The 120,124-nt window shown below is 30.6% G+C and overlaps 11 protein-coding genes and 1 long non-coding RNA gene across 26 annotated transcripts; 4 read left to right on the top strand and 8 right to left on the bottom strand.

The window, feature by feature from the left end:
• Positions 1–8,035: 8,035 nt before the first annotated feature.
• On the top strand, positions 8,036–10,142 carry LOC124934091 (probable arabinosyltransferase ARAD1). Its single transcript, XM_047474563.1, has 4 exons — positions 8,036–8,784; positions 8,926–9,222; positions 9,305–9,400; positions 9,472–10,142. The coding sequence occupies exons 1-4, from the start codon at positions 8,290–8,292 to the stop codon at positions 9,892–9,894; spliced, it is 1,311 nt and encodes a 436-aa protein (XP_047330519.1). The 5' UTR covers positions 8,036–8,289; the 3' UTR covers positions 9,895–10,142.
• Positions 10,143–10,184: 42 nt separating this feature from the next.
• On the bottom strand, positions 10,185–12,224 carry LOC124936375 (alpha-ketoglutarate-dependent dioxygenase alkB). The gene is made up of 7 exons (XM_047476870.1): positions 12,068–12,224; positions 11,822–11,973; positions 11,443–11,750; positions 11,228–11,366; positions 11,096–11,162; positions 10,736–10,857; positions 10,185–10,502 (listed from the first exon to the last, which is right to left on the bottom strand). The coding sequence occupies exons 1-7, from the start codon at positions 12,172–12,174 to the stop codon at positions 10,363–10,365; spliced, it is 1,035 nt and encodes a 344-aa protein (XP_047332826.1). The 5' UTR covers positions 12,175–12,224; the 3' UTR covers positions 10,185–10,362.
• Positions 12,225–12,311: 87 nt separating this feature from the next.
• On the top strand, positions 12,312–15,715 carry LOC124936376 (ranBP2-type zinc finger protein At1g67325-like). Its single transcript, XM_047476871.1, has 10 exons — positions 12,312–12,413; positions 12,652–12,697; positions 12,809–12,924; positions 12,996–13,260; positions 13,833–13,906; positions 14,474–14,519; positions 14,599–14,708; positions 14,954–14,978; positions 15,054–15,208; positions 15,422–15,715. The coding sequence occupies exons 1-10, from the start codon at positions 12,405–12,407 to the stop codon at positions 15,422–15,424; spliced, it is 849 nt and encodes a 282-aa protein (XP_047332827.1). The 5' UTR covers positions 12,312–12,404; the 3' UTR covers positions 15,425–15,715.
• Positions 15,716–16,158: 443 nt separating this feature from the next.
• LOC124933504 (squamosa promoter-binding-like protein 12) lies at positions 16,159–19,858 on the bottom strand. The gene is made up of 5 exons (XM_047473918.1): positions 19,705–19,858; positions 17,856–18,508; positions 17,620–17,756; positions 16,716–16,943; positions 16,159–16,647 (listed from the first exon to the last, which is right to left on the bottom strand). The coding sequence occupies exons 2-5, from the start codon at positions 18,443–18,445 to the stop codon at positions 16,346–16,348; spliced, it is 1,257 nt and encodes a 418-aa protein (XP_047329874.1). The 5' UTR covers positions 18,446–18,508; positions 19,705–19,858; the 3' UTR covers positions 16,159–16,345.
• A 7,626-nt stretch (positions 19,859–27,484) lies between these two features.
• On the top strand, positions 27,485–28,173 carry LOC124933671 (nuclear transport factor 2B-like). Its single transcript, XM_047474106.1, has 2 exons — positions 27,485–27,853; positions 27,940–28,173. Exons 1-2 carry the CDS (start codon positions 27,656–27,658, stop codon positions 28,012–28,014), a joined length of 273 nt encoding a protein of 90 aa, XP_047330062.1. The 5' UTR covers positions 27,485–27,655; the 3' UTR covers positions 28,015–28,173.
• An 89-nt stretch (positions 28,174–28,262) lies between these two features.
• On the bottom strand, positions 28,263–37,587 carry LOC124933670 (calmodulin-binding transcription activator 4). 2 transcript variants are annotated; one of them, XM_047474104.1, is made up of 12 exons: positions 37,357–37,587; positions 36,868–36,996; positions 36,640–36,755; positions 34,663–34,751; positions 34,411–34,456; positions 33,087–33,495; positions 32,822–32,973; positions 32,031–32,420; positions 30,740–31,404; positions 29,445–30,015; positions 29,077–29,373; positions 28,263–28,426 (listed from the first exon to the last, which is right to left on the bottom strand). In XM_047474104.1, the coding sequence occupies exons 1-12, from the start codon at positions 37,367–37,369 to the stop codon at positions 28,337–28,339; spliced, it is 2,967 nt and encodes a 988-aa protein (XP_047330060.1). In that variant the 5' UTR covers positions 37,370–37,587; the 3' UTR covers positions 28,263–28,336. The 2 variants fall into 2 exon arrangements, with proteins under 2 accessions (XP_047330060.1, XP_047330061.1); XM_047474105.1 differs by having other exon boundaries at positions 32,031–32,417.
• A 9,412-nt stretch (positions 37,588–46,999) lies between these two features.
• Positions 47,000–48,915, top strand: LOC124934316. Its single transcript, XR_007099062.1, has 2 exons — positions 47,000–48,579; positions 48,682–48,915. It is a non-coding gene; the product is annotated as an uncharacterized LOC124934316 (long non-coding RNA).
• A 3,175-nt stretch (positions 48,916–52,090) lies between these two features.
• Positions 52,091–73,499, bottom strand: LOC124934315 (agamous-like MADS-box protein AGL27). Its single transcript, XM_047474830.1, has 7 exons — positions 72,927–73,499; positions 55,050–55,128; positions 54,548–54,609; positions 54,361–54,460; positions 52,707–52,748; positions 52,566–52,607; positions 52,091–52,502 (listed from the first exon to the last, which is right to left on the bottom strand). Exons 1-7 carry the CDS (start codon positions 73,109–73,111, stop codon positions 52,392–52,394), a joined length of 621 nt encoding a protein of 206 aa, XP_047330786.1. The 5' UTR covers positions 73,112–73,499; the 3' UTR covers positions 52,091–52,391.
• A 12,516-nt stretch (positions 73,500–86,015) lies between these two features.
• On the bottom strand, positions 86,016–89,629 carry LOC124935806 (agamous-like MADS-box protein MADS4). Its single transcript, XM_047476232.1, has 8 exons — positions 89,411–89,629; positions 87,912–87,990; positions 87,733–87,800; positions 87,532–87,631; positions 87,409–87,450; positions 87,275–87,316; positions 87,010–87,140; positions 86,016–86,326 (listed from the first exon to the last, which is right to left on the bottom strand). Exons 1-8 carry the CDS (start codon positions 89,593–89,595, stop codon positions 86,242–86,244), a joined length of 732 nt encoding a protein of 243 aa, XP_047332188.1. The 5' UTR covers positions 89,596–89,629; the 3' UTR covers positions 86,016–86,241.
• A 2,903-nt stretch (positions 89,630–92,532) lies between these two features.
• LOC124933484 lies at positions 92,533–101,980 on the bottom strand. 14 transcript variants are annotated; one of them, XR_007098975.1, is made up of 7 exons: positions 101,912–101,980; positions 101,752–101,833; positions 101,076–101,175; positions 99,716–99,898; positions 98,776–98,853; positions 98,085–98,178; positions 92,533–92,828 (listed from the first exon to the last, which is right to left on the bottom strand). XR_007098975.1 is itself a non-coding variant. In XM_047473893.1 (4 exons), exons 2-4 carry the CDS (start codon positions 99,821–99,823, stop codon positions 92,676–92,678), a joined length of 339 nt encoding a protein of 112 aa, XP_047329849.1. In that variant the 5' UTR covers positions 99,824–99,898; positions 100,062–100,558; the 3' UTR covers positions 92,533–92,675. The 14 variants fall into 14 exon arrangements, 1 of the variants encoding a protein (XP_047329849.1); XR_007098979.1 differs by having other exon boundaries at positions 99,839–99,898; XR_007098983.1 differs by lacking the exon at positions 98,085–98,178 and having other exon boundaries at positions 99,839–99,898; positions 101,076–101,192.
• A 942-nt stretch (positions 101,981–102,922) lies between these two features.
• Positions 102,923–109,028, bottom strand: LOC124937060 (protein ESSENTIAL FOR POTEXVIRUS ACCUMULATION 1-like). Its single transcript, XM_047477570.1, has 8 exons — positions 108,746–109,028; positions 107,922–108,004; positions 106,875–107,729; positions 106,699–106,792; positions 106,437–106,598; positions 105,582–106,355; positions 103,548–105,356; positions 102,923–103,477 (listed from the first exon to the last, which is right to left on the bottom strand). Exons 1-8 carry the CDS (start codon positions 108,816–108,818, stop codon positions 103,110–103,112), a joined length of 4,218 nt encoding a protein of 1,405 aa, XP_047333526.1. The 5' UTR covers positions 108,819–109,028; the 3' UTR covers positions 102,923–103,109.
• A 4,232-nt stretch (positions 109,029–113,260) lies between these two features.
• LOC124936059 (ACT domain-containing protein ACR4-like) lies at positions 113,261–116,635 on the bottom strand. Its single transcript, XM_047476514.1, has 7 exons — positions 116,294–116,635; positions 116,170–116,215; positions 115,931–116,045; positions 115,769–115,836; positions 114,550–115,155; positions 114,354–114,458; positions 113,261–113,777 (listed from the first exon to the last, which is right to left on the bottom strand). The coding sequence occupies exons 1-7, from the start codon at positions 116,365–116,367 to the stop codon at positions 113,427–113,429; spliced, it is 1,365 nt and encodes a 454-aa protein (XP_047332470.1). The 5' UTR covers positions 116,368–116,635; the 3' UTR covers positions 113,261–113,426.
• Between the last annotated feature and the right edge of the window lie 3,489 nt (positions 116,636–120,124).

Genomic DNA, 120,124 nt, shown 5'->3' with positions numbered 1-120,124 from the left:
CAACATTTATATTGTGACTCACACTTTCTCTTTATCCTCTCGACAAACCACATACTTCAACAAATACAACCAATCAATCACACACCTTTTATCTCTCAACAATCCATACTTTTACACTGTGGTCAATCAACATCTCATTTATTATCGGGACTCTTATCCCAACAAATCAACTACAAATCCCACGTATCATAATATTCATTTTTAAATTCGAACTCTGGTATTAATCATGAAATATGAACACTTTAACCGTTAGACTACTTGAAAATTTTAAAATAATTTTATAAATTTGGGTGTCTATATATATTTTTTATTTAATATTTATTACTAATTATTTATCTTTATATTAAAAAACAAATTATTCATACTTATAAAAGAAAATATTATTATTATTATTATATATATATATATAAAAGAAATATATATATATATGATTAGATAAAAAAATGTATGATTAAAATTTAATTATATAAATTTTTTGATGAAATAAAATAATATATATATATATATATATATATATATATATAAATATAAAAGATAACTGTATTTATAAAAACTTTGTTTATATATATTATATAGTGTTATTATTATTATTATATATATATATATAGTTTATTGATTAAAAAATATAAAATTTATATGATTAATGAGAATAAATATATATATGATCGATAAAATAATTACAAAAGAATACATGATGGGGCAGATCGGATGTATCATATAAAAGCATTTTACAAACAGGGAATGAGGGAGGGGATGACATATCACCATTAAAGTCGTCAATTTAGGTTAGGCCTGTTGGGTTGGACCGCCCCGCCAAACAATTTAGATGGATTTGGTTGAAATATTAGCAACCCATTTGAAAGTGGGTATACACGGGCCAGCCCGCTCGGACTGTGGGCCTAGACGGGTCGGGCTTGAGTTGTCCGCGGGTTGGATAAAATCTAATATGATTTCTCGCCTTATAGGCATATGCCGAATAACTATAGTTTTTCTCTCTCTCATAAATAGCACTACAACAGTCAATACTCAATACTTTTTACCTCCGTCGCCAGCTACTTATTTGTTCTGTCTTTCTTCTCTTCGTTCTCACCTCAAGAGTTCGTTGATTCAAACTTGGTTCCAGACTGCAGTAGTCAATACTCAATATTTCGCTCATTGGACGCTGACAAGTTATTAGTTCCACCTTTCTTTTCTTTGTTCTCGTCTTCAAGGGTTCGTGGATTCAAACTTGGTTCCAATTCTAAAATCTTCACACTGAAAGTTTGAAACTTAATATTCAGTTAAATAACAGATTCATTTTTGAAATGGATTCTTCTCAAAATTAAGATATTAATTTAGATGTTGATGAATTTGAAAGTGCTAAGCATGATGAAGGGTTGTCTAAAAAGTCTAAGAAATATTATGATATTTGGATGTATTTTAAAAAAATGAAGGGTATTGATAATATAGAAAAAAGATGAATGTAATGGATGTAAAAAAAACAATATAAATGTGGGGTGAACATTAAAAATAATATAAACTGAAACTTCTATTTTATGAATTTTTTAAATTTGAGTTAATTTGTTGAACTATTTAGTCAATTAATATGTAACCATAGACAAAACTCTTTTTTAGTGTGTATTATGACTATTTGATCATGTTTTTGAACACTTGTTTTTTAGAAATATTAATAATTTTTATTTGTAGTGAGACAATCCGCAGACTGACCCGCCTAACCCGTAACCCACCTTGGGTTGGAGATTTTCAGTCCGCCAAGATGGTGGGTCGGCTCGCAGTCGACCCGTCAAATAATGAGTTTGGGTGCGTAAGCCCTCTCCGCTATGGGTTGGTCGTTTATACCCAATCATATAAACTGTTTTTAAGAAAGGACATACATGGCCTAGCACAACAGATATGCCCAGCTACTTGATATATACATTTATAAGAACTATTTTTTTTTATATGTATATATTAGTGTTATATATTATATATAAATTTATATATATAAATTATTGATAAATCAATATATATTTTATATGATTATTATATATATATAATATAAGATAAAATATAATATAATAAATAAATTAATAATGAAAGAGAATATATATAATATATAGAAATGAGAGAGAAATAAATGAATTAAGAAGTATAAAAAGTTAAATATAATATATATATATATATATATATATATATATATATAATATGAAAGAAAAAATAAAAATAAAATAACTAGAAAAGAGAAATAAATTATTATTAGTCTTATTATATTTATACATAAAAATTAATAAATATGTAATATTATATATATATAAATATAAAAATAAATTAAATGATGATACAATATATTTTATATAATTAGTGAAGAAAAAAATATTAAAAAATATATAAAATTAAAAATATATAAATAATTAATTAGAAAAGATAAAAAATTTAATTATTAATAAATGATAAGAAAGAAAAAAAAAAAAAGAGAGAGAGAAATTAGTTATTTGGAAATAAAAAAGGAGACAACGAACAAACACATTTAACAAAATTTGTCTCTACTTGACTTTATGTGAAAATATCTATCTATTGGTGTCAACTATGCTAAAAGAGCAGATGAGAAATAAGTTATTATTTAATGTATAAGGGTATAAGGTAAATGTATTTATAAGAATTGTTTATATATATATATATATATATATTATAGTGTTATTTATATATATATATAAAAATAAATATGTAATATTATATATATAAATATTATTTATACAAAAATATTTTTTTATATTATTAGTAGAAATATATATATATATATATATTTATATTATAGAGAGAGAAAATTAAAGAGAAAAAATGATGAGAGTGAATTATGGAAACAGAAACTCAAATATATTAAAAATTAATAATGAAATAAAATATATTTATGAGAAATGATTAGGTGAGGGAATGACTTGGATAATCTTATTCGCTAAAAAAAACAAATAATTTCTCTATTTTTTTTTTCCTCCCACTTTTACATTTTTCAACCATATATATATGGTAAAATATAATATATATATATATATATATTATTGTATTTTTAAATATAATTAGAAAAATAAAAATTAGTTATAATTATAATAAGAGAAAATGATGATTTAAAAAAAAATATTTAAGAGAGAAATAAGATGATTATGAAGAACTTGTAGTGTACAACTTTTTTAGATCTGGTTAAGGGGAATGTTTGGGTGCTTACACCTTACATTACTGGTAAAGTAATTGGATTAACATCTAAGATGGTTTCAGTGACACTCCACTTAGAAAAAAAGTAATGAATTTTATAAGTGTTTTAAAAAAAATGAATTTGTCAATTTTTAGGATGTGAAAACACATAATAACTATGAAATGAAAAAAATAATGTAATTCCATTTATTCACCATTGAGATATAGAAAATTAAATATACTATATGATTGAATTTTTAAATATAATTAAGAAAATAGAAATTAGTTATAATTATAGGAAAAAAAATAATAATTTATAAAAGATAAAATATTTGAGAAATATATGATGATTTTGGAGAGCGTATGTGGTAAACCTTTACAATTTTATTTAAGCAATTTTATTTAAGCGTTATTTTTATATAAAATTAATAATTGAAAAGAATATATATATATATATATATATTATATATAATAAGAGATAAATAAATTAATTAGGAGATATAGAAAATTAAATATATATATATATATATATATATATATATATATATATATGGCAGAATATATAATACATATATAGTATTGTATTTTTAAATATAATTAGAAAAATATAAATTATTTATAATTATGGAAGAGAGAAATTGATAATTTAGGAAAATATAAAATATTTAGAATAGAGTGATGATAATTTTGGAAGGAGCATATAGTAAATCTATAAATTTATGATTAATATTTTCTCTAACATTGATTTTTAATTAAATAAACAAATAATCTAATATAAAATTTAGAAAAATAAAAAGAATATTATAGATTATTAAAATATTAAAAGTAAAATCAAAAGAGATTTTTAAAGTTGTACTCTTCAAATATTTATATTAAAGACATCAATAAATAAATAATGTTTAACAAAAATAAATAAAAAAATGTAATTCCTTAATAGCATAATCAAGTTTGTAAAAAAATATTGACCACTCTATCTTTTTTTATAGAATTAATCATCTCTGATCATAATTAAATTTAAATTAATAAATTAGATAATAAAAAAACACACATAAAACTTCTAATTTTATATCTTTTGAGAATTAAAGATTATTATAATATTAAAAGAGTAGTCTTCAAATTATTTTTATTAAAGATTTTAATTAAAAATAAATAATATTTAAGACAAATAAATAAATTATAATTATATTTAAAAATACATAATTTATTAATTAATAAAAATATATTATCATAATCACTCACTGTATCTTTATCTTTCTATATTAATATCCATATTATTCTGCCTCTTCTTGAAGTGCATAAATATAACTCTTTTAAGTTAATAGTTGATACATAAAAAAAAATAAACCCATTAGACATTGGTCAAGTGAAAGCAATAAAATGGGTAAAAGAGAAATGATGTCAATGACTCTAATTGTGTTGGTGGTAGCAACATTATTGTTGATGGTTGAACCAAAATTTAAAGCTACCAATCCTCCAAGAAGGATTAGATGCAATCGCGATGAATGTCACGAGAAATGTGTGAAATAGTTTTATTGGACGGTCATCACCCGATCATATTGCACGTTTGTTGGTGATTGTGTTTGCGAGCATAAATAAGAGGTTGATAATCAAAGTCCGAAATTTATTAGATCTCTACAATATCATTTACATGGTCGTTAATGTCGTTGATTATAATGCTTGAATTCACAACATTTTTCTCTTTCATCTGATTATGTAATAAGAACATCTCGACCTTTATAATAATATAAATATATCTTAAATTTTAATTCATATTTTATTTTCAAGACTTGTTATTAGGGATGATAATTTGAAACAGCCCCGTTAAAACCGAGTCGAACCGAACCGATTGGTATAGTTTTCCCCCCGCTTTGACTGGGGATCGGGGCAGATTAGGAAAAACCCGAAATATGTTGACTGGGGTTCGGGACGGGGATGGTATTTACATGCATTGAACCGATCCCCGAACTGAACCGAACCGAACCGAACCGAACCGAACCGAACCGAACCGAACCGAACCGAACCGAACCGATAAAATATAATGAATTTTTTAATGCAATCATTATTTAATGCAATGATTAATTTTCTCTTTTATTAAAAAACTCTTTATTTTCTTTACCTTCTCACGCAATTTCTAAATTATTTAGTTGACCTTTTTCAAATTTTTTTTTTAATTATCTCTTATTTTTTACTTTTTTTTTTTTATCTTTATCATTACATATTTGACTCTCTAAAATTTATTATAATTTTAGTTACATCTTCTTTTTTCTACATACATAATTCTCTCTTGAGTTTTGAGAATATTTTCAGGTTGAATGTTAATTTAACTTTTTGTTAATATTATTTTGTATATTATTTTACTATTTTCTTATTAATTATTATAAACAATATGTCATTACATCTTTTCTCTTCAGGTAGAGTTTTTTCTATCTTTCATCTTTGTTATATTTTTTTTTACTTCGTATAATAGTAAAATGTTGAAATGATGAAAATTTGAGAAAGAAAGTTAGATTTCTTTATTAAATATGTATAATTAAATATATAATAATACTTCATTTTATTTATTAATATATATTTTTTATTAATACAAATTGTTATCTTAATCATTTTAAGGGTAAGAATTTATTTGAAGATTAAGAATGCAGATATATTCTATTAGATAATAGATATTAGAGTAGGTTATATTTTGAAACATTTTGTAACATTATTATTATTATTTTATTAGAAGTTTATTTGTTTTGGTATTTAATATTTTAAAATTATTATTATTGAATGTTGTTTTGTTTGGTATTTAATATTTTGGTAATTTATAACTTTAAATATATGAATTATTTTATTTTATTATTTATATTTTAAATTTAAAATGTTATTCGGTTTCGGTGCACCACGGGGAAACCACGTCCCCGATTGGGGCAGAGATGGTTTATATTTAAAAACTAAGTCGGGAATTGGGGTATTGTCATTTCTCGAATATTGTTATGAGGTTGTAATTTTGTTTATATTCAGATAAACAAATAAACAACATAGTTAAAAATAATATTCAATATAAATGAAAAAATAAATAAAAATAAGAGAACCTTCTCTCTTAGAGTTGTTTGGGTTGGTTATAGATAGTAAAGAAGCGGGGGGTATCGGCTTTTTTTTTTTTTTTTTTTATTTTATTTACACAAAGTTATTATATTTACTCAAACTTAATGTAGTCTTTATATTATTTTAACTCGGTGTGGACTTTTAACCCGAATTGATTGATTTTATTTTTTAAACATGTATCTCACATCTCTGTCCTGTATTATAACTTAAATATATATATAAATTATAGTTTGTTATAATAAATAAAATATTTATTAGGCTTAAAAATGAGATAATTTATAAAACATTTTAGGTTGGTATTATAATTTTTAATTTAATAGAAATTTTTTGTTTCAATAATTGAATTTTAGAAAACAATGTACCATTTAATTATTAGAAAATTCATAATATTTTTTTTTATTAAATAACAATATATATATATATATATATATATATATATATATATATATATATATATATATATATATATATATATATATATATATATATATATATATATATATATATATATATATCAAATTGATCCCACCAACAGAGTTCACCATGCTATTCCATTAAATGACATGTAGATAATATTTTGTTCATTATAATTAACACACAAATACATCTATATAATTATTAAAAAAAAAATCCTTAACTAAAGTAGTTGATTGTAAAAAATATATAATTAATTAACAAATTAATGTTTTTTGTATTGCATCACTCTCTTTAACAAATGAAGCACGTTACAAGAGCATGTGCATTTTTTTAGGTCATTATATGTATGAAGGTTGTTTTAAGGTTTTTAAATTTACTAAATTAGTAACTTTTATTAATTTTAAGGATCTCTCACTTTAATGCATTAGATAAGGCATTTGGCTAAATTTAAATTTATTATTATATGTTTTTTTTTTCAAACCTCACAATTTGAGAATAAAGTTATAAAAAACAAAGTTTTGTTTAACGATTTCAAACGACGTTAACTGGTTAATTATCTACGTGAAATTATAAATAATAAATAATTTTAACATCAATGTCACTAATTCAATTACCGAATTACATCGAGAATTTTGATCATCGAATTTTAAAGAATAAAAAATAAAACTCTTAATTCACTAAAATGATAGCTAATCAGTGACAATGATCATTTATTTATTTATAAACATCACGTGGATAATAAGTTTAAAACATTTGAAATCGTTAAATAAAACCTCGTTTTGTAAAATTTTAACGATAAAAATCTTTTAATTATAAAATTTAAACATTTCCGAAATCCCAATTATCTCCCCTCTAACCATTTGACTTAATAAATTTATTACCATTTTATTTTCATTTTAATGTCTGTAAAGATTTTGTTTTAAGTTTTTTTTGTGTGAATTTATGGTTTTTTATTGAAGTATATATATATATATATAAATGATATAAATGAAATTAAACGAATTAATGTTATTAACTTTTTAATATATATATAATTAAAAATATATTTCATAACATTATTTTATTTAAATTTATATATCCAACAAAATATTATGAAAAATATAATTTTTAAATAATTTTTAAATAAAAATCATACAAACCCAGGTCCCAGCAAACCAAACAGGGCCAAATAATTTATTTAATAGGTGTCAAATGTCAATATCTTTTAATAATAATAATAATAATAAAAAGTAAAGTAACATTAATAACAAAAACCTATATTTATAATTTCTTTAAGAAACAGATTTAAGAACAATTGTTTTAATAGTTAATACACTGTATAATATAATTTAGTTTGGTTTATTTGAAATTTCATAGCTTGAATAAATAATGGAAATGATATTATAGAAGAAGAAAGATCGAGAAAGAGATTTACAGAGCTTGTAAAGAAGTGACATTTATGGATCTGTAAATGCAATTTCTTCATCTTCAATCTTCATTCTTCATCTTCGATTCGATGTTCATTCCGTTTCTCTAATCACATTCACCTCCATTTCCATGAGCTACAAGCCAGAGAATCAATGGCCTCCACTGTCGTTGTTCCAGTTCATACGTAGGCGATTCCAGTAAAGTCATTTCGCGATGAAAACGATTTGGAAAGGAGCGATTTCGATGCTATTCATCGTTGTACTTCTCATTACCTACACCGCTTTTACAGGAACAGTTGATCCGAGATCCTACTTCTTCCCCCTTTTACAGCAGTCGCAGCAGGTTAACTTCTCATCTGCTCCTTGTTACTCTCAAGTTCCTCTCAAGGTTTACATGTATGAACTCCCTCGGAGATTTCACGTCGGAATGATGAATCGTCGGAGATCTGAAGAAGGAACTGTCAACGCAAGGAATTTACCGCCGTGGCCGAGGAATTCGGGGCTTAAGAAGCAGCATAGTGTTGAGTATTGGATGATGGCGTCGCTACTTTACGAATGGAGTGGAAATGATGAGAATCGGGAGGCGGTTAGGGTTTTGGATCCGGTAATCGCAGATGTTTTCTTCGTTCCTTTCTTCTCTTCATTGAGTTTCAATACTCATGGACATAATATGACGGATCCAGCTACGGAATTTGATCGTCAATTACAGGTAATAACAATTCAATTTCATAGTTCATTGGATTTGGATTAGAATTGATTAGATTCTTCAGTTATGATAGCTTTGTTCATACTAATGAACAATTAACTAGCAATTGTTGTTTGTTTATATGCTAGTTTTATGCGATTTCAGGTTGATGTTATGAAATTTCTAAGGCAATCTAGTTACTGGCAGACTAATCAGGGTCGAGATCATGTAATTCCAATGCATCATCCAAATGCATTTAGATTCCTTAGAGATCAAATCAATTCTTCGATTCTCATAGTAGCTGATTTTGGTCGCTATTCAAGGATCGTGTCCAATTTGACTAAAGATGTAGTGGCACCTTATGTACATGTGGTGGACTCGTTTACAGATGATTTCTCTCCTAATCCTTACGAGACTCGAACTACCCTACTCTTCTTCCGAGGAAGAACAGCGAGGAAAGATGTATGTTTAGAATAGTTTTATGTTTTTTGTTGTATGTTTTCTGTAACATTGTTTATTCTGGGTGATTTGTTTATGTTTGTAGGAAGGGATTGTTCGAGCTAAACTGAAGAAGATATTAGTTGGATATGAAGATGTCCATTACGAAAACAGCTATGCAAACGATGAAAGCATAAAAGTGGTACGATTTCTTTCTCCCTTTTGACAGAAATCATAAAGGTCTATGAATAACTCGTTTTGGTTTGGTTCCAGTCCTCGGAGGGAATGCGATTGTCAAAGTTCTGTTTAACTCCGGCAGGAGACACACCATCTTCCAACCGACTGTTTGATGCTATCGCGAGCCATTGTGTGCCTGTGATAGTGAGCGACCAAATTGAACTCCCGTTTGAGGATGAACTGGACTATACAAAATTTTCAATCTTCTTCTCGGTTAAGGAAGCTTTAATCCCGGGTTATATGGTAAACCAGCTTCGACAATTACCTAAAGAGAAGTGGTTAGAAATGTGGAAGCAGCTCGTGAAAATCTCCCATCACTTTGAATACCAGTATCCTCCTAAAGAAGGAGATGCGGTTAATATGATATGGAGACAGGTCAAACACAAGTTAAATGCGATGAAACTGGCTGTACATAGAAACCGGAGGCTGAAAATCCCAGATTGGTGGGGGAGAAGGTGATATAAACTGTATACATTACATACTAATGCACGAATAATTAACGGGTTGAAACCCTAATCGGAGAAAGTCTTTCATTTGGGAACCGGAGATTTACAGGAACTTCGAAAAGCTAATACCTAGTTAGCACATAGTATATCCACCAGTTTTTTCACTACAAAAATCTGTACATTGATTCATTCTAGTTGATTTTGTAGACATTACTCGTGTTTGTCTCTAATACAATATTTTGATGATTTTATATGTTTTAAGGCGTTTTTAATGAGAATCGAACTTGAATAGACTTCTTAATCGGTGAAAATAAACCTTATAGTTAAAAAATGTAACAAAATACAATACAAATCATAGATATATTTTTCTATTCTTTCCTCACAAAAACCTGTAACTTCACATTCTCTTGTCTAAGCTGCCAAAAGAAACACTCATTGAAAATAAATAAGGGAAAATCACCAAAAAAAACCCTCATTTCCTTTAGAAAACTTGTCTGATGTTGATATTGATCCTCGAAGTTCTTATATATTCCAAGAAGCAGTTATCGTCTTCATGCGAAAACTGCGACTCAAGACAATCTATCTCGGCATTTTCTTCATCCGTGAATATTCTTGGGACACCTGCCCAAGTAAGAAGTAAACAAGCAAAATGAAGTTTACTCAGCTTTATATAATCTCATATCTCATAATCATCATCGGTCCATCCATGGAACTTTGGATTGTATTGGACATTTCTAGGTTGATGATTTTTCTTTGATTTTTATGGAAGATGATAGGATTGTAAGGGTTATATATATACTTTAGCCTTTATGTTATTCAAGACAAATAATTCTCGAAAAAACCCGAAAACTAACCATGGAAACATTCTCTTGCTTCTCCAGCCATTAACATGATATCACCACTTCTCATGAACATTGCCATTGGCTCATCCTCTCTTGACTTTCCACCAAGAAGAAATATGGCTTTGCAGCCCAAGCTTTGTAGAAAACAATTCATTTTGTCAGTTCAATTTAAGTTAACAAAAGACAACTTTAACCCAACAAATCATTACCCCACTTCAATTTAACGTGTTCTTAAAGAGAATCGAATCTAAGACATTTGGGTATCTTAGAAAATACTATTGCCACTTACGGGTTGTTCAAATTTTTAACATTAAAACACTTAATTTCAGGTTTATCAATAACACCCAAGAAAGTTTTCAAATGATTTCATACCTCATGCTAACAATAGGTCTACTCCAGTCTACTTCCATATCATCACGATGCCCACCAAGTGTATCACCTGCAATAAATAAACCATTTTGAAAACCATTCTTCAACAAGGAAAATATAAACGGTATAGTTAACCTGGTCCAAAGTAATTAACAATAGCGGCTTCAGGTTGAAATCCTTCTCCATCAGGCAACGCAACATCAGCCATTCTCTTAGCCACTTGACAAAGTTCATCCGGAATCCTGTTATGTGGTAAAAGCGTATTGTAATTCCTCTACAAAATTGAGATGAAAACAGTCAAAAGTCAATTATGTTTAACTATCAAATAGAAGAATGAAAAGAATCCTAACCCTAGACCAGTCAAATTGCAGACCAAGAGTACTCCATCTTAACTTCCGCAATAAAACAGAAGCAGAGATTGATTTACTTGTATTATCTCCTTGTTCATCCGAAAATATCCATCTAGGAGGATTAGGAGAAGTCGAAGAACAATCAACTAAAACGTTCCCTTTTCGAGCTGCATCGAAGATATTGCTTATAGTTCCGTAAATTGCATTATGGTTAGTTCTATTAGGCGGTTGAGGAAAATTGATCAAACTCTCCTTTATCCAATGAGTTTGCTCATCCACTCCAATTGCCCTAGGTATGAAATAAAACCCTACATAATAATCATATTAATCGCAGATTCATTGCGGTAACTTGAACTTGAACAATTACTGTAATCCTTACCAGGATGATCATCTAAACAGAAAACAGACCGATCAAAATCACATTGAAGAACTGAAACTCCTGAAGGAAGTTCACCATTTGCCTTGTACGAATCCAAAATGGAGTGGAAATCAAGAACATCTGATAAATCAACAGCTTTCGGTTGTTTCTTCCTGTAGAAGAACACAAATGACGTTTGATCATTTGATTACATCAACAAAGCATATACATACCTTAATTCATGAAGTTAAATCGTTCGGTGAGTACTTTTTCGATGATTTTGAACTATTATCGTAATATAACTTGTATTTCTTCTCTGATTTTCTGAAAGCAGTTCGCTCTGAATCGCCGGCGAGATCATCGGCGCCGTACATCTTCGATCGGAGAAAAAATCGGAGAAAACGGAGAAGACGAAGAAAGTTAAACTATGAGTCGCCGAATTAGGGTTCTAGATTTCATTCCAGAATAGGAAATTACAGTTTTACCCCTCCACCGTACGTAAATTATAAAATAAAATAAAATAAATAAAAAACGAAACCCTCATTCCTCTTCTTCATCGGCTGAATTCTTCAATCTCTCTCCAACAAGTATCAGCTGATTTCTCATGTCGAAGGTTAGATAGATCGTCTTCTAGGTTTAATCTTTTGAAATTCCTTCTTTCTGTTCATTTCTGATCAAATTTTCATGGCGTATTTGGTAATGTATAGTGAATTCATGTTTGTCTTCCTTTTCGTACTGTATATAGCTTGATGGATATCATAATAGAAGTGTTATATTGTTCATTGATAGATTGATCTCTAGCTGATTGCATTTTCAGAATGTATATTGATAATAATTTTGATTTGTTTCAGGTCGATTACAGGAATTCTTCTACATCTAAACGAGCTCGTACCGATGGTATGTTACATCTTCTCGTCATAATCGATGATATTATCGATTTTTGTTTGATCTCTAGATCCAAATCAAAGCAGATGATATATCTTGTTTCTCTTTTCTTGATGGTTGTAGGTGGTCGAAGAGAAGATGATTGGACATGTCCTAGCTGTGGAAATGTCAATTTCTCGTTTAGGACAACATGCAATATGCGCAATTGTCATCAGTCTAGACCAGTTGATCACAATTTAGTAAGTTTCCTTTGAATTATAATCTCATGGAACACAGGTGGTTTTAAGCAAAATTTCTTCTTAATTGTCAGAAATTGGTGGGTAATCCTATGCAACATTCCCATTCCCATTCCCATGGTTTCTTGCCTCCAGTTCCTTATGTTGGATCGGGTGGACCATCTTCGATGTATATGGGTCTTCCACCTTATGGGTCTTCGGTTTATAATGGTTCGTCTATGCCTCGTTATGACGTACCTCTTGCTCGGGGTTCACATCTTCCTTACGAATATGGACGCCATATTTCAGGAGGCAGCCCATATAGGTCTCTGCCTCTATCTAGTCCACCACCATATTCTGGTAGGTCCATTAAGACTTGTATTTACTTTTTCTTGCCTCTTTAACTTTCTAAAATTTATCATTATCCCAATTTATAAGATCACTAGGGTCAATTCAATCACTTTTTAACATTACATTACCTAAACTACCCTCATCTAGTTTTTACCCGTCCCAATAAATAAACAAATCTCTTGTTTAAAACGTGTCCCAATAATGTTATATGTTAAAAGAGAGAACTGATGTATTTGCTACTTCTAAGTATAACATAGATTACTGAGAATGGATTATAATTATATTTTGATTAATCATCATAAGATGAGCATTGAACTACTAGAATGAAAATAAGTGTTACTGTAAATAAAACAGGCATGCATAGTGTGATGAACTGCCCTTTTCAAATTTTTCATGAAAATATATCTTTCTAGCTCATAAGTTCAACTACTAAATTTGAAATAATATTCAAGTTCATGTGCAGGATAATTTGTAGTGCAGGTTTAGGTATTAGAGGATATTTTATTTCATACTGCTCTATGTACTTTATGTTCAATGTATTTTCATGGTTATTATGCATCAATGTTCTTAACTTTTTTCAGGTGGAATGTACGGTATGCCACCACCCATGATAGATCGATATGGCCTGATTATGCCTATGGGCCATACTGCCATGGTATGTCAATAGTTTTCCCTATTTGGAAAAACTTTTGTTTTTGGAAATGCTTCCAGATATAGAAACAGAAACAAAAGTGTTTTCAAATGGGGCCACTTGTACAATATTTCTACTTACGCTCCCTTATTCACTTGGCAACACTTCCATATGTTTGTGGGTCGAAAATTATGTATTAGGAAACTATGAAATCTTTTTCGATAATTTGTCTGGAGAAGTCCTGCATTGTCTTTTTAATGGGCCACTTGTGCAATATTTCTACATACGCTCTCTTATTCACATGGCGACACTTCCATATGTTTGTGGGTCGAAAATTATGTATTAGGAAACTATGAAATCTTTTTCGATAATTTGTCTGGAGAAGTCCTGCATTGTCTTTTTAATGGGCCACTTGTGCAATATTTCTACATACGCTCCCTTATTCACATGGCAACACTTCCATATGTTTGTGGGTCGAAAATTATGTATTAGGAAACTATGAAATCTTTTTTGATAATTTGTTTGAAGAAGTCCTGCATTGTCTTTTGAAGATTTTTTTTGTTGCTAAGTTAATGAATGGTCTTTCATCAGGGTCCAAGGATTGAATATTTTTCTGAAGAGAAACCCCATAAGAAAGGTGCTGCTTTTATTCCAAACTAATGACTAGACATTTGCAATTTTTTTATCATAATTATATTGTCCTATTTTCTTTTTAGATGCAACACGCGATAACGACTGGAAATGTCCCAATTGTCGGAATGTTAACTTCTCTTTTAGAACTGTTTGCAATATGAGAAAGTGCAACACTCCAAAGCCTGGACCTCAGGTTTGAATTGCCATTTTATATATGTCTTAGGATATTCTAACAACAAGAGCTTGTTTGATGTGGGTTATATGAGATTAGTTTCAAATAATCCAATTAACAATCTACTCATCAATCATATCATTCATTATATATTTATACCCCTAATGACATTTACACAAATAACATGATTTTCAATACCCAACATCAAACAAGGACTTGGTCTACATTGTGATTCTTGACTGATGAACTAGTTTCATGAAATGCAGGTTGCCAAATCTGATAAGAATCCAAGTAAGTCTTTTACTTTGGTATTTTACTTATTTGATATATTTTACTTACAATAAAGTTTGTAACAATTGTCAACAGAGCAAAGGTTGCCTGAGGGAAGCTGGAAGTGTGAAAATTGCAACAATGTGAATTTTCCGTTTAGGAACAAATGTAACAGACAGAATTGTGGGGCCGAGAAACCATCTGAGGAAGATATAAAGTCCCCTTCAGAAACAACAAATGGAAATGATCAGGTCCGTTTTTGTTGTTGTTGTTCCATGATAAGTTTAGTTTCAGTGGATTTTTCATTTATAAGATTTCAAATGATCATTGTTGTAGTACATAATAAGATAAGTTCAAACAAATTGTTCCGGGTATTAATCAATCGTTTTATTATCATGCATTCATGTTTCAATTTTTCTGGTTATTGATTTTCCATCGTCTGTCTGTCTGTCTACCTGTTCCAGTGAGTACTAGGTATTTTTGTGGGGTTGAGAAGGTTGGTTCAGGGTTGTCGTCAGTCAGTCATGTCAGTCATCCTCGTCTTGCAGCGGTCGGTCAGTCGGTTTACTTTATGGAATCCTTGTTCTGATACATTGTGTCGGCCAATAATAGGTCTCCATACTTTTGTTTTTTAGATTGTTATCGTGAATTGAACTACTATGTTGGTTGCTTGAAAACATGACTATTTTCGGTTTTAGGTCTGTCTGTCTGTTGGAAAAATATTTAATTTGTCTATCTATATATGCATCCTTATAACATGATATATCCTTATAGTTATTTTGCTGGCTTTCTTATTTATGAACAAAGAGTAAAAAGTCCTATCGAAAAGTAGAATAATATTGTAATGTTGCTTCCCCTTCTATGTTTTGAACACTTTTGGCATTCCGTAAGCCTCACTTATGAAGCTCATTGATGTTCATAGGGTTCAAGCCGAAAACAACCGATTATATAGGTTCTTGATAGAGTGTAAACCGATCTATTAGGTTGATTTAGCTATATAATTGAACCAACCTCATAGTTTCAGTTGGCGTTTTTGCAAATATTTCACCTAGTTATTGCGTCTCTTCTCTTTATATACGGTGTCGGTCATAGGAAAGGAAAGGCATTGATTTTTCGATTTGGATTTTCAAAAAAATTGACAAGCCAACCTTAAATGTGACAAATTTGATATGCATGACTATACCCAATATTGAAAAATTTCCTAAAATATGCCGATTGCTCATTAAAAATTGCAAGTTTGATGTTTATCGATACAAAAACCTAAAATCGAATCCAGTACAAATAAAAAATAACAATAGCTAAGACAGAAGAACAGACATGATGATGGTTCATGATTCTCCAAAAACCTAAGCAAAAGTTAAAGAAGAAGCCAAATCGACAAATAACTTTCATTTGTTCAAAATGTTGGAATAGATGTCAGTGTAGTAAGATGGTTGTTGCTTTAGGAGCTGTATTTCTTCAAGAACCGCAGAATCAGGGGCAGTTTGCCAGTACTGAGTAACCGATGAAGCCATTGGAAAAGACGGGGCTGCCCTCGTCATCATCGATGGAAGAGGGCAGTCCAATGGAAACTTTGCTGGCTTAGACGGTTGACAACCGTTATTATTAGTTGACAGAAGAGAGAGAGCACAGTGATTATTATTATTATCCGGAACCAAGTCACAAGAAGATGCTATCGATTTCTTCAAACCTGAATAATTCAAATCATCAATTAAAATACTAAAATACCCTTATTTTATCGAAAATTAAAAGACAAACCTTGGCTCATAATTGAACTGGCGGTGCCCTTGGATTGTAAGTGATCGGAACCTTGCCAAATTGGAGGCTGCGGGGGTTGAAAGCCTTCAGATTTCCATGGGTATTCCTTGGTTAACATAAACTTAGAGGAGCTGCTACTACATGTGCTTTCCCATAAAGGAATTTCATATGATCTTCCTTCAAGAACAGGAGCACTGTTCAATATAAAACTTATTTGATGTCCCCCATCTGCAATTTTTTCACCAGATTTGTTACATATTAACATAGCCACAATTATTATAAAGTTATTTGGAAATAATCTAATTTCATGAAAAACTTGATTAACTTTATAAGACTATTTTGGTTGATGATTTGATCAAATGATTGGACAAAATGACATTTCTCAAAACAATGCCTAAATTTACTTAAAACTATCATTCTGGAAAAGAAAAAATATCAAAAAAAAATTGTGCAATATTGTAATTAATTGAGTAACCATTCCTAAATCTACTTAAAACTACCATTCTGGAAAAGTAAAAAAAAAAGTTAGTATAAAGGTCATATTGTAATTAGTTGAGTAACCATGCCTAAATTTAAAACAAACATTCTGGAAAAGGAAAAATAAATAAAAAATGGTACAAGGGTAATATTGTAATTACTTGAGTAAGACAGTGGGACATGCTAGAATGATTTTTTTCATTGACTTCACTCTCATTTAGATTCTATCCATTGACAATTTAAGAAAATAAAGATATTTTTCTTAGACCAAAGTTTTATTTATGTAGGAGGTTAAATAGGAATTGAAATTGAGACATTGGTCTTTTAATTCAAAACATTTATATGGTGAATCCTATAAGTATGTTCAATTTATTTAGAATCACCTAATATGCAGCCTTAAGAACTTCTTTCGAGTAGTAAATAATACCTAAGAATGGAGCAGATACTCTAGTTGAACTGAACTGGATAGCTTCTTGATGCGGTTTGCGTCGCCTCGCATTATGATCAGAGAGCCTTCTACGGCAGCTTCGTTTCTTTTCATCAAATTCCGACAAGCTATGGAACCTACACACATTGTTAAAAAAAGAAGAAACTATTGTTAAATGTTAAAGTTTTTCTTGCTTAACTTGAAAATTCAATACATAGAAACATAAAAGCTATAACCTGCTGCATTGTTGGCAAAATCTTCTATCTAGGCCACCAACAACCACCTTATGGCACTTTGAATGGGCATCACAAACCCTATGCTTGCGGTGATATTCTTTAGCTGACGAGAGATCGAGATTGCAACCTTCGACTTGACATCGTGGAGAAGGTATTCTTTGACCAGATGATTTGATTTTCTTAGTCGATAACACAGATGAAACAGGATTAGTAGTAGTAGATGTTGAACTATTTTCAAAATATGTACGTTTCCCAAGTTTCAAACCAATCACTGGTTCACTACCATAAGCAATTCTAGGGTTTCCAGATTGCTCAGTTTGTACCAAATGCTTTCGAGGTGGCTGAACTATTGTCTTTGATACGTTGATTGCATTCTTTGATGATGAATCAGTGGAAACTGATATTGAACTTCTTGCTGAAGAACCATGTCCCAATTCTGAGCCTGAACAAACCCCTCCACCAGATATGTGAAATGATGTTGCATTCTCTTCTTCAACTCCCCAGTCTGTCGGATTCTTTCTAGGACAATCAATGGAATTCGGATTAAACATGACCAGGTTTTCCCAGTCCCACTTCCCAATCCAGTCCATATTAAGGCCAGATCTTTTCACATAAGCTGTTTTTCCATAGAATGGAGATTCTCGTAGTTTAATCTGAAAAGCAAAAGATCATTTACAAGAAAATCAGACCAAAATGACTAATGAAAATTGCACAAAAGCTGTTTTTCCATAGAATGCAGATTCTTGTTGTTTAATCTGCAAGCAAAAGATCATTTTACAAAGAAAATAAGACCAAATTGACTAATGGAAATTGCACAAAAGCTGTTTTTTTTCAATAAAATGCAGATTCTTTGTAGTTTAATCTGCAAGCAAAAGATCATTTTACAAAGAAAATCAGGACCAAAATGACTAATAGAAATTGCACAAAAACTGTTTTTCCATAGAAGGCATATTCTTGTAGTTTAATCTTCAAGCAAGAGATCATTTACAAGGAAATCAAACCAAAATGATTAATGGAAATTGCACAAAAGCTGTTTTTCCATAGAATGCAGATTCATGTAGTTTAATCTGCAAGCAAAAGATCATTAACAAGGAAATCAAACCAAAATAACTAACATAAATTGCCTTAATTCCTCCAATTATCAACCATGGACTGAACTCCCTAACTAGATCTCATACAGGCACAACAATATAATGAAAAAATCCAAATCTAATAACACACTACGGCTATGATGATAATGATGATGAAGAAGTTCTACATGCCTGATTAATTGAATCAAGGCATTCCGATATCGTCCGTACAACGAAAGAACGCACTCAAATCATCAAGAACAGAGAAATAAACTAAAAAAATAACCGAACCAAGGATATGAATAACTCGGCAAAAGCATCTTCTACTTTATTCAAACACGAAATTCATTACTATTTTGGAAGTATTAAAGATTTGATGAGTTCATTCAATCAATCCGTCCAGCTAATCTGGTTGTATCACTCAAATCGGAAATATCTATAGAGACACCTGACACCTCCATTAAATGCACTAAAATGATTGATAATAAGCAATAACTTTCACTTTCTAGGGCATATAATGAGCTGTAAGAAGTTAAAACATATGAAAATAAAGCAAACATGAAATTATCATCAATACGAAGTCATATCGATCATTAACTATTATTATTAGCTTTAAATTGTTCCTACATCTCAGGAAAAAGAGAGAATCTCGTGCGATGAACAGTTGAACAGTTGTTGATGAAAAGGAAAACAACAACTAGTATACTATACTACGTACTACTGTAGTGATAGTTTGGAAATTACTAATAGTAGGATAATCGGAATCATGATAAACTTACCGATTTGAACAAGGACTGAGTTCATTCAGATGATGAAGAAGAGATGTGAGAAGATCGGACGGTTGGTCGCCTTGTCAAATCCACTTTCCAGACAGCACGCACTGCAAATATAGAGAGAGAAGAAGAAGAAGAGAGAGAGAGAGAGAGATGGAAGAAGGAGGTGAGGAAATTATGGTAAAAGTGAGAAGCAGAAGTGGGAGCCACCAAAGCTCAGAGGAGTTTGTAATCACATGTGAAGATCCACACCTTTGTTATCAGTGCTCCTCTGCAACTTACTATCATTAATTCAAATATAATATGATTTTTTTTTTTTTATTTTGGTGAAAAAAGAAAAAATACAATAATAAGATTCTAGGTGTTCTATGAATAATCTCATTTTCATTTTTTTTTTGAAATTTTAACTATCTATGCTAGTTATAGTACAATCAAAAGGTATTATGGTCTTTAAAAAAAGTAATAAATAAATGTTGTGTTTTTATTCAACCCAAGATTAAGAGTTGACCTAAATCTGGCTAATTAGTTTTTTTTTAAATATATATTTTACTAAAAGTGAAAAAAAATTATTTAAACACAAAAAAAAAACATTTAATGAAAAGAAAAAACAGTACCAAATAAGTTATCGAGTTTGTAAATTTTTGAGAAAACGATTAACTCACGGATAGATTCTATTAGCTTTTCTGGACGAATCTCAGAAAATGTCATAATTATAGTATATTATAAATGATACGTATCGGCCGACTACATATAATCGTTGATAGTTTGACGATTTCTCTCCAACTAGATAATCCATCAACAAATAATTGAGATTTTAACTCAAATATGTAAGTTTCTCATATATATAAGTTGAATCAATTCAAATTTCTCAACAATTATTTAAAGACTTGAGCATCACCCAATGAATTTAAGTAATATTTCATAAAAGACTTAAAATACTAATCACTAATCGATAATGCAAAAATAAGTGATTAAAGTATTAATTCAACATTTTCGTGACACATATGACAACGACTAGCCATAATACAACATTTTTTATGTACATATCTTCGGTTAGAATTTCACCATTAATAACACTTCATCCAAATAACGAGATCTTGGATAAAAAAAAATTACTCATTAGTCTCCTTTCAAATCGTAAAATCATACAATTTTAACATGAAACAAAATATATATTTATAAAAAAATTGAACGAAGATAGCAAGACATCCCTTCTCAATCTAAAACATTGTTAAATAAGAATAGAAGTATAGAACTTTAAGGATTAATTTAACATCTTAATTAATAAATCATAACCTACATATTATTTACATATATAATATAATATATATGGATGGACAATCTGAGTCCTAAGGTCTGATTCATGTAAGAGAAAAGTGTGTTTGACAGCAATATTTTGTCTATTACTACTGATAAGTGTGTTTAATTAATTAAGATAGATGCATGAATCCACACAATCACATTTCTCAATTTTAATTCAATTAAATTAAATTTAAATTATAGTAATGAACAAATTGGGTAAGTTTCATTTATTCTAAGGATTCCCAAATCAAGCTTTAAAATTATATAAATAAATTAATCATTAAAATATTCAAATGTCAGCAGTTTAAGGTTCTAATTGTTTTTTGTAGCTAACCCTAGTTTTAATATTCTTTCTTTTCTCGCATGCTATGCTTAGCATATTTTAAATTTATAATATATAAATATATATAGTTGAAGAGAGAGAAAGAGAGAAAGAGTACAGATAGATGGACCATGAAACAGTATCATGTTCAATTATTATTTTTAATATATGTTCTTGGGAAAAATCAAAATCATGCATAAAGAGATGAAGATTGCAACTTGCCCCATGTTATTAATATTTATTATGTTCAAAAATTATAATTTAATGGTTTTGACGTGGATTCAGGTTGGCCACATTAATTAATTAATTATGATTTTAATTTTCCTAATAATAATTATTATTAATAAATGAATGGAGAGAGAGAGAGATTTCATGACTCATTTTCAAATCTTGCTTGATCTCTTAATATATAATAATAATTAAGAAGTGGAATCAATTTCCACTCAAAGTTCTTTAGGCATATTCGATCAAAACAATTGTATTTTTTTGTATTTATATTTGTGATTTCTAATTTTATATATATATATATATATATTATGTGTTTATTTATTTAAAAAACATATTATTTGTCATATTTAGAATTTTTTTATCTATATTGTGCTTATTCGGAATTTTAAGACGTTATGATTAGGCAATATATAACATTTTTTAGCAAACAAAAAAATTGTTCTTGATTTTTTTTAGTTAAAATAGGTATGGTATTAGATTTCAATGGCTAAAAATGCCTAATAATAAGTAAATTTAAACAAAAATAACATAATTTAGTTGGTTAACCGACATGTTAATATATTGATTTAGGATTAAACCTGTTAGTACGATGAGACCTCTTATCCTATGGCCGGCTACGTGATTAAGTCTATTTGAATTATAAAAAAATAATATATAAATAATAGATAGAAACAATAACAATTTATAACATGTTTTTAACATTATACTTTATTTGATTTGATCTTACTCGTGCAGTTCCTAAATGATAATGGTCCCCACCCAACTAAAAATTTGATCACTACCTAAATTAATTTATGAGCTACATTACATTAATAAAGGTAAGTACAAATTCTAGGTTAAAATTTGAAGTTGATTATTAAAGTTTTAGTATGGTACTATTTTAGACAAGATTAAATTAATTTATGAGCTACATTAATAAAGGTAAGTACAAATTCTAGGTTAAAATTTGAAGTTGATTATTAAAGGGCTCGTTTGACTTAGCATTTATAAGCCGCATATGGGCGTCTGCGTAATAAGTTTACGCAAAAAATTACAACCAAACACATTTTTGCGTTTGAACTCAATTTTCTCTCTAAAGCGCTTCAAGGGAAGGCGGGTTCTTTCCATCTTTATAGTCAAGACCGTTTTGACTATATGTCGGCTATCTCAAAGGGATTCAGGTCAACTGGGCCTCAACTTTGTACCTGAACTTGTGCTCAACTATTAATCAAGAGAACAAGGAAAGTGTGAGTTTTGCTGCTCAACTAAGTCGTATGTTGAAACATTTAGAGGTCCCCATGGGGGATTCGGAGCCGATCAACTCTACTGAGTGTACAATGTCTTCACCGTTGCCAACACCCTTGTCCGAATGAAGAATAACAAAGAATCGCTCTCGGGAGCATCAAGCCAAGAAACAAGAGAAAGGTCTCTTACTCGTTTCTCTCTCCTCAGCGTTTAAGATTATAATCTCAGCGTTTCTCTCTCTCATCATTTTTAAATATTTTTTTATTCATTCTTTCTCATCTATTTCATTTATGAGAAATGATTAGGTGGGGGAATTTGGTGAGGGAATGACGTGACATAATTTTATTCGCTGAAAAAATCAAATAATTTATTTCTTTTCTCTCTTTCCTCCTACTTTTACATTTTCCAACCAACCAATGAAGGTGATGCCACGTCATTCCCTCACCAAATTCCCTCATTAAATTCCCTCACTCTATCACTCATCTTCATTTATTTCTAATCATTTTATTCATTCTCTCTCATCTATTCTATATATTTATAATATTTTTATATAAAATTATTATAATAAAAAAGATACATTTAAATATATTTTTATTTATTATTTATAATATATATCTTAATATATAAAATAATGAAGCAAAATATGAAAAATAAATACACTTTGATATTTTTTTATTCATAATTATAGTTTTAAAAATTAAACTAATCTTAATTAATTATCTAAAATACTGATTACAATTTAGATGAATCCTAAAATGAATGATAATATTAAGAGTGTGTGAGTGCAGAAAAATAAATTGACAATTGAAAAATTAGGTCAGAGAGGGAAGTGTGAAAATGTAAAAAAGATATATTATTAAATACTTTTATATATATCTATATATTTTTTATATCATATTTATATTAAATATATTTAAAACTATATATTTATAGAAATAATATATTTATATCATTTATTTTAAAATATATTATTTTTTAATTTAAGTCATTTATTAATAATTAAATTATATATTTATAAAAATTTATAAACAATAATATATTAATATAATTTATTTTCAAATATATATAATTTTTTAATTTAAATCATTTATTAATATTTAAAATTAAATTAATAAATATATATAACATTATATCTATATATAATATTAATTATTAAATAATATATTGTAAATATTAAAAATAAATAAGCTGGGCGTATAAGTTTTATCAAACATATTCAAGCTTAATGATGAAATAAGTTGAGATCATATCAAACGTACCTAAGAATAAGCTGCTTAGTCATTAAATAAGTTGAGATCATATTAAATGTACCTAAGAATAAACTGGATAAGCTGGCGTTAATAAGCTGAATCAAACTAGCCCAAAGTTTTAGTATGATACTATTTTAGACAAGATTAAATTTGATTTAGACACGCTTTTAATTTAGTTTGAATTTTTACAATTTTAAATTGTATGATTATAAGATTTTTGGAATTTATAAATATATTCGATTTTTTTATAGGAAGAAATATTTATAATTATTATTATTTATTCAAATAAATAAATTAATATATTAATTTTTTAAATATACCCTCTTTATAATATAATATATTTATTATTAGTTAGAGTGGTAAGCTAAATGTTACGGATTTTCTCTTAAAACACCTTAATTTGAAGTAAATGTTACTCTATCAAGGTAATTCAGTGGTAAAAGTCAGCTTAAGAGATCAAAATGTTACGGGTTCGATTAAATCTGAGAGTGCTTTGAATTTAAGCGGGAATCATGGTTGTGGGGTGTTATTTTAGTTCTCTTTTAATTCAAAATATAAAATAAAATAAATGTCATTATGAATGTTGGTGTTATGCTAACCTCCTCTATTTTTTTTTTAAATGTCTAATATACAAAAGTTCTTAATTATATATATATATAATTTTAATATTGTTTGAAAATAAACTTTACCGGTTTAAATAAAATATTGATATATATAATGAATTTAAAAAAAAATGAGTTTAAAGTAAACTAGGTTAGTTTGAGAATAAATAAACAAAGTAGGTTAGTTTGAGAAGTTGAACGACAAACCAGGTTAGTTTGGGAAATTGTTCGACTAAGATTAGTGAGTGATTTGCCGAGGGGATAAGAAGTGTGTGAGGTCACGAGATGAAATGTCGATTAAAATTTGATGGGCTAGTGGTTGGTTTGACAAGGTATATAAGGTGTTTGATCAATTGGTATTGGTTGTTGATTTATTAAGTGGGGGTAAACGATGTCGTCTATGATTGGTGGGTTGTTTGCCGAGGGGGTAAATATGCATATAAGGGGATAAAGAGGCATATGAAAAAGTGTGAGTCACAAGATGAGGGTTAATTAGGGGATTAGTGGTTGGTTTGACGATGGATAAAAAATGTGTGATCGATTGAATTTTTTTATTGATTTGTTGAAGTTGGGTAAAAGAGGTCGACTAAGATTGGTGGGTGGTTTGTCGAGAAGACATATGAAAAACTGTGTGTCACAAGAGGTCGACTAAGATTTGGTGGGTGTTTTTTCAAATGGATAAAGAGACATATGAAAAATTGTGAATCACAAGAGGTCGACTGAGATTGGTAGGTGGTTTACCGATGTGATAAGAAGTGTGTAAAAGTGTACGAGGTCACGAGATAAAATATCGATTGAGATTTGGTAGTTGATTTGCCGAAGTGAGAGGACATATAAGAGGTTTTCTTAACAAATTAGATATTAGTGATTAAAACTATATGAATGAGATGTTGATTGACTAAAGTGGTCGATTGAGGATTACTTATTGATTTGTTGAAGTGGATGGTAAAAGAAGTCGCGATAAAAGTAAATATGATGAGATGTGAGGTGGGGATTTGTGGTTGATTTGTCGGGATAAGAAACCGATAATAAAAGGATATATCAACGGTTAAAAATATATATATGAGATGTTGATTGATCGGAATATAAACGTGTGTGTGAGGTCACAAGATTAGATGTCGAAATTATGATTAGTGAGTGGTTTACCGAGGGTATAAAGAAGCATATGAAAAAGTGTGAGTCACAAGATAAGAGTTCGGTTAAGAAGATTGATGTTTGGTTTGACGAGGGATAAGAGGTGTGTGAAAGTGTGTGTAAAGTTATAAGTTGAGATGAGATGTTGATTGAGATTTGGTGGTTGGTTTCCAGATGTGGAGAATAATTTAAGAGATTAGAAACAAATAAGATATTAGTGGTTAAAAATATATGAATGAGATGTTGATTGACCGAAATGTAAGAGTGTATGTGGTCACGAGATTAGAGGTCGATTGATTGTGATTGGTGAGTTATTTGTCGAGAAGACAAAGAGACATATGAAAAAGTGAGTCACAAGATGAGAGGTCGATTGAGGGATTGATGTTGGTTTGACGAGGATAAGAGGTGTGTGAAAGTATGTGAGATGAGATGTCGATTGAAATTTGGTGGTTGATTTACCCAAGTGGAGTAAAAAAAAGAGGTCGCGGTAATATAAAAGAGGATGGTAATAAATGAGATATTAGTGGTTAAAATATATGAATAAGATGGTTATTAATCGAACTGTAAGAGTATATGAGGTCACAAGATTAATGTTTGATTGAAATTTATGGGTGATTTTTTGAGTGGATAAAGAAGTCGATTAGTGGTAAAAGAGGCCGCGATGAAGGTAAAAATTATGAGATTAGAGGTGAGATTTGTGGGGATAAGAGACCGATAATAAATGAGATATCAGTGGTTAAAAATAATATGAATGAAATTTTGATTGACCGAAATGTAAAATATGTGAGTTCATGATACTAGAGGTCGATTGAGATTTATGGTTAATTTGTCTAGTATGATAAAAAGCATGTGAAAAATGTGAGGTCATGATATAAGAAGTCGATTGAGATTGATGGTTGATTTGACGAGAGATAATAGGTGTGTGAAAGTGTTTGATTGGTAGTTGGTTTGTCGAAATAGTGGTAAAAAAGTCGCGATAATGGATAATAGATTGGTAATAGTATAAAACACGTCTAACATTATTTTAGATAAAATCAAAATGTATGACACAAATTTAAGTAAAAACTTTAGATCGATCTTTAGTCACTAACTAGATAAATTATGTAATTGACTTGATTTTTATTAAAAAAAAATCTACATTTTTTTGAAGTACTTTTTAAACTCATAAAATTAATTTTCTTTAACTTTAAATATTTAATAAATTTTAAAATATATATTAATATTAATTTTTGAATTGAACTTAATTTTTACAACAAAAACTAATTTTGAATTAATTAAATTTGAATAATATTAATTTATTTAAAATATTTAATATTTATAAATAAATAATATTTTTTTATATTTATATATATATATATATATGCAAATACAAAAGATTTACTAGGTTTTCTAATCTTGTCTATAAATTTAATAATTTTATTGAAATTTTAAACCAAGTGGGTATTAAATTATATTATATATAATAAATAAATATAAATATGATATAGTATGTCAGTGAGATTGTTTTTTTATTATTTTAGAAAAGTGATACGTCTTTCCTTAATTTAGTTTACCACACAAAAAAAAATCAAATCGTAATTTTAGAAAACTGATATGTCTTTCCTTAATAAAAAGATAATTGAACTAATTTTCCAAATTAAATAAATAAAAAATCCGCTTCGCGCTCTATAAAAGTTATTTAGATTATATATCTATCTATCCTCATATATTCAATTCAGCGTCAAACCTAAGCAGCAGGAGGAAGGCAAAGCTTACACAGGGGAAGAAGAAGACACGGTTAAGAGCGGGTTTGCGGCGAATGTCCAGATGCCGTTTCAAAGGCGTTCGTTGATCATTACTATTCCACATTCGATACGAATCGATCCAGTCTCGCTAATCTCTATCAGGATTCGTCCATGTTAACTTTCGAAGGTCAGAAGATTCAAGGATCGGCGAACATAGTCGCTAAACTCACTTCTCTCCCTTTTCAACAATGTCAGCACATCATCAGCAACGTTGATACTCAGCCTTCTGGTCCCTCCGGTGGAATGATTGTCTTCGTTTGTGGAAATCTCCAACTCTCAGGCGAGCAACACGCTCTCAAGTTCAGCCAGGTACGTTTACGTCTGTCTTCTTCCATCCCCGATCTCCGATCTCTTTCTTATGTATAATTGAATCAGTTATTCCTTCTTCTTCTCAGATGTTTCATCTTATGCCAACGCCACAAGGTAGCTATTATGTACTGAATGACATTTTCCGTCTCAACTACGCATGAGGAGGATATGGATGAATGTGTAGTAGTAGTAGCTAGCTAAGAACGGATCCAGGTTTTTTTTTGTTCATTTGAATTTGTGGAAGAACAAGAACTTTTTATGATCTTATCCTATTGAATATGGTATTCTATGTGTTTTGTAAGGCATCTCTGAAATTTACTCAATCTGCCAACATGCATGTAATGAACAAAGATAGTAGTTCCCAAAATAATATGTTCAAATATCAACAATAAGAAGAGCACATAGAAACAAGGAAGAAAAATATTAAATTATTTCAACAATGTACATACATGCTTACCTGTGGAATCTGATAATCATTTCTTGCTACAACATTATATATTGATATGGATCATCATTTTCATTTATCATGTTTATTTCACTATCTATATCTTGAAATTCTGCCTCATTTTCTGCCTGCACAAAGTATTAGGGTAGATTCAGAGTTCTTGACCAAAAAAAAAATCGAGAACTAATTAGGGCGGAGTTAGAGTTTAAATCTACCGGAGCTATAATGACAATAATACTTATGTGTAAGATCGATCCGAACACTGAGTATAATCATATACATGTTCTAGATACACCTAAATGGAAAAAAAAAAAAAAAAAGGTGAAGCTTCTTTGATGTTTGGGTTATTTGAAAAATAAATTATTTGGATTTTTAATTGGTTGAATTACTATAAAGTTCTTTTCTATTTAAAAATTTTATAAGACGAGAATATGTGTTAGTGAATTGAGTCGTTGAAAAAATAAAGATATGCTAAAACAAAATCGTAAAAGTTCATTTTGCTTTTCGATGTTTGATTTTATTTTTAACCAGCCATATTTTTGGTAACTCCGATAAAGTATATACATTAACCGGAATTAACCAAAAAAATAAACTGACAACGGTGAGTAATTTGATTTATTTTTAAAAGAAAAACGAGTTTGTGATGCTAGAGAACAAATTTTTTACCACTTCTAATGAAGACTTGATTTCCGATTTATCCAGCCAAAACTAGATTTTTATCCATAAATTTTTTCGAAAACAAAAGTATTTCTATATTAGAGGGTTTAACGAGTTTTACCTGAGTAGCTTCTTGATGCTTAACAAGCATGCGACAATATTGTTGACGAGCTTCGGGGTGTTCAACCATAGAGAGCACTCTTTTCAAGGCGTCTTTAACATTACCATCAACCTTTTTCTTGCGGAATACTTTGAGAATGTCTTCGTCTTCAGTTTCGGCAATGGACTCTAACTCGGGTCTGTATCCTCTCAGACCAATTCCTTTGCGACGCCAACGTATAACAGCTTTCTCCATAATGCCAACAGCCCAGCAGACTACTTTATACTGTGCTCTCACTTGACGACCTCTCACATGTGCCTATCAACAAATATTTTGTTTTAAAAAAAAATACTGAAACTTACAATATTTAGTATTATTAATTTTGATACCTGTATCATGACGACTTTCTGGCGGAAGGCTAGATAGTTCTTGCGAACTTTAGAACCTCGATAATTCTTCTGAATAGATAATGCAGCTGTATTATGGTTTCTAGCTTTTCCAAAAGCCGATTTTGATGCAGCAGAAAGGCCTTCAATGTTACCTGAAAAGATGTCATACTCATCTATTATACCTGGAGAAGAAGCAGCAGCTACCCTCTGTTGCCTCTGCCTAAAAGAATGAGCACGAAATGCAGCTTGTATTCGCGTAGCAGCCTGAGATGCATTCCAAACTGCGGCTAAACTGTGATGGTCAACTCCGTTAAGACTTCTCTGTGCGATGTCGTTCACTCTAATCCCCGCTTCCATCTTAGCAGAGATTTCAGAATCGTCATCTTCTTCCAATGTAAGAGATGAGAGATGACTAGTGAGTGCGATCTCGGATAGATAACCAGCTAGACCTTTATGGCCGTTGGATGAAGCAATTTTAGCAGGTGTTTTTCCGTCTGGATCTTGACCGTTTGGATCTGTTACTACACCGGCTGATGCACCTTTAGCTACTAATGCAGCTACCATTTTTTCCCTGTTGTAAAAATATGATGTTTTGATATCAATTTGTTTCGTGTTCATCGTGAACCGAAAAAATGTACATTTATTATTATTTTTGTAACAAAAATGATAAAAATAATCTAATCAAGAAAAAGTTGTACATACCAAAATGAAACATTATTACACTGTAATTTGGATCAGGATATAAAAAAAGCGATTTTGTATACCAAATGAAATAATAAAAAAAACAATTTCAATTGTGAAATCTTGGGCTATTTGGAAACACTTTTTGGCTCCGGATCTGAACATACAAAAATATGTGTCTAAGCTATTTCCAAACCTAATTTCATTTGAATTCTCGTCCATACTAGATAATTACAAAAAAAAAAAATTGTGTAAAGAAAACACTTTCTGGCTCCAGATCTAGACTAAGATCTACTTGCATGTGTGATCTCCATTTGGATCCACATCCAGATTAGATAATTCATAGAAAATGTTTTTTAAAAGAAATTTGTTATCCATTTCTCACCTAGATCTTGATTCATATCCACAACAAGAAAGTGTTTCAATGGTTTGGCCATGCATAATATTGGCACTTGGAAGGGATGGTTTGGATCTGACCCAGTGGGCACGATCCTAAACCAAGCTTTAAGGGTTGAGTTAGCCTTCTCAAACCCAACCAAATGGCATTCTTACTTATTTATCATGAGAAAAATATAATAGAATTAAACAGAACAATAAATTGATGCTTTCATTACCGTCCAAACCGAGCAGCCCAATGAAGAGCAGTCCAACCATTAATGTCTCGGAAATCTATGTTGACTCCAGAATTGAGAATTGGGTTTAAGGCCCACTCGAACCCCAATGCAGCAACTAGATGTAACATCCCCTGTTCTTTCTTGGATAACAAGGAATCAAACTGTTCGCATCCTCCAGACCGGGTACAAAGCCATTTTTGCAATTTGTCTTTCAAAAGTTCTTGAAGAAGCCAAGCTATAGTGCTAGATGAAGTCCAACTGCCATCTAAAACTGCCCCCATAACTTGGTCCCATGAATCTTCACCAACCTTGAGTTTTCCCATTAGATCACTTCCTGGTTCGTTACTGTCTGTATCCCCTTTCGAAGAATATCCTTCGATTAGGAGCATCTGTACAAGCCTAACAAGTAACAACAGCTCCTCAGGACTCTTAGATGATGCATCCTCTAAACTACTACTTTCTTTACTACGGAACTCGAAAAGTCTGACTTCGCTGCAGGATTCCTGATTTCCACAAGTAATACTGAAAGTGACCTTTCCAGGAGATAGAGGAGGAGCAAGGCAACAGATGACACCAGCTTGAATAACCTCAACTGGCACTTCTGTGTCACCAAACTTGCATGCATATATTGGCGAATCACAAAGAAATGATCCAACTATGACAACCTGCAGCACAATCAGCAAACAGTTTAGCATATCTTAAAGTGGATCTTGGACAAAAGACCACTTAGAAAAGCATTATCCTTCAAAGAGGAAAAGAAAAACACACTTTGGCCACATTTCTCATCCATATGTGATCACATTAGGCGTATCTCGATCTGGATTCATTTCCAGGTACAAAACATAAATAGTTTTTGTTTCTAACTAGATTAGCTTTTAAATGTTTATACAAATCGTATCCAGATATAGAAATTTCTAAATGGGGACAACGGTAGAATTGGTCTCCTGGGTGGAGGCGGTGTATAATTGAGCTCAGTGAGGGTCAACAGATCTACGAATTGTCCAAATTCTAGTTAATCGGAGGGTTGGATCATTCTGTATCCAGAAATTCATTGATGAACTTCATAACTGGATTCAAATTAAGGAGCCAAAGTGTTTCAAAATAAGATAAAAAAATGCTAAGAAAATAAGATAAATGACTACACCTTTTCAAAACATAATCATCCAACAATAAAATAGTTTATCATTAAAATCTGCTATCCAAATTACGCTATTTTTTAAACTGTCTGAAAAAGAAGGAAACAAAGCACTTAAAGCATTATTAGTATTAAGATCTCATTCATAGAGAATACCTTTGTAGTTTCAAAGGCATAACCCCACTCGGGGGATACTTCTCTGATTGTGCAGTTTTGCTTATGAGAGATAGAAAATTGATCTGCTTCCAGATGTATCCCACTCTGATCTTGGTTAAATGTTTCATTGTAGTCATCCATGGTTTGAATAGAGTTGTAGGCAGGAAGATTGAAATTTTCAACGTCATGAGATATAAATCTTGAAGTTGGAAAGACAAGATTGTTGTCAAAACTTGCAGTAGTTTGGCTGGATACTGCATATTGCAAAGTTGTATGAACATCACAATTGGTAACATCATTATCGTTATATGAAGTAGATCCTTCCAAATTTGTCCACTGGTCAGCTTCTTTTTCGACTAGACTTCGTGTGGGCAGGAATTCCTTCTCCTGCTAAAAATATCAAGCTGATGTGTAAGTGGATGCCATTTCACAAGAATCACTTTTATCTTGTAACTAAAACACAAGAAATGTCAACTTGGGCAAAGATTAATTCTATTATTTGATTAACTCAAAGGTTTTCCCTTTTCGCCAAAAAAAAACTCAAAGGCTGTGTTGGAATTAGAATTGAAATTTAGTCATAATTCCAATTTGATAAGAAATCATAGAATTGCCGAAGTGGAAATGATGGGACTGAAACTTTAAAAAATCATATATCATTCAATTCCAGGAATTATAATTCCATGTCCAATTCCTTATATTATATCATCTAAAAACAAAGAATTTGGAATTGGAGCCCAATTCCAATTCCACCCTAACCAAACATAGCCAAAGAGATATTGAGAGGAACTTACATTTTCAATTAATGTGAGCAAGTTATTCTCTTGGCTATTAACATCGACTGAACTCTTGGAAAAGTCCAGCATTTCATTCCAAAAAAGTTGGTCTTTATGGTCGGGTGTTAGCTCTGGTGCAAACCCATGGTGATGATATTGGGCATTGTTACCTGAAGCACAAGAAATTAAATGCAGTGAAACAGCCAGCAAATATTGAATATTATGAACACTAGGCGTGTAAACTGCTTTCAGGAAAATCCAAAAACTTCATTAGTCCACAAACCTGAATTCTGAAGCATTAGAAAATCATTTGCATCATGTACTGAATTGGAAGACTCGCTATGATCCTTCCATGCATGTTCTAAATCAGCAGGATCCTGACAATCATAATAGTGTGGATCTTCCAATGTTTCATCATTCAGACTTAACTGCACCTCGATTCTGTGCAGGTTTTTGCTCAATTCAAGACCAGATGATTCTCTACGAATTCCAAGAGATCGCTCCAGCCTATTGCTCTTCATTTCTACATCAGAAGCAAACTCAAACTCCACAGACTGTGGACTCTGATTTGATTCATATAATCCACTTATGGTGCTACTGGAACCAGGATGTATATATGAATTAGAACTCTGACCCAAAGAGACAGAGGTCCCTGATGAGAATTGTGTATTGGATCCAGAACTCTGCCTTCCCTGTATACAAGGGCTAGCAATTAGAAAACCAAAATCTGTAATCATAAGTTTGTAAGATAATAATTAGATCTCCGCATATTGATGTTCATAAATCACAAGTTCACTGCGTACTTGCTTTGTTATACATGGGCCAGTAGTAGGTACAAAATTATGTACTCTCTACCTGACTTTACAACACAAATTCTGTTACACAGAGTTTAAGAGTATGATACAAACTCTTTGTGGGATTTGTATTAAAAACTGTAGTATCTCAAAATAATCTTGACACTTTCTTGAAAAGAAGAACTGACTTTATTAAAAAATAGTGAAACAATACAAGAGAATCTTGAAAAGGGGAAAAGACTCAGATAGTTTTCTTAAACTATGCATAAAATCTAAACTGAAAATACATGATATATCTTTATTATATATGACCTTGACATGTGCAGCTCGCATGTAGTTTAAATGATGAGAGAGAGGTAGACATTGACATGTGCTTCTCACAAGAGGTTTTAACTTGAAAACTTTGAGATAAGGGTTCTTTCTCCAGCCCTTTATTATTCATATCAGAGTACTTCGTTGTAGAATTTGGGTGACGAAAATGCCCTTATCTCCTCTTTGGGAAATTAGATAAGGGAATTTTGCCTGATGAATTTCAGCACCTGAAACTATATTTTGACACAGCATCTATTTAGTGACTAGGGGCAAATCAGTCAAAATATAGTTGCAGGTCCCCCGTGTCTAGAATGAGGAAATCAAATTCATCAGGCAAAACAAACAACACGACTAGGGGAAAATGCTATTCAAAATAATGAATCCAAGAACAAAGTCAATAATATTGTCATGCCCCCAGATCCCCACCACTCATAAGCTTAAAAAAAGTCAATATTATTGTCATGAAACCTTATTTTACAGGAATGAACTCAAGGAACTAACCTCGATTATATCCCTATAGTGAACAAGGACAATGTGCTCGTATGCCCTGCCAAAGTTCCAAGAGTAAATATAAGCATAAAAGTAAGTAAGAGGGACATGTATATAACTTAAATGAATGGACAGTAAGAAATAAAATTCTCTATTTGATTACAAACAAAAAAAAAATATGAGTAAACAAATGTAAGATTTACTAGCTTTTGACTATAATCTCTATAATGTCACAATCAGTTCATAAGTGCAAGGTACACTCACGGGTCCAGCATCCAATAGCTACGTCTCTGAAAATTGGGATTCTGCTCTCCATGTGCATAGTAACAGTTAAGAGCCTCAATGTTACCAGCCTGTGTAATAAAAGAAGTTAGCATTGAAGCAACAATTACCAATGTTTTATACCCACTTTGGTAACGATAACCAATACCAACTATACTGAAAATACAAGTGAATGTATAGTATAAATTTCCACACCAGCTGATTCAATTCAATATTAATGATACACATGAAATATATGATTGACTTGTGTAGTTCCCTTTCAAAATCATTAAACATAGAGAAAGTGCATGTAAAAAGGAAGGATCATTCTATACCATTAGAAGGTTTGTACATAACATAATCCTTAATAATGTTCCTACAGATATTAAGCTTATCCCTTCTTTGATTTATCTTGGTTGTAATTTCATCTTGGATGGTTTTTTATTATTGTCCCTTTATGTTTTGGCTTCTAAGAAGGTAACCCCTTCACTTTTACGTACTTTGTGATCAATGAAATGGTTTCACCTTCTCACAAAAACAAAATTAAGGTTATCCATTTCCCAAAACCAAATGATGCATCAGAAACGGAAAGGTGGAGGATACCAAGCTTTATATGGGCAATTCATTATAATCTTTGCCTCATAAGTAAACACATCAGTCCACATTTAGGCATATAACCAAACTTCTGAGTCTAGAATATAATCTCAAAATGAAAAAGTTTCTCTCATTTCACTTTCCCATACAACCAAATCTTCTGAGCCTCTTATAAAAATGAGATTAACAACAGACGTCTCTAGTCACAAAGGTGTAGAAGAATCATGATTAAGAGGAATACAGAAACCTACAAATCAGGGGCCATACAAGATAGTGCAATTAGGAACAAATCTATAATTTCAGATTCTCCCATTACATAACGATAAATATAAATTCTCAAACATGTTGAATTATAACATTGTTTGTAGCATATTTGAGAATTTAGTCAAGTCATCCTTAGCTGTTTACATGTGTAATTTAAGTTAAGATGGCTATGATTTATTGAAAACTGTAAAATGTAAATAGAGACCGCTTCACAAAGAAGGTTGATTAGTAATGGAGTAGGGGCCATGATTGTGTTTGTGTGTGTGATGCTAGCTTCCTAAATTCAAAATAAAAAATAATAAGGTTGATTAGTAATGGAGATATTTATGATATGTCTGCATTTTGCACTTTGCGCCAGAAGTTTAAAATTTTCCAAGTTGATAACTTGGGATGCTCTAAACTTCTAAAAGTACATAATGTAGTTGGTCAGATTGAGATCATAACTGATATGCCCTCATTGACTCTTGACCAACCAGTTATATGGGTTGGCTATGTTAGTGGCGTGGTTCAGTAGCCAGATCTAGAGGGATGTCTGATTGCAGGTTTAATGGTCATGTGATAAAATTAGCAATTGGATTTTCAGTTTCTCCAATCATGGTGGTATTCCTGAATCACATGATAACATTAGCAGTTGGAACTCACAAGAAAATAACATTTATACACAAGATGGGATAATATCCGAAGTTTGACAGGCACATGGAAAGTTGTCCAAGTAAGAGGTTCTGACTTGGTTAGGTTAGGCAGTAACTGATGTGGGCTTAGGTTAGGCAGTAACTGATGTGGGCTTAGTGGTTGTTGGGTGTCATGATGTTGATATGGGTGCAGGTTTTCTTGCATTATTTGTGGCAAGAGAAACTTTGTGTAATAAATGCACTCGGTAGGACTTGAAAGTCAATTGGACAATGGTGGAAAGATGCCTTTCAGGAAGACCTTGAATAAAGAAACATCATTTGAACGTGTATGTTCAAGATATTTATAAAATTTGTAATAGTTTTGGGTTATTTGTATCTTTCAAATTTAATGTCTTACTTGCATATTTACCAATGTTCAACGTAGCAATAGGGAATTTGATAAGAACCGTGAAAACAAACATATCATGTTGCTTAAAATTATGTTCCGAACCTTAAGCCTTTCGTGTGCTTCTCCAACAGTTTTTCCATCCTTCTTCTTGCGCCATGAATGACCATCTCTACGGAAAAATCGAAGCACCCTCTTATTGTAAAGAAACAATGATCCACCTATTGAGGAATCATGTCACAGAATGAAGGGATGTAGTCTAATAATATAGAACCAGAGAAACAACAAACAAAAGCAAGACTCATCTTGATGTTGAAGGAAAAGAAAACATACTTGCTGGTGGTGTCTTAGCAAGCTCATGGCTGAGTTGATCTTCCTCATAATTCTGTAAAATAAAGAGCACTTCTGCAGGCTTCAGCCAACGGTTGTGAGCTTCTTTAAAAAGATCACTGATATTATAACCTAGAAATAAAGTAATTTTAGCTTTATCTTGTGATAAAAAAAAGAAAAACAATTATCCATTATCTAGCACTGATATTGGACTCTTACTGAAGCCATTCGGCTGAAATTGTAATATAAAATTATGGAAATAAAGTAATTTAGCTGTATCCTGACTTTCCACATCCTTCAACAATTGAAACGATTCAGTCAAAACCTTATCAATTCTCTTGATTGACCTATGTGAAGATTTGAACTTAAATCAACTCTTCTTTGACTCAATTCCAGCAAGTAAAACACTAAAACCTAAAAGTTACTAGCTATAATTCGTATTCAGTATCCGCGTAACAACAACAACAACAACAAAAGTGATTGAGAGTTCACCTGATTGCGCCATCACTGTGATGCCGGATTCAAAGCTTCAAGGATCTTTCTGGTAGCATCTCACTTGATCAGTTCGTCTGAATCGGATGAAATGAACTAGTTTAACATGATCTTACTATCGCTGCGCATGTAAATAGCTTGATAAGAATGAAATTCCTTGTATACAGTTCAACTTTCTGGCCTGAATCGATCAATTTCCATTAATCACAAAGCTTTTAGTTTTAGAAAGAGAAAGGTTGATGCAGACATATATAGGGGCGGGAAGCCAGGAAAGAGAGAGTGATGACTTTCAATATGAAGGGTCAAATTACATTCACCGACGATTAAAGGCCTTGTTTGGGGGAGGATTCATCTCTCAAATATTCCATTTTTAAATATAAAATAATTTTACTTTTATATATTGTTTCACTTATTAAATTTTATTTAAAAAAATGATTGGGAGACTTTAAGATCAGGTCAAGCCAAGTTGAAACAAAGTGTTTTCTTTCTTCTTTCTATAGGAAAACAAGAAACTAAAAGTTTTTTCACTTTCGTTTGAGCTATGGCAGCGGGAATTTGAGGAAGGGAATTGAGGAGAGAATGATGTGGCCCAATTTGATTAGCCAAAAAAATAACAAAATTTCTCTCTTCTCAACTTTTATCTTTTTTCAACTATAGTGACACATCATTCCTTCTCTCAAATTCTCTTTCCTATCCCTCCTCTTTTATTTATTATAAAACAAACCGTTAAAATATTTTATTTATTTGTTAAATAATTAATTTTTTTTTAAATGTTCATTTTTATTAAAAATGATATTGAAGAACGATTAACTACCTCGACTAACTTTACAGACTTTTCAGAATTAATCTAAAAAACACTAATAATACTAGTTATTGACAAGGTAAAAATAAATAAATTATTAATTATATAAATTAATTAAATATTTTAATATCATAAATTCACTTTTCAATTAATCATAAAAACCCACATCAAACATGACTTGTGAGAGTGATTGAATTGTTATATTTATGACGAAATGATCAATACTTAGATTTTGTCATTTATGACGTATTTAATTATTTAATTTAAACCTGGTTTATAATTAAATATAATTTTTCATTAATATATTTATAAATTTATTACTATTAAAATAATTTTATTATTATATATTAATTATTTTAAATATTTTTATACAACAAAATAATTTTTATAAAATCACTATCAAACAAAGAAAAACAAAAACCAAGTTGAATAATCCAATACCAGACAATTATGGACCACAAAAGTAATCATTGATAGATTATTTTCAAATTTTGGATTTTAGATTTTAGGTATCTGATTATTATGATGATAGGATTTTAGGCTGGTTTGATCCTGAATTATTTTTTTATTATTTAAAAAATATATAAGTATATTAGATTAAATTTTGTACTCAAAATCTTTTAATTAGATGAAATTGAGGTAATTAAATTAATAATATAAATAAATTATTTATTTATAAATATAAAATAAGTTAATCAATTATATATATATATATATATATGTATATTACTTACAATAATACATTATTTATTCATATATAAAGTTTTAACTCACTCAATTATGGGATTATTAATAAAAAAAGTTAAAAAAAAAAATGATTTTTTATAAAATTTAAAATTTAAATATAAAATATTTTAACTCAAATAATCTATTTTTTTTATCAAATAATATTTAAATTCATAACCATAATTTTTCAAATTATCCAAAATAAAATAATAATAATAATAATAATAATAATAATATAAAATAACTATTAGTAGAGAGAATTCACATTAGTAATTAGTATGAATGATTTTTTGTAATTAAAATATTGCTCAACACTTTTAGTTGTTTTGTTTGATATTATTATTTTAATTTTCATTTTGAAAGTTTCTATCTTTTAGATCGCACCTTATAATTATCATTTGTTATTTATAAATTTAAATAAACATACATGATTTTATTAAATCCTGTTATCTTAAAAAAGTGTCTTGCTTATATTCTCATTATCTTAAAAAAATAGTTTAAAAAATAAATAAATAAACTTTTCATATATTCAAATATAAAAATCAGTTCAAATTTCATTTTCTAAAACTTAGTCTGTCTTTGTTGGACTTGATCAACAATTAAAATATTAAAAATATATTAATATTTAATAAATATAACATTTTAATATTTTTATTAATAAATTAATTAATTTAATTAAAAAATATAAATACCAATTATTGTAAAAACTTAAACAAATCAGGAATACCGACCGGTTCAGTTTGGGAATGGTTTAGTCTATATGTTCAGTTTGGAAGTGACCGGTCTTGAATATTAGTACAAAGTCTATTTTCAGTCTTTTTCAAACAAGGCCTAATAATGTGAATGTGTGGGCTTGACTTTGACTAACACTTCACATGTGAACATATGAGATATACTTTTTAATAAAATGTAAATTAACTTTTTAAAAACCAATTGTTTCATTTTTAAAATTCTTTTTAAGAGAGTAGTTAAATATAAAATTATATTTTATATATTATAATAATAAATCATATTATTAGGTTAATTTATAAATAAAATTTTGAATATTACAATACAATATTAAGTAATATATAAAACATATATACCATCATAAATTTTAAAGTTAGTTAACAATAAAATTATTGAATTCATGTTAACATGATTTATTGGTTGAGGCTTGAGATCTTATTAACATCTTCTATTAATAAAACATGATTTATTTATTTTAAATATAAAATTATACTATAAAAAGCAAAAACAAACCAAAATAGGATGGAATATATAATAAATTGATTAAAAAAAATACACAAAATGAAGTAAAATTAAAGTATATAGATAAAACATTGAATACAAATAAGTGGAAAACATATGTCAATACAAACCAAGTTGGGTAAGAATCAATCAATTATTTTATTTTATTTTTTTATTTATTTTTTTATTTATTTTTTTTAATGTAACAATAATTGTGACTTTTATTTTAATGTAATAAAAATTTAATTTATTGAAAAAGAATGAATAAAATTATCAATTAAATGTAGTGCTTAAGTGTATGTGTGTGCTGTTTAATTATTAAATAGACACATGGTGTCTATGCATGTTGATCATTTCTATATTAATTTAATATAGACATTTTCTACTAATTTAATATAAACATTTTCACTTTCCAACGCCTCAACTTCATCATCCTTCCACTTATTCGTTTAGCCTACTTCAGTTCTGTTTCCTCTGCCCCAATTCCTAAAATCCATAAGAGAAACAAAAAGAAAAATAGGAAATTATTTGGAATTCTGATAGAATAATAAGTTTGGATCATTAGTAAGAAATTCTTAGCTATTTACGGTTCAACTATATTTCTATATATTTATTTTGATAATTTAGATTTGAAAAAATATCATTTTGTTTATAAATTAAGGATGTTGATTGAAAATATGAATCAAGAATATATATTTAGTTGTTAGATTAATTTAGAAAAGATATATGATAATTATGTTGAAGTTGAGAAAATAGTATAACTGTTTTTATTACTATAGACATGATTATGTGATAGTTTATTTGATAATGAATATCTATGCATTTAGTGCTAGGTTATGAGTCAGCGCGACTTCTAAGTCCGTCTCGGTTGATGGTTATGAGTCAGTGCTAGGTTACTATATATATATATATGAGATGAGTTTTAAATGATGAAATGGATTTGTTAAACTTTTATATATGTTACTTGATCAGATATAAACAGGTATTGTATTTATTACTAAGCTAATTGAGCCAATCCCCATTGATTATCACTTCAGATAAAGAACAGGTAAAGCCGTGAATATTGAAAAAAGACGTACTACTGAGACGGTAAAATCTATATAGAGTTGGTACCATCTATATAGAGTTTGTTACGATGATAATATAGTCAGTAGTTTTAAATATAACATATGATGTATATAAGTTTTGAATTGATACTCTAATGATATATGATGAGAATTTTGAATTATATAATAGAATCTTGCATGTTATGGATTTATAAGATACTGCATGTGCCCTTTTGAAAATCTTGGGTTTAGGCGGGTTTGGTGCATGACATTAAATATGTCTATACTCATCAAAAGAGTTCATATTGATAAGTTTGCAATAAAAACTGAAAATCTAATATTAATTTTCAACTAGCTTTGAGAATAAAGTGTTAATAAACTTGGTCAATCTAGCATTGTTGTCAAATCTCTTTTGATTTTCTTGTTCTAGATAGTTCACTACATAATAATCGAGCTTATAAATAATTTATATTGAAATGAAGTGAATTTTACGTGAGTTATTGTGTGAGCCGATTTAGAAATTTGTATAATATCTTATTTTTAATAGATAATATTTAAATCAAACATAATGTAGTTCTGTCCAATCTTAAAAATAATCAATCATAATCTCATGCATATTTCAATTTTAAAAAGTTCTAATTTATATAAGATGTTTAGGGATTTTATTAGGCAAACTAAATAATAAACCTTGGTTATCAAATAAACAAGTAATAAAAAGAATATGAAGAAGAATGAGAGGAAATAACTAGGAAATTGGTATGTAACTTTTTATAGTGCCTTTTTAATCAGAAGTATATTTAATAAGGAATGTGCAAAACGTGTAGCTTTTCATATTTTGTATGTTGAAACTTGGAACAATTATATATATATATATATATATATATATATATATATATATATATATATATATATATATATATATATATTTTTGTAGATGGACATCTGTCTATATTTTAAAAAGAAAGAATAAACTAGAATTTTGAAGAACAATCTTTTTAAAATTATTATTGAGATAAAAAAAAATATAAATTATTTTAAGTGAATTTGCATCCTAATAAATATAATAAATTTAAGATTGACAAATTAAAATGAAAACAATAACATAAATTATAGATTATACACTAGTACAACTTAAAAGTGCGTGATATATATATATATAGACGGGTATCGAATTTGAGTTTCGCAAACTTTTAATTCCGATTCCGTACCCAATTGGGTACGTTCTTCTTTCATTATACCCGTTTCGATCCCAATTTAAATTACTCGAACCCAATCATTGGACACCGACAAATATCAGACATATAGATACCATTGTCAATCCCCGAGTAGATGAGAGGTTGAAAATATATTATTTCCAAATTATATCAAGATAAATAAGAATTATTCAATATGGACTGATCTATGTATATGTTTAGTGGATTTAAGTCATTTTTTTATATTATCTATTAAACTTGTATGTATCTCAATGTTTTTAATAATAATTTTGTATTAGTGATTTAGTGGTTAATAAATTGTATATATTTATCTTTGTGTTTTTTTATAAAAAAAAATCACACTAAGTTTAAGCTCCCTAATTTTAAATTTTGACCCCTTCTATGATTAAAAACTTGTTTGATGTGGATTATTTGAGAGTTTGTAATGATTTTTTTTATTAAATTATTTGATTTTTTAGTTAGTTGAATTAGTGTTTTTTGAAATATTATTTTGTTTATAAAAAATAAAATTAAAATGTTCTAATATTTTAATTAACTAATTAAATAATTTATTATTGAAAAATAAAATATAACGGAATGATTTAATTTTAAATAAAAAATTTAAGAAAAATTAAGAAACAAAATAAAGGATTTTGAACTAAAAAGATGTGGTGTTGTCAAGCCTTGATGTTTTGTTATGTTTATAAAAGTCTTATATCTTTTTAGGGTATAGAACTATAGGAACAATAAATGGATTATATTTTTTTTTATAAAAAGGTGCGAAGGTAGTAAATAAAATATTTTTTTTAAATAAAAGAAAAGATATTTAATGTTTTAATTAATAAATTAAGTAAGATAAGGAATGAAATTATGATTTTTCTTATTTAACTTTTTTTTATGTGTTTATTTATTTTTTAATTATATGAATAAAACAATTTTAGTTAAAAAAAATAAAGTCGTTCCTAATAAAAGTTAGGTATTGCATAGTGAAGTAGCACTCATCATTATTAAATAAACAAATAAGCAATTTAAGTCAATCATTATCTATCACAATTAATAACCCATCAAATATCAAATTATTCTTTTTTTTTTTAATATTTTAATCTAAATAAATCATTTTAAAATATAAATAAATAAATATATATATATATATATTTAAATGATCAACTGTATAACCAAGGTCACCCTTTCCACCCGGCCCTATTTAACAACCAGATTATATTATTTTTATTAATATAATACAAAATTGTTATATATTATATATGTTTTTAATATAATATAAAATATAACAAAATAAATACAAACTAATAATACATATATTTTTTTAGCTTAAACATTCCAAACTTTAAGAGTGACCTTATATATAAGAGAAATTTTAGGAAATGACCCCAATAATAGGCTCAGTTGCGTCACACAACCCTCACGCAACCCCAGTTGCGTCACGCAACCCCAGTTGCGAGACGAAAAAAAATCTCGCGATTCCGGTTGCGTCACGCAACCTCCGACATGAGCAAAATCGTTCAAAAACAGTAAAATGAGTCACAAACGCTTTTTTTTTAACCTTTGCACTTTCCGCATTTACCCCATTTTTGAGGGTCATCTCCTCAAATTCCCCTATATATAATGCAGAGATTCTAATTTTCTAAATTTAAAAAATAAACTTAAAAGGAATTATCTAAAATTATTATTTGTAACTTATCACTTAATTAACTAAGACATCTAATCAAATTATTTAAAGTTTAAACTATTAATCAAAATATTTATTTTACTTTTTATAAATTCAAATATTAATATTTTTAATATTTTAAGGATTTTATACAAATAATTTACTTTTACATCTGATAATATATAATATTTATTTTCAAAAAATTCAAATATTAAACCAGGCCTAACAATTTTCCACAAAACCACAAAGTCAAAGAAAGTGTCATTTTTTCCTTTCATATAAGAAAACATTATTGACTAAATTCTTTAATTCAAAGAAACAAACAAATTCAAAATCTCGTGTGTAGACATATAATAAATTCAATGAAATTATTAATTTCACTAAATATCTTACTGTCACCAGAGCTTGTTTGATCTTGTGTTATTTGTAATAATTTCACAATATATGAATTTCACTAAGACTGTAATTTGTATGCATATTCATTGTTATTATTATTATAACTATCTTGAAAATAAATAACTCAATATCAATTATTTGTTTTTTAATCAGAGATTTTATTTATATTCTATATGACTATATTTAGTAGCGATTATGTGAAACTAAATAAAGTCATTCTTTGTCTATTATTTTTACGAAATTATCACTTTGTGACTTGTGAATTATGTATTTGTTACAAATATTAAAAATTGTTATTCTATTATGTTGAGGGTGCAAGTAGCATGACATAATTGTTGATAAGTCACGCCGAACAAGAAATATGAAAAATTGAATTAACAATATTTTTTTTTTGTTTCTATTAACTAAAAAGAATTGGTTGAAAATTCTTTCAGAATATGTCTAGATGAAATAGACCATTATTGTCCCCTCTTCTAGTTTAACGACAATAAGAGGTGGATACTCACCTTAAAATTCTGAGTTCGAGCCTGTTAGCCGACAAGTTCTGCGTCTGGTTAAATGTGTTTGCGGGCTACATATTTAATTTGTTGTCGATTTCATCTGAAAGCGTTTTAAATTTAAGCGGGGACCATAACGGTGATGTGTCATGTTAGTTCTCTTTTAATTAAAAAAAAAATATTATTTTTCATAGTCATTATAAATGATATAAAATAAAAGGAAACTATTCAAATAATATTTTAACCGAAAAAAGTGCAAAGTCATGGTAATTCATTTTACATAAACATAATTTTGTATCAAAACATTTAATTGATAAGTATCATTTTAGAAAGGTAGATTAGGGTAAATTTGTATTGAGGCAAAGATATTTGCTTTATAAAGTGAACAGATTGAAAAGATGTATTATTATAGTTAAAGTCATATTTAAGTATGTATTATATTAGTTAAAGTCATATTTAATTTTGTTATATTTGCAAGTTGATTTGTTTTACCAACCTATGATATTATATTTATATAATAACTTTTCAATTCCATTCGGTAGGCAAAAATATAATATTGATAATATCAATGCCTAACACACCACCACAAGTTTTGGATGACTTAAAAAATATTATTTTATTTAAAGTTTATGATTGATTATCATAAGATTTTGGGAGAGTTGGTTATGGAGAAAGAAAAAAATAATATGAATTTAAGTTTATATGTATATATATTGAAAAACTAGGAATTTAACATGTAATTAAATTTATTTCATATGAATAATTCAGAAATAAATTAATTTAATAAAAATATATTTAAAGTGTTTTATATTTAAATGTCTAAATAAATATTTTGAATTGAACCTATACTCATTAATATACACAAGACTATTTTAATTAACTTTTAAATTTAATTAAAAAAATTAATGACATTTTATTAACTTAAAATATTCTGTAAATAATATTTGTACAAAATTGAAAAATAACATTTTTTTATGATTCATATATAACTTTTTAACATTATGTTTATAATTTACTAAAATAGTTCTAATTTAAAATATAGTTCCAATTAAAATATGTCAAATTAAAAAAGAGATACTTCTCAGTATTAATGTTAGTTTCTTAAAATTAAAAATATAATGTGTTTTTTTTTGGTTACAGAGTTAGGCATGACTTTCTCATCTAACAAAATAAAATTTGTTAACTCCATATTAATTAAAAAATTGTATTAATTTTTAATTTTTTAATCAATTTCTATTATATTTAAGTGAAAAATAATGAAATTGTCTAAATTACTTAAAATAATAAATGTAATAAAAAATTGTATCCTCCAAACTATGTAGAAGAAAATTACAAAATTTAAGTATATCAAAATATACTAAAATAATATTTATAAATTAAATATATACCTATTATATTTAATATTAATTTAATTATAAAAATATTATTTTAAAAATTAAATTAAATATAATATGATTTAATATATGCTTTCTAGACATTTTATTTTATAAGATATAAAATTAATTCTATTTAGTGTTTTTTTTTTCAAAATAGACTTAAATACCTAATTAAGTCTAATATGTTATCAAAATTCTCTTAAATACAAAATACCCTCTCGTGTCTAATTAGTCTAACTGAAAATTATATTTATGTTTATTATTTTGTTAACTATATTTTTTTAATTAAATTTAATTATTAAAATTGAATAGTTTATAAGAATATTAGATTTTAATAAATATTTTATTTTATAATAAATATCTTTAATTTTTAATTTATTTTATTTTGTTTTTGTAAGGTTTATATAGTAATTATATATTTTTTCATTTAAATTAATATGTTTTTTTAGAAATTAAATTAAGATAAATAAATGTATGAAAAATTTGTATACAAAACTTTATTCTAAATACATCAATTTTGATTATTAACAAATAAATATTATTATTATTTTTTTGTTTAATTAAACGGATGAAAAAACAAATAATATTCCAACTCAGACAGTTATACCAGTTTTCAAAAGCCATTATTTTTCTGTTAGAATAATTAATTTTGTTTTTATTTATTTATATTGTTTAAATAAAATAATGTTACATAAACACATTAGATTCGGCACAACGAGATTTCCGATTATGAAGCTCGCCGGCGGCCATGGAAGGCCGGTGGCCGGTTATGCGACGGTCAACGGGCTCGTCGCACCTGCAGGAACTGGACTTCGATGGCCTCGACTCACATCTAGGCTTCGGCGAGCTTGTTGTGAATCTGCAGTTTCAGCGTGGCTTCGGTTTTCAGATTTGGGAGTTTGGAGGGCATGGGATGCTAGGTCTCAAATTCGGCCAGTAATTGGCTGCTTCTGGGGTTTGGTTTATTCTGACCCAATTACATAATTTGAATATCTGGATTCAATTGGTTTATTTGATAGATTTGAATTCACTGGCCAACATATGGCCGGCGAATTATGCATATTTTTATGGGAATTATCATCTGTTTAGACTTATCTTATGCTTCTACAGTTTTGTCTGCTGGGTTGGTTTCAGTCCATTTGTTGCTGCAGTTTTTGTCTTACCTGTTTTGATAGATAGTTATGAAGATGGTTCCTTTCCTGGGTGGCTAGCACAACTCTCTGAGACATTTGGACTCTTAGGTTAGACCCTTGAAGGGTTAATTACACTCTATTTTGGTTGTTGCTAATTTGGACATAGTCTCTTTCAGCTAAGTAGTAACAATCTCTTCTTTGTACAACTAGCTAGCTGATTTTGGATTATCTTATTCTTGCATTACTCCATTCTAGCTGAAATGAGACTTGATTGATGTGGATTATTTGGATTAAATCCAATTGTCTACAATTAAAATACCCTTCTTTGTTTTTTCTGTATAATATTAATGGTTATTCTATCCAAATAATAGGATGTTTTTATCATTCTATTTAAAAATAATATAATTTATCACCAAACAAGATGATTTGAATCATTTTTCAAATAACTCCAAATCAAACAAACCCCGTTTTCCTTTCTTTAGAAAAGGATGAATCCTTTTATTAAAATGCAAATGAAAACAATTGTTCTTCAATATTCCTTTGTCAGATCAATTGGCCAATCATCATCAATGTCCATTCCTTCATATTAGCTAATTATGGGCTGTGTTGGCAACTTTGTTCCAGATTTCACTTTGAATAGTGATATATTCATGAATTTAATTCTAAACCTTTTGTCGATTCTATTTTTTGCCCCAAATATCATTGCATTCCAATTTTTCCAATTTTGTAGTCACAAGCTACAAAAGAACACTTGCATAAAGTTGGTAAGAAGTAGACTTGCATTATTCCTGTTTTTCTGCTTGTAACTCTTATTCCGACATTCTTAATATATGTAATTGCTTTGTAGCAAACAAAGGGGAGAGAGTTTTAAAGATGCCACTTTTTCTATATGTAAATATTGAGAAAATATATGCACCCAAGGTAGCTCAAGTGGGATTTTTTGGGCTTGAGAGGTTGAGGTCTCAAGTTCGATTCTCACTAAAAGCACCTTAATTGAAGTGAGGGTTCCTTCAGGGAATAAACCCTGATTTTATATTGAAGAAAATATACCTCTTGCATTTTGCCTTTCTATTCTATTTTGGTATTCATACTAGTTTTCAGGTGTGACATCTCATGGGGGTTGACATAGAGAAGTCTACTACATCTGCCTTGGATATGGTTGGGGTTGCAACTCTCCTGATCTTTATAACTTTCTTTTGGTTCCTTTCACTTTGAGGTTAATTTCTCTCCTTATGTCTTGTGGATGACTATTTTTGTTAGGTGGAAGCACATTCAAATATGCTTACTGTGAGATTTGAATGTTGTGTTGGAAACTTTGGAACATCACTTTGATTATGGATTGTTTTGGTGGGTAGTGATCAGGTGGCTTGTGCCTTGACCTACATTTTGGTTGAATTATTGTGTGTTTCCTTTGTTCCCTTAGGATGATCTAGATTTTTCATGTTCTAGCCTCTATGAATTTTGTATGTGTTTTTTATAACCACTTTTATGTCTTGTGGATGCGTGCTCTTGAAATAGTGTCTTACTATGAGATTTGGAAGTTGACGAGTTGTGGCTTGTGCCCACATACATTTGGTAGTGACAATTTCCTAACTTGTGCCTTGACCTATATTTGGTTGAATTTTGTGTTTTTGTTCTAGAATAACCAGGTCTCTGGTTCAATTTCTACTTATTTCACTTTGATTGAAGTCAGGTCTTGTCAGCAGTGTGTTGTTGGTGTATCTCTTGGGACTAAGATTAGTCGAGGTATGTCCAAAACTCTCCTGAGACTAAGATTAGTCGAGGTATGCCCAAACTAAGTAAGTTATTCTTAAATTTTCTATTACATTCATTTTTACGAAAGAAATTATGTCATAGACTCAACATGCAAACATAGGACTCAGTTGAAAACACTAAAGTATCTCGTTAAGATGTTGAGAATGTTGATTTAAATGTGATAATGTTATGAGAATTAACTTAGTTAGACATATATTATAAATTTGTTACATTTTCCAGATACTAATACAACTCCAAAAATGTTATGAGAAATACTTAATTCGACATATATTATAAATTTGTTACATTGAACAAATACAACTCAAAAAATGTTCCAAATGTGCCCACCTAATCCTTTTATTTCAGCTTATAAGATGTCACAAGATATTTATGAAAGAATTCATGGCTATAGAAAGAAACTAATGTATTTGATATTTATGACTTATGAGGGTTCCAGTGAGTGTTTTGGGAACTAATTTTTGAAGAAAAACAATATTATACTTGGTATTTAAAACCCCTTAGCTTCATTTTTAAGTCATTTGATATAAAAGTAAATTTTAGGTGGAAGTACATTCTAATATGCTTACTGTGAGATTTGAATGTTGTGTTGGAGACTTTGGAACATCCCTTTGATTAGGGTTGTTTTGGTGGGTAGTGATCAGGTGGCTTGTGCCTTGTGCCTTGACCTACATTTTGGTTGGATTATTGTGTGTTTCCTTTGTTCCTTTAGGATGATCTAGATTTTCATGTTCTAGGCACCATGAATTTTGTATGTGTTTTTTATAATCACTTTTATGTCTTGTGGATGCGTGCTTTAGAAATAATGTCTTACTATGAGATTTGGATTTTTGCCATTTTGGTGTGTTTTACTTTGTTCCTATGTTTTTATTGTCTTATGGATAACTTGTTTTGGAATGTGGAATACACTTCTATTATTTTCTTGCTAACAATGCAATTTGGGTATTGTGTTGATGTCTAACTACGATGGTTCTTAGAAGAAACTTTCAAAACAACATTTTTATTCTACTCTCAACTATTGTAGTTGTTCCTTGTCTTTTGATCGAATTTTTGGGTTTCACTTTGTTGCTTTTGTTTTAGGATGATCTATTTTATTCATTTCTAGGCTCCATCAATTTGTTAGGGTCTTAAGACAATCAATTGTTTTTTGTCATGTTGTGGATCTACTACTTTTGGATTGTGGAAATACTTTCTATTTGTTTTATTGTTAGATTTAAATCTCTAAGGTGGTGGTTCTTATTAGGTAGTGACAATTGCTAACTTGTACCTTGATCTATATTTTGAATTTTATGTTTTGGTTAATAGAATAGCCTGGTTTCTAGTTCAATTTCTACTTATTTCACGTTGATTGAAGTCAGGTCTTGTCAGCAGTGGGTTGTTGGTGTGTCTCTTGGGACTTAAGATTAGTTGAGGCATGTCAAAACTCTCTAGAGACTAAGATTAGTCAAAGGTATGTCCAAACTAAGTAAGCTAATCTCAAATTCTCTATTACTTTCATTTTTTTTACAAAAGAATATGTAACTCATTTTTAAGTTGGGTTTGGATTGAATAATTTCTTTTTGAACATTTATTTTGTGAAGTATCTCATCAGTTGAGAATGTTGATTTGATAATGTTACAAGAAATAACTTAATCATACATATATTATAAATTTGTAAATTTGTTACATTGAACTTTAAAAATGTTAAAAAAATAAGTTATAAATATTTTTTTGAGAATTAAAAAAAACTAGCATGACACCCTACAATTATGAGCCCTTGTTTCTAGCCTAGCAGCAACAAGAAATAGATATGCCCGGATTCCTTGAGAGATCATGGGTTAGAGCCCGTCAGACGACAAATTATGTATATAGTTAAATGATTAAATGCGTTTGCGACAACATTTTATTCTCTTCTAGCCTAACGACAACAAAATGTGTATATCCTCAACCTCCTTGAAAGACCCTGAGTTTGAGTCTCTTTGGCGGCAAGTTTTGCGCCTGGTTATAGTGTTTGCGAGTTATGTGTGCTTAACCCTCTTGTGGTCACATTTTTGTTTCCTCTTCTAGCAAAGCGATAACAAGAGGTGAATATTCTCAGGTTCCTTGAGAGGTTCTGGGTTTGAGCTCGTCAGACGGCTAGTTTTATGTCTGGTTAAACGGTTAAGTGTATTTACGTGCTATGTGTTTAACCGCCTTGTGACCATATTTTTTATCCCCTCTTCTAGCTTAGCGGCACAAAATGTGGATATTTCTAACCTTCTTGAGAGGTCCTGGATTCGAGCCCGTCATGCGACAATTTTTACGTTTGGTTAAGTGTGTTTGCGAATTATGTGTTTAACCCATTGTGGCATAAAAAAAAACTAATCTATTTGATATTTTTGACTTATGAGGTGAGTTTTTTTTTGAATTAATTTTAAAGGAAAACAATATTTTAAGACATTTGATATAAAAGTAAATTGTAGATTCTTTGTAAATAAAGAATCAAATAATAAATGTAATTATATGTGTACATTTTTTTTTTCCATTTATATATATATAATAGAAGGTCTGGTCTAGATTTTTATCCAATCCATCTCATTTTCCTTCAATTTAAAAACTTTTAAATTACTTATAAAAGTTACTTCTCACTGTCCTTTTTCTTGGCTAACTTGAGTTGTTGTACATTAAGAAAGAACCTTATATTTTTTTTAACAATGATTCAAATTAAAAAGTGTAAATGTTGTGTACAGTTATTTTAAGAATATTTAAGCAGCTAAAATAACAAAAGTTGTGCCTAAAAAATAGAGTAGTGAAAATTGAAGTCGAGGAGTTATTGCCAATTTCTTAAATTAAAAAATAGAAGAAAAAAAACATAAAAAATGATTAACTATTTACCAACCAACATAACAAATAATTAGATTACCAAACTCCAACAAAGAAGAAAAAGGGGCAAAAGCTTCTTCTCTAATAATTAATGGACTTCAAAATGTTTTGTCCACTTTTTAAACCATATATGCAACTCATTGAGTAACACAGACCAGACATGGTCGATATATTCAAGTCTTACACCCGAAAATAGAGGTTAGAAACCCAAACAACATAAGATAACATAGAAACAGGTTTTGTTTATTACAACCCATTTTCGACTTCTGGACTAAACAAACTAAATCAGACGATCATTTCATCCATTCTGACTGCTACCATATTCGTTTGACAAACGTTTTATTGGCATTGTTTTTTCAAAGAAAACGCAGAGTTCCCCACTGTGGAGTTGTCAAATAGCTGTTATCAAGAGTTCCAAGCTCCACCATACCTCTTCCAGCATTACCACTATTTTCCAATTCAGCTATCTGTAAAACAGTCAGGAAATAATAAAGCTATATCTTAAATAAGGTTATCAATTCTTCGCTTACTTGTTTCATCAGCATCTCGTTCTCTTCCCTCAACAATCTCTCCTGTTCAGAGAAAAATTTTTGGCATTGTCTGTATAATTAGTATTGCTTTCTTTAATACAGACATTCTAAGATTTAAAAAAAGAAAGGAAGGAAAAATACCCTTTCATGAAGAGCATTCATGGATTCTGCCACTAACTTATTCTGCATAAAATGAAGGGAATTAGAATAAAAAAAAGCTCAAATAAAGAGTATACAATCATATAAAGTTACAAATACAGTAAAATGAACTAGAACTGTAATAAATGGATTTTCCTTTAGGTATAAACATGGGTGTTTTTCTACTTTAGATCTCCTTTCAAGATACCAAGTCATGTACAAGCGATCGATGGAAGCTGGGTTGAATATTCACAAATGAGAAGACAAGGAAAAAACACCTATAATTAATTGTATGCATTGAGTCAATCAATTCCTTCTAGTTGAGGATGTGAAAAAAGAGGTTCAGCATTGTGTTGTAAAGGAGGCTAAGAAGATTGATTGAAATCACACACCATTTATGAAGATTAGGATATTGATGCATCTATCTCTTTGTAAGAGGGCAGTGTTGCTTTGTCATACATTGGGTAAAACAGAGATTGAAATCACACACCATTTATGAAGATTAGGATATTGATGCATCTATCTCTTTGTAAGAGGGCCATGTTGCTTTGCCATAAATTGGGTAAAACAGAGATTTTCCCAGATTTCACTAGCCTCATTTAGCAGAATCTGAAATCAAGTAAAGTTTTCATGTGGCTCTTCAGGCGAACAAGTTTTCCACTTCCTAATTTGAGAACCTCCTATCAGCTAAGTTTTTGGATGATTTACTAGAATCTGGGAGAGATCTATAACTGAAGTGACAAAAAATCATCAAAGACTTATAAAAACAATTCAAATGATTTCAACCCATTCTATGATTAATGTTCTCCAAGAGTTGCAGAATGTTATCATCGCCAAGGGAAAAAATAATGTACCTTGGCCGAAAACACAGGAGAATACAAAAGAATCAAAGACATAAAAGTGATTTTGTCAATTGGTAATCGAGGAATATGGCAAACTGAAAACAAGAACTTGTTTCTGCAAGCTGCAGAAATCCAAGTATTTTTTCTTCTTTCTTGTGACTAGTTTTTTTTTTCCTTGAAGGAGACAAGCACATCATCCAATTGTCATGACCCCCACTTTCAATCAAGATACTTTCAATCAGAATCAAACTTGAGACCTCAAACTCTTAACTAAACAGTAAACACAAATTGAGATTTGTCCGTAGATAGGGAAGGCACAGTCTGATGAATGAAGTTGACAAAGGTGGAATACAAGTTCCTGACTTTCGGTGATTTGGTTAAAACCCCGGAAATCAAAAATGCCAAAATAGGAGAATTGAAGGCAAATTTATTAGTTTGAAATTGAGAAAGAAATTGTTATTACATTTCTCACATCCACACAAGAATAAATAGAGTTTTCTTCGAGATATCCTGAGTGGATAATATCCAAGACAGTTCATCACCCCATATGAGCCTGCAGGATTCCAGCCTTCCCACAACTTCATGAATTTTGTTTCTCATCCCCAATTTTATATTTATTTATTAACTGGACTGTTAAAAAGAATATAATTTTCTAGGAGTATGTATACATGCATGATCATCAGATCTAAACTGTTTTGGGAATTCCCTCCCACAATAGAAGATGGAATCATCATATATCTTAAAAAGTATATATTTGTCTAGGAATGTACATTTATGCAAATGTTAGCATTAGTGAAGTGAAAGATATGACTGACCTTCTGAGACCTCGTCTGAATTAGAGCTGCATCAAGTTGCCTTTCTAGTTGAACCAGGTCTGTCACATTAAGCTGATCAATATCAGGCTCATTGATATGCCTGAGGAAATTGAAGATACTTGTCACTTTAACATGTAGATTGTGGATCTTGATAAAAAAACAAAATAAATGGATCATAGTTGATTACGTTGCAACTGTATCTAGGAGCTCAGAACATGACTGGACGTTAGAATACATAGAGGAAAGATCCTACAAAAAAATGGTTACACATCACAAAATTGCAATCATGGAGAAAACAATAAATCGATGAACCACTTTATAGTCACAAAAAACAAAATTATATGCAGGATCCAAGCAACAACAATTACAAATCTCTGAATCTAACACTTTGTCCTCAAGTTGTCAACAAAAGACAATAATATTTCATATTACTGAATCTAACACTTTGTCCTCAAGTTGTCAACAAAAGACTTCTCTTTTTTATCTCATCTTAGTCATGATATTTACATTTCAATCTCATCATGGTAACAAGTAGCAAGACATTGATTTAAATTGAAATTAACAACCAAGGGAAAGGGATCCCAACTGCATTTTGTTGCTTTTATATTTTTGTTGCAGATAATTTAAATTTATTTATACCTTATTTGTAGCTAATAAATATGAGGGAATCATCAGAAGATCAAGATTACCTCCTTGCCATTATCATCATTGGCGATGCTTCCTTCTGCTTCAAAGTGGTTCTGGTACCGCTGGAGGGACTTTGGTAAGCTGAACCAGAATTAAATTATTTAGCATGTACCTTATGCAGATAGCACAATAACAGATGTATGTGGAAGAGTTGTAAGCTAAACAAGGATACTTTAGCAATTACATAAAAAGGTATTCTTTCGTTACAACTACTATTTTGTTGCAGTATATAATCATCTAGCAGATTCTAGCAGTGGGTGCAGCATGAACTATTTCTGAATCAATTCTACATAAAATTTGTTGCGGACATAATCAAATTTGTCAGAGATAATGCTTGCTAGGCTTGTGATAAGCCTTATAATCATAACTAGGAAAGAATTGTAATATGATGTTTAGGAACAAAATGGCTATGTATAGCCATAGGAACATATCTGAGCTAGATATTACACAGGAAAATGAAAGAGCTCAGAGTGAACAGAATTTCCCAGAACAAAAAAAACTACAGTCTAACATTTCAGGTCAGGACATGGTTGAACGGTTAAATTCAATAAACTAATTGAAAGAATATACAATATTTAATAAACCATCAGGTCTAAGCAGGCATGAAATGCAAATTTAATGTACTATCCCCATATTATCATGTGAAATTTTGAATATCTTAAACCATATCACTAGGCTAGCAGCTAAACAAACTCCCATAGAGCAATACCAATATATAAATATGTAACTTTCTTAAGAGAACTACACATCAAAAACTAGTTTTTCTTTTTTAGTTAAATAAAAACTTTTGTTACCATTATGGAGAACAAAACTATATACACAGAAGTCACTATAATGTCTGTAATGTGCACAATCAGAAAAGGTTAACATCAAAGGGAAACAAAATTAGATTATCAAACAAAAAACCACTTAAATCTCAAAAGCTAGTTACTGAAGAGAGCCTAAGAATTATTAAATATCAAACTACAATCACATATTTTACACGGGATTCAAGTCCAACCTTAACTGATTGGTTATAACAAATTAACAATCCACCATGCTTTGTTAGGATATGAATTTGCAAGCTAATTGCATGCAAGCCACCTAGTGATATAAGGCTAGCAATGCAATTTTTGCATCACAACCTGTGCCACCCAATTCCACTAGCCGGTCATGGTGGAGCTTAGTTCTAATACCAAGTATAACAACCTTTAAGAAAACATTGTCAATAAGCTAGCTATTTTTCTAAGGCGGAGAGCCTAAGGTGTTATACTCAATACAAGAGTCCCATATGGTCTACCTAGGATGCAAACCCAATACATTAACAGATTGTCTTGTGATAACCTAATACCATATAGGAGGGGAGACGAGTCGCACCTCGTGAAAGTCCTTACCCAAATTTTGACACTAGGAGACTGACGATAAGTTCACTCGAGATGCAACATTTGTATGAGGAGTGAGGAGTTCATCGACCACATTCTTCTCCACTACAACCTTGCTAAGAGCATGTGGGCTCTTCTGACGACCATCTTAATTTCCAATGGTAATCTCCGCTCAAAGTCACCAATATTTGGGCTAAATGGATTGAATGGGGATCTTCTAACAACATTGCGGATGATTGAAAATTGATCACTCTCATCATGTGATGGACGGTCTGGAAGGAGAGAAATAGAAAAGTGTTCGACGGAAAAGCTACGAATTTGAAAGACAAGAATTCATGTTGCTTCAATCCGGAAAAAGGGATATGCACATGATTTTTTTTTTATCTTATTAGCATTTAAATCTCTTATTTAGTTTTGTTTACTAACGTTTTCAAATAAAAGATAACCTAATTCCATTTAAGCTAAAGTGGTGGTCATATTTTGACAAGAAAGCAATGTAAAACAAAGAGTATTGAAACATCAAACTACTTTCTCAACTCTTCATTGAACCAAGGTAACCTTCTTTACCCTTAATATTCTTAACTGAATGTTATAAGAAGCTAGATTTACCCTGCATCTGCATCCATTAAGAACTAGATAAGAAGGGTATCACCTTCAATGCCATTGCTTAAAGATCCAAAAGTAGTTGATGTGGCTGATCACATGCTCTGAGTCTAGACAATTCTCTAATTCCTTTAGAATAGTTAACATGTTTTGACATCAATCATATGTTAACAAGGAAGAGGACTTGTACTACAGACTTAAATTATCATTTTGTTACACAAAATTGAAAATTAGATTGGTTGAAAATTGAATCCACTTCTATTTCCTCTACCTTCACGATGTATATATTGTTACTCTTCACAAAATATGTTAGTGCCCCTAGCTTGTTATCCATTTGGTGTTTTCCTAACATATACTATCCAAATATGTAATTGTAAGTAATTTGGATTTTATAACAAAATCCACCCAACCCTATTTTGTTGGTTAAAAGCTTTTTTGCTAAATAATAGGTGTTAGGTTTGGTAGTTTACTTAGATAACCAAATATACAAAGTAAACAGTTATTGAAATAGATAATATACTGAATAGATTATGAAATGACGCCTTTATGCTAGAACCTATGATTTCAATAATAGAATAAATAATTTATTGAACTCATTTCAGAAATGGGATTTATCCCTATGTTGTATTTTGATCTCACTGAGAAATTCCAAAATTTTCAGTTGTTACAGCTAACTTTTTCATTTGGTAAAAGTTGTGGATAAATGAGATCACAATACAAATGAATCGTAGCTACATTATAATCCAAATTCTTAAGAGAATACAAATTGTAAATTTTATCTTTGGTATGTTCTCTTCATCAATAACTTGATTTGTTGGAGGTCATTTAAGAAGCTCTTTCTTCTGCATGATAAAATGGGTTGCGTGTGGAACGGTTTGACGATAGTATCAAGTTGTCATACCGATCAATCCACACCAGAATTTGCCTTTTGGCGTATATACTCAATGAAAATGTATAAAAGTGAGAAGTTTAGTGAATAACATGTTAAGAAAGTGTACACCGAAGTTTGCCTTTTGGTTTATACACTCATTGAGAATGTATAAAAGTGAGAAGTCTATGAAATAACATGTTAAGAAAGTGCAAATGATATCACTTCGGATCCTAACAAACACATAAAAAGTTAATTTCATGACAAATGAAATGTGGCTACATTATGATCCAAATTCTTTAGAGAATACAAGTGATATTTTATCTTTAGTATGTTCTCTTCATCAATAACTTAGTTTGTTGGAGGTCATAAGAGACTCTTTCTTCTGGATGATAAAATGGGTTGCGTGTGGAACGGATAGACGATAGTATCAAGTTGTCATACCAATCAATCCACACCGGAATTTGCCTTTTGGCTTATATACTCAATGAAAATGTATAAAAGTGAGAAGTTTAGGGAATAACATGTTAAGAAAGTGCACACCGAAGTTTGCCTTTTGACTTATACTCTGAGAATGTATAAAAGTGAGAAGTCTATGGAATAACATGTTAAGAAACTGCAAACGATATCACTTGGGATCCTAACAAACACATAAAAAGTTAATTTCCTATGACAAATGAAATGTGGCTACATTATGATCCAAATTCTTTTAAGAATCTTTAGTATGTTCTCTTCATCAATAACTTAGTTTGTTGGAGGTCATTTAAGAGACTTTTTTTTCTGCATGATAAAATGGTTTGGATGTGGAGCAGATAGAAGATAGTATCAAGTTGTCGTACCGATTCAATCCACACCAGAGTTTGCCTTTTGATTATTTTTTTTGAAAAGGTAAACTTTATTGAAATCGAGAGTGAAACGTCCTCATCAGTTTGCAGAAAAAAATGGTGAAGAAATAGAAAAACTAAAAATATAAAAGTTAGATTCCGATAAGCTCGAGATAGTCCCATTCGGTGCACATCTCCTTCTTCTTGATTTAACGAAAGTTTGAAGAAGAAAACCTTTAAATCTACCGCCCCAAAACTCTTTTCTTGAAAATTTCTCCTATTTTGTTCTTTCCATAATATCAACCACATAATTTGTCCAATAACTTAACTTATACACTCACTAAGAAGGTATAAAAGTGAAGTCTAGGAAATCACATGTTAAGAAAGAAAGTGCAAGTTATATCAACAAGCATATAAAAAGTTAATTTTATATGAAAACATTATGATCCAATTCTTGAGAATAATGTATTTTATCTTTAGTATATTCTCTTCATCAATAACTTGGTTGATTGGAGGTCATTTAAGCCGATAACTTGGTTTATTGAAGGTCATTTAAGAGGCTCTTTCTTCTTCATGATAAAAAAAAATGATGGAACGGATGGACAATGGTATCATGTTGTCATACAGATTCCACACCTGAGTTTGTCTTTTGGCTTGTTCACTCTTGAAAATGTATAAAAGTGAGAAATCTAGGGAATCACATATTAAGAAAGTGCAAATGATATCACTTAGGATCCCAAGTGTGAAATCTAACCATGGGGTTAGTAATGACCATGAAACAGGAAACCTCCATGTAGAAACCCAGGCTCCTCCGGGAACACCTCGGTGTAAGGGAAATAGGAGCACCAAGGGTTGATTATAGAGCTTTACTCCCTGTGAAAGAGCCTTCACTCCAACATGAAGAGATTGAGCCTAAAAGCGCCTTGTTCGATGTGGTAGATGCTCATTTTCTTACCACGACGTGCAAGTAGGATGTCCTTACCAACCTGACTGCACCTTTATTGCCTCTGAGTCACTGAGTGACATGTAAGGGAATAGAGGAACCACACTCCTAAAGCTTTGGAGGTTGCCAATTGTATCAATGAATGAATTGTGGATACTATTGACAAGATTATCAAGAAGAATGAGAGAAAAAAGAAATATGAAATAAACTTTACTCTCAGATTAAGATAAAGAAATTCAGGGCTGAGAGGAAAGCTCACAAACTCTTGGGATGCACTAACAAAGGACATCAAATTAAGTGTCACCGGACTGAACAGAAAGCTCACAAACTTCAAGATGGACACAAATTCTTGGGATGCACTAGCAAAAGACGCCAAATTAAGTGTCGACCTTGACTCAACGGATCTTGGAATATTTCCTTATTTTCTACTATGTTAGGTTTGTCTTCTTTTTCTTTTTATCTATTTTGTTTTGTGAGTTCTTTTGACGTTTTACTTGCAAATTTGGTTATGATTCTGGTTATGACTCATAATACTCTCTACTAGTTTGGTTATTCCCATTTTACATGTAATCTTCGAGGTATTATGAATCTATAAAAAATATTCTCTTTTAAAAATATAATGCATAAACATATCAAAGTTAAGACTAAACCGATGAATTTAAGTAGTACCTATCCTATACCCTATACGATTTTATTTTATTTGTCAATTTTAGCTTAATATTTAGTTGACATTTTAATTGAGTTATAATATATAATTAGTTTTGAATATATATTGAGAATACGAATTGGAAAATTTAGAGGAATTACATCACTACTCACTAGATGATCTTCGAATTTTATGGTTTAGTCTCCCTACTCCCTACTTCTTACCGATGATCTCCATACTCCATACTCCATACTCCATACTCCATACTCCATACTCCATACTCCATACTCCATACTCCATACTCCATACTCCATACTCCATACTCCATACTCCATACTCCATACTCCATACTCCATACTCCATACTCCATACTCCATACTCCATACTCCATACTCCATACTCCATACTCCATACTCCATACTCCATACTGATGATCTTCGAATTATATAGTTTAGTATGAATATGAAAAGTTTGTAATCACCGGTTTACTCCCTACTCCCTACTCCCTACTCCCTACTCCCTACTCCCTACTCCCTACTCCCTACTCCCTACTCCCTACTCCCTACTCCCTACTCCCTACTCCCTACTCCCTACTCCCTACTCCCTACTCCCTACTGATGATCTCCACACTCCACACTCCACACTCCACACTCCACACTCCACACTCCACACTCCACACTCCACACTCCACACTCCACACTCCACACTCCACACTGATGATCTTCGAATTATATAGTTTAGTATGAATATGAAAAGTTTGTAATCACCGATTTAGAATCTTAAGTGTGATTCTGATTGAAAAGAAACATCCAATCAAATTCTCATCATACCCACAAATACTTCATTGTTGTCAATTTGACAAAAACTCTAGCACTCAATGTTAATCAAACTGTTGTCATTATGTGAGAATCTCAACATCGACTATCTAGTATCTTTGATCCACTTATTTTGAGTTGAATTATATTATTTTGTCTCCTCATTTAGGAAGAATCTACAACATAGATGGAAGGGAGTTTGAAAATAACAATCTAGGCTAGCTCCACAAGTTATCTATTAAGTTATCTATTAATATGTACCAAAAGTTAACTTGTTTCACTCTTATAGTTTTCGTTTACTTTTCCATATACCCCATCAATTGAGATAACTATCCTCAAACTTTCATCTTTCTCAAATTCTTCTATAGTTCTTAAATGTGTTTTATTAGTCAAATAATTGAGTATTAAATTATTCTTAAACGACATTATCAATCTTTCCAAGATAATCTCAAATAGATATTTGGAGCATATGTAGAAATATAATGAAGATAAAGTATTTTACTGCCATATCCGATATGACAGGAGCTTAAACTTTATTAACTCTATGAAGAGCAATTTACAGAATTAGAGGTCTTTTATATCAAAGAGATTACTTCACTTCCTACCCACGTGCATTGATATTCTCACTTCTGTCCAAGCTGCACCTACTACCTAAGTTCCTAGTCATATAAAACAAATGAAATTCCTACCTGATCCTAACAAACATATAAAAAGTCAAATCTCTTATGCACCATTTGGATGTATTTCTTATTTTTGTTATTCAAGGTAATAATACCATGTTATGTATTCCACAAACTTTTCATGTTAATGGTTTTGGCATTAACAACTTGTTCTCATACTACTTACTAGATTGATTATGAACCAGTTTGACATCTCATCCAATCATAAGAAAATGTCAGAAGTAAGAAGTTATATAGTCTACAATGAAAAGATGATAATGTTAAGTAATTCTCTTATAGAAGCAATCATATGCTCCTATCTATCTTCAGGGATGGGAGTTGGCAAATATTGTTTTTTTAAGAAAAACACAACTTATTTTACAATGATAATCATGAATGCATCTACCAATTCTGTGGATTTGTAGCAGTTCTATCCAAGATTTCGGTCACAGATTTGTAGCAGTTCTATCCAAGATTTCGGTAGAAACATCCACCGCTGATGAGTAAAGTCTGTCAACTGAAGTTCTATTAAATCTTATTTCACATTACTAAAAATAACTCAAAAAGATTATCTCATTTTTCTTAAAGAGGTACTCGCAATCGCAATCAACATAACTCCAAACAGTTGAGTATATTTTAAAAAGACCAACAATAAGTTTTTGTATAATCAATTTACTCACTAAGATGACAAGAAGTCGGTGCCTAAAATATCAAAGGTCACGAACTCGATTCCAACTTATACCGCCTTAAGTTAAAGTGGAGATTGTGCTTAACTTCTTATATTAAAAAAAAATAAAGAATTCTGAATAATCAATTGGTACTACTATCCAAGATGTCAAATCTCTTATTTTCAATCACCACTACATAACCATGAGAAAAGATTTATAATATGTAACTATTTCAAGTATAATACTTTAGCCTACCTCATTTCTTATAACAATATGTTAGCTATTCATCATTTTGATACCTTCACCTCTTAGTCTTTGATTGTCTAAAGAGGATCATTTGAAGCAATTGAAGGTAAGACTCAACCTATATGACATGACCCATCAACGTCACAACTTCATCCTTCTTTCTAGGTGTTCTATTTGTCTCCAAAACGAGGAATCCACCAACATCTTACCTCAAAGTGTTTTTGTAGGTGAGCTCTCTTTTGAAATGTTATTTTTTATTAAAAAAATGAGATGCTTTTTTATTAATCTTTGGTAACAAAAAAATCGAACCAAATTAGAAAAGTTATGACAAAGATGATCATAACATTTTTTTTTTAGTTTAAATGTCTAATTTTTATTGAAATCGAGATGTGAAAGGCAAGAAACGTTCCTAAACAGTTTACATAAAAAAAAGAGGGTAGAAGTAGGATCCTTGGCAATCAATAAGCACTTGAATAATACAATTCAAGTGTACCATCTTCTTTCTCATTTCAAGGAAAGGGTGTGGAAGGAAAAGGAAACAACGGAGGATCCGAATCTGACCTAAATGAGAATGACATGAAAAGTGTTTTTCAAAACCTAGCATTAAGGGCGTTACGACGATATACGAGAGGAATGGAGAAAAACTCGTGATTGGTGTTGAAGAAAGAAAAAAAAATACAATAAAGTTAGATTCCGATAAGCTCGAGATAGTCTCATTCGGTGCACATCCCCTTCTTCTTGATTGATGTGAAAGTTTGAAGAAAAATTCTTTAATCCTACCTACTTTGAAAATTTCTCTAATTTTGTTCTTTCCATAATATCAACCACATACACTTCCATTCATTGCAAATAATCACTCTCGAGCATCTCTAGATCCATTGTTCCAAAAGTCTGCAATGTTAATATTAGGAGGCATGGCCCATAGATCAACCACATAATAAGTGGGATGCACTTCCATTCATTGCAAATAATCACTCTCGAGCATCTCGAGATCCATTGTTCCAAAAGTCTGCAATGTTAATATTAGGATGATTGATAACGATACGAAGAAGGACCAAAATGGAGGAGGCCATGTGACCATGAAGGAGAATATGTTTGGTCGTTTCTTCGGCTTAAGACAATACTATATCTGCTAGCAAGGAGAATTCTTTTTCTGTTAAGTTTGTCGAGAGTATGAATGCATTCGTGAATAGCCTCCCAGGAGAAACAATTTTTTTTGGACAGAAGACTTCAAAAGCTGGTCATAACTTATAATTACATATTATAGCTAAACTAAACAACATAAAAAGTCAGCTTATAAAGTCAAAAGAGCTAGTACCCCTTGGATCACCGCTACGCGGGTAGGCCTAACAGGTCGCTCTCAATCTTGAACATCTTTGTTTTGTTTCTTCGCATCTTAATCACAATATCATCTTTGTTTTGTTTCTACGGATTCTATTTACTCTCGTCGCATCTTAATCACAAATTTTCTTGTCACTAACATTTTCTTATAGAGCATTTGTTGAGTTGAATCCCTGGTCCATAATTTTTGCATCTTTTTGAGCAGGGTAGAAGTAACCACTTTGAGCTTGGGTAGAAGTAACCACTACTGAAATCAGATCATCCACAAACGGGATGATCATCGATCACAGGTCAACCTCCCTAGTAATTGGGGTACAATTGTCGGATTTGATAAGAAACCATCCACCACTTCCATTATCTTTTGCTTGACCCTCTTGTTCTTTTTTCCTATCATTCTAGAAAAGAGCTCTTAAGTCCTATCATTCTAGAAAAGAGCTCTTAAGGAGTTGAATTGATTTTTCTTCTTGGCCTTCGAAGGCCTTTTTTAGTGTCGAACGGGGCTTCGTTTATCTATTCACCACTTAGATTTGAATTGATATTGTGTTTTATTCCGTTCGACATCTTACCTAGAGGTTTCGGTATAGTGAAGAGAAGTGGAATTTTTCCAATGCAGTAAGCCGAATAATACTTTCACACATTGGTGGGTCGTTTTCTGTTGGTTATGCTTTTTCGAATATGTGTCCGTCTCCTTAGTAACAAAGCAACAAAAGAGACGATATTTACAGATCTAAAGTTGTTTTTTATTTTTATAATAAAGAGTCATTGAAGTTGATCTTCTTGAACCTCTTTCATTATCCTTCCATGATTTGTACAAATTTCTACTTATTTTAACTATATATATAATATATTTATTCAACTTTACTTTCTTGCATGAAACTCAAAAGAGTTGTCTGTTGAGTCATCACGACGAAGTGACCTGATTTTTATAAATTTACTATATTATTTAACATCGAGATTCTTGTTTAATTGTGTGAATTTGTAAATATTATACCTTTTTAGTTAAATGAATAAGAATTAATATTTTATAAAATAAAACTAAAATATAAATAATTTGTGAGGAAACTAAGAGATGATAATCTATCATCAATCACAATAACCAAATCATATAACCTGTTTCAAATTTTCAAAAGTTATTTCAACAAAAAAAAACATAGCCACGAAATAATTGATATCTCATGAGAATATCTGTCCATAACCAAACCAAGAAAACTAATTATTTTTTAAGACATTTTGGTCAAACAAAAAACTTAATTATATTTGTTCATTGAAAAATTAAACCTCATTCGATTTCAACCTATTCATTTGGTTTCATTCAGGTCTATGCATATAACCTTATGGAATTCTAGAAAGTCAAAGGCATTAATATGCTTCTACCATGATAATGTACGTCCACAGTGACCCACACTCCTCTTTGCATCCATGACTCCTCATCGAAATGAATCAACACCACTCCTTTAACTAAAGAAAATATCATACTCTTGAATCGCTTGAAGCCTCTGCTCCAAAGACAAGGCATATGATTAGTTGAATATAGCTGGTCAGTAAAATGTTTTTGAAGAAGTTACTTTAAAAACTTCTTCTGAACTGGTTTCTTCCAGACTTGGATCTACCACTTCTTGATTATTTGAAAATATTCAAGAAATCATGCAAAAGCTTCTGATAGTTTCTCTACTATTTTATGTTTGATGCCAGGGGTAACCTCCACTCTGACAAAATTAACATTTTAGAGCTTTTGATGTATTTCTGCAAAGAATAAAAGAACCATACAATTTTCCAACGTATACATTTATTCTATATAATCAAGTGTTGTTTTGGAAAACTGTATAGCAACTTTTATATTTGCTTCCATTTCATTTACTTGAAAGAACTTATTGACTTCCAAGATACATTCTTCCACTTGGTTGAATTTAGGTACACTTGTTTGATCTTGAATTATTTAAGTTTTTACCTATCATTTCCATCATCAATCACTTGATTCATCCAATAAAATATAAAAATACTTTTACTTCACCATTTATTAAATGTAAAATTTAAATACAAAAAAAAAACATTTTCATAATTTAATCAAAATAATTCCAAAACCCCACTTTTTTATCCAACAATATTTTAATTTCATGACTTTCAAATCACTAAAATACGCCAACATCAAACAAACTAAGTGAACCATAATAGAATAATGACATCTTTCCAATGAAGAAGGAACACTCAAACTTCATGACTTTCAAATCATTAAAATACACCCACATCAAACAAACTAAGTGAATCATAATAGAATAATGAGATCTTCTTTTCAATTAATGAAGAAGTAACACCGCAAACAAATAATTATGGCAGCTATGATATCATTAATAAAGGAGAGAAACTAGAGATGGTGAATCACATTCTTATTAACCAATAATAGAATAACGACATCTTTTCAATGAAGAAGTAACACTTCACAAAGAAAAGAAATATGTCAGTTATCATATCATTAACAATGAGAGAAACTATAAATGAGTATAAAGTACAAAATTAATGTTTTTTTTTTAAATTACAGAAGAACTAACATGACACCCCACAATCATGATTCCTCGCTTAAATTCAAAGCGCCTCCAGATGGACTCGAACCCGTGACATTTTGGTCTCTTAAGTCGACTCTTACCACTGGGCTACCTTGGTGGGGTTTACAAAATTAATGTTATTAGCATGTACGATATTAATGTTATTTATCTATTAAATATATATATATATTCGAATAAACTCTCAAATTCATGACCATGAGTTAATGTGGTCATCTATGAGTCTCCAATACTTATCTATTAATATTCTTGACTCTATAACCATGTTTTATAACATTGATAAAAATAAATTAACATGTTAACTTAGGGTACATTCTAATAATTAACCTAAGGAACTTGCCTAGATTAATATTTTCACTACCTTGATGAACCTTGGCCGCAAGCCGAGTTTCTAGAGATGAGGCCTCTTGGCGATGCCAACAAGTCAATTTCGAGGACAATGAATAGATGCCGAGATATTTCAAAAAATAGTGAAGTGGAATGCTGGCGATCACTTGATTGATATATTTTTCTTTTGAAAAGTAGAAAGCCTAAATTCAAACAAATTTAAGCCAAAAAAGACAGTTTGTCTTCTTACACCTTATCGTGAATGGAAAAAAGAGTACAGATGAAGCATAGGTCTCAACTTTTGTTGAGATAGTGTGAAGCTTTGACACTCTAGTGGCAAAGGCATTGAAACAGGACAAACGCTCTCTCTCTCTGGCCATTTCAGCAATGTGGACCCATCTTTGTGAGGAAGAAGCATTGACTATCATTAGTGTGTTAATGATTACAAATGTTGGGGGCGAAGAGTCGTGGAGGATGAAGCATTGACTATCATTAGTGTGTCAATGACTACAAATGTTGGGGCAGAGTCGTGGAGGATGAAGCATTGACCATCATTAGTGTGTTAATGACTACAAATGTTGGGGAGGAAGTCGTGGAGGATGAAGCATTGACTATCATTAGTGTATTAATGACTACAAATGTTGGGACAGAGTCGTGGAGGATGAAGCATTGACTATCATTAGTGTGTCAATGACTATAAATGTTGGGACAGAGTCGTGGAGGATGAAGCATTGACTATCATTAGTGTGTCAATGACTATAAATGTTGGCGCAGATGAAAGATGAAGCATTGACTATCATTAGTGTGTCAATGACTATAAATGTTGGCGCAGATGAAGGTTGCTTCGATGATCCTAGGTTGACGAAAAAACCAGCCAAGGATTATGGCCGGAGGAAAATCATTAGTTAAACATACATTTTAGCTTCAACAAGTGGCCGAGATTCGCCTCAAATTATTCTTAATATTACAAACTTTGGGAGAGATATCAAACATATTGTACAAACATTAAAGTTTCCATAATATTACTTTATGACAACAATCCTTTTAGGTTAAGCTAGTTTTTATTTTTTATGGTGGGTAGTAATAACTCTATAAACATTATAATCTAAAATTCAAAATCAACTTTTGTCCTCCTAGTGCTTTTTTATTATAACATGGATTAAAATTAACTATTATTATTTTAACTAAAAAAAGGTTAACTTCTATAGTCTCCTACTATATTAAATTACAATATGATTCTATAAAATTTTATATGTAAAATTATAAAACAACCCATTAAATTTTTGTCGATTGTTCCGTTCTCATACACTTTTATTAATAAGTTAGTTATATTATTCTCATGTTGGCTCAGCTAATCTACTGTTCTATTTCATTTAGTTGTTAGCCTATTCAGAATTTCCTAAACCCTGCTTTATAGCCTTAACTAAGACTCAAGTATGATGTTAACCTTTTCATTTTATGGTTATATTCTAAAAGAGTCATTTACTCTATTTAATAACTTCTTTTAAATTATTTCATAACATTCTAGCCTCGCTAATCAACTCAGATTCAAATATGTTATATTTTTGTGATTATTCTATAACTATTCCCATTCTTAGACAATAATAATTCTATGGCCGCACTTTAGAATATGCTATATTTCCCTAAATTCATTTTCTAGTTGATAACTATATTTTATCTTCACTCTTTATTCTCTACTATTCTTTTATTTGTTTTAAGTGATGTATTATTTATCTGAGTTAATTAAAGTAAATTGGATTCCAAGTCTCTTAAATATGTTGTCAAAATGTTATAAATATTCTCCTCTAGGTTAAGTAAATAATTTATCTTTTTAACTCCACTTTATCTACCTAAATCCAATTAAACTAGTATTTTCTTATCCATTATTATCAAATAAGAATGTCCTAATATGATTAATTATTTCAGTCAAATTAAGAATTTTTTTATATATATTTAAAAGTATATTAAATTAGTTGAGATATTTATAGGAGTTTTATATTGCGATGGAGTTGACAAGGTATAATATAACTATTCATTCATATTGTGATTGAAATACCTGTCTACTATTGCAGGGCACATCAAATCATGAACTTTTAAGGTTTAAAAACAATGTTTCATGAGACTGTCTTTGTAAGTTTTAGTATAAATTTATTACTTAAGAAAATTTAAACTCATTATTTGAACTAGATAATATTTTTTGTACTAATTTTTTTAAATTAACTTTGGAGAGTGCCCAAACAAAAACCAAAAGCTATATAACTAGTACGAATTGAGTTCTAATCGTATTATATTCTAAGATCACAATAATGTTTTATAATATAATTTAGAAAATTTTGATTTAATCATTTTTAAATTTATGTAAATATTTTTGTGTTCCTATATTTTGAAATTATTGTCCAGGCTTTTTATTCCAACTACCCCCTCTATTATTGATGCTTAATTAGCTTTCATTAGTGGCGCCAAAACACCTTAAATCTAATTTGTTTTTAGGTACGTTGAAGACAGTCTTTGAGATATAGTAATAGAATCGAAGACGAAACCTAAAGCCAAAGTTGAAGTGTAAGGGTGAGAAGAAGCTTAAAGAATGGAAAACACAACTAGAAGAACAAGATTGAAGTATGAAAGTGAAAAATGAAACATGAAATGCAGAAAATGAGACATAAAGTGAAAAATGAAATGCAGAAAATGAGACATAAGAAAGATAAACAAAACATTTACTGTTAAAAGTTAAATCAGCCTAGCTTGGATTTAATGTAAATGTTGAAATATATTATTAGATTTGTTTGAATTTCTCCTACAAGTTAGAACTAAATAGTTAGGCGATGTCCTTAGAACTTCGCTTTCTTTTTCTTTTATAAATAGTAGTTAAAACCTATATTAATATTATTATTCATTCCTCTAATATTATATTCATTTTTTTCTTGGCATTTTATTATTTTTTTCTTTTATAAATAGTAGTTAAAACCTATATTAAATAGGATCCGTTATTTCATGATAGATTACTTTGTCATATTCCAAGTTATAAGTCGGTTTTACTTTTTTGTGTATTAGTGTTGATGTGTTAATTTGAGAAAAGAATTTTGTATTAGTGTTGATGTGTTATTTGATGGATTGATTCAACATGGATACACAAATGATAAAAAAAAATCTAAATGAAAGTACATTAGACTTATTTATATATTGGATATAAATTAATGTTATCTTTGTCTGGTTTACAAAAAAACATCATAAAATTAGTTGTCTCTAAGGAGTTTCCTCAATGTCTAGTTTACAAAAAGATCATAAAATTAGTTGTCTCTCTAACCTAATATTTTAGGTAGTTCCTTTATGGGGAAACAAACTCGAGCCAAATCTAAGTGTGGCAACAAAATAAATATTTATGGGGAAACTCATGCCAAATCAAAGTCTTACAACAAAATCAATAAACAACTCCTAAGTCTCCTCATATGACCACCTCCACAAGATTCCAACATTGGAAGCTTAAAATCCATGGTAAATACAAATTATTCCATTCGCGAATTCTTTCAGGCAAGACTTGTATATCTTGTCTTCTCAAGCATGCCGATCACCTAAAACTTGCCCTATTTTGCCATCTTTCAGACAAAAACACCCTTAAATCTCTTCATTTGCAAAAGGTGTTTGGTTCTCATCAACAAAAGATTTTACTTTGACTTCAATGTTAGACAAACAAAGCCAAAGTCACAACCTAGTCAACATCCCATATGTTATGATTTTCTTTTGCATTGGGGATCTGATGATCTCGACATCATGGAATGAACTCCATTAATGAATGAGCTCCTTTTTTCTAACATATAACATGATATTACAAAGGTATCACTAAGACTAAGATATATTATCCCCTCTTCTAGTCTAGAGATAACAAAAAGTGGATATGCCCAGCCTTTTTGTGAGGTTTTGGATTCAAGCCCGTCATGTGTCAAGTTTGCGCTTGATTAAATGATTAAGTGTGTTTGCGGGATATGTGTTTAACCCCATTGTGACCACATTTTTACCCCACCAATGTAACCCAGTGGTAAGAGTCGGCCTAAGAAACCAAAATGTCACGGGTTTGATTCCATCTGAAAGCGCTTTGATTTTAAGTGGGGAGTCATTAATGTGAAGTGTCATGCTAATTCTTCTTTAATTTTCAAAAATGACTAAGATATATTGTAGTTGCAATGAACTTTTACTTCATTCTCTTTGCCTTCAACATTCCGTCACACAAGGCTTCGACTTTCGCCATGTTGTCTCGCCACTTCTTGTCCAAGGTAAATTTTTTATCATCATCAATGATGGCATGGAAGATATCATTGTATGTAACCAAACTAAATATCGTTATCACGTAATCTATCTCTCCTACTAGTTGTCAGTTGGTTTGTTGACAGTGTTGAAGCAAAAACCATTCAGTCGATTTCATTCATGTCCATTGCTCCCATAGCTCTATCATCTTCAACTATTGTTTGAAATTGGTTGGCTTTCTCCATGGTGCACCTTCTTTTTATATTTTTAAAGAGTATAGGATAACGCTTCATCACTCACACTTCCAATGTTTTGTTCACTCTTGCGTTAGGGCTGAGTGGATTCAAGTCCACCCCAAAAAGAAAGGAAAAAAATCTATCCCGAAAAGAAAGGAAAAAAATAGATTTTCTTTTATGGTAAGGTGTAATGACCTTCTAATTTCCTATTTTTTCAATTAATTCATTGCTTGTTATTTCCTCCACTCATTTCATTCATAATTTTCTCTTTATTTTCTTCGAGTTCACCCCAAATCTAATTCCTAGATCCATCCCTACTTGTATAATCCCGTTTTCTTCGATTTTTGGTAGCAAATCTAATACCTTGGATCCATCTTTGCTTGATGCTTGGTCCCGTTTTCTTCGATTTTTGATAGGATATTTTAACCCTTTGCATTGCTTCGTGTATGATTCTCGGTTTCTTGTTTAATGTTTTTTAGCATAAAGAAAGAGGGAGTTACCATATCATTTTTAGCATAATGAATTTGGAGGGAGTCGTTAACAACTTTGGAGGAGTTGTTAACGACAATGTGGAAAATGAGGAGGCGTGCATGGATGATGATTTGTTTTTTGATGATCAGGGTGCACTCACTCGTCTAAATTCTTAATCCACCATTTTATGAAAATGCTGATAAACTTGAATAGAAGTTAGCTAGTAAAAGGTGAGGACACCATCGAAGGAAAACGAAGCCGAAAAACTAACGATATCCAAATTAGAAGTACAACTTCCTAGTTGTATAGTTAATATAACAATCAGACAAAATTTAGTTAGATTAGGACCATAGTAAATCCACACATGAAAACTTAATCTCCCTATGCATAAAATTACAGCCACATGCTGGTACAAGATTACCAGGGAAACATGCAATCATGGGTTTCCTTAAACCAATTAGTATGTGTCTCCAAATTGACAAAAGAGGGGATTAATTAAGTTAATGGCCGACATGCAAAAAGGTCACTCACTCATGATACTTTAAAAGCCCGGTTCATTGGTTTCCTAGAACTTGGTCTTTGGTAATGGTATATCCTTAAACAAATATATGCCATCTAGCTAGTACGTCATACAATTCTTCTAGAAGTAAGTTCTGAAAAAGCTTATAAGTTTTTTATATATATAATTGTGTGCAGGCTGTGCAGAATTTCCATCATGATCACATGCAATAAATTGTGTCATCAAACTTAAGTCCGAAATAGGCTCGTTTCTCTAAAAAGCGGCTAGCTTATCTGATGTCGGTGAGTCAAAACTGGCGCCTATGTGGACTGGATAACGATTGATTCAACAGAAGAACAACGACAAGACAAACTGTTTCTACTTTTTATTCAATTTTCCCTATACCCTTTACCCACCCACAAAGAAAGGTTGTTAATTTCAGAGAAAAGAAAGAAACAAACAAACAAATGATATTCAAACAGTTAATCGAAAATGAAATGCGAGAAGTATTAGAGCGCAATAGCAATAGAGTAGCTAGATAAACAAACTAATGAAGAAAAAGATCGATGACTAACCTCTCTCCGCTGCAGAAATCGTATAATCGGCCGCGATTAGAGAAGACGATGACAGTAACATCAACATCGCAGAGTACTGAAAGTTCACGAGCCTTCTTCATCAATCCATTTCTCCTCTTGGAAAAGGTCACCTGTCTACTACTCTTATCTTCGATCCGCTTCATCTCCAACTTCCTTCGCCCCATCTCGTTTTCTCTCCTCCTCCTCAGTTTCTCTCACTCCTCGTTGTATATAGCTACTCTGTCCCTCCTTTAAGTAAGTCGTATTCTTCTCGTTTCTTCGGTTCTTCGGTCAGGAATCAGGAACGATTCCCTTTTCCCTTTCCCCCACGATTAGTTTGCCCTAACTAATGACGTACGGCCGTCTCAGCGTCTTCTCGTATAGAGACAGCTTTAGTTGTCTTGAATAGTGAGTTTGAGGATTACCTGAGTTCTTAATTCTGCTAAGATTTTCCATTCGGTTGTAAATCCTTCGATTTCGTCGAGAGACCCAATTTCACTTTCAATTTCAATTGTAATTGGGGTTTTCCCTTTGATGTGATGCACCTGTCTAGCTTTCATTCGTGTAAACGACGTTTAGAGAGAGAAAGAGAAAGAAAGAAGAGAAGAGAGAGAGAGGAGGTAAAATCGAATCTGTGGTCTACAATCAAAACCGCAAATAAAATACAGTGGTTTTTTTTATACATATCCTATTTTTATTATTATATTAATTTTTTTCAAAAATATAAACATTATAATCCAAAAATATTATTATTTAAATTATACAACTTGTTCGGATAAACATAAGGTATTTTTTATTTTTTTTTAATAATAGAAGATATTTTAGGTAATCATAGTGGAACTTTTAGGGATGATATGTGCATTAAAATTAAAATGTTGAATCTCTAACTTAATTATTTTGACATTGTCCATGAATGATTAACATCTAAAGTTTTTGTGGAGTATTACTTTGATTAATTAGATGATGCTCGAGTTTTTTTTAAAGTTTGGATTGATATAGGTGATATAGCATACTTATATATTTTGGTTACCATTTAAATTATTTTTTTGGTAAATTATTTGGTTGAAAAAAAATCGTCGAATTTGATGATCGTAATTGTTCGATGCGTATCATTTATTACGTTTTGTCGGGAGTTAATCGTTCTTTTTGAGTACTTACGAACTCAATAACCTATTTAGTAACGTTATTTATTTATTTATTTTAATGTCATGCTTTGTCGTTATCATTAAACAAGTTATAGTATTATAAATTTTAGTTTCTCCATTTAATATAAAATATTAATTTTATAAGAATAAATATTTCAAGTTTCCTTCAAAGCCTTGTTCGGTTTTAAGTTTTTTTTAAATAATTCAAACAAATTAAACATTATTTCATTCTCCTTTTTATCTATCAAAATCACTCTATTTATTAACTAAATTAAAATATTAAAATATTATTTATTTAAAATTATTATTTTTATTTTATTTAATACACAACAAACACTCGGGTTAAAAATAAATACGCATAACTTATTAAAATTAATATTTTTTAATAAAATATAAAAATTGTATATATATTTGGAATAATTATTGATATGAAAAAATACCAAAAGTATAAAACACGCAACTATAATATTCCTAGATTTTACCTTTTAAATAAAGACAGCTCATTATATGCATATTGCTTTTTCAGTTATAAATAACAAATAAAAAAATTATCCTGAGAGTTAGATGTACCATCAGTCAATCGCTACTAAAAAAAGCCCTTCTATCTATCCTCAATAAATACTACTTCAATCTATTATTATATTTTTTTTTATTATTTAAAAAAACTAATAAATGAGATAACAATAAATAATTTAAAATAAAAAATATGTACTATCATAAAATTTTTATGGAGATATTACATGGATTATTAACGCTAAAATAAAATTTAGTTTATTTTGGATTATTTTAATAATCAAAACTAAAATTTATAATTAAAAAATTTATTAATTAAAATATTATTTACATTAAATTATTATTTGTTATTATAAATCTATTAATATATTTTAAGTCATTAAAAAAAAATCTTCACCCATCTTTATTTTATAATTAGTTTATATTATACTAAACTTATTATGAGTTGAAGCTAGGAAAACTATGGAGTGTAATGTTAATTTTTTTTAATTAAATAAAATATTCAACTTATTACTTTATCTAATATTTTGATAATATATTTTTTTTTATATTTGTAATAATATATAACATTATATATTATATTATATATATATATATATTTGATTATAATTTATTGACTTACCTTATTAGTTAAAATTATTATAACAAATTAGACAAATAAAAATAATTTGAGATTATAAAATTTTATAATTAGGAGAATGCATTTTATTTAGGTTTATAATTACTTAATTTATTAAAAAAAAAAAATAAAAGTATGATATTTATTTGATTAATTAAATAATTAAATAGTTAAAAATATCATCTTTTAATAAAAAAACATTAATAAAAAATTAATATTAAGGATTTTGTGGGATAGATTGATTTATCTAATTCCTTTATTTATTTGTAAGTGCGTTTGATTAGTATTAAACTTATTTTAATCACTAACATTACATACATTTGGGTGATGTTCGAGTTTTCGGTAGTTGTTGAGAAATTTGAATTGATTCGGCTAATATGACCTACATAATTGGGTTATCATCTCAATTTTTTTCGGATGGAGTATCTAGTTTCAGAGAAATCGTTATTCTCGTTCGATTCATATAGTTAATAATGCTATTATTATGATACTTTATTATTATAATAAAAATGTTATGTTAACTATTTAAATTTTATTTTGAAATAACTCTTATTTATTATTAGTACGATGAGCGTGTTACGGTAAAATGTGGTGACTGTTTTCTCGTCCTTGGGAAGTGTGGGTGGGGACCTATCCACGTTGATACCCAAACCGCCATAACTTTTAATTAAAAAAAAAACGCTTTTTACTGTTTACTATTTGCTTTTTTTTATCTCCTTGTACACGTATAATTGATTTTTTAATTAATTAATAATAATATAATTTATATTATATTATACATATATAGTTATAAAAAATTGTATGGGATGTTTTTATTTTCAATTTTAAGAAAAAATTTAATTAAAATAAAATTTTTAATCAATCATTTCTTAATAATTAAATTACTCATTTCATTAACTAAAATACTCTTTATTTTAAATTATTATTTTTTTATTTTATTTATATATATCAATACTCTTTATTTACTTTTTTTTTATCTCCTTGTACACGTATAATTGATTTTTTAATTAATTAATAATAATATAATTTATATTATATTATATATATAGTTGTAAAAAATTGTATGGGATGGTTTTCTTTGTGATTTTAAGAAAAAATTCTATTAAAATAATTTTTTAATCGATTATTTTTCACAATTAAATCACTCGTTTTATTAGACAGATTACTCTTTATTTTAGAATATTTTATTTTATTTTATTTTATTTATATATATCAATACCCTTTAAGTTTTTTTACCAAAAATTATTATTACCTTCAAAAATCATCACCGATCACTAATTTTTTCTCTCTAAATTTTCTAAAAACTTCAATCCGGAACATAAATTTCTTTTGAAGAATTAAACTTTAAATTTTTATTTTTTAAGTCCGGACTTGTTTGAGGAGGTGAGTTTTGAGTTTTACCTTGATTTTTTCCTAAAACCTTTGTTGGATAAAAATTATGAAAAAATAAAATTTTAAAATTTTAAGAACATGTTCTTTTTGGGTTTTCAAAAAAATTCAACCAAAATCAATTTTCAAATCAATCACATCACTCATTTCATTAACCAAAATACTAAAATACTCTATATTTTAAATTATTATTTTTTATTTTATTTATATATATCAATACTCTTTAAGTTTTTTAAAAAAAAAATAATCTTCACCTCCTCAAAATCACCACCCATCATTATTTATTTTCACCCTCTAAATTTAAAAAAAAAACTGAATCTAAACAAGGCATAAGACTAATTTACCTTTAAATTGAGAGGGTAAAGTGAATGTGAGAGAATTGTGAATTAGAAAAATGTACTTTTAATATTTAAATGGATAAAATTAATGATTAGATCATTGATAAAATATTTAAATATTAGGATAAAAACTGGATTTTATCTCAATAATCAAACATCAAACAAGTGGGTATGAGGTTTATTTAAAAAATGAAGATAGAAAAAAATTATTTTAGGTTTTCAAGCCAATCATATTGATTGTGCTAATTATTCCCTCTCTAATTTCCTTACTTAAATTTTCCCTCCCAATTATTTCTCAAAAAAATAATAATGAATGATGTTTTTGAGTAAGTAATATATATTTTTTATAATGTTTGGTATAACTCAAACAAATCAAATATATTTTTCCTATCAATATGTTACATCACAATACTCAATTAATTTAACAAAATACTAAAATATTTTTTTTTATTTTATCACTATATATTATATATCTAGTTTTTTTTTTTTAAAAAAATTATTATATATCTCCTTAAAATTATTGTCAATCATTATTTTCAAATAACTCAGTTTATAAAAATTAGAAAGATTCCCGTGCGATGCACACGGATAAAAATATATTGTTACAATGTCCCGTGTTCATCAAATTTGGTGTTAGAATTTAAAATATAAAGTGTTATTAGCCTAGTTGGTTAAAGAGTTGTACTTGTTTTGTCCTAGAATCCGACCAAATTATTCATTTACTCTCACATATATATCCAAATTAACCAGAACTTTCGACCCGACAATCCAGACACTTTCAAAACTAAGCATCATTATATATATAGATAACATTAGAATTATTTTCAAATAACTCAATTTATAAAAATAACATTAGGAAGAATCCCTTAAACGATATATATATATATATATATTAAATAATAATAATTTAAAATAAATAAAATAAAGAGTATTTTTGTTTTTTTATATGATGCGATAAATGAGAGAAAAAGTAAAATAATGTTTGATTTGTTTGGGTTATTGAAACCAAAATCAAACAAGGTCGAAGAGCGTTTTAAAATTTGTGCAATATAACTTTGTGTATTTTTTTCTATTTATTTATTTATTTAAATACAGTTTATAAAAAAATTAAATTCATACATTAAAAAAATATTTTCAAATGAAACTAGACTCTTCAAATTAAGTAGTATATTCTTTAAATTTGGAGATTGTTTGATGAATTTTTGTAAAAAATTAATTTTTAATTACTTCTTATTTTATGATATAATAAATTATTTTGATTTGAAAACTAAAAGATTATTCTTAAACTAATAAAAAATCATTTGATTGTCCTATTAAATATCGTATCATTTAATATATTTGACAAAAATATTAAAATACTATATATTTTAAATTATTAACTTTTATTTTATTATTATATTTTAAAACTTTTCTCTACCAACAAAATAAAAAATAAAAATCTGATATTTAAAATAATCATCAATAATTAATTTTATTCTCTACAAATTCTAAAAAAATCGTAATCCAAACAAGTTAAATATTATTTGCTAATATTTTTATATTAATAAAAATAGTTTTTTTTTTTAACTAAGCAGATGATTTCTTTCTAAGAATTAATCAAATATTGTGTTAGAGTCTCCAAATTAAGGCATCGGTCCTAGAATAATTTCATCAACTTTTCTCGGTTCTATTGTGCACATGGGCCAGATTTCTGTTTGTTGTTTTAATATTTTGTTTTGTTTTTCCTATATGTTTTACAAACCGAATTCTGTTATTTTTCTAAGTAGTTGTAACCGAATATTTTGGGGCAAGACATCACCTATATAAGGCTAATTTTTCTTCCCCAAGGACCCATGAATGAAATAATGAAGATATGAATTTCGCCCCCATTTATTTATTATTATTTACTATGGACTGTTTGGTTTAGACCAACAATATTTCTCTTCTCACCCTTGGTTCTTCTATCCCCTCATCCCAAATTCTCTATTAAAAATCTTCCGCTGCCCTTTGATTATAGAATTTTCACCGATCCTAGAGATCAAAAACTTGATTCTTGAGATCAAAAACCCATAAACACACCTTACGAAACAAGTCGTAACATTCTTGATATCAGAGCAAGACGATCCTCAAATGAAAGAAACCCGATATCAAACAAAGATGGATGCTCTTAAGACCCTACTCGAAGGTCTGACCCAACAACAATATGCCTCCATGCAAGCTTCCCTACAACAACACATGACCGAACAGGCTGCTGTGCACAATGCCTTTTAGCAAAATATGGACAGAAGGTATGCTCCTGGAAAAAACTTGACTGCCATTGAAAGTGGTGCGTTTAATAATGGCCAAGATCCCCGCACCCGACCCTATGTTAATGTTTCTTACTACCTTCCTCCAACCCGACTCATAAATGTTAATATTCCTGCATTTGATTGGACTAATTTGGAGGGCTGGCTCATATTTTCCGAGCAAGTCTTTAAGGTGGGCAAGATGAATGATGCCATAAAACTAGACATTGTCTGCACTCACTTTTCAAAAGAGGTAAGAACGTGGCATGACTCATATTTGCATAATCGCAACCATATGGAAGCCTTGACGTGTGATGTATTCAAGAGGGATCTCTAGCTGCGATTCGGTCTTCCGATACACGGCACCCCCATGAGACAACGCATGAACTTGAAACAGGTCAGTGCTGCCCAAGAAGCAACTTACGGGTCCCTAATGAGCAGTAGGCTCTTGTACAACGTTGAACCGCCGCTGCTTCCCAAACCATGCAATGTTAACACGGCCTGGCCGAGCACAAACCGGACAACCGATCCCAAGGAAGACCTGTGTTTACTTGCAATGAAAATTGGGAGCACAATCATAAGTGCAAATCCAAAATATTCATGGCCTCGCCTAATCAGCAAGAAGTCCATGAACCCGTCCAAGAATTAGGTTTTTATGACCCAGCCTTGCTGCTTGAGATAGGGAACGAACATGTCATTTCTTTGCACACATTCACGGTCCAGCAGGGTACCCCTCGGCCGCAGGTCAACATAATACAAGGCAACCGGCTACAAAAGACCTTGAATAATTATAATGTTGTTGTCACGGTACAAATAAAGAGTAAGAACGAATGCCAAATTGTTTCACTTGTTTTGGAAGACACTCCTAAAAATTTCCAGCACATAATCAAAGGGCTCAACCAGCAACCCAACAACCGACCACCAGCCAGGAAGGTTATTAAAAGACATGGCTATGTTGTTGCACATGTGTTGCTGGTCCGGAAAAAGGATTGGGCTTGGTTGTTTGAAGACACTCTAGAGTATGCCTAGAAGAAAAATGACCATTTTGCTGCACCTGGCGTGCTGGGCCGAAAGAAGGACTGATTTTAGAGCTGGAAGACCGAAGACTTTTAAAGAAAAGCGGTCTTACATTCCAACACTTGCTGGACCTGCTGAAAATCCGACCGGACAGCAAGAGAAAAGAGTTCTCTTTGAAGATAGGGGCATGCGCATTAGAGGCTCGCCAGGCCACGGTCTTTTTCGTCGAGGGCGACGAATTTTTAAGGGGGAGATAATGTTAGGGTCTCCAAATTAAGGCCTCGGTCCTAGAATAATTCCAATAATCTTTCTCGGCACCCTTTCTCGGTCCTATTGTGCACATTGGCCAGATTTCTGTTTGTTGTTTTAATATTTTGTTTTGCTTTCCCTTTATGTTTTACAAACTGAATTTTGTTATTTTCTAAGTAGTTGTAACCGAATATTCTGGGGCAAGACATCACCTATATAAGGCTGATATTTCTTCCCCAAAAACCCATGAATGGAATAATGAAGATATGAACTTCGCCCCCATTTGTTATTATTATTTACTATGGATTGTTTGGTATAGACCAAAAGTATTTCTCTTCTCACCCTTGGTTCTTTTATCTCCTCATCCCAATTTCTCTATTAAAAACCTTCCGCTACCATTTGATTATAGAATTTTCACCGGTCCTAGAGATCAAGAACCCATAAACACACCTTACGAAACAAGTCGTAACACATTGATAACCCATTCATGATTTTCAAATGGGTCATCTAGAAAAAAGAATTTGGAGTTGAGAGTATATATAATTTTTTAATAAATTTATAAATATATGTCAAATTAAATTTAAATTAATATCTATTTTCTTTTTATAAGAGGGTGTTTAAAAAAAATTATTTACATTTTCAAGTTAATATTCAACTCATAACTAAGGTGAAAGTCCCACAACAATTATTATTAATACTAACATTAATCCCGTGCGGATAAATATATATATAAAATATTATTTATTTATAAATATTTTAAATAAAATTAATATTATTCAAATTTAATTAATTTAAAATTAGTTTAATTTGTAAAAATTAAGTTTAATCTTAAACTTAATATTAACATACATTCATCTCTTGACCTTACATTTTCAAATGTTCATCAAACCAATCACTAATTCCGACCTCACACTCGACAAATCATCTACCACCCAATCTCCATCTCGTGACCTCACATTTTCAAATGCTCGTCAAACCAACCACTAATTCCAACCTCACACTCGAAAAACCACCTACCACCCGACCTCCATCTCGTGACCTAACACTTTCAAGTGCTCGTCATACTAAGCACTAATTCTGACCTTACACTCGATAAACCACCCACCACCTGACCTTCATCTCGTGACCTCACACTTTCAAATGCTCGTCAAACCAATCACTAATTCTAACCTCACACTCGACAAACCACTCACCATCCGACCTCAATCTCGTGACCTCATACTTTCAAATGTTCGTCATACCAACCACTAATTCTAACCTCACACTCGACAAACTACCCACCACCTGACCTCTATCTCGTGACCTCATACTTGCAAATATTTGCCAAACCAACCACTAATTTCGACCTCACACTCGAAAAAACACCCACCACCCGACCTTTATCTCGTGACCTCACACTTTCAAATGCTTGTCAAACCAACAACTAATTCCGACCTCACACTCGACAAACCACCCACCACCCGACCTTCATCTCGTGACCTCACACTTTTAAATGCTCATCATACCAACCACTAATTCCGATCTCACACTCGACAAAACACCCACCACCCGAACTCCATCTCGTGACTTCACACTTTAAAATGCTCACCAAACCAACCACTAATTCTGACCTCACACTTTCAGATACCTATCATTTGTTTAAAAGTTGCGCCAACATATATTATAGTCAATAATACATTCTTGAAAATATAAATTTATTATTTTTGTATGTATATATATTTTGTATATAATATTTATTACCAATTAGTTAATTTTAATATTAACATAAAAATTATTTATAAAATATTATATATATAAGTGAAAAAATGTATGATAAAGATAAAATGTATTTATATAAAATTAATGAAAAAAAATATAATATATATAAGGTAACAAATAAATATAAAATTATGAAGGTATGTGCATTTATAATAAAAAAAATTAAAATTGTTTATATATATATATATATAAATAAAATAAATATAAAAATTATAAAGGTAAATGATAAAAAAAAAATTATTTATATCTTGAATTAATATTAATATAGATAATTTTTTAGATGATATATGGTAAGGGAATATATTAGGTTCGGAAAAATTAAGTGAAGAGTTAATTAACTTAGAAAAAATTATTTGGAAAAACTATGCAAAAAGTTAATTAACAGAAAATACGAAATATTAAACAACTGAGCTTTGATGATGTTTAAATATGAATAAAGCTAAGCCGTCTAATTGTTTCTATGCAGGTGCATCAGACTTGACTAACTTAGACGTGGTCTGAGTAGGCTAATTAGACGTGTTACGTAGTTAGACGTGTAGTCTAACAGATACGTAGTTAGACGTGTAGTCTAACAGATACGTAGTTAGACGTTAGATGTGGTAGTCTATTGGGTAACGTAGTTAGACGTTGACGTCTAACTCCTTAAGATAAGTCTAAAGTGATTCGTAATTAGACGTGCAATCTAACAGATACGTAGTTAGACGTTGCAGTCTAACTCCATTAGACGTGTCGGTTTAATGGAACACACTATTAGACGTTGACGTCTAACTCCCTTAGACTAGGTAGTCTAATGGAGCACGTCTAATGCCTCGCTTCAGCAGCCGTATGAAGTTAGCATATGTCTACCTACGATCAACTAGTTGTCTGCTACTCTGCTCCACTCACTCCTGTACAGTCTGACAAGCCAACTAATTGCATCAAATGAACGAACGCCACATACACATATGTCCTTCCAATGGTTTGTCTAGTACAAGACAATATCAGAAAGGATATTCGACGCACTATCTGTTCAGTATGGCCACGTTCCAATTGCTCAGAGTCTGTTGTACTCTTGTCCTTTGGACGGCCTTCCAATGGACGCTTGCCATGTGTTCAATGAATAAGATTCGACCGTTGATGTTCTTCTACTACAAATAGATGCTCAAGGACAACGGCCGAATAACCGGTTGCTTTTGCTCACTTTTACAATTCACAAGCTTACTCTTGCACTTACTGATTTTTATCATCTTCCAAGTTCAAGAGAGAAAGAATCGAAACTGTCTAGCTGGGAGAATATTGTTCTTAATATTGTAAGTTGAACAGAGGTTGTTCTATTCAATAGAGTGTTCAGATAGATTAATAAATTGTATTTGATTAAATGAATTTAGTGAATCCTTCTGGTTGTGGAAGAAGGGGTGACATAGGAGAGTTTGCTCCGAACATCCATAAACAACCTTTTGTGTTCTTTACTTTCAGTCCTTCATCTTTCATTGGTTCAAAGCTTCAAATCCGACGAACACTTCTGCCCTTGAAACCGTTTCAAGAGTTCAAAGGATTTGCGAAGAATAGAAACATATTTTAACTTCTAACAGAGTTAAAATCGAATCGTTTATCGTGAGTTGTCATTAATAGTCAAACCCCAGTCTTTATTAGTTACACTGATCCTATCATATTATATATATATATATATATATATATATATATTTGAAACTTGTAAAATATTTTAATTATCATCGTCAAGAGTTTTGCATAAAGAAATATATTTAATTTTTGATTTTAACTATATAAGTCTTAAATTGAAGCGAAAACATTAATTTGTAGAGTCTAACTGTCTAAATTAAGTGACAAAAAAATAATTTTGTATTTAAGTCCTTATAAAAAAAATTGTTTTCAATTTTGATTAGGAAATTCCTTAGAATATGTCCTGTTTGTGATGCATCAAATTGTGTCCATTAGTCTTAGGAATAATAGGATCTCATATTATAAAAGGCTTCAAATATCTCAATAATTTCTTTCTTGAAAAATAGGATCTCACACTTTTCTTATGAACGTAGGTTGAAATCAGAATGGGCTAGGGAGCAAGGCCAATGACATACATAGTTGTAAAGTTGTATTTATTTATATTTGTTTTTTTGAGACAGTTGAGTTCCGCAGTAGTGCGACTAATCTCGTGAGTTAAACACATAACCTGCATACATACTTAACGAGTGAATGATCTATGTTAGGGTTCAAGCACAAACCCCCGAAATATTATTTTTTGTTACGGTATAAAGATGACATGTTTTTCTAATTTTTATTTTCAATTTAATTCACTATTTATTTATCTAATTCTCAAGTAAATGAAAAAATTTACGTTTATTTACTCGTTTTATCTATAATTTTTATTTTATTTTTCAAAATCCACTCAATTTTTTTAAAATCCCACCACCCAGCATTAATCCCTAAATACGTTCCTAATTAAACCATATCAGACATGACATTATTTAACCGCTTCAAACCCAGAACTTTTGTAAATCTGTAATCACCACAATTTGAGCTAGTGGTGAGCATTGGGCGGATTAAGCCGAAATCCAATCCGATCCGAATTCAAAATACTAATTCGGATTGAATATTTCGGATCGGATTGAGATCAGATTGGATTAAGTTTGGATTGGATTAAATTCGGATTATCCAAATTATCAAAACTATCAAAAATAAAAATACATTTTTCAATTTTTTTTTTAAATTTCAATTTAATATAATATATTTTGACTTATTTTCGTATCACTTATTCAGCAATTTTATTTTTTTATTATTATTTTATTTTGAGATTCTAATTTTTTAATTATAACATTAAAATTTTAATAAAAATAATAAAATAAATCAAAATTAAGTAATTAAATAAGAAAATATTAAATGAGATTATCTTAGAGACGAGAATTTGCCGGATTAATCCGAACCGAATCCGAAATTATAAAATTTGATTATCTATTTCGATTTGGATTAAATTCGGATTAAATTAAATTTAAATTTAGTTTAATTATGATTGAATTTGAATAATCCAATTAATCCAAAATAATTTGAATTAAAATATATAATATACTTAATTCACTTTTTCATTTTTTAATTAAATACAAATAAAATAAAAAAATTAATTATAAAAAAATTATTATTATTATTAAATAATTTCAAGTTCACATTTAAAAAAAATACAATAAAATAATATATATATATATATATATATATATATATATATATATATATATATATATTAGTTTGGATTGTCCAAACCATAATCAATCAAAGCTATATCGGATACATATTAATTAGTAAAATAGTTTGGATTATGAATTTGATCATTTAGTTTGGATTTAATTCGAATCGGACATAACAGATTGGTTTTACTCATTTACTCACTCCTATTTGAGCATAATTCTAAAATGGAAATTTATAACCATCTAAATCGTTATTTTTCATGAAGTTTTATTAGGTACTCTATATAGAAAGATTCTATTCTTTTTAGTTTACTTTATTGAGATATAGATTGATGGGTCCAAGATCCATAAGCTTATGGTGTGGAATAGATGACAAATTTTTATTCCTTCCTAAAGTGCCATCATGAAAAAAAATGTTAATACATGTGTGTGTGTGAGAGCACAATCACAATACTTAGTAAGTTAACAAACAAAAAAAATCATATATAGAATTAATCCACATTTTGGAATAAAAGACATATAATTGCGAATCGGGTTTTTAGAAATTGTCCAATATATGTCTTGAATTATTTAGGTAAAAAAACAAGAGGGGGGCCATGCATTATGCATGCTGCAGGAAAAGAATATATAGATTGTGGATTCTTGGATATCCATTGTAGACCACATGAAGATATTCTAGTGGAGGTTGAACAGTAGTAATACTAATTGATTGTGGCAACAAGATATTCTACATATGAAAAAGACAGAAATGAAGAATATATGTTTAGCTAATTAAGGAACACAATTATATATGTTCCAATATTTGATTAGAATCATCTGCATTGGCTTGGTTGGATCATGAATCATGATTTCATGGCAGCCATCCTGGGAAATAGTTGTTCATACTTGGCCCAGCAACTTCCACTATTGTTGGATCATGATCATGTGTATGATACCTAATCATTTAATTGTCATCAAATAATTAATTAATGCCTTGTTTGAGTTGTTCTTTAAAGGTAGAATCATTGTTATTGCTATATTTATGAAAACATATTGTTATATTTATTTGAAAACACTTATGTTTATGTTTGTCACTAAATTACACTTCGTGAAACATTTTTTTCTGTGAGTATGGATTTGTATGAGAAAATTGTCGTAAATAAATAACTTTATGAATATATGTTTAATTAAGATATATTTTTATATATATTGAAAAAAAAAATCAATCCAAATCTTTGATAAATAAATCCTTTGAACATTGAAAGTAAAGGTATGTGTTTATTTGTTTGTTTTAGTTTGAATTTAATACAACAATTTTTCTACATATATAGACTTAATACTTAATATTCATTATATTTATATTTCAAATAGTCAAAACTAGTTCTTCAGCTTTAAATTTAGGTTCTATCATATCAATCATTTTGGAATGATATTTAAAATTATAATTTTTTTAATTATATATGGACCATTTATTTTTAAAGATACAAAATAGTAAAATAAAGATTACAAACTATAATTTCATTTTACTAGAATTCCTTCATTTTGTAGATTGGTTATGTTATTTATGTTGTTTATTATAGTAAAAAATATTCCAAAATCAAATAAAAATTTATGAGGAAAAATAGATTGAGGTAATTACCCCATTGCCATTTGTAAGGTGGGCTCACAGTCCAATGGATGAAAGAAGGCATCTCCATTGGGCTGAATAGCCTGCCCACTATAATCCACATCTGGCCCATTTTGCATCCAATTGAATGAACTTTCCAACAGCTGAAAATTATTCCATTATTACCCCCCAAATTAATTAATTCACTTTAAATATAAAATATCATGATTTATAATAATAGTTCAATTTGATAAATAAAAAACTGATAATTTGATGTATATATATATATATTATTTACCCTTTGTTTCAAGGCCCTGTTTGCTTCATTGAGGATATGCTCCTATAAAAATGAATCATTTTCGAAATGAGAATTAAGATCGGTTCAATACTTTACAGTGATTATTTTGAAACTATAAATGATATATTATTTACCTTCCTTTGCAAGTCCGCGAGTTGGTCAACCATATATTGTGTCTACAAAATATAATAATAAGGAATTATAATAGTTAGGTTAATGATAAATATTGAAGTAGAAGTTTGTTATCGTATATGTACACGTGTTGATCTGATATGCTTCAATGACGCGTCGAGTTGTCTTTCGATTGCATCGAGTTCCTTGCCGTCTAAAGGACCGAGATCCTCCCCCAAAAGATTCCTAACATATTAGGAAGGCCAAAACCTAGAATGAGTTTAAATTCCAAGATAGGGTATATTTAGTTTCTTGAATTGTAAAAAGTCAACAACTTCTCGTTATACCTTTGGGTTCTTTGTAGGGCTTCATAGCGTTGTTTGAGTTTCAAATATTCTTGTTGACTACTCAATTCCTTTAACCATTACAAATATTTCAAAAATTGAGAACATGGTTCAATGAAAATGAAATACTAAGTCTAACTATATATGTTTCACTTATAGAAAACAAAATAGAATAATGTTACCAGAGATCCCCTAGTCGAAACGTTTGGTTCCGGTGCGCCATAGTTACACTTTTGATATCTTTCGAGTGTTTTCAGCATGCTGCATTATTTCAACTCAAAGAATCATTTATGACACTTCAACAAAAAGGATATAGTTTTATATAATTTTAGTTTAGATCTTTAATATTTTCATGTTATATTCATCATTCATTTAATTTATTATTATTATTTTTAAAATAAAGCTACATATAATAAATTAGAATTAAGTGTACAGTTGTATCATTTACAGATCTAAAAGTTACAAATTGAAAACATGTAGCATAATGCTAGAATGAAAAATATAAAATGCATGAAAGACAATTATGTGAGTCACAAGATGAAAATGAGACTCAAATATATACTAAAGCCTGTGAAAATGTTTAAAATAGTATAGATTTCGCGTAAATCCGCGATTTTTTTATTTTATCTTTTACCGCGAGTCAAAATTATTTAAAATTGAGACCTCAAATAATTAATCGATGAATTTTAAATTAAGGATATGTTGTTTCTTCTCGAGTTGCGCATTTTCCTTTATTCATAATTACTCTCATATTTGACCTCCTTTCTTTCCTTTCAACTTGGTTATGACCACGTTCTTTTCCATGTCTTCATTTATCTCGTGGTGTTGTAACTAAAAGCATCAATTAAAGATAAATGAGAACATATTTTTCTTCGCTTCGGAGTTTCTCTTCCCACTTAGGCGAATCCACATAGTTATCCTAAGTTTTCTATTCCTATCCGATGTTTCTTCCCATACGGACCAAGAACAATTTGAATAGGTATGACTTGATGCACCAACAACATATTGCAACATTCTACCAATTTGCTCACAATTGTAACAAGTCCAAGATGCTTATCCTGACAAGGTCTACCCTGACAAGATCTTGGTCGATTCGAGTAACAATAGAAACCGGAGCTATAGTAGTCCAAGCGACAATTATTCCAACATTGGGACCCCATTATTTTTTGATTACTTATTTTAAAATTATTAATTTAGTTTGTTAGTTTACTTTTTTATGTGATTATTGTAACACAAATTTAATTTGTTAAAATATTTTAGTAAAATTAAATATACTTTATAATGCCAAGTATAATTGTCCAAATTTCATTAGTAACAAAAAAATGAGAATTATTGTCCTAATTTATTTTTAAACTGTTAATGTTTAGAATGAACTTATAATAAAAAAAAATGTTCAATTAAGTTGAATTACCCACTACAAATAATAGGAATTACTTCAATAAATCAACTTTCATTGTTATTTTTTTTTTATAAGTTTTTTTTCATTATTAAAAACCTCAATATAGGTGTCGTCTTTATGTAACAACAAACTTATTTTTCACACAAATACACAAAAAAAAATTTCCACAAAAAATTATTAAAACTTCGTAGCTGAGTTTGTAAACTTTAAAAACTGAAAGTGGGTTATGAGTTCGAGTTTTCACGCAAATACACAGACACACGATGATAAATGAGACCTAACCTGGGACTGCTGCAAAACTCATAGAGTTTTCCTCGGTTGGAGAAGATGATGAGAGCTACCTCGGCATCACAGAGTATAGAAAGTTCATAAGCTTTCTTCAAGAGACCGTTTCTTCGTTTGGCAAAGGTTACTTGTCTGTTGATCTTGTTCTCTATCCTCTTTAGCTCAACCCTACCCCTTCCCATCTTCTTCTTTCTTTCTCTCTTTCTCTCTTTCTTCTTCTCTCTCTATATATATTGTCACAATGTAACCTCTCTTTTACTTTTCTATATTTCTTTCACTTTTATCTACTATATATAATATATACTTTTTTTTTTTTGAAAAACCTTAAGTTTAAGAAAGGCAAGATGAATTGGCTATATTTGGTTACCAAGCTCATGTGTTAGTGTAGATTATAAGAAAGTTATCAAAATTTTAATCCTATTAAATAAATATAATTTTATTTAAATAGTACATCTTTATGAAAAAGAATATGAGAATGGTAACCAAAATTCAAGCCTTTTAGAAAGAATCTTAGAAACTTAATAATAATAATGTGTTATGTGTGATATTGTATCTATTGAATAGGTTAATGAAAGTAGGTTAATATTTTATAATCAAATTACTCTTTAAAAGATAATATGGATAATAAATAAGTCAATGATTTAGGTCGATTATATTTGTTGTGTCTGTCCAATTTTAAACCTTACAAGAATTATCGAGAGACTCAGATATCACCCATTATATCTTAGTCATTCTCTAAATGATATTTCAAATATGACAATGTAGAAGAATGTGATATATTGATTTAATCTTTATAATACACCCCGACAATGAATAATCATAATGCATTATTTATGAAGGAATTTTAAAATATTGTAACTTTTCTCAACCAAAAAAAAAATAGTACAAATATAACAATATCTTATCTACAAACAATCAAAATTTACAAACTTTTCAAAATGTCAAAGTTCTTCACGAAATTGAAGCTCCCCAACTAAGGGTTAAGATTTGAACTATGTTGAAAGCGTTACAATAAGTCGTCATAGCGAGACAAGTATTGTTGAACTTCTTTTGGTCATATATCAATGAATTATTTTTACATGAACTTCTTTTGGTCATATGTCAAGGAGTTATTTTTTACATCATGTCAAGGAATTATTTTTACATTTATCCAGATAAATGTATATATTTATGATCCAACGAGCGTGGTTCTTACTAGATAAATTGAATCAAATTAATTACACAAAAAAAAGAATTATGTGCCAAAGGTCTATAATTAGCTAGGTACATGCGAGTTTTGTGCTAGTCACTATCCTAGTATCCTAACCGTCTATGATTCTAAGGCATCAAAATAATAGCTTATAGAATAATGCTAGTACATTGTATAAACAACTAAAACATGTGTATTAATGTCAACATTCAAAAATATACATATGACATGTAAAGTTTGTAAGTGCGATTTTTCTTTTGCTAGAATGTGAAGCAGGTAAGTGTCATGTAAATTACGAAAACATATATGAGACGCGGTGGCAATTTGGAAATATATTGTCACATTTTCTTAAAAATCAGGCGATAATAATAACAATTAATTATTGACGAACAAAAAATACAACTTGAAAAATCGAGATTTGATTGGAGTAGACCCAAGTGTAAGGGTATCTTCGATTCAATTTTCAATGAATGGAGCTATTTCACTTAGACACCTAGTTATCATTTGAGAAGTGAGTCAATTGTGCAATATTGTTTAATCGATGTCGTGGTTGTTTTTAGTGTTGAGTGATACAACTCTAAATAATGTCGCGGTTAATCATAGTGGTGAGTGATGCAACTCTAAATAAACACATCATGTCCAAATTTGTTGTCAAACCAATGGTACAAGCTAGAGTCTTTAAGTTGTTGGTTAATGGAGCAATGTATCAATTCAATTATTCACTACGTTAAATTGTAGTTTAAAAATATATTCTGGTATTGTTGAACCCATTTAGAAAAGGAGATCATTTTATATCATTTCTTTTTTGTTTGTCCATCCCATAGTTTTAAGAATAATATCAACCTTGTAGAAACATTGATATTAATGTTCCATGCACAAGAGTCTTCTTATTTGTTCTTTATTTCTTTGAGTTCAAACTCTTCTTTTATTATTATTTATTTTGTATGAAAACACCACAAATTCGAAATTAAATCAGAAGTGAATAAATTTATTTTAAAATATTTGTTTTGTCAAGTATTTTATTCGAATATTAATTTAGACGAGATAATTGTTCAATACTCACTAAAACACTTTAAGTTGAAGTTAATGACCCTTATTATGAGGTCGCTTTTTTTTTTCTTTTAAGCTCAATTGTTTTGCCAAACAAAGCTAGTTGAGTATAAAATAACTAAGATGTAATACCCATTTTTACCTTGCACCCATTGTCCTAAATTGAGATTTCATATAATAGACAAGAAATGTTGAGCTATATACCAAATTGAATAGTTCCCAAAAAAGATTCTTATATCAATGAAATAGTGGCAATCAGAATTTGAGAAGACCATAAACTCAATGGTCAAATCATCGGTCAAGATCAGTAAATCACAACATGACACATGTCCCCATCCAATAGGTAATCGCTAGCATCCACTCGATCGCATAATCAATCCGACTATCCACAACTATGACAAACCCAATCCATCAAAATGTGGGTCGGTTTACCCATTGCATATCTTCATCCATTCACAACTACCAAAGATCTTAGGATTTATGGTTTAGGCTTGCAAGATGGAGATCCCATAAACTCCTTCACATTTCCAAAACTCCTCACAAAGTGAAATCAAACCAAAAACAGAATAGTCCATCTTGTGGTCCTTGGGAGGCCTATATTATTTTGTAAATTTATTTTGACAAAGAAGTAGGAAACCCTAAATCATTTATTTCTTTGATCAAAGAAACAAACTAGTCCTAAGGTCTCGTTCGGAAATTGATTATAATTTAGAATAGAACACAACCACCAGTCTTGAGAAACAAAGGGATCCTAAGTGAAGCTTACAAAAAGCTAGGAAGGCTGTACCTAAGGCTAGCCTGACTGACTGACTACCCCCCATCAGTCACTTGACCCACCTTTCCTAAAATAGAAAGAAATTAGTGCTAAGGGCCAAAGGCAAAAAGATAAATGGAGTGCTTGATAAAGACCAATGCTACAACCCCCATCATTTTAAATTATATGAAATAGACATGCAGTTTCACCCACCCACTATATTTGACAAATCTGTTTTCAAATTACTGGATTTTCTTTACCCTAGAGGACTACAATGATGTTGAATCATTGCAAATTGAAATAACCCTGATCAAATGTAATTCACATTGACACGAATCTCGTATTGGTCCATTGTTTGTGAAGATTACGAGATTGAGTGTGCTTCCAAATGAAGCTTCTTCATCCATTCCCAGGAACATGTCCTGAAATATTAAAAAGAAAAAAAAAAACATAACTAAAAACAAAACATGCCCAAACACACAAAATTCATTTCAATCCACAAGTTCCAAACAATCAGCACAAACATTATGGCACGACACACTTTTTCGCAACCCATTCCTCTTAAATCATGATTCTACACTCGGGGTATTCCAAAAGGCTGACCAACAAAAGAAAGATGGTGTGGGTTGAATTAGTCTATTCCTATCCTACAACACTGAGTCTCCCTTAGACTTCGCAATCTCCTTCAAAACTGACATTTATGTGATAACAAGGAGGTGGTGTTTCTTAAATTTTTATAACCTAATGGGAATTTTTCGAGTTATTGTGAGTTAAGTAATAGCTCCTTTAGTTTGTGTTTTCTTCAATTTTACTCACTCGGGACAGCCCTAAATGCAAGAACAGAAGAAAACAAATTGCACCTACTTGTTTGCAGTTCACAATAATGAATATAGCTAGATAGCAGTAAATGAAGCAAGTAAAGGGTACAATTCAAGAGGGGACCAATTAACAGTCCCATCTCAATTTCCATACCACCAAGGTTTGATATGTGTGTGTGTGTGAGAGAGAGGGAGGGAGAGAAAGAATCACATGGGGGTGGGGTGGGGACTTAATTGGGAACTAGATAGGAAGAAGAAGAAGAGCCCTCTAGCTAAAACTGCAGTAAAATGAGGACCATTGTTACAGAGAGTTCAGCTTCAACTTCTTCCTTCTCTAAATAGCTTCCCATCATTTTGCCTAAACAAGGAATAGTGATGATGATCACCACAAAATAAAAACACAACGCAATGAAATTATATTTTTTACTCTTTCCTACTCATAATTCACACACCTTTTTACAGCTTCTCATTTATTTAACACCTCACAATTCACAAATATCTCTTTTCATCTTCCATAACTCCAAATAACCAAAAAAACAGAACAAAGAAAACTAATCTTATCGTAAATATGGATGGAAATGGAATAAGGTGTTGAGTTCCATATCACTTTCATATAAGCCGATTTGGAAACACTTTCTAGTGATTATGAGTTTGAACGAGAATACATTAACAAATTTATGAATATATGTCTAGTTATGTTATTTTTCAGATCATTATCTCAACTAAATCAACATTCAGATAATTGACAAAATAAGTGTTTCTAAGGAAATTTATCCACGTTTTCTCGTCCAGATCTAACTTCAGACATGATGAGGTTCCTATATTAGTGGCGATTCTCTAGATCTGATTGCGCCCACAACATGGGGCGGGAGTTGAAGATATAGACACTACTACTAAACCTCAATTAACATGTGTATCATGAGCCTCTTACGAGCCCATGTGTTACGATAAGCTTCTATCGAAATAGAAAACAACAGCAACAGTTCTACTCTAAAACGCATTAATAGAAATCAAATATATTTGCTTACCTTTGTTTTTGTTTTGATAGGAATAACAAATTAATGACATTTTTCATAATAAAATGCTCTTTTAAAAAGTTAATAAAAAGAGGAAGGGTAGAAACTAGAAAGTAAATTTTTTTTGGGAGTGGGCTACTGTTGAATGCTCTGTATGTCTGTCCCCTACATCCACCATGAATAGCGTCCACTTCCTTACCCAAAATAGACAGGCATCTTTCAACATCGTCATTATGACACGTGGACATTTTCCCAATTTAGAAAGCATTAGCCTTTTATGTTATGACCACTTGTGACTACTGAGATTTCATGTTAACTCCTTTTCCATCCATCAGATAACTTATGTCCTCGTTTGTTTCACTCTTTAAATAATACCCCATCCAACTTATAATATTGTCAACACAACCCCCCCCTCCTAAAAGGATACATACAACAAGGCTTTGAATTGCAAGTTGTTTTGGCTTCTGAAAATGAAGGGTTTGATTTATACAATTTGTCTTTCTTTGGGGACCTACATAAATACACATTTACTTCATGAATTCACAAAATATTTATTTAAAAATCTGAATACATAAAATGTTTTTTCAAAGGTTTGATGAATTCACCAGTCAAATTAAATCACCAGTTGATAATCACATCTTAAAAGAAAACACAGGTACTAAAAGTAACTGTTACCTTTGTTTACTAAAACTTGTTTTCAGAAAGAAAAGAAAAACATACAGCCTTGTTTGTTTTGGTGTTTTTGGATAAATGTTTTTTTAGAATGTAAAATTTTAAGGTTAACAAATACTAATAAAAAAATATTAAATATACAAGATATCTCTCTATAGATGAAATGTTTTAATGAATATCCACCTTTCATTCTATATCTCTCTATAGATGAAAGTTACTAAAACAACAAATACCCATAACAGACTATAAGAGTTCAAATGTCTATAAACAAAGCAAGAAGCCACAATACAAGCTAGAAACATTCTACCTCATATAACTAAACTAAAAGATTTATCCTTTTGGACTGGAATTAGATTAAGGGGGGAATATCAAACATTAAATTATCATTACTTCTACATTGAAAAAATAAAGAAAAAAAGGTGAGGAAGATGATGCAAATGGGGGTAGAGGAAGTCATTACTCTTTCCCTTGTAAAAGAAAATGACAGTGCCATAGGTTATTTGTCCCAGTGCATGTGGGTCCAACTAAAACCAAGTTCCAGCCAACTAATAAGTTTGCTATCAATATGAAATTTATTTATTCCCTGTTTGGAGTGGGGTTGTACTTCTTTTCTGTCTATGTTTTTGGTACATTTATGATGTTGAGCAGAAGGAAATTCCCAAGCAGAGAAACCTACTGTATGAAAGGAACTACTCATGGTGTCCATCAAATAAGGAGGGGAAGAAGATGCAAGTAATCCATCGAATCCAATAATCATATAATAAATTTGATGAAGGAAATGAGAGATGATTATCAGATGGGATAATAAAGGAAACTAAAAGGCATATTTATAAGTTTGGCAAAACTTAACACCTATGTCTGTTTCTCTGCTCATTTCACACACAAAAAAAATATTTTGACAATAGTCACCAAAATAACCACACTATCCTATAGGCATGTGTATATGTCATATACTATTTATAAAAAAGATATATATAATTTATGAACCTTTTAGGCTTTAGCCCTCAAAGTATTCGTTAATATTGAATTCAGCCCTCAAATGTAAAAATTGTTGTTCATATTTGAAGGGCAGATTTAAAAATTGACTACTTTGAGGGCTACTTTATGAGTTTACTCATATGCATACTACAACCAAATAGAAAACATAGAATAACAGTTACTTTCTGTTGAGCCAAACTGCATCAGCCTAGAAAGAAAAGACCAAAGAAATGGTTAACAATGATTGCACACAATCCATTTCACAGATTTGTGTTGTTTAAGCTTGTGATCATATAATTGTGTTTATAAGTACTGATAATAGAAGGAAAGCCCAAATACTGTATGCAAAGTCTCCATGACCTTTTAGTAAGGTTGTGACGAAGACAACAAAGAACAAAGTTTTTGAGCAAAAAAAAACAGAGAACAAAGTTTCCATAACTGTGAAATGATGCAAAAGACCTTCTCATCAGATTTTGAAGTCACAATCGGACTTTATTTTTAATTCAGGGGATGTAAATTAACGCTAGCCATTTGTCTGTATAGAATGATTTATCAATTTTCCAGATACTGGTCCCACGTTCATTATTGAATAAGGAGTAGATCTGCATTTTTGCTAGTTGATGGGAAAGATTTCTCATGGGCAGGATTGAATCAATTTGTGTTTATAGGGAGTGAATGAAGGGTCTTTATCTTATTTGGTAGGGGGTTATTCTGCAAAAGAAACATTGGAAATTCCCTCTCAAGTTATACTTAGAATTGCGAGAGAAAGTGAAAAATGAGCAAATTACAACTAAAAGAAACTCGATTGCAAATTGAAGTACATATACAAAGAATGATTGGAGTATGCCTAGAATTTTAAAACGAGTGTTTGGGTGTTTGATGGGCTGTGGGATTTTGGTGGATGGTTGTGGTCATGGAGGAGTGTGCGCCTGAAGTTAACATCTTAAAAATCTAAGTGTTAAACAAACATAACATAACCTACCTACCTACCAATGTACTTAGATAATTAACTAATTAAAGCCAAAATTAGTTATGCTTCATTGTGCAAACATACCCATTTCAAGGCTTGAACCAGTTTTTAAATAGCTTAAATTAATATGCTTAAGTTAATCTTATAAAAACAAATGTTTATGTCCATCTTCCAATTGTCCTCCTTTCCCTCCCCCTATTTAATAGTTTAATTAATATACTTGACAAATTTTCAAAAACAAATAATTTCCCTTTCCCTCTCTCTATTTTATAGTTTAATTAATATACTTGACTAATTTTCAAAAACAACAATGTCCCAATTTCTTCAGGAAAAGAGGTAGATCATGCACAAAGCACTCTATCTCCAACTTCATCTCATGCGAGAAGTTTCCCTTAAACTATCGGGAATGTGTCAACACTTTTGAAAAAATACAGCTATTGGACAACATTTGCGAGGCCTTAAAACATCCCGTTCATAAAGCAAAACGGTTGATGGATAAGCAAACGCCTTATAAAACAAATGACATTGTCCATATGTGAAAGGAAACAATTGGATGCAAGTGAATACTCAAAATCAAACACAAGGGTAGATGATAATAATGAATAATTATCTATTAGAATATTTAACTTGTTAAAAGGATAAATTAATACTTATCCCTAAGCACCTTTCCTAGTTTCTAGGAAGTTAGAGCTATCCTAGATGTGAGTTTGAAAGGAGATGTTTTAGAGTTATGTTGAATCCTCATTGATAGTTTATATTGATGAGTACAATGTACTATTTATATACAAAGAAGAGATGTTGTTATTAACAACTTTATGTTAATTCCTAACTAATAGGAGGTTGTCTCTCACTTTTAGTTTACAATGAATATCTCTTACTATAGGAATTCTATTTCTACGCTACCTCATAAGATGGGTAGTACAAATCGTACATACTTACACTTGTCATATATGCTCACCAAAGCGCTCTCAAGAATCAAATTTGAAGAAATGTGTGTCAAGTTGGGCATGTATAACGTGTTTAGTGGCTTTGGAACTATGACTTTTATTCCTTTTCACTAACATCGTTTATTATTGTGCCTCTTGTATCATTTGATAATATTTAAAAATATACAAAGTTATTCTTCTTCATAGTTTATTAACTAAAACCCTATTCAGTAAGAGAAACTAAAGAACAGATAGCAATTTCAGAACTGAAGTATGAGGCCAATGATCATCTTTTCACCTGATAATGTCTATTACGAACTTCATACAAAATCTTCCAAAGGACGGTTGACAACTCCCGTTGTAGAAAGAGTTGATTTGAAATTCACTGTATACTAGCACAAGGTAAGATAATATTGAAAAGAAGAAAACCAGACGTCCATTACCTACCACAAAGTGTCTAAAGAATAATGAAGACAAAGAAATTTTGTACCATAAGAGATGGAGGTCACTGAATTAGCAAAATCTGGTCATACAAAATAGTACAACCTTTTTCTATTAACAATTATCAATAACTTTACTACACTTTTTATGAGCATATCTAATTCATCCATAAAAAAATGGTCATAATATTTGCATATACAGTACTCCTATTACAGTTAATAATGGAAACACAAAAAATACTAGTAATATATCCCACTTTCTGAACATTATTGATTTCACACGTTCAGATTGTTATCCAAATCATATGTAAAGATTCTGACTGCTTACACTCATTGAAGGCCTTGATCTAAAAACTCAAAAAAGCTACTCATGTGCACAATTGTGGAAAGGAAAGACATGTTTCTCAACTAATTTAGACAGAAACAGCTAACGTAGCAAATAAATGGATTTTTGCAGGAAGATACTACTATTGATAAGGGAGTGAGAAGAGATGAAAGAAAGAGTTATTCCCATTTATCTGGATAAATACAATGAATAACATATCTAACCTGAATTGACGGAAAGGGAAGTATCCCCAACACCAGGAATTGATGAATTATCTTTTGACAAGAATAAGGTGTATAATCCTGCATTTACCAGTGAAAAGAAGACTTCAAATTTCTTCAATGACAAGGACACGAGCAGACAACTTATCCTTAAATGGGTAAGGGAATGAATGATCTTAAAATATCCAGAAAAGGAAATCGAGACGTAAGATATTTCAGAAATGATATTTTTTATCCAATCACAATTTGGGTCAACCTTCATAATGAAACAAGTATGCACTACATGCGATTAACCGCACACCTGATAGTAGCGATACCATATTACATGTTTTTTAAACCAGGTTATTTTATCCCTGAAGGAAGCTAGCACAACATCCCACCACCATGACCCCCCACTTCAATCAAGATACTTTCATTGAAAAGCGAAACCTCATCCTCTTAGTTCAAGACTCTTACCAGTTGAGTTACCCTAGTGGGTATCTCAAAAGAATTAGATGGATCAAATTGATTCTTTTAGACGTAGCGTTGAACCCAAGGGTTAAGTAATCCAATGGTCACATGGGGAGCTTCTATAAGATAAGTCCCTTATCTGTTTATTAATTAGGTTTGTGCCAGCTCAAAAATGTGTTGCAACCGATTGTGTAGGTAACACTTTAGAGGGATATAAATAGAGTACCATGTTGCAAATGAAATCTATCGAATATTTGAATGAATGAAGAATATATAGGCCTCTCATCATTGGTTTTCTCTCTTTTCTCATCTATAAATCCTACCTACAAAATGTAACAGATTCTTTTTCAAATTTTATATCAAGCACTTGGAATCGTGTGTCTAACTGTTCTCCATCGTGAAAATTACTGCCTACTTTGACAATGATCTATAACATAATATGGATTATGATCCAAAAAATCTTAAACCAAAAAAAAAACTTTCAATTTTTTACTTCCGCAATTCTCCATTGAAATCGTAAGAGATTGTGACAAAATAGCAGTTTCCAAATAAGCTTCATGTAAGAAATGAAAACTTTAGAAGCACAAGAACCAGACAGCATCCGTCATTGCATCACCTTCCTTAAGAACTCAGCTTTCCATAGTGCCAGTACAACATCTAGTTTCAAGCCAGCACCCTGTGAAATTGAAAAGAATATTAATCGAGCTAAAAAAAGAATCTATACATGCTAGTTTCAAATTTACAGCATTTCTAAATTATTGTTACTTTGTCAGATCTGAAAATATTTCTCAATAAATGAAAATATGAAGATTCCATCTAGTTTTCATTTTTTGTCATACCCATAATGAATCCCATGCAGCATGAAAATGTTTATGTTTACGTTGAAACTCTAAACATAAGAAATATGCCCAGTTGAATTCTTTCTCATGCTTCGAATGATAATATTCTCTCAGCTACATGAGCATATCATGAACCCAAACATTCAAGAAAGAAACATAAGAATAGGAATAATAATAGGAATATCTCAGAACAAGTCATAGTAATAGAACTCTATATAAAAGGATGATATTCTGTTATATTTCCAGGTAGTATCTTGAAGGACTACAGGAAGAAAGGAACACAAGAAGATAAAAAAATAATTATTCTCTCTTATGTTAAGTTAATACTACACAGAATTGTTAGCAGATTACAAGCAAGGAAATGAAATTCATTCAACATAGAAATGAAAATAAATCACTCCTCAAATAAAGGATTAATTTATGGAATCCCTCCAACTAAAGGATTAATCCATCTATTAAAAGTAATATCATGCATAAGTGAATGTTTAGATCCAGAGCATGACAATAGAGCTACCCAATGAAGGAGTGCCTCAAGAGCTACCAATTAAATCCTAACAAAACAAAGTTCCACGAGGGACAAAAATTGAAAATCCTGACTAAGGTTGAGACAGATACTAGTAATGAATCTAAGTGCAGAAGATTATAGTGTCCAACATTGAAAATTGTGGAAAATATACATTTAATTATCTCTTTCATTTTAATTCCCTGACTTTATTTCATGGAAATATTAGGATAGATTTTATGTGATCTTGATTAATCATAATTGAGGATAATTTTAAAACAAAATTAAATAAAGTAAAATGTCCATTTCCTATAAACCACAGCAACAGTTATTGGCAACTACCATATACGAACTTTTGCATTCTTTCATATACAATTATTTATAACATGCATTTTGGAAAGTTACTCCAATCACACAAGGGAAAAAACATCCCTTGTGTGTGTTGGAGGAATTTTGAAAATCGCACAATTATGCCATTCAGAATCAATCTTGAAGGTGTTGAAAAATCATACATCCTCGAAAAGCTAGACTGTCTCTGGGCAACAAAACCGGTCTTTTCTTCACTGAAGAGTGTCAATCGCACCTTCCTTGAGTTGAGTAATCAGTAAACATCTGGTCATGCAAATCCTCTAATGAAATCAGCACAAAGAAAATGGGAGAATACTAAAATGCTTATTTGATTTCAGATGCATCGATTCTATCATTATTTAAAACATTGAGATTATACCTGCAACATGCAACAAATATGGCAATGATTCTTGCTTTAGTACAATATGAGAAATTTACAGTTGAAGATTCCTTTGAAGAATTCATTAGTCTGTGGTCTAGTGATGAAATGTAAGCCTTTCCAAGAAGGAGATGAGAAGCCAGGAAAAAATAGAGAAGAGATAAAAACCAGAAATAAGTTCTTTATTTCATAACATAATTTGAACCTAAATAGTCAAATATTAGTCTAACCCTAAATCATAATCCTATGTGATTAAAGCATAAACTTTCATCTATGTGTTCATCATCGTCCATGTTTCAATTCAATCTGCTGGTTAGAATAAGAGATAGTAATGGCAAGTAACTCAAAATTCAGTATTTGAAACCACTCTCACTCTATAGGGAAGATCAAAATAACTAATCAGTAGTACATACGGATGAACATAGGCTATTTTAGTGACGAAAACAGCACAAACAACTTACGTTTTCGGAAATAAACTAGATGAAGCACAAAGTTGATGTTTCTTTCTGGATAGATCATATTTGAGTTGCAGAGATCTTAAACCTAAAGAATTCCAATGAACAAATCTACAGCATTCAAAATACGTACATAAAATTTGTAGAGATTGGAACTAGAACTAACCAATATCTCCATCTCATCCAGTTTCTTTCATCTCGATAACCCGCCACATGTTCTTTAGAAGAACTGGTATAGTTAAGAGGAATGCAGCTAAAACATGAGTTTAAATTCTTACCATTTTAATTTTATTATTTTAATATCTTAAAGTCAATATATATTTATGAATTATTGTAAGGAATTAATTCTCCTTAAATAAAATTTAAAGGCTATATTCATTAACTGATCCACCAATCAGTTTATAACGTCAATTTTTTTTTTTTTTTTTTTTTAACAACGTGAGTGGAAGGCGAGCAACCAATTAAGTAGTTTCTAAAGAATCTCCACCTAGAATTATTTTGAGCGGCAGTAAAATTGATCTTTGCTCAAGCGTTGGTAACCAATGCCGGAAAAAAGTTCTGTCAAACAACTTACCATCTACAAATATTATCAAAAACAGCAAGAAATCTATAAAAAAAAAAAAAAAACATTAAAAATTATATGTAAAAAACCTCCATATGATAGATAAATTTTAAAAACACATAATAAAAAAATAAAAATAAATTCATATTCGATAGCATTATTTCCTTTGCTGCAAAGAAGAAGATGAATATACGAACTCGAGAAATTAAATTATTATTAAAGTTATACAAAACAATATTTTATATTAAACGTCAACTTATTATTTACGTGACATTTATAAATAAATAATTCATTAACTATTTTAACTACCGAATTTTAACAAATCAAGAATTTGACTACTAAATTCAAATTCGATAAATAAATTAGTGACATAAATATTTTTTTATAAATAAGATATTCGAAATCTCAATTAAACCTCTTAATAAGTAGCCCAATTTTACCATAATTACAAGTTATTATTAAAAAAAACCTAATTTATTTAAAAAAAAAATTAAACTATATTCACAACTATAGTTCAACTACCGGGACTGAACAACGCAAATATCATCCCAATCAAATACAGAATTACATAATAGAGATCATTATTGCAGATGAGAGCAACAAGTTTTAAAGAGGTAAAAGAATCAAATAAAAAAGCTTTAAAGAAGAATCTACAAATTGTACAGCTCTTAACAGCAAAAAGAAAAAATGGTACAAGCTCACTTTCTCTCAAGAGGAACAAAGAGGAAGAGGTGTATAATTTCTTTTTACAAAAAGGAAAAAAAAGGCTGGTTTGTTTGTTTCACTGATTTGTAGTTTTTAATTAATCATCTATCCTTTGTATCTCACCCATCATGATACGGTTGCTTGTAACCTTAAATCCAAGAAGGGCCGGATCAAGTTGCCTACCTTTCTTTCCTTTCTTCTTCCCGCTTTTCCCCATTTGTCCTCCAACATCCTCGTCCGCCGCCGCAACCTGTGTTTGTATTTGTTTCTTACTGTTGTTACTTTTCAGCATGTCGCTGAACGACGGTTCTGAAGTCTCCGCGTCTGTACTATAAGACGACGTCCTTCTAAACAACCTAGTCTCATTGTTGTTGTTGTTCTTACTCCCCGAAGAAGGCCTAACCGCCACTTCAACCGAATCTTGATTTTCCACACCCTCTGTAGTAGTAGTAGTTTTAACACCACCTGGAGAAACCAAATCAACAAGTTAAACAAAATCATGCCTGGAAAAAACCATTACTTTCAGAAACTATACCGGCAGAAAATGCTGATGAAGAATTATGCCTCGACATTTCACCGCGGTTAATTACGGCTGGCAGCCCCGCTTGGTCGGCAGCAATGCTGTCTTGAAGCTCGAAATGAATACTGTCACTCTCGTATTTGACCGGTTGCTTCTTATCCGCCACCACCGCATCTGAAACAACAACAACTCCATTGTCCTTCTTCTGTTCTGATCCTCCTACTACCTGGAACAAACCATTTCCGCCTCCTTCAACTCGATCTGGCAACATATTGCTGGGTTGATTTATTAAATGACCTAAACCCCCCACCCTTCGGTGGTCTACTTGTTGTTGTTGATCAGGGGTAGTAGATTGACGGACCTGTTTCTGTTGAAGCAGTTCCATAAGCAAATTCTTCGAGCTATCGTCAGTTGCTCCGGCAGACATCCACGAACTCAGGTCTTCAGAAGCCACATTCCTTTCTGACTCCCTTTTCTGCAGCAGCTCCGAGTTATTATGGTGCAACATACGAACGTGGGAATCTGTCCAATCGTCTTGTTGACGAGCAGAAGAATGCATTTGCATATACGGTTGCTGTTGTGGTAGTGGTGGTTGTTCCATAGAACGATGAAGTAAACCAGAGGGCTGCTGCTCGTATGGACCTCGCTGAATACGGTCTCGCATCGAAAGATTACGTTCAAGCTGACTACTCATCTGATCCTCGGGTAACTGTCTTTGTTGCTGCTGTTGAGCAACACTCCAAAGATATTGATTCAATTCATCTCCAGCCAAATTAGGGTTACTCATTTGTCTGTCTTCCAATTGCATATGCTGCTGTCTAAGTCCAAGAGGATGATGCCCCTGCTGTTGCTGCTGCTTTCCGCGTGAAATGAGCTCCATTAGATCGCCTCGACGAGGCACTTGATTAAATTTCGCTGCTTGAAAAATCTGTTCAAGGGACGACGGATCAACATGCTGCTGCTGCAGCTGCTGCTGGAGCTGCTGCCTATGAGTAGGAGGAGGATACAACGAATTCTGTTGAAGCCCGTGCAAGACCTGCTGGTTCATTAACATCTGATCTAGAGGATTGTTGTTCCGAAGAGCATCTTCATTTCGACCCTGTATCAGCTGTTCAAGAATAGCTTGTCGAGCTTCCGACTGCTTCTGTAGATACATTTGCTGCAATTGGAGCTGTTGTTGCTGTTGTTGCAGCTGTTGCCGCTGTTGAAGATGGTTCTGACGTTGTTGTTGTTGCTGCTGTTGCAGTTGTTGTAATGCAATGAGGTGTTCAAGATCCGACGCAGACAGCTGTTGGTGTAGAGAATTCCGAACTGGAAATTGTTCAAGAACCGATTCATTCCCATGGAGGACCTGAGACGGCAGTAGATTGTTGTGCTGATGGTTCTGGTGTTGTTGCATCTGTTGGGATAACATAGTATCGAAGATCCTAGAATCTTGATTCATATTTGATGTCCTGCGAGACTCAACCGTGTCTGCATTTCTTCTGGCATCAGGCCATGCGTCAATCTGACGAACTTGGGCTTGAGCTGGAGATAGAGCTGGATCGTGGGTTCCAAATTGACTGACCCTTCCAGCTGTATTATAGTTATTAACACCAACATGATCCATCATATTTGACGGCTGATCGCGTCTTGCATAATTATTGCCTTCTAGCTCAGACAACAAAAACCCAAATGGGTGAAGTGTACTATCGTTTCTGTTAGCCATGCCTGATTCTCTAAACTCAGACGGAAAAGGATGATTGGCCATCATATTAGGCAAGACATTTCCACCACTAACAGGAGGTCTACTTCCAGTCCCAGCTCTTCCTAGGAACATAGTTTCTACAAAATAGAAAGAATTTGTTATAAATACATTATATCATTTCAAATAACTCATATTCCATCAACAATCTACTCATTAATCAGTTCATTCAAATCACTAACAAATATACCCTCTATTTTAAAAAATATATAATTTCATACCCTTAACCACCTGGTTAATCAAATAAACCCAGATCAAACAAGGCCTAAGTGAAACATTTCAGAAGGGTAAGTACAGTAGCAAACCTTCATCGTGAGAAATATTGTCCTGAAAATTCTGATCTTCGGAATGTAGGAGATGATGAAACCTACCCTCATTCTCGGGTATTCTTGATCCAGGATGTTGAACTGGAAGACCAGACAATGGCCAGTGCTGATCAACCATTTCAGATATAGGAACAGAGTCAGATAAGGATGTTCCTACTTTCATTTCCAGAGCTCCGTGCTGTTCAGTTTTAGATGGTAAATCATTGATGCTAGAGTGTTGTCCATCAGTGAATCTAAGATGTGGCATGATATCACCCAATTCCTGGAAAGGTGAGTCTCCAGGAGCATCTTCCAGACGAACTAGTAAGTCTGTGGCAAAAAAACCTTGCTCATACCATGAGATAATGTCAGCCCCTAGAAATGGACCCTGAATTTCTCCTTGAGGATCAAGATAGTATAAACTCAGTTCTTCTGGTTGCAAACCGCTGGCCAAATGATACTGACTGACATTGGTTTCTTTCTGATGCAGGTTGTTGTTTCCCCAACTTTGAGATGCTAATGATGAAATAAACAAACCATTTGAATCATCTGGAAGATTCACATTTCCATCAGCTGAAGCTGCAGATACAAAGTCATTGTGGAAAGGATGCCCACTAGAAGATGAATCCAAGATTTCCGGCAGAGAAGCCTTGACATCAATACCACCATTCTCAAGCCTTCTGTAGGCTTTGTCAGCATTAGAAGACAACGGCATCAATTGGTCGGGATAAATCCTGGTGTTAACCTCAGGAATTTTATATTCTGATTCAAGGTCTGAAAATGGGCCAATTCAACATTAGAATCATGGCATTAATTTTTAAGTATTATGAAAAAGAAAAAAAAAATTGACCTCACCATCAATCAAAATCACTCCAGGATTCAAATCGTTTGAGGTGCTATGATTGTGAGGAAGATGAGCAATACCCTTTGTAATGTCAAGGAGTTTGTCACTGTCTTCAGTCATGGTAGAAGAAAGAAAATTATGTTTCCCGTCATTAGATTCTATTTCACCCATCTCTGCAAGGCAAAGAAAGCTCATAAGATTTAGAAAGCATGGAAGAACAACTCATGAAAATCAAAACCTTAGAATAAACCATTGTCTACTCTAATTAATCACCTGTAATGTTATCTGTTGATCTGCTCGGTGTAAATGAATTGTATATAGCCTCACTGCTAGTGATTTTTCCTTTCAATATATCATCAAGGATAGCCTATTGTGAAAGTAATTGTAGTCAGCTACAAGGAAAACATAAATTGGTCTGCATGTATAACAAGCCAAACACTAAACCTTACCTCCTCCTCTTCAAGTGGAGCCAGAAAAGCCAATGGCTGGAGGACAGTATTTTGTGTTATGGGAGGTGCATCCTCCATCTCTTCAGGTTCAGTAGCAAAAGATCGTTCCACATTTTGCATGCGATAAATATCAAGCAGCTTTCCCCTTGGATAGATAAACATATTAGTTGCAAAACCTAGGGTTCCAGGAATTCCTTTGTTTCTATCAAAAGGAGCAGCACCCAATGCCTGAGAGCTCGGAGCTGTCCCAGTAGATCTTCCTCTTCCTAATCCAAACCCCATTTTAGCTTCATCCATCTTTCCTCTCTCTCCACCAAATCCAGGTGCAGCGCGATAGGTGCCGGAGCCAGTAGTGTTCGCCTCAATTCTATGGCGAGGCCTCCACTTGTCACGAGAATCTGATTCATTTTCTATAACTCCGCGGTTACTGCCTGTTATAGGCTGATTATCAGCATAAGCATCTTCCTTCTCTACATCTGCCTTCTTCTCATTCACAGGTTCCTTACTTTTCTCATCAAGTGCCCACCTTGATGACCACTTGCCATCACGCCTGGGTTCCTGCCCAGAACCACGGCTAGCAACATCGTTCCATCTTTCAGAAGAAGGCAAAGATTTGTTTTCAGCAGTTTCCCTTCCAGCAGGGCTGTCAACTCGACGCTCAGTCTTCCTACGGTCTCTTCTACCAAGCAATCCGGTTTCCCTCTCTTCTTCGCGCCAGCGGCGGCTAGTGTCTGTCTCAGTTGCAATTCTTCTCCAATTCTTTTTCTCCTCAGGAGCAGCATCTGTACGCCAAGCCTCCTTCTGATTGGGTTCAGCAGAGTTTCCCAGACACAGAGAACTTGGTGCTTTTACATCCTATCAACATAAAAGTCACAATAGAATAAAAAAGAAACATCAGCAATCTTAGCATATCTAGACCCCTATAAACATCTCACTTTCTGACCTCACCACATAATTAGTTATGTCATATCAATACAAATTTTCAGGCAGTAAAAGAACATCAATGACACCAAAATGGTATCTACAGGGCCATAAAAAAGTACTTACCATCTTTATCTCACTTGGTTTAGCATAAAGCCACTGAGGAGACAGAGGGATGACGTTCTCCGATATTGCTTGATCTGAAGTAACTGGCCATAAAAAATATTCTACCATTCATCAGAGGCATGGCAACAGATGGAATAAGTAATTCTATAAACAAAGAATTAGATTACAGAGACAAATAATGTTAAACAGATGAAACAAAAATACTCAAGACTCGCACTCACTATTTAAGTTTAACCAAAAAAATAAATATATCCAATCAGCAGTAGCAACAACTATTACTATCGTAAGAGGAATTTACATCTGCATTCAATTAACCATATCCATTTGCTAACATACAGTAATGGAATGATTCACATCTAGGTATGGCATCTGCAAAACTGTTAATAAACATCTAAAATACATTAAGATGAGACACAATTTCTGATATTAATGTTCTTCTCCAAGGTTGAATAAGCAACAAACTCACTGTAAAGGCAAAAGGATATATGCAAGAACAATGTGAGATACAAATGTTTGAATTACAGAAATCAATTTCAAATAAACCAGTATAATATAGAATCAATCTGAGAATTCAAAACACAGAAGTAGAATCGTGAATCATCATCATCATTCTATACAAGGTATAAGAAGGTTAAGACCGTATTAAAACGATTAAAACGCGACATATGAGAAGAATCCACAGAGAAAACAAATCGGTATATCGGAAACAGCGAAGAACTTGCGTGCGCTCGCTTAGATCGGTTTCCAAATTAGAACAAGCATCAAGATCGAAAACATGAAAGTCGTAACGGAAAATTGAAGAAATTAGAGGAGTAACCGAGTACCTTTGTCAGTCCAAGGTTGATCACTAGGTTTGGAGATGAGATCGTCGGGAATTTGAAGCTTGCCCTCAGCCATCGAGCTGAGATGAGTGATACAAGATCCGGAAGGGAGGGAGGAAGGAAAGAAGATCAGGATTCAGGCACGGGAGCAGAAGAGAAAGGGGTCGTAGAGACTGACGAACTGGAGTGAAGATGCAGGAGGACGAGGAGGCTCGCAAAGCACAAGGTGAGGAGAGAGAGAGAGAGAGGAGGAGGAATGCAGCAGCAGATTAATGTAAGGGCCGTGAGGGTTTGGGTGGTCAGATAAGCCAATTTTCTCCAATAATAATACTATGGTATAAACGGGTGAAATTGCGAACAATAAGTAAAAATTAAATTTATTTGTGCTAGGTTTATAAATATGTAATATTTATAAATAAATACGATCATATAGAATATTAGTTTATAATTAATATAAAATATAAATAAAATTATTTAGATATGAATGGATTTCTAATAAAAAAAAATATCAACTAAGAAACGCATTATATCAAATAGTGAGCAATATTGGTGGAATTTGTAATAATTAACTAAATAGTTTTAAAAAAAACTAATATAAATAATGTTACTTATAATTAAGAGGTTACAAGTAAAATATAAATTATATAAAAATTTTAATATGCAAATAAGAAAACAATTTCAGATTTGACTATTTAATCGTAGATAGTGATAGGGAAAGAAATTGAGGGAGAACAAGAGAGAAAATGATTTATTGACGGAAAAAATGAAAAAGTATAAAGAGAGAAAGAAAAAAATTATTAGTCCATAGGTAAGTATTCCCTCTCTCATTATTTCTCTTAATTATATTTGTTGTTAAAAGAAAGATACACAACAATTAACAAGGATTTAAGAAAAAATTGTCAATAAAATCATAATGTATGAATAGGAAATGATCTAAAAATTATTGAAGGGTTATGCGTATTAAAAAATATGCGATGACAAATCTTATTCGGCTGAATAAGGCATCAGCCGCACCGCAACCAACACAAACATAAAACAAACTCAAAATATGGGTGACAATTCAGATCGATTTCGGGTTGGTGGATTCTGATTGGCAAGTTAGCGAGTTGAGCGATACTTACATGTTCATTAATTCGAATAAAATTTTTTAATATGAACTTAATTTTTTTATTTGTAATTGACTCGAACCCGATCTGAATGATTGATTTGACTTTAACCCAACCCGATTAACTCAATATAATTTAAATCACATCTATACAGGGAAATATAAAATTTTACAAAAGAAAGTTATAAACTGGTTCACATGTCTACTTTGTGTCATTTAAGATCGACCCAAATTTGACATATTTATTAATTAGGTTAAACAAGTCGACCTGATTTCGACCTGAATCTAAAAATACATGACACTAACCTAATTTTTTTCATATTCGATTCATGTCGTGTTTTTGTATTGGGTCAGAAATTGCCGACCCTAAATCAAATATAAGTAATGAAACAAAAATAAATTCAAACTTCTATATGATTTTTTTAAGAGAAAAGGAGTTATGTATTAATATATAATTTAATCTTAAATATATATTATTTATTTTAAATAATATGAAAAAAAAACATAATAATCATGAAGAACAAATATATAACAACTATACAAAGGAAATAGAAGATAACAAAAGAATAATTATGAGTAAAATAAAATTAAACCCAATATTAGATCATTTATATAAAGCTTGATGCATATATTTACTATATTTACTCTATAATAGTGAGAAAACTTCATTAAATACTGATAGAGCTGTTTTTTAAAGAGGAGCTTAGTGAGAAAAATCACATCACAACATAAATATGATATCATAAAAGTAAAAAAAAATGCATGAAAATAAAGAAATTAATGAGCTAAAACGTTTTTAAGAATGACATAAATTCCCTATATGACTTCTTAGAACGAATCTAAAAAAATATCATAATAATAGTGTTACGAATAAGATGCATTCATAGAATATAATTACTGAAAATATGCTATTCCTTTATAGTAAGATAATACAAACAAAAATAAAAATATTAGATTGTAGGAATAACTACTTTTATATCTAAAAATATAAAAAAGGTCATTTTAAATATATGAATTAGGCATTGTTTTCAATTTTAAAGAAAAAACTAAAAACTGAGAGATTTTTATCATAAGATTACATTTGTGTTACACAATTTTACGAATAGAATATTAAAGATAATGACCAAACTATCTTTAAAAAGTTATAAATATTTATTTATCTAAATATAATTATCATTTAATGCAATTTCAATTTTTATTTAGTAGATAAATATTATGTAGTTAAGCTAAAATCAAAAAATTAATTTAATTTAAGCTCCAACTAGGTTAATCCAATTATCTACTTAATAAACCTACATATAAGTTATATAACCTTATCTTTATTTCAATAAAAAAAATTATTCAATGGTTAGTGTTCGAATTCTCTTTTATATAAATTTTCATTTTATAGGTAACTTGAAATGATAATGGAGTTTATTAATTATCTTAATTTATTTTAGCGCCATTTTTTATATTATTTAACTATCAATAACCTAACATGTTATAACACCTATGTGCTAATCAAATCAATCTTTATTTCAAATTAGGTTTCTTCAAAATGATTAATTTGATGGGAGTATTAAAATAATGGATTTCTAGTCCTTCTGAGGCTCACACATTCCTAACTTATCTAACAAAATAGAGAAGGTGTTGTTTATTAGCATGTTCATGATAATGAAAATCATAATTGAAGGTTTGAACTTTTTGATAATATGCCCCCACATATTAAGACTTAGAATAAAATACTTAGATCCCTTTTCAATTTTTCTTTAGTATTTTGATCTAGGGTCGGTTCTCGGTAAGCCCACGGTCAAGGCAATCATCCCGAACAGTTCATTTAATAAAAAAAATTAAGTTATTTAGTTAAATTGATTAATTATTTTAATAATAAAAATATCTAGCATAATGGTTTAGAATGAAAAATATATTTTTTTTATTTAGTTATAGATTAAACTTGCCAAAAAAAAAATTTGGAACAATTTTTAAAAAATTAAAATTAGGATAGTCAAATTCTTTTCACGTTTTCTATCCTCCAATCTTTAGGACCGACACTAATCACGTCTTATGTTAGTGATCATCTAATAACTCAATTAATTAAAAAATATTAAATATCTTTTATAAAAAAACTTACTTATTAAGTCGACCGATCCTGAAGTAAGCCAACAAGCCTGTGAGCTACGGCCGTCATCTTTAGAAGACTAGAACAACCCATTTAATAATAAAAAATAGGTTATTTAGTTAAATTTATTAATTGTTTTTAACCTAAAAGTGTATAGCATAGTTGTTTATGATGAAAAGTAAGATTTTTTTTGTTTTAACTTATTAGTTCAAATCTAAAAAAAAAAATTAATTTTTTAAACAAAACTTTTTAAAACAAAAATTAGGATAGTCAAATTCTTTTCAAGTTTTTCTATATAAGATTGCATAATTCTCGGAATCGAATCACGTCTTATGTTTCTAATAATCTAATAACTCAATTAATCAACAAACAAAAATATTAAAATAACTCTAAATTTTTATATATAATTTAAATACATAAAATTCAAATAACCTATAAAAAAAAAACCTAATAAAAATCCTAAATAACCCAACATGTTGTTAGGGCTGGTTTGATATTGGTTTTGTTGAGATTTTTCTTAAAAACAATTCATAAAAATATTGTTAGATAAAAAAAGTATATTATTTGGAGTTCTAGTTGATTTAAAATTATTAAATTCTTTTTATATTTAAAATTTAATAAAAATAAAATATGAATATTTTAGTTGATAAAATGGATGATTTAATAGTCCCAATTATGATAAAGAGAATTTATATAAAAAAAACTAATAAATAAAAACTCAGTTCATATGATCTCTTATTATCTTTGTGAAATTGTAGTTCATAGTGACATACATTGGCAAAGTAAAATAATAGTATCAATAACCCGAAAACCTTGAGAGCATAATCAACAAATACACACATCAATGTTTGTGGAGTTCATCATATACCATGCAACCCAACACACACGAATACAAGTTCATAATCGAAGGCGCCATAACACTACAACAGTGTGATTTTCGTAGTATCTTTGAGTATGCGGGTGGCAGTTTAAAGCCATGAAGAACAACACAACAGAAAGCTGCAAACCATATAGAAATCTGATGCAAATATCAAAATCAAATTTCTCCATAACAACAGAGTAAGCAATAAAGCCACTTGAAAAACCTGATCCAAGAAGAAGATATTTGCAGTTCCCCTATATTTATGGCAATGTCAGAAGTTACCTAACATTAACAGGAAAATCCCTACAAACCATTCAATAATAATACTAATAATGCATCAGACTAGACATGTATTTATGATAATCCAATGGTTAGGCATGTTTTCAATTAATACAAAGATCATGAGTCAGTCAGGTTAGGAAAACTTCTAAAAATGAATAACAATTAAATGTAAATAATCAATAAACCATAATGATAGACTAAAATATTTACAAAGTTGAAATAAAAAATGATTTAATCCATAGAAGAACCCTTGATGAATAAAACATTCATCAAACAACTCTATATACCATAATATTTGGCCAAATCCCTACAAGTTTTGCTTCACTTCCAGTTATTTTCAGGAATAAGACTTCATCAAGCCAAGATTGTAAAGTAACTTCTCAGATCTTGACCTGAAAAGAGACCCCAAGGAGAATTTCGCGGTGGTTTCCTTAGGAGGTTGATCACCGCAGCAGCTATCATCCTTCACTCGTAGCACAGTCAGGCCAATTACTTTGCGAACATTCTCTATCGTCTCGCTCTTAACAGGACGCCCAGAAGCATCTGTCACGTAGAAGACATTCACAGCTTGGGATCCTCGAGTCGTAACCTCTGCCCGAATGACTGACAGGCCGTTCTCCCTGAAAATTCGAGTTACATCTGCCAGAAGTCCAACTCTGTCTTCACTGCACAGTTCCAATCTTATTCCCTGCACCAATATTAGTAAATAAAAGTGCTCAATTATTGGCCTGACCATGTCCTGTATATATGTCCCCATTTGGAGGAAACACACTTATTTTAGCACAGATTTGGATATGTACTGGTTATTTATGATCTAGATCTGGATACAGCAACAAAAATATATATAAAGTTTGTTTGATCTTGGGTTATTAAAAATCAAGTTAATTAGATTAAAAACATACATTAATGCAGAGTATTTTTGTGTTTTAGTTTATGATTTGAATGATATGATTATAGGGTAGTGATATATCTCTTAATTAATCATATTATTCAAATCCCCAATTTTCAATAATCTAACTCGAACAATGTTATTTCGCAAAAAACAAATAACCCAAAATCGAGAACAAGGCCTTGTTTTATTGAAAATCATGTTATTTGGATTAAGGGTAAAAAGACATTAGATGTATAAATCTATAGTGAAAAAACAAGACATTTTGAAATCATATTTTTGAATAAAGAGTGAGTTGTTTTGAAATAAATCTAAATAACCAACCCACATCAAATTATTTGAAAATGGGACCTATATATGTCCTTTGTTTGGTACCTCAGTTGTTCGCCTATTTATAGCAGCCTCCAAACAGTCAATTACCCTTTGCCTCTCTCCTTCAGAGCTGATTGGGAACCCATCAACGTGCCTGATATAGTATTCCTATTGAAACAACAAACAACAATTTTGAGATAAAATTCATCATCAAATAGTCAGGTTGGATATTAATAACAATATTATTCAAAAACTAGACCTGCTGAGCTTCTGGTCCTTCAGTATTTACAGTTCCATGAAACACCACATACTGCATGTCAGTCAAAGTGAAGACAGTATCAAACAGTAGCTTAGGCCTGTCCCAGCATCTCAAACTGATAACTGTATATTCCTTCTCATGACAATTCTCCACAGTTACAACCGGCCTCCTCTTATCACTTGGTCCGCTGCTTTCAATCAGAACATCATTATTATGGTAATCGCGATCCGCATACATCATTTGGTGCAGCCTTCGACCAGTATGGGTCGAACCCATCGAGACTGATGTGTTTGCACCCCTTTTGTCTCGATCTCCTTTCAAGACTGAAAGGAGAAGCCTCCTTATGTTGGTGAGTCGATCGGGATCGTCGATAGGGAACCCGCCTAACTCGTCGGTTATGTAGAGGACTGAAGCCATTCTTGAATTATGGGTCCAGACTTCAGCAGCCACTACGTTACATTTGTGGTCTGTAAGAACTGCAAAGATGTCGGAAAGCAATCCTGGTCTGTCTTTACCGGTTAATTCGATTGTTGTGTGTTCCATTGCTGACTGGACACCAACCGACCTTTTTAATGATCTGAAGCTACGGCTCCTTGGTCCTAAAGACTGGAGGACATAATATAATCAGACATAGAAAACTAACTAATGGTTCTATGAGGAATTAAGTAATACTAGAAAGAAAAATAGCAAATGGGTCATGCTTATTGGCTTCATTTTAAACATCATTTCTGTCATTGTTTTCTTCTGGATTCAGATGGATCACATTTAGTAAAACTAACCTTAGTCATAAATTATTGTGTTTTCTCATCTGAATTCAGGCATAAACATGAGTAGGGTCATTTCTTATAGCAAACAACCTCACAATCAAGTGACTCAAATCATCAACTAAAATGCTAAAATATCATATGTTTCTTTTATAACCTTTTAAATATTAAATACAAAATAGTATTAACCAAAATAATCCCAAGCTTCTACAGATTTGATGTGGCAGCATAAATGGGGTTGTTGTCACCTCAAATTGATTCTGATATACTAAAACCAGCATTCATACAGCCATGACTGTTGGAGCTTGTTTGGCTAGGATATTGAACAGGTTTTTAACTATTTGGAAGAGACATAACATTAGAAAAAGTTTTTTTTTTTTGGTGCTAAAATAAAGTCTCTACTCAAGAAAAGCCAAAACAAGTATACAGCAAAATCCAATGATGTAAGATACTACCTGCTGAATTCGTTCAGCAAGATCATCTTCTCTGAGCTTGTTCCCATTTTGATCAGTAACATGAAAAACTGACATTGAAGAAACGAATCAATTTCATTGAAAGAAACAAAAGAACTCAGAGATAATTCAATGAATGGATGAAAGAAAGAAAGAAAAGCTAACCATCCATAAACCATCCTCCATCTGAAGAAATATATGCTCTTCTAATTAACAGATTTAAATCAGTCAGAACTTGAACAACATCAAGCAAACTTCCTCTCTTATTTGCACTATCAACCTAAAAATAAACAAAAACAGAGCAAACCCATCATCATGATTCATGAACAGTATCCAACAGCAACCATGCTGATGCAATCAATTAAAAACCAATCAAAAATTAGAAAGAAAACAAATCCAATTACCTTGATTAAAGTAGCTTTGTTGTTTGAGACATTATCAACAGTAACCCTACAGAAAAATCAAAAACCCACCTCAATTTATTAAGTTAAAAACTGAAAAAACATAACTTGGGTTCGATATCAATACCTCGGCGCATTAACACGGAGAACCATCTTCTCAAATTCATCATGAACAGCGGGAGGTGAAGACCAACAATCCATTTACAGAATTGGGTTATCTTTTTTTTTTTTCTATCAAAATCCACAACAATCCCTTTTTCTATCGATGAGAGAAATCGTTATTGAAATTGACAAAATCAATTTTGCTGGCTCTTCGACTGAATGAAGAGTTTCTTTATATATACTGAGCCGGACGAACGGACGGGAAGGTAAGGACGTACTGACTGTTACTTCTTACCGGGGGGGACTTTTTGTCGTTGGGGCATGTGGGCCAGAGATCTACGTAACCCTTCTTTCTCTTTCTTCTCTATCTCTACCTGAATTATCTGGCCGTCCAATTTTCATCTCCCTTTCTATAAAACTAGGGTTTTTACAATTTTGGCTTGTTTTTGGAATTTAGGTTTAAGATAAGTTTGTTTGATAGTATAATTACTAGACTTTTATTCATACATATCTATTCTTAAAAAAAAAAGATAATAAATAATGTTTATCTAAATCTCTTTATTCATGAAAATCTTTTTTATTTATTTATTAATTCTATTTTTAAATAAAGTTAAAACCAAAGTATCATTTTCAGTCAAAATTCTAGTGGCATCATGGCAGTTACAAAATTTTTAATAATTTTTTAATTATATTAATCAGATTTTGTGTATCTTGAAAGAAACTTTAAAATGTAATATAATAAAAATTCTTATATATTTTAAATAGGAACCGAACTTGAAAATTGTGTTCACAAACTCGACAAGACACTCACAATCTAAACAATTAAGATCGGTTATACATGTTTTTTTTTATAAATAAACATAACGCATGTAAACTTATTTAACATAATTGAAGATTCATTTAATTTAAATATTCACGATTATCATGTATTAAATAAGTCAAGATCTCAAACGACAAAATAACTATATTTAGACGAAGATATCGAGATGTCTAGGTGCGGATCTTATAAGGGGCTCAGGTGGGCTTTAGCCCATCCCAAAAAAAAAAAAAAAAAAAAATAATGTGATATGACCTTAAATTTAAAAAATAATAATAATTCACAATTAACTTCTCTAATTAAAAATGACAAAAACTCACATTTATCTAATCATTTTATCTATAATTTCTTAGCTTATCTCAAAATATTTTCAAATCCCACTAATTCTAATTTCTAAATCTCTAGGGGTTGATTTTCATGTTTTATTTATTGAAGCTATTTGAAAATCATACATGAATTGAGATATGAATGAGAAACACAACCAATAAAGTATTTTATATATTTTACTAGATTTAAAATTATTGTATCTAGGTGTTTCTAAGTTGGGTGGTGAATGTTTGATTTCAAGATTTTGTGGTATTCTTTTTGTAAGTTAATTAGTTAGAAGGTGTAAAAAGAATTGGAAGAAGAGTTGAAGGGTCATTTTTTATTGGTTTGTAAGGGCATCTCTATTTGCAGACACAAGTGGGCAAACATTTCTCTCTCCAAATCCATAAAGATTCTGTGAAAGCTGAGAGGGATAATGTAGAAAGCTTGACCCCCTATGGACCTATTTTGGTTTTTTTTGTTTTTTATTTCATTTTGAGATTCTCTTTATATGTATCAAATCTTTTTTAAGCATCCTTATTTAATTTATTATATTGTAATATGTATTACTAACTCTACAATACTAATGAATTATAATTAATAAAATACTTGTTATATTAGCTTATTATTTAATTTTAAAAAATAGTTATCTTATCGTCCCAACAGTTGAAAGTTGAAACCGAGAGTTAGTTGCTATTTCATTGATTTTTCGGTGGGGTGGATGTATGGAAAATACATATTTAGAAGTTCTTTTTTGAAGTGATTCGAGTTTATAAGTTAGTCGTTAATTGACTTGTTCCGTAAATTTGAAGTTAAATTGTCGAGATTAGGTGATTCTATTCTTGGGAATGAGTTATATGATTAAGATGGTTAGAGTTATGTAGATTATTGAAAGTTAGTTGAAAATGATTTATTAATCTTTAAAGTTTAAAAGTTATGATTCCCATTTTATGATGATAACAAATGACAAGATTAGAGTGTTCCTATTATAAATTTGAAATTAAATTGACAAGATTAGACTATTATCAAATGAGAAGGTTAGTGTATTTTTTTTAAATTTTTTATTTTTAGTAATAAGGATGAATTCATTTATTTGAAAATGATATGAAGTTTGGAATGTACAACCTTACAGTTATGAGTGCATTCAGCTAAACGTTCCTTCAATAACAATGATATTTAGAAGATGCATGAGTCAGAATTCAATCAAAAACTTAATGATTAACAAAAAATACTTAAAAATGATTAAGACTAGTTTGGTTTGGGTTATATCAATAGCTTAAACAAATTAAATATTATTTCACTCTATTCTCATTAATCAAATTAATCAATTTATTAATTAAAATATTAAAATACATAATATTTTAATTATTATTTTTTATTTTATTTATATATCAATACCCTTTAAGAGATTGTTTGGATTGGAGTTATTTGTATAACATAGAAGGAGAAAAAAATAATGATGGTCGATGATTTTGAGAAGGTGGTGATTATTTTTGATAAAAAGATTTAAAAATGTATTATATATAAATAAAATAAAAATAATAATTTAAATTAAAGTGTATTTTAATATTTTGATTAATGAATTGAATGGTGTGATGAATGAAAATAGATTGAAATAATGTTGGATTGGTTTGAGTTATTTAAATAACCTAAACTGAACCAAGCTTAAATCTCTTTTACCAAAAAAAAATTATTATCTCTTTAAAATCACCATCCATTATTATTGGTTTTTTAAATAACCCATATCGGACCAGCCCTAAGAGTTAGAATTTAGACAATTAATATTTTTTTAAAAGGAATTAATTCTCATTAAGTTTAAAGTTTAAATATGAGTTACACATGAGAAATTAATTAGTAAATAATATAATATAAGGTCTATAAAATCAAAATCAATAATTGATGATCTAGATATTAAAATACAAATAATTACACAAATAAAACTCTTATTAAAAATATCCAACGATTATGTAATTTGTTAAGGATTTTTTAAAAACGAACTCATTTGAGTTCTTAAACAATGACACTTATAGAAGAGTAAGCCGAACAAACTAATGAAACGGTGTCGGAAGAATTTCTACCAAAGATTCTGAGCGGCAATTAATATTATCCTTAGTCGAGGGTTGGTAAGCAACGCCGGAAAAGGTCATGCCAAATGAAAATGTATCATCTACATATATAACCGAAATAGTGAAAAATCCATACAAATCATAGGAGGATACCGGAAAATATCATCCATATTAAAGATCAAATCAAGTAATTTTTTTAATGAAAAATGAAAAATAACTCAAAATTTGATTATTTCGTCTCTTTTACTGCTAAGAAGAGGACACGCACAGACTCGAAAAAGGATTACCAACACAATAAGAGGGTATGAGCAGCAAACGACCCACCGACGGTTGTGAGTATTATTCGGACTATAAAAATCTAAGACAAAAAACGATCCGACTAAATATAGGATGCCGAGTTGTAAAACCCTTGTCCCAGAAAAGCTAGAAGTTTGAGAGATTTCAACTTCGATTTACATGTCATTAATCTTTTTAAAATAAAACATTATTTTAAAAGATTTAAAACAAATCCCGACAGTTTAAAATTAATTATAAATTAATTAATTTAAATTTAAGTTTAAATAATCTTTTAGATTTGAAATAATCAAATTAAAATTTGATTTTTAGAAATATGTGTCTAAATTAACGAAAAATAATTAATTTAAAAGATTATTTATTTGAAATAGAG

The sequence above is a fragment of the Impatiens glandulifera genome, chromosome 4 (genome assembly GCF_907164915.1).
Source record: "Impatiens glandulifera chromosome 4, dImpGla2.1, whole genome shotgun sequence".
Taxonomy (NCBI): Eukaryota; Viridiplantae; Streptophyta; class Magnoliopsida; order Ericales; family Balsaminaceae; genus Impatiens; species Impatiens glandulifera.
The sequence above is the reverse complement of the archived record's forward strand: the minus strand, read 5'-3'. Positions and strand labels throughout refer to the sequence as shown.

Coding starts and splice junctions, on each gene's coding strand:
- LOC124934091 (XM_047474563.1), top strand. CDS start 8,290: ATGAAAACGATTTGGAAAGGAGCGATTTCGATGCTATTCATCGTTGTA. Junction 9,223..9,304: donor GAAGAACAGCGAGGAAAGAT/GTATGTTTAGAA, acceptor TTATGTTTGTAG/GAAGGGATTGTTCGAGCTAA. Junction 9,401..9,471: donor ACGATGAAAGCATAAAAGTG/GTACGATTTCTT, acceptor GTTTGGTTCCAG/TCCTCGGAGGGAATGCGATT.
- LOC124936375 (XM_047476870.1), bottom strand. CDS start 12,174: ATGTACGGCGCCGATGATCTCGCCGGCGATTCAGAGCGAACTGCTTTC. Junction 11,367..11,442: donor TGCAATTTGACTGGTCTAGG/GTTAGGATTCTT, acceptor TCAATTTTGTAG/AGGAATTACAATACGCTTTT. Junction 11,163..11,227: donor TGTTAATTACTTTGGACCAG/GTTAACTATACC, acceptor TATTTATTGCAG/GTGATACACTTGGTGGGCAT.
- LOC124936376 (XM_047476871.1), top strand. Junction 12,925..12,995: donor GACCAGTTGATCACAATTTA/GTAAGTTTCCTT, acceptor CTTAATTGTCAG/AAATTGGTGGGTAATCCTAT. Junction 13,907..14,473: donor CTATGGGCCATACTGCCATG/GTATGTCAATAG, acceptor GTCTTTCATCAG/GGTCCAAGGATTGAATATTT.
- LOC124933504 (XM_047473918.1), bottom strand. CDS start 18,445: ATGGACTGGATTGGGAAGTGGGACTGGGAAAACCTGGTCATGTTTAAT. Junction 17,757..17,855: donor TTTTGCCAACAATGCAGCAG/GTTATAGCTTTT, acceptor CAATGTGTGTAG/GTTCCATAGCTTGTCGGAAT. Junction 16,648..16,715: donor CAGTTCAATTATGAGCCAAG/GTTTGTCTTTTA, acceptor TGAATTATTCAG/GTTTGAAGAAATCGATAGCA.
- LOC124933671 (XM_047474106.1), top strand. CDS start 27,656: ATGTTAACTTTCGAAGGTCAGAAGATTCAAGGATCGGCGAACATAGTC. Junction 27,854..27,939: donor ACGCTCTCAAGTTCAGCCAG/GTACGTTTACGT, acceptor TCTTCTTCTCAG/ATGTTTCATCTTATGCCAAC.
- LOC124933670 (XM_047474104.1), bottom strand. Junction 32,974..33,086: donor TCTAATGCTTCAGAATTCAG/GTTTGTGGACTA, acceptor CTTGTGCTTCAG/GTAACAATGCCCAATATCAT. Junction 31,405..32,030: donor ATGCCTTTGAAACTACAAAG/GTATTCTCTATG, acceptor ATTGTGCTGCAG/GTTGTCATAGTTGGATCATT.
- LOC124934315 (XM_047474830.1), bottom strand. CDS start 73,111: ATGGGGCGAAGGAAGTTGGAGATGAAGCGGATCGAAGATAAGAGTAGT. Junction 55,129..72,926: donor GATTTCTGCAGCGGAGAGAG/GTTAGTCATCGA, acceptor ATTCTGGTTCAG/CTTACCAAAGTCCCTCCAGC. Junction 54,610..55,049: donor ATGATGATAATGGCAAGGAG/GTAATCTTGATC, acceptor ATTTTTTTGTAG/GATCTTTCCTCTATGTATTC.
- LOC124935806 (XM_047476232.1), bottom strand. CDS start 89,595: ATGGGAAGGGGTAGGGTTGAGCTAAAGAGGATAGAGAACAAGATCAAC. Junction 87,317..87,408: donor TCGCGGACTTGCAAAGGAAG/GTAAATAATATA, acceptor TCATTTTTATAG/GAGCATATCCTCAATGAAGC. Junction 86,327..87,009: donor ACCTTACAAATGGCAATGGG/GTAATTACCTCA, acceptor TTAAATGATTAG/GTATCATACACATGATCATG.
- LOC124933484 (XM_047473893.1), bottom strand. CDS start 99,823: ATGCTGTCTGGTTCTTGTGCTTCTAAAGTTTTCATTTCTTACATGAAG. Junction 98,854..99,715: donor TTCAATGGAGAATTGCGGAA/GTAAAAAATTGA, acceptor TGGTAAATGCAG/GATTATACACCTTATTCTTG. Junction 92,829..98,775: donor TTCCCTTTCCGTCAATTCAG/GTTAGATATGTT, acceptor TTAATATTTCAG/GACATGTTCCTGGGAATGGA.
- LOC124937060 (XM_047477570.1), bottom strand. CDS start 108,818: ATGGCTGAGGGCAAGCTTCAAATTCCCGACGATCTCATCTCCAAACCT. Junction 108,005..108,745: donor TCAACCTTGGACTGACAAAG/GTACTCGGTTAC, acceptor TTTTATGGCCAG/TTACTTCAGATCAAGCAATA. Junction 105,357..105,581: donor CAATATTTCTCACGATGAAG/GTTTGCTACTGT, acceptor TCTATTTTGTAG/AAACTATGTTCCTAGGAAGA.
- LOC124936059 (XM_047476514.1), bottom strand. CDS start 116,367: ATGGATTGTTGGTCTTCACCTCCCGCTGTTCATGATGAATTTGAGAAG. Junction 115,837..115,930: donor TGGAGGATGGTTTATGGATG/GTTAGCTTTTCT, acceptor CTTCAATGTCAG/TTTTTCATGTTACTGATCAA. Junction 114,459..114,549: donor AAGGACCAGAAGCTCAGCAG/GTCTAGTTTTTG, acceptor TTGTTTCAATAG/GAATACTATATCAGGCACGT.